At 36.7% G+C, this 144,179-nt stretch overlaps 6 protein-coding genes and 1 long non-coding RNA gene across 9 annotated transcripts in view; 5 read left to right on the top strand and 2 right to left on the bottom strand.

Annotated features, from left to right (window-relative positions):
• Positions 1-5,715, top strand: part of LOC121427789 — a 14,888-nt gene extending 9,173 nt beyond the window's left edge. The window contains exon 2 of the long non-coding RNA XR_005971714.1: positions 5,635-5,715. This is a non-coding gene — a long non-coding RNA (uncharacterized LOC121427789). The remainder of the gene's footprint in view (positions 1-5,634) is intronic.
• Positions 5,716-34,915: 29,200 nt separating this feature from the next.
• LOC121427255 (E3 ubiquitin-protein ligase Trim36-like) lies at positions 34,916-55,213 on the top strand. 3 transcript variants are annotated; one of them, XM_041623578.1, is made up of 10 exons: positions 34,916-35,010; positions 45,792-46,428; positions 46,796-46,939; positions 49,127-49,322; positions 50,027-50,173; positions 51,147-51,242; positions 52,038-52,291; positions 52,885-53,012; positions 53,654-54,016; positions 54,318-55,212. In XM_041623578.1, the coding sequence occupies exons 1-10, from the start codon at positions 34,968-34,970 to the stop codon at positions 54,962-54,964; spliced, it is 2,655 nt and encodes an 884-aa protein (XP_041479512.1). In that variant the 5' UTR covers positions 34,916-34,967; the 3' UTR covers positions 54,965-55,212. The 3 variants fall into 3 exon arrangements, with proteins under 3 accessions (XP_041479512.1, XP_041479511.1, XP_041479513.1); XM_041623577.1 differs by lacking the exon at positions 34,916-35,010 and adding an exon at positions 38,803-39,028 and having other exon boundaries at positions 54,318-55,213; XM_041623579.1 differs by lacking the exon at positions 34,916-35,010 and adding an exon at positions 43,608-43,630.
• Positions 55,214-60,686: 5,473 nt separating this feature from the next.
• LOC121427254 (procathepsin L-like) lies at positions 60,687-64,929 on the top strand. Its single transcript, XM_041623576.1, has 5 exons — positions 60,687-61,293; positions 62,290-62,482; positions 63,221-63,435; positions 63,893-64,124; positions 64,776-64,929. The coding sequence occupies exons 1-5, from the start codon at positions 61,039-61,041 to the stop codon at positions 64,871-64,873; spliced, it is 993 nt and encodes a 330-aa protein (XP_041479510.1). The 5' UTR covers positions 60,687-61,038; the 3' UTR covers positions 64,874-64,929.
• Positions 64,930-68,538: 3,609 nt separating this feature from the next.
• LOC121427253 (beta-1,3-galactosyltransferase 5-like) lies at positions 68,539-70,364 on the top strand. Its single transcript, XM_041623574.1, has one exon. It carries the CDS (start codon positions 68,822-68,824, stop codon positions 69,881-69,883), a length of 1,062 nt encoding a protein of 353 aa, XP_041479508.1. The 5' UTR covers positions 68,539-68,821; the 3' UTR covers positions 69,884-70,364.
• Positions 70,365-74,207: 3,843 nt separating this feature from the next.
• On the top strand, positions 74,208-86,303 carry LOC121427252. Its single transcript, XM_041623573.1, has 7 exons — positions 74,208-74,331; positions 80,946-81,072; positions 81,553-81,774; positions 82,312-82,454; positions 83,073-83,118; positions 83,791-83,942; positions 85,718-86,303. Exons 1-7 carry the CDS (start codon positions 74,312-74,314, stop codon positions 85,821-85,823), a joined length of 816 nt encoding a protein of 271 aa, XP_041479507.1. The 5' UTR covers positions 74,208-74,311; the 3' UTR covers positions 85,824-86,303.
• Positions 86,304-106,311: 20,008 nt separating this feature from the next.
• On the bottom strand, positions 106,312-125,091 carry LOC121427576 (peroxisome biogenesis factor 10-like). The gene is made up of 8 exons (XM_041624035.1): positions 125,008-125,091; positions 121,529-121,654; positions 118,615-118,695; positions 115,096-115,172; positions 111,951-112,202; positions 111,007-111,170; positions 110,242-110,380; positions 106,312-106,890 (listed from the first exon to the last, which is right to left on the bottom strand). The coding sequence occupies exons 2-8, from the start codon at positions 121,641-121,643 to the stop codon at positions 106,816-106,818; spliced, it is 903 nt and encodes a 300-aa protein (XP_041479969.1). The 5' UTR covers positions 121,644-121,654; positions 125,008-125,091; the 3' UTR covers positions 106,312-106,815.
• Positions 125,092-133,305: 8,214 nt separating this feature from the next.
• Positions 133,306-137,112, bottom strand: LOC121427678 (lisH domain-containing protein C1711.05-like). Its single transcript, XM_041624198.1, has 4 exons — positions 136,974-137,112; positions 136,111-136,372; positions 135,636-135,836; positions 133,306-133,922 (listed from the first exon to the last, which is right to left on the bottom strand). The coding sequence occupies exons 2-4, from the start codon at positions 136,349-136,351 to the stop codon at positions 133,576-133,578; spliced, it is 789 nt and encodes a 262-aa protein (XP_041480132.1). The 5' UTR covers positions 136,352-136,372; positions 136,974-137,112; the 3' UTR covers positions 133,306-133,575.
• Between the last annotated feature and the right edge of the window lie 7,067 nt (positions 137,113-144,179).

Raw genomic sequence — 144,179 nt, 5'->3', positions numbered from 1 at the left:
TCTTGACAAAATTAGGATGGCATCTGACATGTCTGAAGAAAGAATTGCCGTGTGGTGTGATGTTGTGATGTAAAACACAAAAAACATAAACTCAACTCTTCCATGTCCTCCCCAACCCTCTCGCTCAACCAAAATAGTGTACTTTTTTACGAAAATTGCTTTGAGGTAAAGGACTTCTAAGGAGTATTCCTTCTATCATATGAAAATAACCCTGAGAATGAGCAATCATCATGCTCGAGTGAGTAATTAGTAAACTTTTTTTTGAAGCAATCAGAATTTTCTGGGTCATATACATTTGCAATTTCTACCGTGATGTTAAAAAGGCTTACTCAACCACAGCACGACGACATCCTCTTATTTCAAAACATTGTCAAAGATACATCTTGGTAAAATGGGAGGGCCATGTTATTTATTGGAAACGTTTCCTCACATATCTCTGGGTGAATAACATTCACCTATACCGAAGACCAGTCTACATTCATTTGATTTAATATGTCAATTGCTGGGCAAGCAATGTTTGTGACCGTTGGTGTATTAATAAATTGAATTATTCCTCGGGATTAAATCGAATCCCATCTAATCAAAACCCATAAGAGAGCCAGGGGGAGGTTATGGGTAATTATTGCAGTTGCAAAAGGACGCTGATTTATTTGATTCTGAAATGTTAGTTGCCCTTGTGGTACTGAAGTGGTAATAACTGTTTTAGTTTCATATTTGGAAGGGGTTGGTTGTGTCTACATCGCTAATTTCAGCTTACCCCTGAGAAAAAATAGCGCGAAGACCATTGAAAGACCAAGACTGACTGTTGGCAACGTCTTTATGCAGTACGAGATCAGTGAAATTTGCTTTCTCAGAGGTATGACTCCAAAAAGCCACTGAAAGATAAAACAAAACAGAAAAATCAAGCAATATCCACTAGTTAGGACCATAAAGACAGTTGCAAAATTAATGACAGAACACTAAGACTGAAGGACTACTTTCAGAAACTTTGAGAAAAAAAATCAAGAACTGGGTAATTTCTATAATCCCATTTCATGTTCATTGGTCTTTCTGTTGCCATTTTGCGACTTTGGATTCTGAAACTGATTGATCTGAGGGGCTATAGCCTGTCTGTGATTGATTAATTAATTATTGACATAGGCTTAGTGCCCTTGTCAAGTTTGACCAGTTTATTTTGGAACCCATAGTTTATGAAAGAATGCCCGATACTGCTTTAAGAATTCTAAATGAACGAGATGAATGCATCATTGATGTATTTAAAGCATCTTTAATAAATCAATAAAAAAGGCAAGGATGAGTGAATTTATTTGAAATTTATACAATGAAGAAAGCTAATACACTTTGAGGATAATCATGATACCTTAATATTTATGTTTACATGGAATAGTAATCTATATGACAGTATATTTTAATTACTATTACGATGATTGTAATAATGGCAGAAGAAGCTCGCGTTATGTCGCGATTTTCGGTTCCTTTGCCTGAACTTTTTTTCTAACATTGAGGCATTTATAGAAAATGACTCATTGCATTACATAGACCTTATCGTGTTCAAGTCAGTGTTTATTATTTTCGCCATTGTGGAATTAAATCGATATCTCGAAATAAAAAGAAATACTACCTCAAATAAAACCCAGGGGCTGAAATATCACCTTGCCCTGGACATCGCATCATGCACTATTTTTAGAGTATGACTTCATACCACCATTGGCTATACACGTTGCAAAGTGATGACCTTTCTACCGAAGACGAGAGTGGATTCGCAGCAAAGGCTTCTCTTTTATTGCGCATGTCAACTTTATATCTAGCGCAAATACTGAAAGTACACGAAAGTTTGAAACATTTTAAAGCAATTCCAGATAACTTTAGCACTAAGCTAACTATACAAACAAAATGAGGAAGGGGATTCAATGAAGGATTGAAAGAAAGAGGAAATTAGAAAAATAAGGGAATGGGAGCATGTTATTCAGAGGGAAGGTAAAGAATAAATAGAATACCGGTATATGCATGGAGAAGAACAAGATGAACAAACGATGAAGAAGAAGAAATCGAAAGAGGGTATTAGGAGAAAAGGAAGAAAGAAATGAAAGAGGGACGGGGAATATTTCATCATCGATGTGGTTATTAATCGCTCCCATTATTAAACATCAGAACACTATAAGGACTTTCTGGATACCCAAAATAATTATTTTTAAAATATCTGATTAAGTTAGATAGGCTTGAGAACGTTTCAATTACATGTTGGGTCGTGTGTTTCACCTTTTGTACTTCGATATGAACCAACTCTCCATTAATTCACTTTGAGTTCATTAAACTGTGTACGAGATAATAAATCTGATTAAAATTTTCAACTGTCACATTCGAGGACCCCAAACTCTCGTAACCAATCTTTCTTACTGATATTGTTGCCAGTGGGAGTTTGAGCAGACAATAAAAACTATCTCGATGAGAATATTGCATTTTATTTTTGTCTAGTCCACTCTCTATCCTTTTCCCTCAGGTCTCTTTCGTTATTGTATTGCATAGATTGTTATCATGGGCAAATAGGATGAAAATAAAGTTACGTTCTCTCTAAAGTGAGAAAGATATTTTAAAGAAATTGAAAATCAGAAGTAAGAATAGGGTAGTATATGATCCGTCTTAGTCAGTCAGTGCATGGTATAGTTAGTCAATATTTTTGTTCTGTTCAGAAAATAAAGTTGCGAATTAGTGAACATTATTGCCTTGATTTAAAAGAAATTAAAAAAAATATTGATGCTTTTCCCTTTTTTCCTTGACCCTGGATTTCTTTCGGTCCCCAGTGCCCCCAAGAGCCCCATAGCTTGTCTTTTTTAAAGAAAACAACGACTGATATGCTCACTGGTCTCCGTTATTTCAACAAAAAACATCATTAAAATAATCTTTGAAGAAAGTTGGAGGTGCTGCGGGAAATGTCATTAGGGATGCCCCATTAGAAATCCAGGGGGAGGGGGGCTAGACCCCCCCCCCAAAAAAAAAAAATAAAATAAAAAAAATAAGTCCATTTACAAATCATCTGAAAGGGGCATAACAATAAAAATGGACCAAGGGAAATTAAAAAAAAAACTTTTCTCAAAGAAGAAATAGGCCTAAATGCTTAATCGGGTTGTGATGGCAAGTTCAAACGCTTCTCAGCATTATATTCTATTGAGTTTTCTGACAATTAAACTGAAGGATATGTAATCCTTTACTCTCTTTAATGACCTATTCCTAATTGTTTTTTCTTCATTATAAGATATAAAAAATATTATGTATGGTACAAAAAATGTTTATCTACTTTTTTGTTCTTCTTCTTCCACTCTTCCTCTTCTTGCCTTCTTCTTTTTCTTCTTCTTTATTCATTGCCTTTCATCACACTATTGTCTCCCTTTACACATTGTTTATGTATGTGATGTATATGTTTCAATCGAATTCAATATCTGCCCAAGACCTAAAACGAAGTTATGGTAGACTAAAACGGTAGGAATAGAAGAATAGATGTAAGTGGTAGTATTGTCATGATTGTGTTAATGTCAATACCATTCGGCCATGATTCGAAATATGAACAATGGCGATATGCATCTCGTTTTCTATTCATAAAGTGGAGACAGAAGTCTAGTCACAACAAACAATTGGTTTATATTTTTTCTATAATGTTCTGTCTGTTCTGAAAGTATATCCACACCAAGCAGTGTTTGTGAATGATGTGACCAATTATCAACAAGTCATATAATAGGTAATTTCAAGGTCGAGATTAATGTTTCAATTGACTTTTGGAACACTTGAAAAACATTGGTGTATGATTAGAAAAAAGTTGTCAATGTGACGCATTTCATAAGAATTTTTTACATAACCATAATTTGAGAAATAGTAAAATATGGATAAAGTAGATGGATGATAGTAATATGATTTGAACTCAACTAAGAGAAAAATAAGGAAAAAAAATCGGCTTGAAACGTTTACTTCTAATCTATTGATCTATTTGGATATGAAAAACGTAATATTACCACGTGAAATGATTAATTATATTACAACTGTTAATGATTTTAAGTTGTTTAACGATAGTGTGAGAGGTAAGACAGACCACAGGTGGTGCTACTAATGAAGGGTTTCCAGTCTGTCAAAAGGAAGTATACCTAGCGGGAACCTTACCTCTGACTCACCCACCACAATGCAATGAATGGCTGCCGACTGGGGTGAGGGGTAGGGGAGGGGGGTGACCCCAGGGGGAGGTGGGGGAGGGGGAAAGATAGTGGAGAGAGAGAAGTATTTTTATGAGAGGGGAGGGTGATGGGAAGGGAGGGGAGTGAAAAAGGAGGGGAGGAGGATAACGACAGATAAAGAGGGATAGTGAGAGAAAGAGAGAGTGAGCGTGTGTGTGCGTGTGTGTGTGTGTGAGAGAGACCTTCACACATTATGACAAAGGGGTGGGTGCAAAAACAAACAGACAGTGAGAGGGGGAGACACAAACCGAGACAGAGTCAGACATGTACTGAGGTGTGAGAGTACCTGTTTTTATATAATCTTCAAATTTCCTACATTTTAACTCAGTGTTTTGAAACATTAAGGCTTGCTTAAACATCATCAGACACATCAACAAGTACCGGATGCAGCATACTGGGTTCCAAGTCTTCTATCATACAGAAGAAGCCGCTTCTCAATCGTCACCATGGAAACAGACAGCTGATTGGCACTGTATCCCCAAAATTTCATAATAGTTAATATACAAAATAATATTCATATATAAACAAGTAAGCATGGACAAGATAATGATGGGGGGAGAAAAATTGAGACCTGGAAAAATAGAAAGACACAAGGAAAGTGTTTGCAAGAAGTTCGAGGGTGGGGTAAAACGTGGGATGACGTCACTCTCTCTCCTCTGCAAAAACGGAAACCATCAGAACTAAAATGCGTTTGCGCGCGCTCTCGACGACCCCCGAATCATAATAAATCACGATTCAGGCAATCCTCATTCAGTTTGCCGGTCTTTGGCTCAAATAGCTCCCGCACAATATTCTCCCCCATATTGACAATGTAGGAGGGAATTCCCTGTTGTGACACGTGTAAGTTGTATTCGATTTTCTCTCGGTCAGCACGATATTCGGAAGTGAAAGTGTACATTGGTTATTTACTTTTACGTTATTTTAATTTTAGCAGATGATAATAATTGCTGCTGGCATCATTTGGCTGTTGCTGCTTCACATCATTACGCAGGTATAGGCCTATTATGATAACTGGAGAAAGGACGTCCCATCATTTTTTTTATCGTTGTCGTTTGTGTTCTTTTTTTATTTAGATACTCATCTTCATTTACCACAGTGGATTTAAATTTGTTGAATTTTACTTATTGGAAACGAAAATCATATTTGTTTCTCGATGGCATCATCTATCTAACGAACGGATATTCCCCAATCATCAGATCATGTTAATTATATTACTAGCGTATATTTAATATCGAATATAAACGGGTATATTAGTACAAACCTTCACCTGTTAACGCGTGCATATTATGTTTCTATGCCCGGTTACTAACACCTTGTGACATAATAGTAATATTGTGCTGCGTGTAATATAACATACTATGCCCTCATTCACTGACCATGCAGTGTACTATTTTCTGTTTTCTATTTTTGTCAGCTTTGCGGTAATGGAATAGCGGCTACAACATCAGGGGGTGTGTCGACCGATGCTATCTTGATCCAGGCAAGGTTATTACGATAAAAAATCAGGATAATATTAAAGAATTCTGTGCAGTATTTTCCATTTATACAGACGGTAAGTTTTTGTATTCACTTTCATATTAATGGATGTCTTGATGAAAACGTTAAAAAATTTATGCATAAAGCTATATTTGATTTTGATGATTTCATGTCTTCCAGTTGATGCCCGCAGTCATAGTGTTGATCATTATAATTATTGTTGTGTTAATAAATATCAACCGATTGATGTAAAAATAATCATACAACCGATTATTGGAAAAATAATAATAAAAGATGCAGGCACTAGAGCCCACTCGGTTTTGACAATCATTTGAATATACACGAGTGTAATGTAAATACTAAAATGAAGATATAGGCTTATATAGAATATATATTAGCATGCCTTCAACGATTTGTGCTAAACAACAGTAAAGACCAACAGCGTCATTACTGATAAAGAATGTATTATGTATTGATCAATACAGAGGGTCACGGATCACCCCCTCCGCCACATTGTAATATTCATCCGGCTTTCAAAATGATTGATTATGATTATGGGTTTCGATACTTTTGAACTTTGTTGGGGGTGTCTTTTTCAAAATCATTAAATGGTGAATAATTCTGATCTGTGTGACAATGCTTCATCTTTTTATTCTCAACAAAGAAAATCACTTTTATTATCACAACAGATATTGGAGGCACTATATGAGATTTTGAAATGCCTTAACCGTTTCGTTATAATTATATATATATATATATATATATATATATATATATATATATATATATATATATATATATATATATATATATATATATATATACATATATGTATGTATATATATATATATCTATATATAATATATACAGTGCGTCCCAGAAAAAACGAAACCGAGATTTAGCGATCATTTATCATAACTTAATCATAAATAAAATAGACAAATGACCTACCAAGTTAAAGCTTAGAATCTCCTCTTTCATCTGATATTACTTAGATTATTTTTCATTCACGCATGAGTGAGCAAATACAATTTGAAGAAAGGATATCAAAAACTCATTTGGCGGGGGGTATCTGGGTTTCAAAAAGAAAACCACATTCTTGAAAAGTTCAATATCTCCTCTTTAATTTGATACCTAAATTACAGAAAATGGTCAAGAAATAACAAAGTTCTGGTCATTTGAAATAAGGCTTGAATTTCAATAATTTTATAAAATGAAGAGGTTCTCCAGGCTGGCTTTCAAACTCACTCAATACTCCGTTTTGTTGACGATCAGCCATGCATTAAATCTTTTGTTCACCATGCGAAGGCTTCTGTGGGAAACCGGTGAAAACACGTTTATCTCATGAAATTATGGAAATACAAGCCTTATTTCAAATGACCAGAACTTTTTTATTTCTTGACCATTTTCTGTAATTGAGGTACCAAATTAAAGAGCAGATATTGAACTTTTCAGAAATGTGGTTTTTTTTTAAACCCAGATACCCCCGCCAAATGAGTTTTTGGTATCCTTTCTTCAAATTGTTTTTGCTCACTCATGCGTGAATAAGAAATAACCTAAGTAATATCAGATGAAAGAGGAGATTCTAAGCTTTAAATTGGTAGGTCATTTGTCTATTCTATTTATGATTAAGTTATGATCAATGATCGCTAAATCTCGGTTTCGTTTATTCTGGGACGCACTGTATATATATATATATATATATATATATATACCACATTGGATTATATGACATGCTATTGGAAAACACCACCCCTAAAAAGTTTATTAGCAAAGAATGTTAATTTTTCTTGACAGTTGCAGATCCAGGGGGAGGGGCATATCCGGCCCATGCCCCCCCCCCATTGAAATCCCGATTCTCCCCTAGTTCTTGATGTAAACAAAAAGTATTTCCTCTTGAATTGCTATTTTAGCCTGATGTATTCAGTGAATCAGAACTATCTTGAACGCCATACAGGAGAGTGATGATCATGGCGATTAGTGCCCACCAATCCTTGACAATCGTTGATATATCCATCACCATGACAACGGAGGTAAAATTCCCGAGCGAATAAACCTTCAGGTCGTGACGGAAAATGCATAAATTTGCACAAGGTTGGGTTGATGATAGGGACTTTCCTGAAGTTTCATGTTCGATAGTAGGTTCCCAAGAAATTTTCGGGTGGAGAACGGGGGGGGGGGAGGGGGCTTTTAAATATGCCGACCGTGTCAATAGAAATGCTTGTTCAGTTTATTGATGAAGAAGGAAACCACTTTTTATTTTGTTTGATCTCCATGCACGTTAGATAGAATGAAAATTCTCGAAACGGAAAGCTTAAGCAAATTTTTCGAATTAATACGACCAATTCCATAAAGATGTACTTGCTAAGGAAAAAAAATAGCAATTCCATAAAATGATCGATCATTTTGTACATGCAACCCCCATTGTATCAAAACTGCCCAATAATTCATGAAAGCATGAGAGCATTACACTTTCCCTTAATTCCTAGAAAGCAAAGAGAGAAACAATCAGTGGCGTATCTATAGGATAAACGGCGCCGGGGGCACGTGCCCCCCTGCCACTGGAAAGGACCCACATATTTGGTCAGACAAAAATTGCAAGGATGAAACCAACCCGATGCGATTTTGGCATATAATAATACTGGTGACAGAACAATCAATATGTAACATGATTACAACTCGGCTAATTCTTTCAGACACCGCGATATCTATCGATTTTGATTATTGTGATGGACTCGAGTGTGATGGTACTGACCTAAACCTGAACTTGCATGACTCATTATACCGAATTGATTAATTGAAATCATTCTTTTGTGATGTCCTCACCTATACCAGACTCCACCCCCTTTCCACAAAGCACTAACGTGGGCAATAAATGTTTGTCCAAAACCCCCCTCCCCCCAAAAAAAAAAATAGGAGATAATTTATTTTTTCTTATTTATATCAGGGCATGATAGTTGCTATGAAAAAAAATGACAAGGGGGGGGGGGGTTGATCCCGAAGCGGAAACATTCGATCGGGCACCTCCCATTATCATTATCACATATATTATATAGTGTACATTTTTATAATAAGGACGTGAGGCACATGTTGAAGTATGTATGTATGATATTTTGTGTCAATGTAGAATTCGGAGAATTACAGAAAGCTAGAAAAGAGGAGAGAGGCGGGGGGGGGGTAGATTCTCAAAAAGAGGCATTATAGCCAATGATAATTATGTTCAAGCTTAAAAAGACAAACAAATGTGCTAGAAACAAAATACATCATGTAGTACGTTGTTGACGCATTTAAAAAAAATGCTGAGCTATCTGATTTAGTCAAACTTAGAAGAGTGTAATCATGCCTGAATTGGATTCGATCAAGTTGAATCTAATTTAAACTTTACCGTATGGTTTTCCACTTTGCCGTCTGCTCAAATACAGACATCACATTTTCACATTACCACTGAATTCCACTGTGGCTTGCATCGAGTCAACAGTAGAACCATAGAGCTACTGTGGGCACGGTTGTATGCTTTACCAAAAATAAACTTATTGTTTAATTACCTAGAAAATATCCTGTTTAAATAAAAAATATCCCTGTATGCACCCGTAATATTAATTTTCATTCTCTGATTAATACCAGTAAACAATATATAACCGCAAAATCTCGTTTTGAACTCATAGGGATAACACAGATAAAAATATCTTAAATGCGATTAAAAAGGGATTAGGGATTTAAGAATTTGAGTAAATAAATTTAAAAAAAGTTAAATTATTATTCATGTGTTATTGATAATTGTGGAGTAAATATAAGCATAGTTTTTGTGTTTATCTTGCAATTAGAGCTTGCGTCTGTGATTGATAGTGCGGAACCAGTTACTGGAAATCTGTTTATGAATATCATTTTCCACTATCTGCCCATTTCCAGAGGCATCTGCAATTTGTAGATAAAACACTGGTGAAATACTGGATCAAGATGATAAGTGGGACCTATTGGGCGTAACCATGGTAACGTACATTCTAAAAGAAAAAAGACACCAGTTGGAGTCACTAGGAGGACCACACCTAAAGTGTTAAAATTACATCATAGAGATTGAACTTAACACCACACAGAGTGTTGAATTAAAAACTACGGGTGTTGTATGACACCACTTTGTTTTAAACTAACACCAAAAATTAAACATCGGAGTAAAACAAATAAAGGGCTAATTTAGCACTTACAAAGCTTGTATAGTGACTGCCCTTCGAAGTACATGTACTGATTTTCTAGTTCAAATTTGAATTACGAATTCGGCACTCCGAAGTGCAGTATGCACTATACAAGCTCTGCATGGAAGTGCTAACTTAGCACTTTAATATTTTGTTACAGTGTATGTACACTATTAACACTACAGTTTTTTGCTCTGTTTGTTATTGACAACTTGAAAAGGATGACGTTTTTGCCCGAATGAACAACATATTTCGATATCAAAACAATTATCATTTACTACTCGAGCACAGAATCCTATAAGCATACATTGGATTAGTAACTTGATATTCCTAAACAAATGAGAGGCTTTGTGAATTTGGTTTCATTATCTGTTATGGTTTTAGTTTCGAATCTAAATATAAGTAATGAGTGTTGTCTTTGTATTTCAACGAGACCAAACTCATTAACTAATTCAGAGGCGATATTCGTTCATTTCAATTGAAGTTTTGTGTGTACAGTGGTTGTGTTGTTAATTGATGCATACGCAGTGCTGATTTGCTGGTGCCCCTATTATGTCTATAGAGCTTTCGCACTGCTCTGATGAATTAGATATTGACAAGTGGAAAACATTTCAACGCACAAAATTATTCAGTTGCAATTATTGGTTGTGCGAAGTCAATCCGGTCAACGTATTGTGAGATTGTGCTTGCTTCTTTTAGAAGGATGCCTCTCCTATCACGAGCTTGGTTGCGGTACTCACATGTCTCTGATAAATCAGTCACCAGTCAACATGTGTGATCAGACAGTTGGTATGCTAGTCTGAAAATCAGACCTTCCATATCAAACTTCAATTACAGCCCAGATTTGTCCCCTGTGCTCATCTGCGGTCTCAGATTGATGTAACGGAACATGTGACCTCATCGATCACATTCTTTCTCTGCACGCTTCATTTTGAAGTCAAGTTTTACCGACATACTCTCAAAAAATGTGTATAGGTAGGGCGACCCCATCCCCTTCCCCGTTATTGGGAAGCTTTTCCACGTCAATAGAAATAATTCATTTATTAATTTACTAGAAATCGCTGATTACCATAATTGTTTCAACGGGTATTGGTTATTCACGATATAAAGCAAATGAAAAAATATGTGTGAAGTGGGCCAGTCCCGTAAACCGTCTGAACGGTGTCGTTTGGTGCTATACAGTCATACCTGTGCGACCGACACCAAACCGATGGTTATTTCTACGCTATTACCATTGAGAAGTTATCGACCGGTTGAAATCGGTTTCGATGTTGTGACTGTATATAAGTCGGGCTGGGGAATTAATGTGAAGGTCATTGATGATAGGTTAAGGTCAGTCATGTCCAACGAACACGTGATACGTTTTACAGCTGGTGGAATCATCAGCAAATTTTCTGCCATCAAAGAGCATACAAGCACGTCGAGAGCGCTGAGATGCCATCAAAGGAGTTACAAAGGCAGAGAAACGAGAAATGTTTAAGATTAATGACAGATTATCCAAAGCTTGACTATCAATGTGGGTGGATCCCCCTTTCGCTTCTGCGAGAAGAAAACAAAACCATTCATTAATTTCGTTGCAATCTTCTCTCCTGAGAGTATCTCGTATGAAATATTAATAGTAATGCAGCAGCAATACAGTAAACTAATTGTATCAGGTTTCCTGTAATTTTATAAATACCTTATAAGTTACCATGGTAACGATATTGCTAATCACCAACGATATCCAGCTATACGTACATCGTAACCTCGTTGAAAACCTTCGAATAGCCCTTGCAGTAAAGGCTATACCGGACATTATCAGTATATATTTTCAAAATATGCTTACATGTGCCAATCTGAAAATAATTAAGGAAAAATAAATAAAGCTTTCGAGAATGGTTCTGATGTTGATTGTACTGATATAAACTAAAAAATAATTTGGTTCTACATAATAATCAAATGAGAGATTTATTGAAAAGCTAGATGTATTTGTCGTTTTGTTGTTTTATTACTTTGCTCACCACATTATATAGAAAATGAACAACAAACTACCCGAGACAAATATAAAATTGCTTTTGGAGTATTTGTGATTTCGATAAGATCATTTAAACTGTATACAAAACATCTTCCTTTTATGTATATTCAGTACAGCGACCTAAAATATAGGATATATCGAGACATCTTGTGATACATTTTCTTTTTCGAGATTAGTGTTTTGGCTTTTGTCAAGGAAGAAGTGAATTAAATCAATTTTCTCTCTTCTCGCTCGCAGACGCCAAAATCTAGAAATAACAGGAAGAACACGAAAACAGAAGCCAACGCGAAAAACGTGCGTTGACATACAGACTAAAGCATTTTGTTGGATAGTTTGAGCAAAGTTTTCATTTGTATATTTGATTTTTTTTGTTCTGGGGTAAGTGTTAATAAATTTTATTAATTCTTCCAATTTGGTTCATTCAATAATTATCAATTTAGTTCATTCATTGATTATCAATTTAGTTCATTAAATTCATAAAAGGGTAATTTTGCGCTTGCATTCACTCTTGCTTTGCGCATTCACATTCATCATTTTCATACTGATTTCGATTGTAATGATTTGAATAGATGGCTTCATTCGAGCAAACATTACGTGAACTTTATTTCTGTCCTCAGTCGCACTCAAGAAAAAATTGTGATCAAACGCAACTCTACAAGTCAGTCACATATTCAGTTTTAAACAATCAGAATGACAAAATTGAACTTGTTCATGATTGTTTGATCGTTACGTTTATCTGGTTAGAATCAGAAGACACTTTCATGAAGTGAGGGGTCAATTGTTATACAAGCTACAATGATCCTTGCATAGGATTGGCTAATATCAAATCTGTACGTAAAGCTCACTGACATGACGGTTCGTGAAAACAACCCTTGGAAAGTGTACAGGTACGGGTGAGACAGCATCATGGTATAGATCAGTGATGAGACTGTGATAACTCACGTTACCATAGCAACCAATTAAGCGACGGAAGCTAGGCATCATCGGGAGTTCCTCGTCATCAGTGAATAGTTTTTGATATGCACCCAGTGCATGGATAATCCCTCATTATATCAATATTAATGAACCACTTTAACAAATAAAACTGTCATATCGTGATCATTCATTGGCATGGAATAAATGGGTCATGCTTTCAATTTCAATAGATTATTATTATCTTAATTTTTCAAAATTGGTTAAGCCATGGCGTAATTTCCTTCAGCAAGAAATTTATCCACATTGTGCTGCACTCGACCCAGGTGAGGTGAATGGGTACCCGGTAGGATTTATTCCTTGAACGCTTTAGCGCCTATTTATATGGCGGCTTAGCTACAGCCGGGGTAATAATTATGATACCAAGTATCAAAGCGCAGTTAAGTATATAACTACGCTATATAAATGGACATATTATCATTATTATTTATTAAGAACCCGAACGCTTGCATGATACTATCCTGAGATAGATACACAGCAAAAACTGTGGTGTTAACCGGTGTACATAGAGGACCACACCAATACTTCGCTGTTAACTTTACAGTGTTAGTTTAACACCTATAGGTGTTATTATAGCGCCTTTGGTTGTTACATTTACACTCTTTGATGTTATGTTTAATCTTTAGACTGTACTTTTAACACCTCGGGGCGTGGTCTTCTATAGGCCATTACTGGTGTCAATTTTAACATCACAGCTTCTACAGTGTAGCATCAGTTAACATTTAAATTGAATGCAGATTGAGATCCGAGAATGTTATGATTGGTGATTGAGTCATCGATCCATAAGAACACCTCAAAACGACATTTCAAAAAAGTTCCCCCAGAATTTAATATCTAAATCTGTATCAACACTTCAGATAATTTTAAGGGTTGGAACTGTGATAGAATAGCAAATTCATGCTTAAGTTCAATTGTTCATTTTAGTTTTCATTTGTTTATCACTAGTATGAAAAACAGCAATAGCAAACCGAAACAACCGACCCCAAAGAAATGAACAAATTATAAAATTAATCACTGCTAAGATAAAGTAGACTGACTCAAGGAAATATGAATGGGGAGGGGAACGGGGGCTTTATCATTCAAACTTGACAAGGAGGAACTTGCGATTAAACTATGAACATAATTGTGTCGCAGACACTGTTCGAAACAATACTATCCTTGTCATGATTTTGAAGAAGTGAGTTCTGTGCTAATATTATGTAACTTTCTATTTAAATATCTATGAATTCAATGATAGTGATAATGATAATGATGACTATGTTTTGACTCAATCTTGATATATCATAAAACGAATCTGGGATCGTAATACTTGAATTTCCGGTACTTAAAAACATATTTGATTATCAATAAAAGTCGAATATAGTATGTTCTTTGAATTTAAAAAGAAGATGACCCTTGGCCTATGATACACTGTTGAATCAATCCAATCATACATCATTCATGTAATGATTATATAGTTGTGGTTTGCGGGGAGTAGGCATCCCTTATGGAACAAACACAGTGTTACCACAGTGTGTACCACAGTGTGTAACACAGGGTGTACCACAGTGTGTACCACAGTGTGTAACACAGTGTGTACCACAGTGTGTAACACAGTGTGTACCACAGTGTGTTCACAGCGTGTACCACATGTGTTTAATATATTATTTTGGGACGTGTGGTAACACTGTGTTTACAACACTGTGTAACACAGTGTTGCCACACAGTCGCCACATAGTCCGAAACACATATTAAACACACTGTGTACCACACGTTTATAACCACATAGTCCTTTACACTGTGGCATTCACCACATAGTCCACCACACTATGACATACACCACATAGTCCACCACACTATGACATCAACCACATAGTCCACCACACTATGACATATACCACAGAGTCCACCACACTATGACATATACCACAGAGTCCACCACACTATGACATGCACCACATAGTCCACCACACTATGACATACACCACATAGTCCACCACACTATGACATATACCACATAGTCCACCACACTATGACATATACCACATAGTCCACCACACTATGACATACCAGAGTCCACCACACTATGACATATACCACAGAGTCCACCCCACTATGACATATACCACAGAGTCCACCACACTATGACATACACCACATACTCCCCCACACTATGACATACACCACATAGTCCCCCACACTATGGTGCTCATCTTACTGTGATGTCTACCACACAGTCCACCACACGGACATTGACTACACAATCCACCAAACTGTGGTATGCATGTGCCACTAGCTCATTTACCACATGCAGTCCACTACATACCCATGCAGCACATACCATGTAGACCACTGCAACATAGGCCAACTGGAACGAAGCACAGTGTCCCGCAATCTTGACCACAAAAGTATACCACCATTGCCAATTAGTGCTGATCTCAATAGGAGTGGAAGCTAATAATAGTGTCACCAATTCAAATCAAATTTTAGAATATATCTTTCATCATTTTGCATACCCAGTTGTAAAAAAGAAAAAAAAAAATCAACACTAAAAATTTCCATCCTCCTGATCACAACATAATTGATTTGAGAATTTGTCTGTTGTCACTGGCTGTAGGTACTTGGGTGGTTGTATCATGGTAGACATTGTGCTTTGGTCTCAATCTGAAGAGTAGGGAGAGCAATCCACAAGACACAAGAAAATATAATTAGAAATAAAAAATGAAAAAATTCATTTCGTTCAGTTTAATAAACAGTAATAAAATAAAAGCAACATGAAAATAACTGGGTCATAAATACCAGCACAGTGAATACAAACATGAATTTTTCTCCTCGATTTTCACAAGTAAACATACGTTGTGGAATGAAATTGTTTGGGAAAACAAGCCTGGTATGAAATATTTCTTAAATGTAAACATATTAACGGGGTACTCCAGGCTGACATAATACAATTTTAACAAATAAAGTAAAATGAGACAAACAAAATACTGAAAATTTCATAAAAATCTGACAAGGATGACAAAGTCATTACATTTTTAACTTTTGCATTACTAGGGCAAAACAGTGCTATGCATGTCTTCATGAATATGCAATGAGCAAGCTGATGATATCCCCACGTAATCTTTTGTATTTTATTTCAAAAAATTATATTTAGTCAAATTTTGTCACCAAATATAATTACAAAAATTGGATTGACAACTGATTTAGTTTGTAAGAAAATAATTGTGCCAACTTATTTTGTTACAAGGGAGACATGTCGTGTACACATGTAGGAAAATATGAAATGATCATGATTTTATTAAATAAAATAAGAAAAAGGAAGGTGGGGACATGACATCATTAGTCAACCTATTGCACATTCATGATGACTTGCATATGACTATTTTCACAAAATATTGCTAAGCTTGAAATTCTATAACTTCACTATTTGCTGTCAGATTTTCAGCGTTTTGCTCAGTGGATTTTACTATATTTATTTTGATATGTACCCCTTTAAGGTATCTAACATTTATGAGTCTATATTCTGACAAATTTATCTTTGAGGTTGTTCTTTCATTCAAATGCAAGTATCTTCATTCGAAACAAGATTTGCAAGGTTACAAGTGATGAAAACACCGAACTAAAATAACCTGTTTAACCTTTAAAGAAAAGGTTACTTGAAAAAAAAAAACAAGTGGAACGCCTCTGACAGTCTCGCCTGCGTCACGCAATTCAATATAGCAACAATGCTGACTTTGAATAAAAACAGTGATACTTGATTACCCTAATGTTCAAGTTTACTTTCAAAGTTATGAAGACATTTCTAAAATTACTCCCAACATAGTCAAAGTTAAATGACATTTGACCTTAATCATTTGACTAAAAACTAGTGCAAGACTATCAATGATACTTGATTACCCTTATATCCAAGTTTCATGAACCAGATCCATAATCTTTCAAAGTTATGACATTTAAAAAAATATCTCGAGCATGGTCACAGTTCATTGACCCTAAGTGACCTTTGACCTTAATCATGTGACCTAAAACTCATGCAAGATGATAAGTGAAACTTAAAGCTTGTGTATAGTTTTGGTAAATCCACCAAAATGCACCTATCACTATTCCAATTCATTGCTAGCTAATATGAATGGATATGCCCTATAACAGTTATGATGTGGAGGATATGAAATGAAAATGTGTTTTACAGGATAAATTTTGCAATTTTACATGGAAATTTAACTTGATCGGGTCACCCGATCAAATTAAAATATCTGTGCGTTTTTGTCTTTCAATTAAATCCTATTCCAAATCATGGAATCGGCTTAAACTTTCAAGATATGTTCTTTGTCTGTAACTTTTGGATATCTCATCACTAAATTTATAAAATAAGCGCTTGAGTGCCCATTTTTTAAATTTAAAACAAGCATCGCCGAGAGAGGGCGCTATATATCCAAGATTTGAATATTTGAAATTTTCTCAGAGAAGTGCAGTTGGAAAAATATCTAACGGTCTCTACGCTTCAGTAAGACTGTCATATTAGATGATATTCGATTATCAATCACATTATTGACCCTTTACCAAAGCTATACACAGGCTTTGAATACTCATGTCCAATTTTCCTAAACTAGGTCAATAAAATTCCAAAGTTAAGATGACATCTCAAAAACTTTGGTTAAAGATTTCAATTTTGATAACCAAACATGGTCAAATTTTATTGACCATAAATGATCATTGGCCTTGACAATGTGACCTGAAACTCATTGTCAGTGGTACTTGATTACCCTTATGTTCAAGTTCATGAAATAGGATCATGATGATGACAGTTAAAAAAATTAACAGTTCAGGTTTCAGTGCTGTGACCTTTGACTTTGATCATGTGACCTGACAGGCTGACACTAATGTAAGATTATCAGCAATTTAACTTTTGTACAAGTTTCATAAAATAGGCCCTTATATTTTTAAAGTTGTGACATAAAAAAAACTTAGACCCTAAATGAACTTGATCATTCAACCTGGACACTCATGCAAGATGATCAGTGATACTTCGTTACACCTATGTCCAAGTTTCATGAACTAGGTCCATATACTTCCTAACTCCTAAGTTATGACATTTCAAAAACTTAACCTTGGTTAAGATTTCAATGTTGACGACGACGCCGCCGTAGTCGGAAAAGCAACGCCTATACATGTAGTAAAGCAAATCCCTACCATCACAGAGAGTTGTGAAATTTCGAAACAGGAACAAGTAACCAACATTTATTTTTCAAAAATAAGAACACTTTGCATATATTTTGCCTTTTCACACCTATATACAAATATCAGAAAAATATGAACAAGAGCCAAAAAATGTCCACAAATCTCTTGCATGAAGTGCATATACTAGCGTCCATATAGCTGCATATAAGTATTCCTTTGTATTAGTTGGAACTTGGAAACAGTATCAAACGGAAGGCACATGGCAAGAAAATGATTTGTCATAGTATAAATATAAAAATATATCAATCTGAGTTTGATGAATATCACAAGGTGATAAAGCAGGAGTTGGCATGTCATGATAAATTTTGAAAGCACACACTATATAAACCTGAGTTGGCTGTATTAGCAGACATGTCATAATACATGAAAGACATTTTCGTGTAATATATACCCATGATCAGAATAAAATGGGTTTTTTAATGACTCGAATGAGGCAATATTAAGGCTTATTTCCAAACAAAAAAAAGGTATCACACTTAAACCTGCTTTTCTGCACGTCTTCGAGATGCACGGACATCTTTCAGCTTCTGGCCCATGCGTGCACGTACTTGGCCCGTGGAAGTGCAGGGAAATTGTTGTCATGCTTGTTGTGTGTGCTGAATATAAGAAAATGAAAGGACACAAAAACTGGCTCAAAGTCTCAAACTTTTATCAAAGACTCTACATCATATATAAATATTAATTAAAGCCAAGTCAAGTTCCGTCTGTTTGTGACTGTTGGTTACTCAGCTGCAGTGGAGTATCTAAGAGTCACAAACACAACAAAAAAAACATGCATACCCATGAAACAGGATTATAATATTAGGGGCGGATAAGTTAAAGCAAGAAAATCAAGATTTCAGGCTCGGTAATCTTATTTCTATAGTCCTACTTGATTGAAAATATCTTATGAAATGACAAGGAAGTGACTTAAAGGAAATTAAACTGGTTGATTGTCTAAGCCTTTGACTCTGTGAATTTCTAATTTTTTTGGTCCGCCGCTCTGGAAGAAATTGTACCGGTGACAGGCAGCATCATCGTAAAATGTAAAATGACAAGACATTTGTGAAGATCAATCACTTACTTAAAACATTAAAATGTTTTCTATGGTTACGTAGATTCAAATCAAAGTCGGTGTCCTTTTCCTCCGTTTTCTGTTAGTTTGTTTTTGTTTCCACATCAAAAACTTATTTTCACCGTAGATTACCATTTGGAGAGACTGTGCTATTCTAGTACATGTAGTTTCTCTTTCAGGGAGATTCACCCTAACCCTCCGCCTTGAAATTATTGACAAGCTTGGTAATATGAGAAATTACAGAGCATCTTCCTATTTACAGTAATTGTGATATTCTGAATTCATTTGTAGATTCACGCAGAGACAATCATTCTTGGCAAAATACACAAGAAAATGTAAAAGCTATCAAAGGGGAAGTTCACCCTGATGAATAATTGGTTGTAATAAGAAACAAAAAAAAATTGAGAAATATATTTTTATCAGTGAAGGTTTGATAAATATCATTAAAGAACAGAGATTTTTTTAGAATATGATTTTATGACATCACAGACGATATGAATTGGCCAAAATGCAATTTTTTCAAAAATTGAAAGTGATTTTTTTATTTTTGCGGTGGATATATCCTCAGACACATCATTTCATAGCCCCTTCTACTAGAATTTACCATAACGCAAATCTGTGTGTGAGACACAGTGTTATTTGTGAATGTTGATATGCCAGGGCTAGCAATGGAAATTCATCCATTTAGAGTGCCAATATCCTACAATGATATACCAAGAGAGTCAGAAAAAAACTTTAACATTTAAAAAAATCACCAATTTAATGAAAAAGCATGTCCGGAAAACATAACTCTCATCTCATATAGATGTATGTCCTGAAAGAGCATCTACTCCATCATAATTTCAGATACAATTTTTATGTGGTATATGTTTAACCTTCGATAATTAAGAGGTATTCTTTGTTGTGATGTAAAATTCTATTTGCACCAAAAGCATGAATGCAATGCTCTGGAGAAGATACTCTTTCTGGACATATGAGAATTTTGTTTTCTGGTCATGATTTTTCATTTAATTGGCCACAGAATCTTGCCGTAAATAATAAACTTTTAAACTGACCTTTATGGTTCCGCTGGTCTTCAGTCTTTTTCTTCTTTAGAAGCTCTGCCATAGCAGATCTGTCAGCTTTCCCAACCTGCAACCAAAAATGGAAATAAAATATGAACAGATATGGAATATGTTTAGAATTTTTAAAATTAAAATTTAATGTAGCCCCCCTCCCCCGCTCAACATTTTTCAAGACCATCCAGCTACGATTTTTTGGGGTGACCGCGCCGCGCCACTCACATTTAAGTCTCGCATATCTTCTGAGTTCAAATTTGCGACACCTGGGTACGCGGTCATGTGCAAATCCAATGCAATTCTGTATCTAGACTAGGAATCCAGACAAAATTCATAAGTGTATCATTATTTTTAGTTTTTCTAATGAATTTTCTTTTATTGAAGTAGTACCACCAATACTTTCCAATTCCATCAATTTTTTTTTCAAGTAGAAATTTAAGAGCAATTTTTTGAATCACCACTGGCAGCGATATCAAGTTATGTATAAGTCATTTTTTTTTTGCAAATCACAGAATAAAGTCTGGCCTGCTTCAGGTAAACACTTATCACATTGGACTAAATTTCCTGGCTAGTATGCTTCAAAATTTCCTGATCCATGCACGTCTCAAAAATTTAAGTTGAATGTAAAGTTTCAACGTACCCTCTTTCTCACATCTTTTTTTGAGGTTGAAGCCTCATCCTCCATGTCCTCATCTGTGGCATCAGACTCATCCATAGCCTCATCTACTCTGGTTGCGGTGTTTAGGAACTCCTTCTCTTTCTTTAGTACATCAGCTTTTTTTTCTGTAAGGGACAGGCACATTAAGGACAGACATAAATAATCAGAGTAATTTCAAAGAGCCATTTATGAAATGCATTGTAAAAATGGGGTTTTAGCATTATTAGAATTATTACTACAGAGTATAGACAAGTTATCAAATCAGAATTCAGACACCAGTTTTTAAGTTATAGACGTAAATAATTTTATCTGAATTCTGTACACACAAACTATTTTGAGTTGTAGACATATTTTTCAGTAGATCTAAATAAGATAATTATTATTTAAAAACTAGTAAGAATCTTTCACATCATTAAATTTGTCCCCAAATTTGTTAATTAGCCGATGTAATGCTAATCCAGTCTAGCCAGGAGGCTTCTAGAGAGTAAAAATCATTTACTAACGTACATGTAACTTACTCTCATACGAAGCCAGGGCTTTTTGCATGTAGGCAGCCAAAACCTGAAACTTTTGCCCCCGAGATTTCTACTTTCTCTCTAAAAGATCTAGCCCTAAATCATGTACCTGGGATACAACTTCATTTCCGACATTTCTATGCTATGGATTTTATTTTTAGACAAGAATTCATAAAAAAAAATGAAAAATTGTCATGAAAAAAAAGAGACTTGCCCGATGTTTACACCGCCATCTTGTTTTCTATTGTTCTTCACCCACGATACGGACGCTTGAGTCGCGTAACGTGGGTGAGAGTAGCCATAGGGTTAACCCTATAGTAAAAATCATTTACTAACGTAAGGTTACTCTCATACGAAGCCAGGTCTTCCTTCTCATAGACGCGTGCGTCGGGTAACGTTGGCGAAGAACAATAGGAAGTAAGATGGCGGCGTAAACATCGGGCAAGTCTCTTCCGTCTTTTCACAATATTTCTCTCATTTTTTTTGATGAATTCTTGTTCAAAAATAACGAGAGCGTAGAAATGTCGGAAATGAAGTTTTTTCAGTGTACATGATTTAGGCCTAGATCTTTTCTATTAAGGAAAGTAGAAATCTTGGGGGTGAAAGTTTCAGGTGGTTTGGCTTCCGTCGTGTGGGTCAATGAGAAGGAAGACCTGGCTTCGGATGAGAGTAACCTTACGTTAGTAACTGATTTTTACTCTCTAAAACTAGAAGCCGCCTGGCTAGGTGAGAGTAAGGCCGTGTTTATGCTTCCAGTTTTCAGGCCAGAATCAGCGTTTCCAAACGTGATTAGTCCAAAACACGGTTGCGTCCATGCTTACTTTCATTTAAACGCTGTTTCAAAACGCCGATCGTAAACTCACAAAAAGGTGCGTTTGTAAACGTTGTTTGACCAGAATCAGGCTTTCTGGGGAAGTATAAACAGAACCACGATCATAAACGTGTTTAAATGACGTCATTTGGTACATGCTTCCGGTGAGATGAAAATCCGCGGGCAAATACAGTCGTATTGCTCCTTGTTATCTCTACGTAAAAACAACAATCGGAAAAAAAAAAAACTTTTGAAAAAAGGCGCGCCCAATTTGACCTCGCTTTACGATGCGAAGCCAGCTGGAGATCATGATATGCTCTGAAAAGTTAAGCATAAACAGCACTCCCAGAACCACGTTTACGATCGGCGTTTTGAATCGACGTTTAAAATCGCTGATTCTGTCCTCGCAATGGAAGCATAAACACACCATAAGATACGTTAGTATTAGTCTTGAGGACGCAATGATGATGATTTTTTTTAGATATGTCATATACTTCTTCATCATTGACGTCTTGACACTCTCTCCATAGTGTCTTAAGCGAAGGACCAAAACACAGATGGATTTCCCCAGAAAATCCATCTTTTTAAACCAAAATCACAAGAATTCTATTCATTCTTACATCTTCCTACGCCTAATGCGTAGGAAGGTTTTAAATATTATTATAAAAAATATAAAAAAATGAAGATTTCTTACCTAACTGATGCCGCGTAGACCCCCCAACAATGGAAATACAATAGCGTCGACCCTTGAACCGCTTATGTACACGTATGACGTACTTCCGGAAAGCAATCCCGTCTTAACAATTTAGAGATGAAAATTCTTATTTAACAAATCATTAACTAACCCATTAAAATTTATATTTTCATTATAAATAATTCATATTAATATATATAAATTATTTATGATCACGAAATAAATTTTAAGATTTGTTGAATAAGAATTTTCATCTCTAATTTCTATCTCTAAATTTTATATTTTTAAATAATAATATTTAACACCTCCCTACGCATTAGGCGTAGGAAGGTGTAAGAATGAATAGAATTCTTGTAATTTTAGTTTAAAAAGATGGATTTTCTAGGGAAATCCATCTTTAAATAAAATAAATTCATGATCACGAAATAAATTTTAATATTTGTTAAATAAGATTTTTTATCTCTAAATTGTTCGTTAAGACGGCATTGCTTTCCGGAAGTACGTCATACATAAGCGGTTCAAGGGTCGACGCTATTGTATTTCCGTTGTTTACATGTGGAACGAGGGGTCTACGCGGCATCAGTTAGGTAAGAAATCTTCATTTTTTTACATTTTTTAAAGTAATATTTAAAACCTTCCTACGCATTAGGCGTAGGAAGGTGTAAGAATTAATAAAATTAACAAAATTCTAGTCAGTTCGGTTTAAAAAGATGGATTTTGGGGGGGAATCCATCTTTGTTTTGGTCATTCGCTGAAGACACTATGGAGAGAGTGTCAAGACGTCAATGATGAAGAAGTATATGACATCTCTAAAAAAATCATCATCATTGCGTTCTCAAGACTAGAAACTCCCGCCCGCTACGCGGACGGGAGTTCCCTGGGTTAAATTAAAGGCAGTGTATACAGCCACACGCGTGTGTCTTTACCATCCAGCCACACGCGTGTGGTTATATCCAGAACACCTATCTGTGGATACCGCCACACGCCGCCAGTAATAACAGTAAAACGCGTATGTAGGTCTGACCGTCTATATCACGATCAAAATAACCTCATTTCTTCATTAAATTCTTACATTACCACTCTGATTTCTTTAAATCGTTTCAATTTCATTCTCACCGTCTTCTTTCCTTGCTTTTCTTGTCTTGTTACAAAAGGCCGCCTGTTAAATAGCAAATTTCCACACTTTTTCTACTTGTGTCGATTCTCTACTGACTCTAGCCTTCTAGGCTATGTGCGTGTACGTGCGTACGTACGAAACTCGGGATTCGTGCATGCTTAATTAACGCTTGGTACGAAAATTATTCGTACCAAACGTAACCCAAACTGTGTATGTCTACTGCGCTGCGCTAACGCTGTATGGGTCTGCCACCGTACCGCGAAGGAAGCCAGAATCGACACAAGTAGAAAAAGAACGCGTGTGGCTGTATACACTGCCTAAATTAAATCATGACTTTCAGTTTCAGACGCCTCCAGGCTAGTCGAGCACCACATAGCCTATAGATCTATATACATACGGTTCTTCGGCAATTACCCCTGGACAAAGGGAGAGCATAAATAATTACATATTAGGTACAAATCAGGATATAATAATGTATATTTACCGGGGACGGGACAACTCGGACCACGGGACATCTCGGACCGCGGGCCGAGTTGTCCCACCCAGTACGAGATTTTTTTTCCACAAGTTTGCGTCTATTTTTCCGTCATTTCAAAGTTTCTTGTAAAGATTTTTTAGAGATATGGTCTGATGGTAATGTTCTTCACTTTCTATTACTTTTTTTTCGCTGAAATAAAAAAAGTGTAATTTTAGGCGTTTTTCGACAGCTCGCGATTCCCATAGGCGCGCGTGTATTAACTGTGTCGGTGCTCGGCTCGGCCCCGCTCAATAACTGACTTGATTTTGTGATCATTTCTCCTCAAAGTATCACTTTTATCGCAGAAGATGGACTTTGTTGTATTCCATTACCTCCATTTTCTCATCACAGGGATAACATTTGGTGTATTTGCACGATTTTGATCAAGTTTTTCACCTTTTTCTCTCTGGTCGCAAGAAGCGAACAACCGATGAACGGTCCGCTGCTCTTCATCGTAATTCTCCGTAGCTCGGCCGCCTAAACTGGCGGGGTGGGATTCAGACCGAATCCACAATGGAAGTGGGCGTGCACAGCAAAGAGCTGAGCTTGACTGATCTGAGTGAGAGAGAGTGAACTCGAGTTTGAAGCTTGGCAGTGTCGTATAGGCTCTGCCTTTTTTTTGTAAATATATATTTTTCAATTTTTTCTATATTGATTTTCCCTGGTTTCGAGCTCTAAGATTGTAATGATATAATTATGCTTCAATTTCTTTGACTGAGTGTGACTGTGGTGTGGATGTTTGAGTTGCTCAAAAATAAGTTACGTGGGTGGGGGCTCGGGGCGATTTCACTCTTGCCCCCGAAATGCGAAAAAAATATATTCGGGGTGTAGCTGTGTGGGCATGCCGGGCTGAGGCTAGCCATCAATAATTTTTTTTTTTTGGAGAGGGGGGGGGCTTAATTTTTCACTTTAAATTGATCATTTTTAGGCCTTTTTTTCCATTTTATTTTTAATATTGAATTTCCGTGGTGTAGAGTTGAGTTTTAAGTTGCAATAATCAATATGCTTTAATTTCTTTGACTTTGAATGTGACTGTGGTGTGGATGTTTGAGTCGAACAAAAAATACTTTTACGTGGGTGGGGGCTCGGGGCGATTTCACTCCTGCCCCCTAAATGCGAAAAATATTCGGGATGTAGCTGTGTGGGCATGCTGGGCTGAGGGTAGCCCTCAATAAAAAAATGTTTTTTTTTTTGGGGGGGGGGGCTTAATTTTTCACTTTAAATTTATTATTTTTAGGCCTATTTTTTGTACATTTTATTTTTCATATTGAGTTTCCCTGGTGTAGAGAGTTGAGTTTTAAGTTGCAATAATTAATATGCTTCAGTTTCTTTGATTTTGAGTGTGCCTGTGGTGTGGATGTTTGAGCCGAACAAAAAATACGTGGATGGGGGCTCCGAGCATTTTCACTCCTGCCCCCGAAATGTGAAAATGTTCTAGGTGTATCTGTGTGGGCATGCCAATTTCATTTTTAATTTTTATATTGAGTTTCCTTTGTGTAGAGAGCAGAGTTTTGGATATAGGGTAAAAGGGACGACGATTTGAGGGATGGCGATGATAGCATACCGGCGATAACGAGGGGTGGGCCTTGATGAGAGGGACGAGGAGGTGAGAGATGGTGATAAGAGGGATGAGGATCTTTGATGACTCTTGATGAGGGGGGGGGGATGATGAGAGGGACAAAGGGAAAGAGATGGAGATGAGGATGTGAGGGATGGCGATGATAAGGGGTGGGCCTTGATGATGAGAGGGAAGAGGAGGTGCATGCATGAGGGATATAAATAAGAGAGATGATGATGATGACTCTTGATAAGAGGGGTGCATGAGATGGTGAGAAGGACGAGGATGTGAGGGATGATTATGGGAGGAAATCGGGGGGGGGGACGTGTCCCCCTACCAAAAATAGGGGGACACAATACCAAATGTCCACCCTACTATTTTTCTTCATGGAGAACAAAATAATGAATCATTCACAATTGAAATGATACATGTGTTTAGGACTTAATGACCTTTTATTATTGAAAACCCCCTCTTTTTTCTTGTCAATTGTTTTGGGGTTAAAAATTACCCTACATTTGGGCGATAACCTTTTTTTAAATGTTTGTCAACTTTTGCAGCCTGTGGTCCCCTCTACCTTTGCGGACAGTTTTGCGCCCAAGGGGATGATGATAGGGACGAGGATGATGGGGAGGGATGGGGATAAGGTGAATAGCCGGCAGAGATAGATTTAAGAAGAAAAATCCGTCCCACGAATGCCGCCATGTAGATTCCGTCCCACATAACCCCAAAATATGGCTTGATTTTTGTTCAAAATCATGTCATGTGATGAAAAATCATATTAGGCCCCACAAGTATTTTGGTTACATTGAAAGAAAATAGGGGTAATCCTTTTTTCCAATTATAAATAAATTAAATTCTTCATTCAATAAAAATGACGAATTTATGATTTTAAATTTAATTTCTTTTACATAGCAAGTGGTTTTTCTTTTTGATTGAATTCATTTTATTGCTTTATTTTTCATCACTGTGCATGTCATGATTTTTGTCTCACCTGGATGGCAGAGTGAGACTATAGGCGCCGCTTTTCCGACGGCATCATCAACATCAAATCTAGTTAATGCTGTCATTTAATAACCGAAGGTTATTAAATGACAGCATAACTTATATCACTGAACATCCTGCAGCGAGTTCCAGGTCACATTATCAAGGTCAAGGGTCATGTAAGGTCAATGAACTTTTGCCACATTGGGGGTATTTGTTGAATTACCATCATATCTCTTTAAGTGTATTGGTATATTTCATAAGACATGGAAATAAGAGTAACCCAGTATCACTGAACATCTTGTGCGAGTTGTATATAGTAGTTTTCAAAGTCAGCACTACTGTTATATTGAATCACGTGATGCAGGTGAGACCGCCAGAGGCATTCCACTTGTTTTATTGTAGAGACTATACTCTTTCTCGAGAAAAAGAAATAATAAATAAATCATTTAAAGGGATGCTCCGGGATGAAAATATTTATATATGAATAATGTAGACATAGCAACATTCACATATCAAAGTGCTTATTTCATAAAAATCTGATAACAAATAGCGGGGTTATTGAATTCAACTTTAAAAAATTAATCTAATTTCACATAATAAAATACAAAGAACAAGTGAGGATATGACATCATGTATGAGGTTGCTGATTAAATATCCATGAAGAAACGCCAGACCTGTTTCACCAGAAAAATACAAATCATTCTTTAAAATGCAGCGATAATATTGTTTTTCCTTATCCGATTTTGATCAAATTTTTATTGTTTCTTTGCTCAAATCATTATCATTATCAGCATCGGGTTCCCCATTGTCACTTATATATAGCTCATTAATCTTGCCACAATTTGGTCCAGTTGTTCAAATTATCTAGTAAATACAATATATTTTACTAATTGCAGAAGCTTGTCTTAAGAGTCATTGAGAAGGTGATCATACCTGCAACTTGCATGATTAATGTAAATATATACCAAAAGTCAACAATTTTCTAACTGGTACACCTTAAATGATTTCATCCATACATGATACAAGGAACTAGAAAATGTAGATTGGAAAACAACACTAGGGCAACTTAGTGTTAGATACAAAGTTCACTTTCTAGAATGGGTGAAACAAAAACAACATCACTCCAAAGGAACTGCAAAAATTATTTGATAAAAGCCAAACCCTCTTCATAGTTGCTATTTGCAATATTGTATTGACGACTCTTCTCCTGTTTTTAAAACCCAGACAAGAATGACTTGTTGTTACCCCCCCCCCCCTCCTTGTACCTGTCATTTCTTTGTATTTTCCCTCTTTTTCTTTGTTTTTTTTTCTATTGATCGATGTTTCATTGTTGAGTATTGTCTTTTTTTTATTCCAGTAATAGAATATAAATTTAATTGAAATGAGAGTGATGAACATAATGAGAAAGGGAGACAATGATAAGATAAGAATGGAGATAAAATATGATTTGAAAATATTACAATTTACAGAATATAACATATTATTTTCTATTTATTCAAAGTTCATAATTCATTTTTATTCAGGTTTGCATTTTAAATTCAAACAAGTTAATTAGGTGATGCATTTTGGAACAATACTAAATTAAATACATTTTACTTGAATAAACAAAAATTTGTAAAAATGCAAAACATAAAACTTATTTAATTTGGTATTCTTTCCTCCTGTAAAAATTAAAACTAAATAATATGGACATAAGTTCTAGTGGCGAATCGAGGGAGGGGGCACATTCGCCCCCCTTAAAAAGTACTGAAAAGGCAACTTACATTTTTTTCTTTTTTTTTTGCTTGTCAAATTTTTCCTGAGAAAAAATTACTGTGATTTGGCAGTAAAGACCTTTTGTCAAAAATTCCTAGACAAAATGCCCCCCGGCCCTGTAGGGAAATTTTGGATCCGGCCCTGATTATATTTCAAATGGGAATAAGACTGAGTGGCCTAAAACTTGATTAAAAAATATTCTAAGCTGTAGGGCAAGGCTTCAGTCTCCAAGCTCACGACTGTACAAGTATGTCCACTTCCATTGGCAATTGTGGCTGAATTCCATCCCGGCAGCCTGACATCCACCCTTGAGACCAAGAAATGAAATTAAAGAAAGTAAATCAGTTTTATTTTAAATCCTGTAAAAAATACAAATAATTAATTTAATTAAAAATCAAGCCCCCAAATAAAACACTTTTTTTAATTGAGGGCTACCCTCAGCCCGGCATGCCCACACAGCTACATCCCGAATATTTTTCGCATTTAGGGGGCAGGAGTGAAATCGCCCCGAGCCCCCACCCACGTAAAAGTATTTTTTGTTCGACTCAAACATCCACACCACAGTCACATTCAAAGTCAAAGAAATTAAAGCATATTGATTATTGCAACTTAAAACTCAACTCTACACCACGGAAATTCAATATTAAAAATAAAATGGAAAAAAGGCCTAAAATTATCAATTTAAAGTGAAAAATTAAGCCCCCCCCCCTCTCCAAAAAAAAAAATTATTGATGGCTAGCCTCAGCCCGGCATGCCCACACAGCTACACCCCAAATATATTTTTTTCGCATTTCGGGGGCAAGAGTGAAATCGCCCCGAGCCCCCACCCACGTAAAAATATTTTTGAGCAACAAACATCCACACCATAGTCACACTCAGTCAAAGAAATTGAAGCATAATTATATCATTACAATCTTAGAGCTCGAAACCAGGGAAAATCAATATAGAAAAAATTGAAAAATATATATTTACAAAAAAAGGCAGAGCCTATACGACACTGCCAAGCTTCAAACTCGAGTTCACTCTCACTCAGACTCAGTCAAGCTCAGCTCTTTGCTGTGCACGCCCACTTCCATTGTGGATTCGGTCTGAATCCCACCCCGCCAGTTTAGGCGGCCGAGCTACGGAGAATTACGATGAAGAGCAGCGGACCGTTCATCGGTTGTTCGCTTCTTGCGACCAGAGAGAAAAAGGTGAAAAACTTGATCAAAATCGTGCAAATACACCAAATGTTATCCTTGTGATGAGAAAATGGAGGTAATGGAATACAACAAAGTCCATCTTCTGCGATAAAAGTGGTACTTTGAGGAGAAATGATCACAAAATCAAGTCAGTTATTGAGCGGGGCCGAGCCGAGCACCGACACAGTTAATACACGCGCGCCTATGGGAATCGCGAGCTGTCGAAAAACGCCTAAAATTACACTTTTTTTTTATTTCAGCGAAAAAAAAGTAATAGAAAGTGAAGAACATTACCATCAGACCATATCTCTAGAAAATCTTTACAAGAAATTTCGAAATTACGGAAAAATAGACGCAAATTTGTGAGAAAAAAATCTCGTAATGGGTGGGACAACTCGGCCCGCGGTCCGAGATGTCCCGTGGTCCGAGTTGTCCCTGATTCATATTTACCACTGGCCACTAACACCTTGGCCTTCCACATCCCAGCCAATGTTTCGGCCGTTTCTCTGCGGGGTTCCGGACTCCACCAGGTCCTCAAACTTCGGGTCCACCAAGTTGACCGACATCTTTTTGTTTGTTACAAAATCGCTAGAAGTAACAGTTCCTTGTTTCCACCCAGTGTACTAAGACGCACATGGTTGATATCCTTATCAATTCAAGAAGATTAAGACAAAGTGCAGTAAGATCAGATTCTAACGGGCGTAAATATTGGATGAAACGATAACCTGTAACGGGCGTCGGTGAGCTTTAGCGAGTGAATTTGAAACGCACATGTATATGTACGGTTTACACTTGCGCGCTAGCATGCCTCGCCGAAAATAGATTTCCGAGGCCGAGATTTACCGAAGAGTTCCGGATATCTAGTATAGATCTATAACTCTATTAACTATATAGCCATTACTGATAGTTTATCCATTGCGATGATGATCTTAAAAGAAAATAAAAAAATCATCAAATATCAAAATTACCGGCAAAATTTCAGTGTAAATTAAAAACTAAATGGAGATTGTATTGGGAATAGTGCATCAAACAATTTTTCAAGTTTAGTACTCCTCCCTGCTCCCCCCCGCGCTGCGCGAGCTTGAAGACCCTTGTTCTTGCTTGTTAAATTTTTCTCGGGTATGATTGAAGAACTTACTGTGGTAACACTGTGTTTGTTACCCAACTATGTGGGCAATTATGTGATTAACAATGTGATCTGAAGTTTAACACTGTGACCACATAGTTTACACATAGTCAACTATGTGAACACACTGTGGTAACACTGTGTTTGTTACCCAACTATGTGAGCAAAATTTGTGATTAACTATGTGATCTGAAGTCTAACACTGTGTCCACATAGTTTACACATAGTCAACTATGTGAACACACTGTGGTAACATTGTGTTTGTTACCCAACTATGTGGGCAATTATGTGATTAACTATGTGATCTGAGTCTCACACTGTGACCACATAGTTTACACATAGTCAACTATGTGAACACACTGTGGCAACACTGTGTTTGTTGCCCAACTATGTGGACAATTATGATTAACTATGTGATCTGAAGTCTAACACTGTGTCCACATAGTTTACACATAGTCAACTATGTGAACACACTGTGGTAACACTGTGTTTGTTACCCAACTATGTGGGCAATTATGTGATTAACTATGTGATCTGAAGTCTCACACTGTGACCACATAGTTTACACATAGTCAACTATGTGAACACACTGTGGTAACACTGTGTTTGTTACCCAACTATGTGGGCAATTATGTGATTAACTATGTGATCTGAAGTCTCACACTGTGACAATACTGTGACAACACTGTGACCACATAGTTAACACATAGTTTACACATAGTCAACTATGTGAACACACTGTGGTAACACTGTGTTTGTTACCCAACTATGTGGGCAATTATGTGATTAACTATGTGATCTGAAGTCTCACACTGTGACAACACTGTGACCACATAGTTAACACATAGTTTACACATAGTCAACTATGTGAACACACTGTGGTAACACTGTGTTTGTTCCATAAGGGATGTTAGGCCTTCATGCAAATATTCCCGAGAATATAGACGTAGAAATGCGTCACGAGCACGAAATATCAACATGGCATTTCGGAATATGATCAACAGTAATGTGATAGTGTTGAAATGGACATTGACCGAAATACATTTACTTTGAACATTAAACTTGTGTGAATAAGTACCAATGAGAAATTTGTAAAGATAACAGGAAATAGGTTGATCTGCTTGTTCTATTCGTCAGTGAAAATAATATTGTTCTAATCATTTTTCGTGGATAATGGCCTAATGTTTTCAAAATTTCTTGTTGGACTTTATCAGGGAAAAAAATTATCCGGTTATTTGTAATATGAACGTCATTTGATGGCACACAGTAAAAAAAAATACAACGCTGTGGAACCTTCAGTAATTGTTTAAACAGTTGAAACAAGTGTTTAAATCTTAAGCAACAAAGTTCAATTTTCAATATCTAGTCTTCAATAAATTAAACATGATTGTTTAAACGGGTAAACAAATACTTTAAGGTTCATATAATAAACAGCGTTGTATAAAATCTTAAACAGCGATTTTACTGTGCATGTATATACATGTATGTAAATGCATATTCCCCAACAGGTTATTATACCATTGTAACAGAATATTAATTTCATAAAATTGGTCATGGTGTAGAACTATTTGGAAGTGCCCTTTTGACGAAAGAGAATGAAATTTTATCCTTTGTTTACACGTCATTTTGAAAATATTTCAGCTCCCCCACGGACGGTGACGAATGTCGATTGTTGTAAAAACGACAAATGTCTATTATCATTCTATGTTTAATCAAGTTGGATGTGATAAACCCATCCCTTGTAGCATAAGCGGCGGAAGCGGGGGGGGGGACACGTGTCCCCACCCCTAAATTTTAGGTGGGTCCCCCCCTAAAAAAATTTTTGATAACCTTTTTTTTTTTTTTTTTTTTTTTTTTTTTTTTTTTTGCTTGTCAATTTTTTTTCCTGCGTCCCCCCCTAAATTCACGTGGCCCTCCCTTGAAACGTGTGTTGTCCCCCCCTAAAATTTAGGTTGATGACCTTTTTTTTTTTTTTTTGCTTGTCAAAAATTTTTGGGGCGCTTGTCCTATTTTTTACATGTGTCCATCCCAAAATTTCAGGTGGACACCCCCTAAATTTATTGGCTTCCGCCGCCAATGCCTTGTAGGGTGGGCAGTAGACATATGATTAACCATATAAAAAGCGCGTATGGATTCACAAAATCATAGGCTTTTTAAAAAAATGGGAAAACAAACTAAATAAAATTGAATTGATGAAAAAGTATTCATAAGTATAGCAAATATCGATTGAAATTTGTGTGTCTTTAACATGATTTTGATTGATTCGTGCGGTCTTGATAGTTTGTTGTACAACCTTAAATCCGGTAACATATTCACACATTAATCATTACACATGTCATGTTCATTTCTTGAATCAATGTCATATCATATTGTCCGAATGAGATGTTTGCAAGCTGAAGCCTCTATTTGATAGTTACTGCTTTTATTTTATTTTTCCTTTCTACTTTATATTTTTCAGTGTAATTGTCAGGGAGATTTTCTAGAGCGGAAACGCATTACCCTGTTTCTCTTTTCGATGCAGAAATGACTGCTTTGCTTTAAATTTGTTAGTGTCAATATTGATTGATGAGTCTCATTGGATAACAAAGCTATCAGTTTTATGTCGTTTCACTATTGACAGTTTGTTTAACATAATGCTCTACGTAAAAGTATATTGTGGCTGATGATCCTTTTGTTTTGGGCAGGGATATTGTTGCAAATCCCTGTTTTGGGTAATGTGAGGGCGTGGTAAAAGTTTGTACATGGACTAATAGGTCCATGGTTTGTCCGAGAAAAGGTATATCAATTATTGTCGCTGGGAGAAAATGACACGTAACCATTCATTTGTCATGGACCATGGTAAGATTTTTTTTTTTATAGTCATGATTGTTGTCTGGTTGTTGTAGTAGTTGTTGTAATATAGTTGTTGCACTGGCGGATCCAGGGGGAGGGAGCAAATGCCCCCTCCCCCTTTAAAAGTGAAGACTTTTTTTTTTACTTGTCAAACTTTTTAGTGGACGAAATGTCTTTAATCTTTTGTTAAAAACCTATTTTTTTTTGCTTGTCAATTTTTTCCTCGGGAAATTGTGCCGTCCCCCCTTTTGGAAAATCCTGGATCCGCCCCTGAGTTGTTGTACTACTTGTAGTACATTACATTACATTCTAAAAGTTCTTTCCACTCGGATGATCATAACGTAAATAAACCAGACTCGTCGTGATATAACGGTACGCCACGCATGTGCCAAGATGACAAGTGGGCGTGGTCGCTTTGGTATTTAAAACAATTCAATGGCGGTTAGTCTCCCATCATCATTCGTCATCAATCGAATAGAGATGCCCCTATAGGAGTGACTCACATACCGTTGAAATCAATGTTTAGATGTGGTAGACCAATCAAATACCATGATATTGATTGCTTTTCTCTTAAAATTGATTTTAGTTGGTAGTGAATCACCTCTGGTAAATCCCCTTTGCTCACCGTCCTTGTTGATAATACAGCTAATACTACAGTCATACCAACGAAATCGCCTCCAAACCGACCGATTGTATGTCATTGGTAATAATATGACAATGTAGCTGTGGTCGGTTTGAAACTTGTGTCAATTATGTTGTTGTGACTGGCTTAAAGAAGGTCGTCTGGAATTGATTCGTAATCATTGATTTTAGGCGAGGGATAAGCTATAGGAGATAACATGATTTTTGTGTAAAGGCAGATTTGTAGAAAGATATATGCAGTCTTCAGAAGACGGTAACAAAGGGAAGACCTGTTGGATTACCATTTTTTTACATGTATAACTATCTTGTAGTATGTGTAATGTCAGACCTGGTACTGTTTTGAAATGGATAGATCGGAGTGTTAAAATTTCATCGCTTCATGAAGTTGAAATTAGCATACAGTTATTGTTTGCGATTTGCTGGTGAGTGTATATTAAGTAAGTGATTAGAAATTATGAGAAAAAATTATTAGTATTTTTGTCTGCATGATAAACGATCATAAAATTGTATGCTTTTAGGAACTTATACCGTAACTTATCTTGTCCGGCGAGGCTACACCTTCACATTTATAATTTAAGAATTTTAAATAATGGACATTATTTATTCGTAGAAATAAATAACTTAACATTTAGGTAATCTCCCGTATCCCCCACCCGATATCATGTATATGAAAACCCACTGAGCCGCCCCCTTTTTTTTAGAGGGGATGTCATATGATTACAACACCAAAACACGTTTAGGTTTATTGGTGGCGTTTTAACAGTCTGCGTCGTAGATACTATACTTTAATTCTGTTTAGTCGTAATTTTGAGAGATCACCTAAAAAAAGTAGCAATACATTGATCATGTTGACACACCATTCCCTATCTCTGCCTTCTTACACATAAGTATATGCAGTAGCCAGCTACCCACATAAAAATTTTCCAATTGACACTAATGCAAGCTTCTGAATCCGAAGCTCTCGGGATGAAAAGCTTTATAATTAGGAGGTGGGAAATGAGGAATTTCGCTGCTTCCCTTCCAAAGTTGATTCATCGTTCCTCGGAGGTGTAAGCTAATTGATGTCGGAAACTCTACGATATCCGCTCGCGGAAGCCGTCAAGTGTAGAAAGGCAGTTTCCAACTCAACACATTGATTTTTAAATGAATTCTTAAAAGACGTTATGATTTGCTCCTTTAATTTGTAGACGTGTTAAATGGGGGTCGGCCTGCCTTTAGTTTTAATCTAAGAGAGGTTGTAGTATTTAAGTTGATTTTTTTTACATTCAAAATATGTGGCAAAATATTGAAAGTTGTGTTTTTAACTCGTTCCCTCGATTCGCTCGCTTGCATCATATTGTAAGAAACTGGTGCACCATATAAAAAGAGCCCCTATTTGTTTCATGACTTCACAGCCAATGAATACAAATACCTGCATAACACCTCCGTTGCTGTTGAAATAATCTAGTTTGTCTATACTGGCAGACTGATTAGGGTAGGTTAGGCTGCTGCCCCAAATTCCTTTTTTTTTATTAAAAAGCATATTTCATTTGAAAATATTAAATTTAATAAAATTTCCTTTTAAATCTTGCCAATTTGTACTCTACACATTCAAATTACCATTCTGTCAATGATACATAAATGGATTTAAAACAAATCTAAACTCGCTCGCTTCGCTCGTCGGAGATTATTTCCAAAGCATTTTTTTCTCTACGCCACTACCCACCTGATTATGCCGCTGATAGCTATACTCGAGACATTTTGTCCGAATAACATGAATGAGACAGCAGTTTCCTGCCACTGTCAAATTTACTCTTACAGCCACAGTATTAATCATATACGGTATAAAAAGATACATTTCTTTGTTATTCAGGGCAATTAAATGCTAAAAGATGCAAAGTTACAGCGTTTTTCCCTTGACAATGTCTTATCGGTAACTTCGTCTGGCAAAGCAGTTTTAGCAGTAAATTGCTAATAGATCGCAGTGCATTGCGAAACATTCCCTTTCCTGCTAAGTTCTCCTGTTCATGAAGTTTAACCCCAATGGTTCTCCATTCTTTAATCCAGTCTCAACGCCTGACCTTCAACTTCCGTGTACATAACATGATAACGATGATATTTACATGGACAAACAAAGACATCTATCATTTGTAGAAACAAACACAATCGTATTAACAACTCCATTTACAAGAACCATTCCGTGTTTGTTTTGATATTGACTCATCCTTCATCAAATCTATACCGAGTTCACAAACTGAAGTATTGTGTCCACAACATACTGATGATTCTCTGATAAAGACATATAAACCTAAATAATATTATGACGTCGTTTTTGATATGCTGTAATTCAACACGGGTGTATATGTTAAAACATGGACTTTGAGTTAAAATGCATCATTCAAATGTAATGCGTATTACGAATTGTGTATTTAAGTCCACGCATTGTACACATCATCTCGAAAAAAATGTCTCTTACGCAATAGCCATGATAGCCGTTTGTTGGAATTTGAAACTTGAAAGAAGTGATATTAATCCTGAGAATACTGCTGCTGTTTTTCATGATAATGATGATAACAATAACAACAACAACAAATAATAATAATGACGATAATGATAATGAAATTTAATGATAATAATTATGATTATAAAAAGTAATATCAATGATGATGATGATGCTGATGATGATAATGGTGATATAAATTAGTTATTATCAATTATATTGATAATAATATAAACATTGATAATAATAATAAAATTAATTTTATTGAAAATAAATAGCACATGTATAATATTTCTATTTAAAAGGTGATGTTTGATTAACATAATGAATATCATCTCCGATTGAATAAGGAACCCTTGCCGGTACGCGTTGGAAATTTCCAGTTCCAATTCCGCGAATGTGGAATATTAATATTAAAAAGTTTCATTATGTCGAAAGAATACTTTGAAATCAAATTGTAAATCATTGATGGAGCTGGTGTAGACCCAGTTTTTGTCACACCCGGTACGGCATGTTACCATGGAAACGCACTTGAAAGCCTCTTCATCGTCGCTTGCTACAGGTGCTCGGTCGTCTGCCCGTATGTTGACAGTCAATATTTCAGACGTGCCTTTTTGCCGCCGAAACCGCTCATCGTCACCGCCAGTACACGAATGTACATTACAACTATGACGCGCGATGGCAATATGCATATTTTTTATGATTATATGAGTACATTTATGTGCCCTTTGCTCCATTGGAGCTTTATGATGAGCTAGCAAGTGGTTGTGGTGTTTTGTATCTTGTTTCGCAATCGCTCAGAGGATTTTAATCGCTTGTGTCTCAATATCGAATTATTTCATCAGTTTGATACTAATGAATTGTGAATCTTATGTTTTGATGGAAGATGGTAAACTGACTTACAGGTGTTTTTACCACTCTTAATATGGTGACACTGATACCAAGTGTATTCATGTTTGTAACCACGCCCAGGAGAAGACAGTGTAGATTTGGATTTCGTTATACCATTGATGCTATATGAACTTCACTGAGCTTTAGATTACCATTCCTCTGGAGTCTGTTTAGTAGAGAAAGATAAAGTGAAGCATTCAGTGATGGAAATGCCACAAGACGATACAACTGGTTGGAATTGAGGATGACGAGATTACTCTTTCAAAATGATGCTTCCCCCAGCCCATTCGACGTTTTAAATTCTCTCCGTGTTCTTTAGAAAAAGGAAGTAAAACATCGGGATGATGATGATTTTATCCTTATTTCATTATTAAGGGAGTCGATGCGTCCTTGTCACGTCGCGACGCTATGTTTTTAACAAAAGAATGAAATTATAATTTTCAAGTAGAGGAGGAATATCATTCACCGTATCAATCCTATCAATTATATGGACGTATACTGCTGTGGTATAACGTAGACCTCCCCTTTCGACATGTTCGAGACAAGTACATGACACCAGCATTGTGGATACACATCATCAAATCACTTGGATGGAATATGGAGAGGTGTAATTGAGATTATAAACCGAAAGGATTACGTATCATGAAATGCGTTTTATTTACCGAACCATAAACTTTAAAGAAAAACAGAACTTGGAAAAGGGACGCGAAATCAGCTCTTTCTCTGCAAGATCAGAGACGTCAGCAATACCACGCGCTTGCAATATTCCTTGCAAAGATGGCATATTCTTTTGACTGTAAATGGCGCCTATATTCATTCGGAATCCAGTTGTAGTGAATAACATTTTAAAATACTACGACAGATAGAAAGACGTGATATTATTACTCATTTGAAGCACACTAATTCCACCATCATGGAAGATATTGGATTTACTGATGAAGATGTGTTGGAGTATATAGCGGAGGAGAATGTAGATGATGATGAAGGGGATGATGAGGAGGGGGCTCAGTCGGGATTTTTCAAGTTGGATCTTGGTGCCTTCATTGTTTCGAAAACATGGTGTCAAGATGGTAAGTGTTGGGCTTACACTCTTAGAGAAAACTGGTTCTTAGAGAATCCTGTCATTTCTATGCTTGCCTTTTATTTGAAACCTTTTAAAGTTTCTTAAAAGGTTATAAAGATTAATTCCCTAAAACAGCCACCTTGGAACGTTGTTATGTTCTTTTAACCATTTAAGGTTCTTGAGCCTGTAAAGAACCTGTTTTCGAATCGTTTTTCTCGAGGATTCCAAATGCGGGACAAAAGGGTTCCACTATTGTTTTATAACAATTCAAGATATTTATTTGTCCTCTCTTATATATTAAAATTAATATATACAAGCAATGAAGTAGTTTTGGTTAGAAAGAATACCTTTAAATCAGTATACAGTATACATGGTATAGGTAGGAGAAAAAATGTTCAGATCAGGGGTCCGTAAGACAAAGCTTAGCAATGATCGTAGACACATTTGATTGCATTGACTACAATGTACAATCAATCACGACTCAAAATCAAGCGTGAATATTACCAAAACGCAATTTTGTTATATGAAATATAAGCGGACGAGATATTTTCTATCTGTATATTGCTTTTTAAGAAGGGGCGAAAATGGCATAAAAATATCATTTTAGCAATGCATTGAAAACAACTAGAGCATATATAGCAGAATTTAACTCATTTGAATTTTATGGATACAGGGGCTTCCCTCACCCCTCCATCAGTATGCCATTATAGAAGACTAAGTACTAAAACAAATATTTTATTTTTTTTCAAAACGGTATTAATATATAACAAAATTGACAGTAGAATGGAGGACGGGAGCAAAAGAAAGAGTATGTCCTAACATTTCCACGATCATTAGAAGTAATGACAAATGGTCAAGGTTTATTGAAAAATTCACTCACAGCCAGAGGCTGAATTGCAGAATCTTTTACAAGTGCAATAGTGTAAATAAATTTCATAATTACACAATGCTTAATAAATCTAAATAGTAATGCAATCTCTAAAAACAAACTTACCTAAGTAAATGAGGCCAATTCTAAATGCAAGTGGGCGATAGGTGTGCTGATTCAACTTTTATCGTTGATTGCCCATTTTTTATCAGAATTTCAGCTGTTTTTCTTTCTTTCTTTATAAAACTATCTCGTCCATTTAGACTGGAATTGCAATAAATTTGTCTGTTTTTACTTAATTCATGTTACTGGTGAATTGAGCAAAAACGAAATCATAATATTCGTGATTTCAATGTCGATTACAACAAACAAGATAAGGCAAATTCGTTGGATTATGAATTCTGTAACGCATAGCGAAAATATAATTCAACATAAAAAATACCACAATGTAAGGTTGGAAATATCCTTTTTTAATCATAGAGTACACACTTTCTAATTCTATGCAAATGTCTTTTTGAAAGTGCCATCACTTTTTCACGCTCCAAATTTACATTAATTTTGAAAAATACGAAGTTGATTACATCGACGTTTTGATTAAAATGGATAGAGTGGAAAGAATAACGGTACGCGATCTTTTTTATCCAGGGACTTGAATATAAATGATATTGATCGCGAATTTGAATTCTGTGATCATTGAACAATGTAAGAGATTGAAAAATATAATACCAATGAAATGAGATGATAAGAGGAGTGAGTAGGATATATTGTAAATTAAATTGACAATTCCTCTGTTCGTCATGAGACAGAATTAATGTAAGCTCTGTCAATTTGATTAGATGGCTGTCGATGCGCAAGAACGAAAAACAGTATTATCGTACCCGTATTTTGACGATTATTAAACACTTTTCAATATAACGTCGACGGGCTTTCATTGGATCACTATTAGTTTTCTTGTGTAAGTTTATCTGTTTCAATTGTTATTTTTATGTAATTGAAGTTTTATTTCACTTGTTCTCGACGTTGCTGTTTAATATATCTTTCAGCTAAAAACGTGTTTTTTACCGATGATTTTTCTTTTAAATCCATCTTACCTCAAACTCCCTATTCTTCCCTATAGAATTTTACACCCCCCCCCCACCCCCTTCTCTCTCTCTCTCCCTCTTTGCCACAACTGCATTGTCTCTTTGTTCCACTCTCTTTTCTCTCCACATTCTCTCTCATGTTGATCGGTACAATTCATTTTGTAACTATATAATTTTAAATCATTTTAAGAACATACTGTACATTATTTGGATGGATATTTGACAAGTTCATATGAAAGTGATGAAAAAAAATGTATTCCCACAAAAGTGTCCAATATGGTCCAGCAGTATTGATGAATTCGATACATTGTTATATTATGCTCGTTATATGGTTCGTTTGTGTACATGGCAGTAAGGCGTTTGACATTTTAAATGAATTAACTCCCCTAGACACACGTCTATTGTGTTTCCATTGTCGACTCTCCGTATATGATGACGATGTTAAAAGGTAATAGGTGCCCTTTTTCAAATTGAGAATTTGTCATTTTCTCAAGGTGTGTCTGAATCTACGGTGGGTATGTGTATGCTAACTTTTCAAGGAACGCAAATCGTCACCCTTAAACATATATCAAAATATGGAGACTCCAATGATATATCTGTGTAAAATGTTCTCATTTTGGCCGACGATCTTGCAGTAAAGTAAGTCAAATACAATGACGCGATAAGATTATAAAGAAGATATTAAATATGTGAACGTTTGTAATTTTTTTATATTTATCGTGGCCGTCATCGTTATCATCATTATATACCACCACCTCCGCGGCACCATCAGTCACCACCAACATACATTGACCTGACAATCACAGTCATCAGCTACTATCATCACCCGCAATATTTACATCAACATCATTAACATTATCGACATCATCGTCATCATCACTTTCATCGTCATCATCATCATCACCATCATCATCTTCATCGTCTTCACCATCAACACCATCATTATCATCATCATCATCGTCGTCATCAGCAGCAGAAGCACCATGAACATCATTCATCATCATCATCGTCGTCGTCGTCATCAACATGACTATCCTGTGCTTAAAATCAAATATTCGTAAATATTCATTTACAATTGAATGGAACGCACCATGAGATCAAAAAAACAACATAAAATCAGCTATATTAGTGCTAATTTTTTAGAACAAAAATGGAAATAAATACAATTGTCGGCAAGGAAATATGGACATATTACGAGGAAACGTCGACATACTTCCTTCTACCACTGGACACGCCATTATTGAAAAAAACGTCTCTCGGTATAGCTACAGCTGCAGTGCTCTCAACAATACACGTTTCTTGTTTCTCGTCTCCATTTCTCGATGTAGTAATATGTTAGTTTTTCACACCGTGTTTGAACCTGAAAATCAAACACACATGACGTAAAAAAGCACACAGCTGGCGGGTATCGTGGCGAATTTTATTTTCATTCTTTGAAAATAAAAAAAAGCGATACAATTACGTTGGGGAGAGAAACGTTTTGAAGTTGGATGTGGAATCGCTTGTTATTTTTATTACTCTTTTCAAGCTTCAAGATTTGTGATATATTTTATCAAATTTGCACCCGAAGGCTGAATTGCCATTGAATTCACAATAGAAAAAGGCATGTTAGTTACTCATACATGAGGATAATTTCAATTAAATTAATAAAATTTACAATATAAATTCCAATTTACCATACTAGTTTCAGATAACAATAATATTTACAATTGACAATGATAATTCTAAAAACAATTTAAGTATACAAAAAATATCATTCTTTGCACCACGTAAATGATATGGATTTTAATAAAACGATAAATAGATTTAAATTCAACAGGATTAAACATAAGATTTTTTTAAAACATCTTCCAAATCTACCGCCACCCTCTCTACTATCATTTTCTACCTCCTCCTTCCCCTCTTTCTCCCACATCTCCGATCGCCTCTCTCTCACACACACTCTCTTCCTACTTACTACTACTACTTTTAATAATAATAATGATGATAATATTGGTGATGGTGGTGCTGATAGTAATTACAATAGTGATAATGATAATAATAATAATAATGATAATGATAATAATAATTATACAACAACAATAATAATGTTCCTTTTTAATTTTCAATGTGTTTACTATAATTTCTCCCTCTGCGAAGCATATGTTTATAGTAATGATCATAATAATCATGATAGTGCATTATATTTTTTCAGAGCGCTATTATAATTATTAATACCTATTAATATGCATATATCCAGAAGCTTTGATAATTAGATTTTTCAGTCTATTGAGTTATGTATGTAGTGGGACACGCCTCAACGCAGACCGATTGAATATTTCACGCATTGAGTCAGAACAATGATTGGCAGAAGCTTGATGACTTTGTACCAAATTAATTCAATTTAGGTGATACAAATTCACTCGATCTCGTTAGTGTGCACGCTAATCATAATCAATTCATATCTCATAGCTGTTAATCCGCTGTCTCCGTGCTCGAAATGATTTACCATTCGCTTTTGATTACGCTTTTACTGCTAGATTATTCGGAGAAGACTATCTTCTACGAACGTTCAAGACAGCTACATGTTGTGACATCAAGTGTTAACCATTTACCTATCACACGTTTGTAGTCGGATATGCAATCAATTTCACTTATCTATGAATATGCTCAGGCTGTGGTAAGTTCGTATACGGAATTCGTTGCCTCTTGTTATCTACTGAAATTTATATACATCAGATTGCGTTTACCCGAATGGTAATAAGCATATTATGATTACTGTGTTCGTTGCATGCTTATGTCCGATGACAACATATTAACAGAAATGGAATTCTACATGTATTCATCATTTATTCGCATAAGGGTATCTAAAGTGCATGAATATATTGTGTATTCTTTTTTTTTATTCTCTTACTATCAATTTTCATTATTGTGTAAGGAGGTCTATTAAACCTATTTTCACATTGGATATTGGATCATTGATCACGATCACAGTGAATCGTTATTAATCTCATATTTCTGATACAAAAAAATAATAATGTGTGTGACATATCAGTACCCTTCTTTCCATACCATCCTTGTTTTTATTACGGTTTTAATTTTTTTCTTAAACACGATTTTTGTGAAACTTATGCTGTTAAGATTTATATTTCATGTACTTGTTCGAGCTTTCCCTATTTGTCGAATTCGGATGCTGTTCGGGTGCAGACTCGAACTTTTGCCCAATTCGATATTGTTTCATAACTATGTGTAGCCGGTCAGATTGCAAAGTTCTTGTTCTCGTTCCTTTAATTATTCTTGGTTCAACTTGTAATATGTCATGTGTCAAATTTAATTTATTGATGAGTAACATCTCTGTTCTTGTCTGAGGTTTGACTCAACTCGATTGGAAACCAGAAAAATTATGTCAAACCTCCAAAGCATACTTCCTTGGATGCGTCAACGTGTCACCTTTCACTTTACCCCCCCCCCCCCCCCCTTCGTTACGTACATTATTAATGATTTGATGATCTCACGTAGATCTTTGACCGTATTGAGTAGACTATCTGCCGACAACCCCCCCCCCCCCTCCTTGGCTCGGATGGAAGTTAGTCTTCAAACAGTAGAAAGTTTCTACATAATTATGTCTATTGTCTACTCGATGTTTCGTCTACACTACACTTGTTGCAATACCCATTTAGCATGTTTAGTAGTGATCTTATTACCACTTTAGCTGCTTGGTATTTTTTTTATTGTAAAAATTAGAATTTGATCAATAACTCCATCTTACCATGTCGACCAAGTGATGTTAGACCAAATGGATATTCGATGAAATGGGTAAAGCCAACTAGAATTTAAGCAAAGTGATAAATATGCCAAATCGCAATTAGACCAAATATTTTGAGAGGGCTAGTGGGGTATCGGGATGGGGCAAATAGTTCGACACTTTTATAAAAAAAACATTTGGTAATAGATTTCGACGTTGTATTCAGAAAATGAAATATTTCACCCTCCCCTCTTTCTTTATTTTCCCCTTTGTCTTTTTTTTCTTTGTCGTGATTTTTTTGGGGGAGGGGGTAAGCGCTCCCAAGCGACCCCCCCCCCCACCATCTGTACGCCAATGGACCAGACGGTGAGACCATATCGCATAAGACTGAACGAAAAGTAGACGAAATATTTGGAGACCAATCTGCAATTAACCCTTCCAACGGCCCACCAAAATGTTCTCTGAACTCCATGTAGTCTGGCCAGATTTAATGAGTCAGACGGAAGCAGTCAATACGTACAGTGACATCATAAACCGCCGACGACACCTGACCCATCTCCAAATCAAACTACCCCTGATCTTTTATATTGTTCAATCCTTCTATGTAATAGGGGACATAAAATGTATAGCTGAGTTAATTAAATAGGCCCTAAGATCGAAATGACTAATGTTCCCAAGCTGATGCTGGTGTTGATCATATCATGTGAGGGGTTCATGATCATGATGATCGAACAGAACCTCTGATCGGATCAAAACCTCGTTGGGTAACTGCTCATTTGGTCTCGAATCTCTGCATGGATCTCCGAAAAGTTCTTACTAGGGATGATAGAATATGACGTGTTTGTGCAATATATCAGAATCATATCTCTGTCTTCTATTCGCGTATATTAATCCGTCTTGATAAGTTTTTGGACCTGAACTGATCAACTCTGACACTTTATTTTTCGGTTATTGTTTACATAAAATTACATTACCAATTTGGATTATTTTTTAGCATGATGAGGCAATGATAACTGCTTTTAGACTCTGGGATTAGTTTTCTCCATTGCAAGTCGTTTCATTTTTTTAACATTTCATTTTTCTTAATTTTCTGCAGATATTGTAAACCGTCTTTCCACCATGGCTAGTAACATGGAGCACCTCGAGCGAGAGCTCATCTGTCCGATCTGCAATGATTACTTCACCACACCACTCCTTCTTCCATGCAATCACAATGTGTGCCACCGATGTGCCAAGGCACAGCTCACCGGTAACTCCGGACGTTGCAGCTTCCACGCCTCCAGCGAAAGTCTCCAGTCAGTCGATACCAACCATGAGACGACCACGCCCACTTCCTCGAGACCGAGCAGCGCAGCAGCCAATCGCAAGTCCCGAAAGTTGTCGCTGACGTCACTATCGAGCACGCCCACCTCTCCGTTGGACACGCCCGGCGGAGGCTTCAACACGGCGAACAGGAGTTCGATGAGGAGATCGTTCCGGGAAAGGAAGAGTGTGACGGGTTCTGGTCCGATTACGCCAAGGGATAAAGTTGGCACGAAGTCCAAAAAGCTTGGCACATCAGGATTAGGATCGAGGCCAGAATCGCCTATTTCTGAATCCTCTCGTCCCGATTCACCCAGAGGTGATGCGATGACTGGTCCACTTGAGACTCCAAGGGGACGAAAAGGATCCACGGGTAGCGTTACCAGTCTGGGAAGCAGATCAGATTCTTTCAGTGGAACGCTTGGAATGAGGTGAGAACCTTGTCGGAAATTTAAAATTAAACCGATGGAGAATGTAAAATGACCCAGATCTTTTCTCATTCATTGATCACTCAATCTCCTACCCATATCCCACCCCATCTCCCCCCAAATAAATAAACGATATGCTCTCCTCAGCATGTTGTTCTGAGAAGACGAAGAGACGACTTTCTGTAATATCTTTATGAAAAGCTCACAAAGAAATGAAATCTTAAACTGTCGACGAATCTTCTTTGTATTGGTTGTTGGATAGCTTCTGCTCTAGAGTTGTCCAACCATTTTATATAACTGATATATGTAATTTCATCCTAGATGAATTCGTGATCGAAAAAAAAATGTTTATCATTACTTTGACTCACAGAGGAAGAACACCATCGACGGGAAAATTGAATGGCCCGACGGCAACATCGATCCACTGCCCGACCTGCGATGAGGAAGTTCATCTGGGAGATAAAGGCATCAATGGTCTCTTCAGGAACTTCGCCTTGGAGGTCGTTGTCGACAGGTAAATTAAGAGTTATTTGAAAACAGTATCAGGCAGTCCGTCTTGATCAGGAGAGGTTGATACAAACGTCATGTTCATTTTAAGGTCATAGACGCCTTATAATGCGTGAAAAGACCAGGCAAACATCAAAGGCATTTCCGCAAAAGTAACATCCATTGCTGCGCGCCGTATCAGCATGCTCATGATCTTGTTTCGGTATGTCTAGATCTAACTAAGATCAGACAGGTTCTCGCCGCTGTTGATGTGTTCTCCCAGTCTCGATAAATCAAATTCAAGCTTTGGCTATTCTAGCTGAGTGTGTCGGAACTGAGTCAGTATGCTGACTAGGGCCCACTGCAGATGTGATTTTGAGGATGAGGGTCAATTATTTTTCTTTTTTTTTTACTTTTCGGCCCACCTCTATGACCTCGGTAATGTAATTGGGTAAGCTCGACAACCTCCTGCTTCCGAAATGTTTGAGAAGGTATCCAGAGCAATGTTGATTAAGGAAGACTGACGATGATTATGGAAGATTAACTGATTATCTTACTGGGCTTGGTCAAGATGATCAAGATGATCAAGTTCGGCAGTGAGATTCAATCACGACCATGTCCAAAACCTGCTGGATCATTTCTGAATGTGTTTGTAAATCAGCAAGGACGATCTAGCATAACTTCGTCCAGAATCAGAAACAGTTATTTTTGCTTTGATCACGGACAACATGAAAAGGAGAGGGGTAAGAGAAAATCCGGTGCAGGGCACTTAGAGAAAGAGTATCAGTAACTTTTAAACAGAGTAAATGTAGGATGTGGATGGCTTTTCGACAAATGTGATTTTTTTTATTCATAAGATTCACCAAAAACACCTACCAGATCTTCCATTTTACTCTGCCTGCCAATAAGAAGTTTGGCTTGTTTGCTTCAAACATTATTTGGGAATTTTGAAATCGGTCTTTTTGCCAATCCTCACAGATTTGGTTTCGGACGAAACATATGTAACCTACTTAGGAAGTTTGAATGATAAAGGAAGCTCGTGCCTTTGTATAGATTTAACTCGGTTAACCATTTCTCAGGCCTAAACTTTACTTTTGTAGAAATTGGGTCAGATTCACGCTACTGTTAAGTTTTTACTCTTGTATATATAGCAAGATATGGGCAGGACGTAAGGATAATGAAATAATACATTCAGTATATTCAAAGACAACAGCAAATCTAAACTATAAACAACTTACAAGCTAATGAATATGTCAGGGCCAATGTCATTTAGCTTCGCGATTGGCATGTCAGAATTTCATATATTGTCTTCACCCACGACATTCCTGAACTTTCACGAGGCATTGTACAGCACCCACCCATGACAGTGTCAATTAGTGTGTACATATTTTGTTGTTTGTTTGGAAGGGTGCAAGTGTTTGTGAGTGAGGGTGCGTGTGGGTGTGTGTGTGAGTGTGTGCGTTGCGGTTTATAGCTTGTGCTTTGGGTACATGTTGGTTGGGTGTGGGTGAGATGTGTGTGCATGATTTGTACGTGAATGAATTCGTGGCTATGAGGTAACTTGGTGTGTGTTTGCGTCAAGCATGCCAAACAGCCCCAAACACATGCATCAAACTGAGAGAGTTCATGAACTGCCCAAAGAATTTGGCTGCAGCTACAGATCTGCGTCAAACCAACGGAGATTAATTACTGATATCATAATTAGGGGTAATAAGATATTCTTTGTCTCAAAGCCAAATACGTAAATGTAAGCTGAAGTATGTGCGTGGGATTAATTCTTATTCAGCTATCCTTGCTGCCACTCCCATTTCGAAGTTGACATTTCATTGAAATTCTACATAAGTCGTTTCGCGATATGAGACCATTACGAAGAACGATAATACATGAAAAAAACGAAGAAAAATAGTTTCGAAATGATGATGTAAGTATAATTGCATAGTTTCACTTGGAAGCCTGGCCGATTTTCCTTCACATTTCATTATTATATCACGTAGATTATTATTCTCTTCCGTGCTTTGGCCAATGGGCCCGTCGTTGAAGTATTTCGATAAAATGTTATTTCAAGACTGAGAGCGGTTATAGTATAGGCTTACTTAACGATTACCAAAATTGTAAAGACCTACAGAGAGAAAAATTATGTTATATGGTGAGTAATGGAACCATTAGCCCGGATCATATCACCTTTACGTCTGTATTTCTTTCATGATATCTTCAGGTATAAGTTGGCAGCCAAGAAGGCCGCTAGTATCCCCTGTGGCTCTTGCAAGAAAAAACCGCCTGAGGATGCAGCCAAAAGCTGTCTAGATTGTAAGTCACCCTACTGTACGGAGTGCTTCGCCATTTACCATCCCTGGGGGACACCACGAGCTCAACATGTCTGTATTGGTCCCACCTATAACTACAGACCAAAGGTATGTTAATCCAATATGAAAATTATAGCGCTACATCTTGTTGCATCGTCTAAGGCACTGATACCGATAGGACCAATGACCACCAAAAATTGCCAATTCATGATTCAAATTGGAAAAGAAGAAAATATGTAGAAGATGTAAGCCTTTAGGCAACCTGAAATTATTTTCATTTCAGTTCCAAAGGCGGATAAAATTTCACTAGCTCAAAGGTAAACTATGGGGTGATGTGATTACAAGACAGCGTCGTACAGGTTATTTAATTGAAGCAAGAGATTTAATAGACATCACGGAAAATCAAATCGAATGAAGGGGTTGGATACGAACAAATCCCCATTATAATATTGTTTAAAAATTATGTTGTAACTGACGGGTGGTCCAGTTGTTTAGTGGTCTTTCTATGGAGGTAACCATGGTAACAGGGAGCAAAACTTAAACTATTACCCTATAAGGTAGTTAAGCCCTTAAAGTTTTTTTTTCAATCGGATTAATCGACAGATATATCTTCATCAGGTATAAGCTGGCAGCCAAGAAGGCCGCTAGTATCCCCTGTGGCGCTTGCAAGAAAGTTTTTTTTTTAATCGGATTAATCGACATATATACAATAGGCATAATTTTGGATTCTGTAGCACTTAATAATTCATCAATTTTTTGGTTTATTTTTGTATGATAACTTGTTGTTAATTACTATGGTTATTCTTGTATAGACCCTGATGTGCAATGATCACCATGGAGAGAAGATCACCATGTACTGTGAGGGATGTCATAAACCAATCTGTCATAGGTGCAAGTTCAGCGGGTCACATGCTGATCACAAAGTTTCCATCATAGAAAGAAAATACGCTGCAATGAAGGTAATAATTGTTTAACTTTATTACAATTGGGAATTAAGTCACTGTCAATGATTGGCATTGAACTGGTTTTATTCGGCAATAATGATGCCTAAAAGTTTGTCCATGTTTATGGTATTTTGGCACCGAAATAATACATCTGCAGGCAGATGGATATTGCCAAGATATCTTTTGAATTACCAAAGGTTTAATTCTCGACGGAGATTTGTATAACAATCCCTTCAGGGTTACTATCATGACTATTGTCTCCAAATTTGGATTTCATGATGCATGCATGGCAAATTCGTGCAGATCCGATAGGAAACACCCCAATTTTTCTCTCTGGATTATCAAGTTTTATTTTGTTTCAAGTGTTTATCATAATCGGTTATAGTCTGCATCAAGTACTGAGTGTAACGTTGTAAATTTCGGGCTTGGTCAGGTTTTATATCAAAGTACGGGACTTTTTGCTCACCATCTCAGACAGCCATCATGGTCCACTTTCCAATCGATCTTGTTGATGTTTAGCGATGCAGCACGAAAAGCCTTGACTCAATTCTCTATGGAGTCTTGAATAAGTACAATGGAGAAACTTGGAGATACAATTGAGATACTTAAGTGTGCCCAAAGGGAAATTTTGATTCCATGATGCATGCAAAAACGAGTTCATATAAATCTAAGCAATAACAAACATTCTACTTTGTATCTGCCTCTGATCGTGGTTACAGTGAATAGGTTAGTCGTCATTTGATGCACTGGGTGGATTAATACCAAAACTGGATTTGGGTGTAATCTCTGGAGTCTTTTCTTTGATTGATAGAGTATTATGCGTTTTTAAGTGCCGAAAAAATAATAAACAATACATGAAATTTTGTGATCTTAGGTTAGATGATGGATTTTCAAATCAAACATTTTATACTTATGTTGATTAGTGTGATCTTGTAGATTTTATATTTCGAATGATTTCATGTTCGTTTTTTTTTTATTTTTATTTCAGGAAAAGATGGAACAGACGATCAGTGCCATTGCAAAACGGCGGCAAAACATCACGGATCAGGTGGAGAAACTTGAAAGGATTTCATCTTCTATTGAAGTAAGTCATAGCAGGATATCCTCTATCTTCATCCAGGGTGGCGTTTTATTAAGCTGTTCGTAAACATGGTAACATTACGCACGACTGGAAAATGTTCTTAGGTGTGAAGTCAGCTAAAAAGGGGTATATCAACTAGCACAAATAAGGGTCACTTTCTTACGTAAAATCATGAGTTAGTGACGAACAGTTATATGAAACGACCCCTAGGTGCTGGTAAAACCGATACGGACAAAGAATCTTTATTCAACTGCCATAATGGCTAAACGTAAGCAGAAATAGCTAATAGGTTGTTGATGATTGACACTATCGTGAACTTTGTTGAATGGACGATATGCGGGACGAGAGAGCGATCTTACCCACTGTTGATTGTTGATGCCTTAGACATATTGCAGTAGTGGTAAACGACACGAAACGAAGCTGTGCTTGCATCCTTGCTGCTAAATGTTTTTTTTTTATTTCATATAGATTAAGCAATGTCTGTCTTGTCTTTCCTCTCATACAATTCATACTGATTCATGATATTCAATGATTTTGTACCTTGTTTTTTTATATAAATTAATGCCCATTTCAATTTGGATACTGTTAAAATTGTTAGTGGACTGACATAGTGACTTTGTGTGGGTAGTATCTTTCTATAATGTTCTAGATTCCTTAAAGGAAGAGTGTAAACATCTTCAATTTCTGGAGCAGCATGACAAGTGTGATATATTCATGCAACGAATATAATATGTCTCTATACACAATCTAGTTCTTTAATATCTTATGTCGCGACTTATTACATGATTTTGCTTGTAGGAGAGTGCAGGCGCAATGCAGAAGGCGTTGGCTGAAGCCTTGGAACTGTTACAATCAACGCTCAGCGAAAGACACACTGACTTGACGCAGAGGGCGTCTGAGGAGGTGACCCAAAGGACACAGAACATCCGCAAAGTATTGGACACCTACAAGGATGTCCTCCAGGGATGCAGCGTTGCCGACCTGGCTTCTGAACTGCTGAAGGAAACTGACAAGGCTATGTTTGTACAAGCTGCCAAACCTCTCGTTGGAAGGTTTGTATTGATATCTCTCATGAATATAACTTTGTTTGTACATATTTATGAATGTCTATTATTTTCCAATGGTATCTGTAAATATGAACAAAATCAATTCCAAGATAGACACTACCACATTGATATTCTATAAAGCAATCTGATCATGCATTTTTTACTTCCATACTTTATTTATTTGTAAATATTCATTCATCGCTTTTATGGGTGAATGATATCACCCAAACCTACAAATGAAGGGGAACTCTATACGTCCTGGGCTTATGGACTTTCGGAGTGGGACATGAATGTTCTTGATATCGGGTCTGTAAAAAAATAGCCTTGATGTAGAACATGCGAATGTTTTCTGCAGGTTAAATACAGAGTTACGTCGTCATGCTTTTTACAGAGTCGATACTGATTGGTCTGGAGGTGTAATGAAAACCAAAAACGTGTAATGCGTTAGCGTTTCCCCAAATGCGATCAATTTTGATGTTTTTATTTGAATCTTTCTTAGATCCGATTTCAGGAATGTTTGTCTTTCTGTACCTTTTATCAAATCACCCATGACAAAGCAAAATCCATCTATACATATTTTTTCTTGATTTTCTTCACAGATTGGTGCAAACGGCCAAGTCGCTCAAGCAAACAGAGGAGATGTGTGAAAATTACGAGACATTTGGTGACTTCCAGCTAGACTCGACATGTGCTCTCAAATCTCTTCGGGAACTTGATTTCATCAAAGGTAACTATCAAAAGCTCACCTGATACTGCGATCCGCTGCAAAGTCGGATTAAATGCCGAATCATTTTCAAATCTTAGATGATTTCACCACTCCTTTTACATCATCATCATCATTTAGGAAATGATTAGATCTTTTCTGAAAAACAGGCTCATGATTCCATAATTTTGATTTTTATTATCAGGGGTATAGATATTTTACTTGGGGATGAGGGGGCGTCGTGGTCTAGTGGTTACGAATCTCGTCTTCCAATCAAACGGACGTAGGTTCGAACCAAGCCATGACGTGTTTTAAGCAAAATATTTACCCATTTTGTGCTGAACTCACCCCACGTGAGATAAATGGGTACCTGGCAGGATAAATTCCTTGAATGCACCGAATGTCATGGGTAATAGTGCGCCATTGAATGTATATAGATGTCCATGTGTTGCCACCGTGGATAGTAAAGTTTATCATGCATTGTTAACATAAAAAGTACTCATCTTTCTTTGAATGTATATCAGTTTTTTCCAATGTCGTTTTTTGTCGATCATTGTGTTGATACAAAACTTGACGGGATTTCTTGATCTAGATGTCCATGCGTTGCCACCGTGGATAGTAAAGTTTATCATGCATTGTTAACATAAAAAGTACTTATCTTTCAGCTCCGGGACAACCAGTATTACAGCCAAAAGCTTCCAATCCCCACGCCTGCCTTGAATGGATACCATCGACCGACGGGGGCGCTGTTGATTCTTATACAGTGGAGTACCTGAAGCTGGAAAGCAGCAAACAGGCGGAAGAAGGTTTAGAAAGACCGACCAGTCTCCCGCTCAACAATGGCAATGGCGACCAAGGCGCGTCTGAAAGTGATGGCGAGTGGACGAAGGTTTCGGACCTGACAGACTGCCGGTATGAGCCAAGGAATCTAGAGATGGACACCTCCTACAAGTTCAGAGTGAAGGCTTTTAATCCGGCTGGTACCAAGTCCAGTGATTGCATTCTCTTGAAAACACCACCGGCTCCAGGTAAATTCACTTTAAAAAAAAGATTACATTTGTTATATTTCAGTGTATGTATTTAACAAGTTTATCCCCTTACCGCTCATACACTGTAAAAAATGAAGTGCTAATTTAGGACTTACGGTGCTTGTGACTGCACTACCATAAAAGTATCCTTAAAACAATTACCATTAAAATTTTATCATGAGCAAGTTGAATTAATTTGACAAGAACCTTTCTTTCTTGATTCTGGAATTTTTATATAAGAATATAGTGGTCTGAAGTTATTATTGGAACTAAGATTATTCTGACTGTATTTCATTTTCAGTGCTACCTTTTAAATGGACCCAATGCCAGTCAAGCGTGCCTCATATTTCATCAAAGGTTCGGAAAGATGGCCAAGAGGTCTTGGTGTCGCCAACATCAACCATGTTTTCATCGAACTCCGGCTCATTCCCGACCTCGCCCATTGCACTGGAACCCGTCCACTTTGTAGGGGACAAGAAACTAACGTCGGGAAAGCACTACTGGGAGGTCCAAGTTGATAAGGCCACTCTCGCTATCCACGTCGGTATCGCAAGTGAGCGCATGGCGGAGCGCTTCAGCCGCAGCAGTGACGGCGACGCCATTGCAGATCGCGACAGCGGACACGACAGTTGCGACGAACTCGACGACGAGGTCTCGCTGCAAGATCCCACGGTTTTCGTCACACATTGCATGGGCAAATTGACGCTGCCGTCACCGACGTCATCACCGCGAAAGACCTCGAATAAGGCATCGTCGAAACCTTCGAGTCCGAGGACATGTAGTATTCAATCTAATGTTGTTGGTGTGCTCTTAGACGCTGAAGCAGGTAGAGTGTCCTTCTACGATGGTTCTTCAAAGGAATGTCTTTTCTCTAGGAAAATCAAGGTATCTGGTGGGATCCAACCAGCTCTAACAATCGTCGGGTCAGGAACAGTTAGAATGAATTAGCGATGGTGTACTATCCGCTGCTATTTTCCCCTGATCCACCAATCTTATTGATTTTTTTTTCGCATGATGGTTCGTCGAGGTAATGCCGCTTCCCATCAGGAAGATCAAGGTATCTGGTGGGATCCAACCTTCTCTTACAATCGAACATTTATGGTAAATGTCCAATGGCATTTGCCTTGAATCATCAGTCGTCTGGTGGCTGGGACGCTGGCTTACCTTACGATGAACGAGCTTTATCAGAGTAATGTGCTGTATTCATTCGTGGGCTTAGATACATGACATTTTTCTTTTTTTTTGGGGGGGGGTCGCTGGTCTAATTATTTGGAAGTGATCTCAATAAACCTTAGTATCAGCTCATATTCAAACAATGACCTCTGGATTTATTTTCATACAACTAGACGCCAAATTCTGAAATTAAAAATAATTATTGCCAAAGTCGTAGACCTAACTCTTCACAGACAATGTTCGAGAGGCCTTTGTTATGATTAAGTTATCATTAGCGTTGTGGCCCAGTGGATTAGTCTTCGGACTTTGAAACAGAGGGTCGTGGGTTCGAATCCCAGCCATGGCGTAATTTCCTTCAGCAAGAAATTCGTCCACGTTGTGCTGCACTCGACCCAGGTGAGGTAAGTGGGTACCTGGCAGGAATTTATTCCTTGAAATGCCACCGCGCTTTAAAAGGCTGCGGGGCTAAAGCCAGGGTAATAATATCCAATGGAGCGCATAGGGACGCATTTGGCAGTGATATGCGCTATACAGTGCGTATCAAAAAAAAGTTTACACTTAGAAAAAATCCTGTAAAATCATACATTTGTAATATCCTGAAGATTTTTCCACATTTTAACTTTGGTACAGATCCATTTAAACAAATGACGATATAACTGTCGAAAAATAGTTCCGCTTGAGTGAGCACCACTTACTTTTGAAAAGTTGGTGAAAAATGATTTGCGCAGAACTTTGAAAAGGTTATGTGAATAAAAGTAGACATTAATTATGAAGAACACGTTGAATTTAGCTAGTAAAATTGATTGAAGATATCTTTTACCTTTTCAACTTGTTTCCTTGCCCAAAACACTTCAAAGAGTGCATCGCGCCCCACCCCACTCCCCCACACACAGAGGCCATCGTGATGATATTTGCTTTACACTGAGCTGTGATTTACATGAAATGGCTTAGGCTTGATTTTCATTATGTTAATCATTGTCAAGCTTGGAAAAAGTGTGGGGAAACAATAATTAAATGAAGAATGAAATGTTAACCCACTTTAAATGATGAAAACTTAGTGAAAAAATGCTGGAGATGTCTGATATAAAATTGTGTTCAGATTTAGTTATGTCCTCAGATCCAGTTGGCACAAAAAGGGTAAAGGTTGTGCTTCCTAAGTGTTGAAATTTCAATTTGGGTGGCAAAAATTGTTACAACATGCTTGAATGTATCCATTTATTACAATTGACAAAAAGTGCGATGGGAAATGTATGAGAAATGTTTCGCAGGGTAAGTTTGATTTCGACCTTTTCCCTTGACACAGCATGAAAACAAGCATTTCTGCGCAAAGAGATTTATGCGAGCTTTACAAAAATGGACAGTGCTCACTCAAGTGTAACATTCTGTCAAAACTTTTACATTCATTGGATAGATGAGACCCAAACCCAAGATTATATGTGAAAAAATTACCCACATGTTGTATATTTTTCAATTCCCAGGGCTTTTTCAAAGTGTAAACTTTTTTTTGATACGCACTGTATAAGCATGTTGGTATTATTATTATTATTATTATGTAGTCTATAACTTAAAGTGATTGGTTAACATTGGTTTGACTTTTAAAAAATCTGAGCTAGAAGGTCACACTTGTCACCTGTGTATGTGATATGTTACAAAAATGAAGCCCATAAAAGATTGCGTTCGAAAATAATTATTTAGTGCTTCAAAAATTGAAATATAAAGTGATCGGAAACACCATCTTAATTTCATCCCATACACTTATGTGTACTATTTAGGCGTCTTTAAGACGCTTCTTTTTTTCTTCTTTTTTTCGGAGCATAGATTGACCCTACATTGAAAAAAAAGCTGTGTGTATCAGAACATATCATATTTATACAGCACCTAACATTTTTCACATTATCGCTGAAAAACTAGATCTGATTCATTTAAACACAAAACGAATCCAACATAAACAAAGATCATTCCAAACATTTGGACCAATACAAAATAAACATCTTCTGTAACATTCTTATTTCTTTTTGTGATTATTTACGTTGATTATGTGCGTTGTGAACTGGGCAAGAAACTCGTGATCAATTACCGGTCAAGATTAGGTTACAAATTCAATTGTGAATCTTACAATATTGCAAATTTGCTATTCATTATTATGTGTTTCTTACAATCATCTAGGCAAAATCGACGAAAGAAAAGCATTAATATACACATACATTGTATTCATTTTTTATTGTAAAAAACCCCCAGGTTTTCAGTGCTTTTTAAGGCCCCTCTATATTCTAACTCAGTGGTGTCAGTATGAACAAGTTGTGCGCTTATTGCGAGCAAAGTTGATATCTCTCCTTAACTTATATTTTGCGTGATAACGCAGATCATTTTTAGATATTGTGAACATCGGTCAAGATAAAAGCCTTTTTAAATATTTTATATTGAATTTGAAAGATGGCAGGGTTTCCGATTTTAGGGCCAACTGGAGTTACAATATTTGTTTTTTTTTAAAGCTGCATGTGGCAGTTTTTGTTGATTTGAGATTTGACCGTACCTTACTTAATGTTGATTCAGTGAAATACAGAGGCCATCGCTTCGCTCCAAAAGAAACTAATATGAACCTGAGAATTATGGGATAGTTACATTGATTATTTTATTTGTATATTGTGCACTAACTTAGTTTTTATCCTTAATGAATGATGAAGATTATCCGACATCCATGTAAGATTATAGTATTATGCTATTTATTATTAATGTCAGTTGTGTATTCATGGCCATATCGATCATTGCAAGCGATGTAATTGGCAGGGCATTACTCCAATCTCCATCAAAACACACATCATCATCATCACCGTCATCGTCGTCGTCAAAACCACCCATCATCATCATCATCGTCGTCGTCAAAATCATTCATTATCATCATCGTTGCCGTCATTATTTATCACTGTCATTTATCATCATTATTCTATTCATCAACATTTTATCATGACGCACATCGTCTTTTTCATCATCCCTACCATCGCCACCAACACCACCGCTACCATCATCAAAGTTAATCCCCCTTTATTGATTTAATCTTATCTTTAAAAACTAATATTCTGTACCTTAATTCGATAGTTTTTCACTCATCCCTTCAAAGAAATTAAATGTTTCTACATTAAATATTGCTGTAAAACTAAATGTGATATATTTCATTATAGAACTAAGGGATTTTAGAACAGTATTGATTTATACAATTCGTATTCATCCACTTGGATACAATGAAATAATTAAAAAAGCATTAATGCATTAATGCTATGCTGGTTCATTATGACTTCATGACTGTAACTGTAGCACATAAAGAAAATGACAGCATTTTCTTCGTTGCTAGTTACTATGTGAACAGGGTATAATGTGCGTTTTAGCATGCGTACAAATAACTATCGCACATTGCTCATGCTCTTTTATTCTCTTCAGTGCAAACTTTTTTTTTATAATCGGAGAAGAAAAAGTATGGGCAGTTCGGCAAATTACTCAAACGTTCATTTTTATACAATTTTGACGTTTCGTCATGTCTCTGTGTGTTTTTAAATACTTTATGATACATGTATTACACAGTTTTATATGGGATAGAAAGAATAGCACCTAAAGCGCTTTATACATTCTAACCAAAACATGAAATGGGAATATGCCTTTTGCTTTTTATGTGTGAATCAATTAGTGTGCAATGTCTTGTAGCATAACCTGTGCTAGATTTTGGCTTTTGGTCTGTAATAGATCCGAGTAATTCACCTTCGCTATTTGTAGACTTAATTTGTTGCTGATAAAGTGCCTCTGAAAATGACGTGCAATGTTTATATATAAAAAGGAAAGAGCTGAAAAATAAAACCCAATGTGCACTGTAGACTTAGTATTCATGCTTTCCTATTAACTAGAAAGGTCTCAGATGAACATTTATGTGTATTCAGTGTACAGATAGCTTTTATTGAATTGTTTTATCATATTATCATAATCATTGTTGAAATCATCTGTACATTTACTACATTTATCGATTTTTAAGAGAGACAATGAATATGATGAAAGAGAGATTAATTATGAAAATTTTATCATGAAAAGGAAAATAACGGAGCTCATTTTGAGACGGAAACGGATGTTCTTCAAATAATATAATTTTGATCATTAATATTGTTTTTAAGCTGTGAAGATTTATACGAGTAGATTATTTTCATTTATGTTAACTGTTCTGCATTTTGCTGTCATATTGTGAATAAATCTTTGCCACAGCAATACTATTTATTTTTATGATGTGTCTTTCTTCTCCACATGTTTCAACCTTAACAGAGCCGGGAGAATCTGGCACTTCACCCCACACCTCCACCGTGTCTCATTTCATCAATGACGTTTCAAGTAATATTCCATGTTTCTTTTTGTCATTCAGCAAAGACCAAGCGCACTTGGTTTTGTAGACGTTGCGTAATGTGAGAACAAATTGTTGCTCTCACCGAACATGCCGAAATTATCAGAAAACGGAGTGATAAATGACCATATAAGATATTACGTACTCGATAAACTAAACACTTATAATCAGTATCTAAAGATAGTATCAAGACCAAGACAAACACGTTAGAGCTACTCGTTAATGAATTACTGTAATAAAAATTGTATGAACGAATTTGCACCATTCACGTTATCGAAATTGGCATAATTCTAAGTATAAACGAACTATGATATTCTGAATTAGGAACATCATAATTTGGATGGCATGCGTGCCGACTCTTTCGATTCACGCAGTTCGACTTCAACCAATCAGACAGGGGGCTGGAATGCGTCTATAGTAATTGATATTCATAGGGCTTCACAACAAAGTTTGAATTTAAAAAATGGCAGTTCGGCAACAGCTATGTCAAAAAAGACAATATCAATGAAAAACAAAATCAAAATTTCAAAGAAAACATCATTCTTACGTATGAATTATGCAAAAGAAAAATAATTTCTGGGTAGGCGCCACTTTGGGGCAGGGGACGGTCCCTAGGATATTCTCAAGAATTGAAAAGATGAGGAAAGTTGGAAGAGAAGAGAAACAGCAGAGCATAAGATATGCACTTTTGAATATGTTGATTCTATAATACCCCTATTATTTGATTGAGAAAAAAATCATGTCACCTTGAGGACATCGTATACGCCCTATGTAAATGCCCTTGTTCCGCCCCTTGATTAATACAATTAAGCATTAAACAGGCAAAGCTATTAGTTATTTGACTTACACAGTTTTATACCAAATGAACATCTCAGTTTTCTATAGTCATCAACAGTTATATTCGGTATGATTTCATTATCTTAATTCTGTCCCTATTCCATTCCACTGCAACGTACAAAATGTCCTATTATTAATTTCCACGATTTCTTTTGTTGATTGTACCTCCAGATTTGGTAGACTTTGATCCTTGTCCTATTCAAATGCTGATATCATGCACGCACCAAAAGCTAATTGTGGGATTTTTTTATTGTTTACTGTTTAAACTAAATGTGCGCTTCGGATCATATCACGTGGATTTTATTGCAAGCTTCATATAATAAACTAGACTCGTGACAAATCATGGGTTCTGAAAGATATGATATTTCCAGTATCGAATAGTGTCGAAATGGGGCTCATTACCTCAAACATACTCCCGCATCACCCCCCCCCCCCCTAAAAAGGGTGAAGGAAAAGAGTTGTTGGAATTGGAATAATTTCATTGGGGGTGTGGAGTGTCACAGAACGCTTTTGATGAATGGTATCAAAGTCTTTGCACATCACTGATCAGTATTGGAACAGGTTTCGTTACTTTATAACGCTCGATATTTAGTTATTACACTGCATAGTCAACATAAAGGCAGTATTCGCTTTCAACATGGCGAGAAACCTACTCATTATTGCGGTCCTATTAATGGTCGCAGTGTTCCACGAGACGTGTGGTCGCCCAGCGGACTCGAAAGCCTGGACGAGCTGGAAGTCGAAGTACGGTAAAGAATACTCGACGAAGGAGGAGGAGCTCGTAAGATGGAAGGCGTGGATCAAGAACAAGCAACTCGTTAACGGGAACAATCAAGCTTACGATGAGGGGAGGAGATTGTTTAAAATGGCTATGAACGAGTTTGCGGATCAGGTAGGTCTATTAGCATTGGCGTGCAGATGGGAGCCATGGCTCCCAAGCCCCCCCCCCCCCACAAAAGAATCATGACTAAGAAAATTGAAGGAAAATGGTAAGGAAAAGGTCAAAGTCTGTTGCACAATTATGTTTTCGCATTAAATATTATTAACCAAGCCCCCATCAGTTTGGGGGCTCATAATACTACTTCATATTATTATCTTTTGATTGTGAATACTCTCCCCTCCACACACACTCCCCGGCCTCTACCCACATTCAGCTTTTTGGAGAGGGGTTGGATGTAAGAAGAATGCCCCCACTTTCAATAAAGAAGTAATATTTTTATCATCATATAATTCATATTATTGTCTATAGGTTGTGCGAAAATCGCTCGGTCACTCCGTTCACTCGCCTAATGTTAATCCTGACAATGATTTGAACAATTTTTCATTCGGAACGAATTTGAACATAATTCCTTTTCCCAAGGTTTTATAAACTGCATCACTGGGGTTCTTTTGTTATAATTAATTAATTTTAATGAATTGTGTTCAGTTATGTTTTAAAAGTGTGTTTACTTAAACCTTTTATTATAAAAGTCTATACATGGGGGATATATCATATCCTATAACCTCTAAGTTGAAGAGGATGGGGGTTGTACAAATCAGGAAGTACGTGGGGCTGAGGTTGCAACCCCATACCCCACCCCCACTATTTTGGCTAGCCATAATCATCAGATTCTTCCTTTCTCCCTCCATACATCCAGAATCAAACGCCGATGGGGGATATCGTACTTTTTCAATTTTAGGACCAACGCTATGGATTCAACTACCTGTTCAAATTTATTTTGCCAACTTTCATTAAAAAATTATTTCAAGACCCAACTGAAATGAAAGAATCTGTAAAAAAAAATAAAAAAAAGTAAATCCGAATATGCCGACCATGCCCTTTGTAGCACCCCCTTTCTCCCCTTTTCCGTATTCATCAAGATCATTATTATGAATACATTTTCCACAGGATTTTGGCCGAATTAACAACAATTTTGACGTGGAAGGACGACGCTCCAATACAGGTTTGAAAGAGACAAAGTCAATGACGTCATCCTTCAGATCGTCCATGCCGCCATCATGGGATTGGAGAGATAAGAAAGAGGTTAACCCTGTCAGGGATCAAGGTCAGATTGGTTCATCTCTAGCCATGAACGTTGCAGGTTAGTTAGATATGATTAAATATATTTATGTTTAATTTATTTTATTTAAGTTATGTAATAATTTGTTACATACATCTTATTTATCTAATTAATTCAATCTATTTGATTTGTTTCTTTATTTAATTAATCAAATTGACCTTATTCATTTTATTCATTAAAATTTATTCCATTTATTAGATTCATTTGATTTATCTAACTAATTCAATTTGTATAATTTTTCCACTGATGAATTTACTTATTGATGATAAATTTTTATAACGAAAGCTAATCATTTTATTCAGCGCCCACACTTCGATTGTATAGCTGTGTTTCTGTGATTTTATGTTCATTCATGCAATTTTATTTTAAGTGCAATTTGAAAACAGCTTAAGTAAGACCGTCCGTGTTCAATGCTAGTTTCTGTTTTCAAGATTATGGATTAAACTCATGAGTTTTTTTATCATGTCGAAATAATTCAACGAGGGTTCCAAATTAAACCATAGAATCTCGTCATGATTGTAACGTAATTAACCATGATATCGTACAAAACCCATGGCCCAGTTATGATGATAAAATAAGTGGTACAGACCAAATAAAAATCAGGTAAGAATATTATTGGGGGTAAACACTCATGTTTAAAAGAGTGTGCTTCAAAATCACTCTGGTCGACGGTACTCCATTTATTAATAATCTACAGAATACTGTCAAAAAATGTTAACCTCATTCAAAAAAATATATGTTCATGCCTATCCAATGTAGATGCCGTAGCTAGCTACTCTTCCATTCACAACAAGACTCCCCTCGACATCCTGGCCGATGCCGAAGTCGTCGATTGTTGCCTACCTAATCCCCTAGAAAGGCCAGGCGTCTTCGGCTGCGTGCACAACCACGGCGGACTATGCACAAAGGGAACCTACCATACCGGAACTGGTGCGAATGTCTGCAATAATGCATCTTGTAAGGCTGTTGCATCGGTAGGTTTCCCGTTCCTTTGGTGGGGGTAGTGCCACGGGCGGGGGGCAGGGAGAAATAACCGCCCCTGTGAAAATAATAAAGCCCCCTATTATTCGGTGGAAAGAGTCACCTTTTGGACATCTCCCCCCCCCCCCCCCTCCGCTTGTTGAAGGTAAAATTAATCTCTATTATTCCCCCTTATTCTGGAGTACAGCCTATCACAGCCATGTAATCTGACTGCAATTAGATTTCGGAACAAAATAGACTTTAACAGTTAAAGTAACTATAATGATTAAAAGGGGCTTTTTGAAATTAGAAGTGATTTGGCTACTATTATGATTAAGGAAACTAATATGAAATTTATTTTTGTTCAGTAGAGGTTCAGAAAAAAGTTTTATTGGGGTTCAAATCTTGATACCATGATGCACTAATTATATTTTCCGTTCTTATTATTTCTTACTTCTTTGTTTTATTCAGTGTAATGTTGGAAAGACAGTTCCTTCTCGAAACGAATCAGCCCTCGCCCAAGCAGTCTTGTTCACGCCCGTAGTGGTGGCCATCGACGCTAGCCATATGTCTTTTCAGTTATACCAGAGCGGTGTGTACTCTGAGCCAAGCTGTTCGTCGACGCTATTGGACCATTCTCTTCTGTTGGTGGGATACGGTGTCGACAGTGGGGTCGATTACTGGATATGCAGGAACTCATGGGGTAAGTTGTTTTGAGGTGTAGGCGCGGGCGGGCCTTGCCGAGTCGACATAATATTCCTGTCATTTCGACTTGTACGTTAGTTGACATAATGATTTTTTTTTGAAATGTCGACTTCTAAAGAGTCATATGTCGACACGGTGAAATCTAGGACATTTTTATTGCCAAGTCGACTTCTAAAATTTTATACTTTATGTCTTCATAGGCAATGGTTACATAACATCTTGTTCAATCCACTCGGTAAGATAATTTTACCAAGACGAACGCAAGATGTTCACATTGTCTGTATTGAATAAACTTACTAAATCAGAATAATGCAATACAAATGACATTTGGCTATTGTTTGTATTGTTTTAAGGATCGGTGCATTTGATTTACACACATTAACAATGATTGTTTGACCAAATCTATTTGGGGGTATGATATTGGCGCATTGCTCAAATGTGACGTCACAAAAAGTAAAATTTTAAGAAATCGTATTTAAAGGATTAATTTAAAGAATCAATTCAGTGTGTGCTCTTTTATTGTTTGAGAGACAAACGGATGCGTTTTTATCAATTGATTTATTGTTTTTTTACTTTGATATGCTCGTTATTTGTTTATTCATACATTTACCTGATATTCTATTCATCCACTTCACCTATTACTATATAGGATCCTCGTGGGGTGACAACGGCTATATCAACATTGCACGGAATCACGACAACATGTGTGGTATTGCAACAGACGCAATTTACCCATCCAACAAGTGATTATCTGTCTTATTGAATGAGTAATAGTAATATGAATATATATATATATATATATATATATATATATATATATATATATATATATATATATATATATATATATATATATATATATATATATATATATATATATACACTCTTAAAACAGTAAAATTGACTAGACCAGTAGTAACAGTAGTCAGCTGGTAGAAACTGATATGGCAATCATTGATAGTCGCATTTCTGATTATATTCTAGTCAGAAATAACTCTGTTCTAGTAATATATGACTATAATAGCCAAATAGACTAGAATAACATTTGCACCCATCTGACCCTATTAACTAGTAATTTTTGACTGATTTGTTTTTAGAGTATATATATATATATATGAAAGCTTTGAAGTGATTCAGGATTCAATATCACTTTATTTTTTCACATCTCTTCATAATATACAATACATACCTAAAAATTCAATTAAACATATACACATCAAATACCATAACATAAATATATTTTTTAAGAATATACTAATGATAGAACAAAATTTGGTTGTAGCTTTTAAAGAAATAACATAGCAAGGCTTTGGCAGGACAGCTTCCCTAACATGCATTATTATGGTATAATTTATCTACATAGTTGGTAGGAAACAAATAAGAACTTTATGAATATTAAACAAAAGGGCTGCACTGACTTTGAACCACACGATCCCCCAAAACAAGTTGACTATCGAATATCACGAGTCATCGAGGCAAAGCTACTGGGACAGAACTGTGTTTATTTTACACTATAGGGAAAATGAGCGAAGGGAATTATATAGATGAAAAGAAGGACTGTTCTTCGACTTTCAAAAATTGAATTTCTGTTACGACATCTCTTTAGAAAGGATATGGGTTGGAAAAGGAGGAAGGGTGGTATATCTTATTACTTGTTTTTGTAAAGAATGCCATATTTAATCTGAATATTTCACGATTAGAGTTCACTCATTTTTTTCTAAGATTAAAGAAATAGAGAAACATTGATTTAGTTGCTCAGAAATATAATGCATATACAGTGCGTATCAAAAAAAAGTTTACACTTTGAAAAAGCTCTGGGAATTAAAAAATATACAACATGTGGGTAATTTTTTCACATATAATCTTGGGTTTGGGTCTCATCTATCCAATGAAAGTAAAAGTTTTGACAGAATGTTACACTTGAGTGAGCACTGTCCATTTTTGTAAAGCTCGCAGAAATCTGTTTGCGCAGAAATGCTCGTTTTCACGCAGTGTCAAGGGGAAAGGGCGAAATCAAACTTACCCTGCAATACATTTTTCCGACATTTCCCTTGCACTTTTAGTCAATTAAGATAAAACAGATACATTCAAGCATTTTTAAACAAATTTGCCACCCAAATTGAAATTTCAACACTTAGTAAGCAAAACTTTTACCCTTTTTGTGCCAGCTGGGTCTGAGGACATAATTGAATCTGAACAAAAGTTTACATCAGACATCTCCAGCACTTTTTCACTAAGTTTTTATTATTCAAAATGGGTTGACGTTTAATTTTCCATTCAATACTTGTTTCTCCACACTTTTCCCAAGCTTGACAATGATTAACAAAATGAAAATCAATCCTAATTCCTTGTATGTAAATCACAGCTCAGTGTAAATCAAATATCGTCTTGATGGCCTTGGTGTGTGGGGGAGTGGAGCGGGGCGCAATGCACTCTTCGAAGTGTATTGGGCAAGGAATCAAGTTAAAAGAGGTCAAAGATATCTTCAAATCAATTCTACTTGCTAATTTCTATGTGTTCTTCATGATAAAGGTTTACTTTTATTCGCATAGCTATTTCAAAGTTCTGCGCAAATCATTTTTCACTTACTTTTCAAATGTAAGTGGTGCTCGCTCAAGCGGAAATATTTTTCGATAGTTATATCGTCATTTGCTTAAATGGATCGGTATCAATGTTAAAAAGTGGAAAAATATTCAGGATATTACAAATGTATAATTTTACAGGATTTTTTCAAAGTGTAAACTTTTTTTTGATACGCACTGTATAATGTGTTGATTTTGAACATGCCATTATTTATTAAATAGAATGATTCTTTTAAAGAAACTTTTTACATTATCTGTTCGTTTTATCAAATAATGTCCTTTTGATCGAGACAGAGAGAGGGGGAACGGGGAAAGAGAGAGAGAGAGTATATACAGAATATCTGTATTAAAACTATATCATAATTATATTTTTTCGTCGTTTCTCGGGAATACATTGTAATGGGTAACGCAGAAACCATGTTTGCTTGATAAGAAGACGAAGAAGAAGAAAATAGGGAAGAAGAAGAAAGAGAGGAGGAGTAGGATAAGAAGAAGAAACGTGATGAAAAAAAATGTAACTGGAATGACGCCATCTATGCTGAAGTGATGATGAATGTTTTGATGAGCGTTGTGGCCACAGAAATGTGTATGTATCACAATATTTATATTAACATGCTCATAGGAGGAAAGTCTAACTATGCAATATTTGATATATTCGAATAATGAGTGTGCAAAAGTCATCAAATTCATGTATCGTGCTTAATAAAATTTCGTTTCCAACAAGCTTATTCTATATAGGCCTAAAGAAAGAATAACTCAATGCAAATCGAAAACTTACAATCCTCTAATCTGTGCATATGGATTTTCAAAAGTTCTTATATTCCCCACTTCAGTTTTATATAAAAAGAAATGAAACACCATGTTATTTGTCATCAATCCCATTTACGTCCAAATGTTTGTAGAAATTTATCAAGCACATTCATTTTGAAGGGATTTCGATGTACCGGTATCGAGATCATGATCGGAAGAACAATATACGCCTACACAACAATAGCTGGGATATGAACCGTTATGAAAAGATGACCACATCCCCCGCCCCCCCCCCCCCCCACACACACACACCAGTGGCGTACCTAGGATTTTCCACAGGGGGGGGGGCAAATTCGTCAGCGAAAAAAATTGGCAAGCAAAAAAAGGTATTCAATTACAAAGGATTTCGTGCCAGAAAAAAATAATTACAAGCAAGCAACAAAAAAAAGTATTCAGGTTCAAATGAGCGGGCCAGGGATCAGTTGTGACTCGTCAAGGGGGGGGGGGTAGTCTGCCCCCTTTTCCCTCCCCCCGTAGGTACGCTAGTGCCCCACATCAGACATGTACTCCGGTGTGACACCTTCTTACACTCTTTATTATGTTTAATATCTATACCACGTTCATATATAGGGTGTACTTCTTACACCGTAGGGTGTGGTCCGGTATCAACTGGTGTCTGTTGGTATTAACACCGCCACTTTACTCATACAGTATAAATCTTTGCTCAACCGTAGAGGTGTCGTAAACTCATCGGCCCTTCGTCCACCATGTATCTACCATTAAACAGAACAATAGCTTTGGCATATACGTATTGGGCAGTCACTAGCCGATCTTCATTAGTATCATATTTATTATTTTGTTTGGCGTCACCTGGGCCTGGAAGGCGACTGAAAAGCGACGTGAATCACACTTGACCCATCGGTCCTCCCGAACAAATGTCATTGCGGAGTGCAGGTGGACCACTACACCAGTGTTTCCTCTTATACTGATATACTGATGTTTCCTCCAATACTGCCAGCTAGTCCACCCCCCCCCCACCCGGGGTGGACTGGCAGACGCTTTACCGACTGAGCTATACTCTCGATCCCATCTCTCATTGCCTGAAAGGATGTACATTTGACATGCATGTTGTCATTATAGGCCTCGCCTGCAAACATTTTAAATGAGATTTTTTTAATTAGAGCATTTCCAACATGCCTACATATATTTACGCCACACGTTTGATTGATTGGATCGTGATCGTAAAATTGGATTGCTGACACAATATTCTTCCGTTCAATATTTCCATCTACATCTTCTCCTGTATGGTGCTCAGGTTGTTTACTGCGTTGTATTTGAGGTAAAATAAACTGGAACTCTGAACATGATGGGTGGAAAGACACCTGAAACATTGATATTCATTGTGTTGATGGTTTACAGCATTATTCAATTAATGGTGTACAATGGCAAACTGCAGATTCACCTCGTCACGAAGAGATACCATGTCCCAAAAAGAATGAATCCGACAGGGGGTCCGATGCGAAACATAACAGAACCAGGACTTCTGGAGCAACCGACTACTTCCGTCCCATTGCTCGGGTGGCGGAAAACTGTAAGTTGGAAACCAGGATCGAAGCTAGATATATATGACTATCTGATCAATCCTGTGGACAAGTGCAGGGCTGGGAAGGATAATATCACTTTACTTGTCTTAATCAAATCCGCACCGGGAAACGGACACCTAAGAGATGCTGCAAGGCAAACGTACATAAGAGGAGCGGCGGAAGAGAAGTCTTCAGCCAGAATCGTGTTCATCATAGGCGAATCTGAATCAGAGGGCGTGACGGAGAATATTCAAAAGGAGTCTGAAACACACGGGGATATCCTAAGCGTAGGCTTCCATGATAATTACTACAACCTTACCATCAAACTTATTATGGGGTTTAAATGGGTACTCGAATTTTGCGGCAACACTGGGTTCTTGTTGACGACGGATGACGATGTCGTAGTTGATGTCCCGACCCTGGTCAAAGACCTCGACGCTATACCGCCAAAGGACCGCTCTCGGTTCGTTCTTGGAAAAAGGGCAGAGGATTATAAACCTTGCCGCAACCACACTGGTGCTTCGGCTAAATGGTATGTACCGAAGGAATTGTACTCAAACGAGACATATCCTACATTTCCATTGGGACATGGGTATGTTATGTCACATGATGTTGTTGAGAAGCTTGTTCAAGTTTCCAGAGAAACCCCGACAAGGATACCCTTTGACGACGTTTATTGTGGTATACTGTTGAATAAGTTGGCCATCGGAATTCTTCACCGACCGCAGTGGTTTCGACGGCACCATCCAAAAAGTCGAGAGAGGGATTACTTAAGGATTGAAGTGCCAGCGAAAGGAATGAAAAATGCTTGGAAAAGGTTTAGAATTAACCACCGACATTGATTTTTTTTGTAATTTATACTGAACAGAATTAAAGAATCTACTCAATTTGATATTAAATGGTATTTATTCAACAAGAGCATACATAATTGAAAGATAGAATTCTTGTTCCTCATTCGTATTTCAAATATTCATTAAAATTATGTCAGTGAAAAATAAAAGACGTGAATTAAAATGATCACATGTACATGATGTCACTGACAGTCTCGCTTGCATTACTCTTCATAGAAACAGTATTGAGTTATGAAGTATTATTTTTCATAAAAGGAGAAGAAGAAACATGTCTGTTGAACTCAAATGGTCTTTGTTCTTGACGGAGAAACTTATTATTAATGTCACATTGTAATGTCAAATAACTTTACCATGTTCATTACAAGTGTCATTTAATTTGATTGAATTTTTAAAATAATTAACAAATTGTCAATGCTTATCAAAGATAGTTGATCTCCATGAGCTTTGACGTTGACCCAACAGTAGCCTTGAATTATACTCATATAATATCTGAAATATGATGATCATTACATTTCATCTAAATTCCTTTAATCTTCAAATCGGTTTACTGACCCCAAGTCTCCTCTGACATTCGCATATTGACCTTAAATGTCATTTTTCCATTTTCAATGTTGTATACCTGAGATTCATTATTATGTAAGTTTATGCAATATGGACGCATAATTTTCATATCATGATTAAACATCATGACTTGGTAAGTTTGAAGGTTGATAACAGAGTATTCTCATAGTTCATTGGCCCTAAATGAAAATGAACCTCTGCAAGATGATCGGTGATATGCTAGTATATGATCACATTTATGTCCAAGTTTCACGAAATGGGTCCATATATTTTCCAAGTTATGATGACATTTCTAAAAAAAAAATAAACTTGGTAAAGATTTTATTCAATGTTGACGATGTCTCGCTTCTGCTATGTAGGCGTGATGAAAATAACTAAAATCTCAAAAAATGACTTTTAATATTAAGAGTCCGAAACGCCTAATGGAAGTTATTTCAAAAGTGAATCTATATATCAAATTTTATATTAACAGAATGCATGGATTTACATGAAATAAGAAAAAAAAGTAAAGTGAAAGAAACTGTTATATTTTTGCAAGAGTCATTCATTGCATTATTTTCAATCACTTCGTTTTGCACCAAACCTTTTCATATTTCCAGTTTTTCCGGAATGCGTTTTGGCCTATTCATTTTCTTTCAATGATTGATAATTATGGTCTGGTTATTAATAGGCCTTCATTAAATATCCATTGCAACCAAAGATTGAATTGAAAATGCTTGTACGGCCGTACGCATATTTTTTTCGGGGGGGGGGCAAGATGCATAAAAGCTAGTCGAAGAAACTAAAAAGTGATGGAGCGAAGGGGTAGTTTTGCATGTTCTAAAGTGAAATTTAATTATTTAGTACATGTTTTTTGTGAATTTTGTAAAAATGTTAGGGAGAAATGGGCTTCTGGGGGTCTGGGCAACTGCCCCCCCCCTTCTGCGTACTTGCATGCTCTACAGTGTATTTTTTTCATACAGGTAATTAATAAAATTGTGAAAGCAATAATAATGGTTAATATGATCTATTACAACAAGTAAGTATATTTCGATCCCTTAAAGGCATTGTTTAACTTTGTGAGCAGCTGATTTAAAAAATTCTCAAACCAAGATGAAACATGTGTACAAGTGCATGTATTAGAACTAATAAACCCTGAAAACAACCATTATTGAGAATGAAAAGCTAAAACTACAAGGCAAACCCCGATTTTGTAAATAGGCGTCTTATAGACACCTAAATAGTACACATAAGTGTATGGGATGAAATTAAGATGGTGTTTCCGGTCACTTTATATTTCAATTTTTGAAGCACTAAATAATTATTTTCGAACGCAATTTTTTCTGGGCTTCATTTTTGTAACATATCAGAGACATAGGAGACAAGTGTGACCTTCTAGCTCATATTTTTTAAAAGTCAAACCAATGTTAACCAATCACTTTAAACCTTGCAAATTTAATCAGGGAAAACAAAACAGATTTGAAATGCTCGTGTGGCAAAAGAGGCATTATGTTTATCAGGGAACGTTATCAATTGAACAAAATATTCGTGGAAAACGGACATAACAAAAAAGTAACCATGGGCACGGGTATACTGTGGAGAGTATTCGCAGACACTTTGCATTGTTGATCAAGCACAGGATGATGAGAGTGGCTTCAACCGCGTTGCACTGATTAAAAGCTTCACCATGTTGAGCTACCATAGTATACTTGTACAGAGATAGAGAGTAATCGTAACACGAGTAAAATTTTGATGTCATCCTGCAAGGAAATCGTACAATACGCAGCTGTTTTCATTCATATCTACCTGCATAATTTTGACAGCATTTTCCCCATTTTCCTCTCAAGGTTTCCGCCACAAGACAGTTTTTTTTTAAGTTTCATTCCCATTTATTTTACCACTATTGTTTTATTTCTATGTAATTTAAATTGTATCTTTTCCATAATGATGTTGAGATGTAAATATGTATTTACTTTGCTGTTATTTTGGAAATAAATGAAATGAAATATGTACAGTAGCTGACTAAACTTATTTGAGACAGTCTTCGGAATCTAGTCTTAATTCTAGACCTGTTGTTGGTTGAAGTGTCAAATATCAGTCCGTATTTGGAGACTGGTATATAGCACTTATCCTTGATTCGTGAGATATCTCTGATCGGGGCCTGAACTGGATAGATTAGATTAAATTTATTTATTTCCGTTCAAACAAATGATATAGTAGTGAGCCAAGTACACTGTATACATGTTCGTAATAATACACATCAAAATAATACATACAGTTCTATAACATTTCATAACAAATATTGAGGATAAAATTATCTTCTGAAAATCTACCGAAAATAGATAGTGAGACGACGCTCAAGATTTGTAGCTCTGATCTATACATCGTTGTATTGGAAATTCAATACAATTATACCCTTTCAAAATTTTCATTTTCCGTGAACTGACGTAAAGAAAGACACGTAAAGTAACAGACAGAATATGATACTATGTGGTGGGTCAAGATAAACAATGATGAATTTGAGCTGAAAAGATACAATAGAATCACCTTGAACGACTGTACGTGTTTCATCCTTCTCGATCGTATTCTGATGTCTGTCGGCGAGATTGGCAAAGAAAACACATAACACTTGGGTATGACAAGAGACAAGTATGATACATCGAGCAAGAAAGAAGTTTGACACCCTCAGATTATTGGCAAAATTATCATTCATATAGGAAATTATCGGCCCTAGAACTGCCAGTATTTGGTGTGTGTGAGGTTATCTTTCCATCCATCCACCCATCCATCCATCTATATCTATATCTATCCATCCATCCATCCATCCATCCACTCTATCTATTTTATTATCTATCTATCAATCTATCTATATATATTAAACATAATTATATATTTAAGTTAATAGTTAAGTTAAGAGTGAAGTTGACTTTACTGTCAACAATACACTGTACTTAAGGACATTACGATCCTGATGAAGGGCATGTGCCCGAAAGCTTGATGAAGACTGGTAAAAAAGTGTTTGAGTAGAATATACAATTTCACTATAATTATAGCTCACGAGTTTAAAATTGTTTACAATACATGAAAAGCCTTTTTTTTGTAATCATGAACAAGATGTATCTTATCCAACTAGTTATAACATTTTATATTTATTTTATGTAGTGCTCTGAAGGTTTATCCATTATCATTACTCCCCCTGATTTTTTAGTATTTTTCCCTCCTAATTCACCTAATTTCTTCGCTTTATTTCTCCCTAGTCCTTCTCGATCTTTACCCCCGGTCCGTTTGCCCTCCATTTCGCTTCGTTTCCTTTTTTTTGCACCTCCCTTGAATCTAAATATATTCAGTACCGCGGCAAATCCAGGATTTTTTTATAGGCAGACTGCATTTTGTCCCAAAACAATTAACAAGCCAAAACAAAAGAACATGAAAAAAAGGGATGTGGGCATACATCAACCACGTATACTAGGCCTACAGCTGACGAAGGATTTGGTCTCCAGAAAAGAGTTGACTCAAGGAAGCCCCCAGTGTCCCATCCTAAGGCGGGTCCTAAGGCCATCATTCCCAAATGAAGGTAGTTCGGGGCTCCTTAATACGCCCCCCCCCTTCCTTGTTGATCCACGAACGCCTGCAGTATTTGTGCAGTTTTCCACAACATACTACATGTATAGTGAAAAGTACACCTGCCGGATATAATGTTGAGATCGATTCGTAATCAAATCGAGGGAGCGCTAGAGCTCCATAGCAATTATGACGTCAGAGGTACGCAGTACGCTACCTTATCGGTAGGTGTTAGACTCGACTGGCTCGAAGTGGAACGTCTTGGATTGAAATTGCTACCTTAAAAATGATATATTAACGCAGTTAATTCTTCGCGAAATGGTGGACGTGACGTTACAGTAAGTTGAATTGAATTTGAAATTAACGCTGGACTTTTTTTGTATTTTAAACGTTTGAATTGTGTAATAATTTCTATGTCGCACTCGCACTTGCTGTAGCCTGTAGCACACAACATAGGACAAATGTGCAATGAAAGGCATGGGCAATTTAATTTATTTATCACGAGATTGTGTAGTCTTGACTTCGTTGAAAATGTATGCTTAAGAATTGCATGTACCGGGATCTGAAGTTGCATGATAGATGTTTTCTCAGTGCCGCGGTCTGTCGTGAAATGGAAGTGCTCTGTGACTATTGTTCAGTTAATTTTCAAGTTTTTGATATTTAAAGTGTGACTGTCTGTGTGAGAATGGTGAGTGTCAATGGTGAAACAAGGTTTTGTGAAGCCTGGGTTCTGGGTCCAGGAGGGGGGGGGGCTTGCTGCTGAGTGGCTACACATTTTTTGCACCATATTTTTTAAGTAGGAGAACTAGGACAGGGACACTTAAAGTTTTGAAGCCATCTTTGGATTACACTAAAAATATGAATTCAATATGATCAATTTTGTTCTGTATGATATTGCCTAACATTTGTACTAAAAATGATGAGACTTTGCTTCTTAACTTTTCCAAATGGCTGTTGAAAGGTAAATGCTAGTTTTGGTAACGATATCAAAATGAGTTCGTACAGAATCCAATGAAATGACCACCAAAGTGTCTGTTTGTATAAATAAAACACATGTGCCAAAGGACTCTGGAAGAAATTGTGTAATTGCTGAGAAATCCGCAAATAAGCACAGGATTCGGGTAGGGCGTCGGGCCGACGCTCTAAGCAATAATTATACATTGTCCCACGTGCGCTTATCTGTGTTGGGGATCTTCGGTGTGAACATTTTTCAGCGTAGATTTCAAGATTTCACAAAGTTCAGTTAATGTAACTGTACCAGATCTAGATCCTCGATGATATACATGTACTGACAATTAAGCCTTGTTTTACAGACTTTCTCATGAAATCAGTGTTTACTGCAACTACTGGAATTTCTCTTTAAAAATAAAATTGATGTCTGTAGATTCTACACACAAACTGTCTAGACACCCAACAAGTGGATACGGTATACATGTATGTATAAATTGCAACAACGAGAATAATGTATGAAGGGGGGGGGGGGGTCCCCGGTCCCATGTCTGTACCCTTAGAAATCAAAAGGGATGCTCTTGGCTGAAGATGTTAAGAGTAAAATTCACTTAGCAAAATGCTGAAAAATTCATTGAAATTGGATAACAAATAACGATACATGTAGTTTATTGAATTTTAAAGATTTGCATTATTTCAGTGAAACAGTTCTAAGCATGTCTTTCATGAATATTCCTTCGGTGGGCTCACTGAGCTGATGATTTCATATCCCCACATGTTTTTTTTATTCATGTTGAATTAGGTTAAAAAAATTTCTACAAGGAACTAAAACATTTTGATAGACAACTGATTAAGTCCATTAGTTATTTCTTGCTGTTATTTCATCATAATGGAGACACATAATTTACACATTTATAAAAAAATGAAACAATTATGATTTCATGTTTAACATACGAAAACAAAAGTGGGGAAGTGACATCATCAGCCCAAATAATGAATATTCATGAAGACATGCCGAGAACTGTTTCACCAGAATAATGCAAATCTTTAAATTAAAATTAAATTACTTCCTTAGTTGTATCTGGTTTTGATAAAATTTTTAGCATTTTGCTCTGTGAATTTCACTCTATATATAATTTAGATGTGAATATCTTCAGCCCAGACTATCCCTTTAACTTTGAATTGAGCATGAATTAATGTAATACATGTAAGTTAACATTCTTTAATTTGGCATCAATTATGAAAATTTGGTACTTATTATGATCCTAGTAATACAACCTGTGTGTTCATGAGGATGATGGAGTCTTAAAGGAGAATGAAACCATTGGAACAAGATAGCTTGTGTGAAAACAGAAAAATCAAAGAAACAGATCAACGAAAGTTTGAGAAAAATCGGACAAATAATGAGAAAGTTATGAGCATTTGAATATTGCGATCACTAATGCTATGGAGATAGCAAATTGGCAATGCGACAAAGATGTGTGATGTCAACTCTCCCCATTACTTTAGTATATATTTCACTAGAATTGCCTCTTTTATCACATTTATCCATAAATCATGTGTTCTGTTTACATGAGGGCATGTAATACATATTTTTTTAAGAATACATCATGGATAAAGAGTTTGTATCATCATAAGAAAAAGCAAAAAGAGACATTTTGAGGGTATTTTATAGTCCACCAAAGGGAAAGTTGTTCATCAGTGACATCACCACTGATCTCTCCCCTAACTGGATATGCGGGGAGGGTCCTTTGTTTGAAGCCAGCGAGTTCTATTGTCCGCCATACCAGTTCCCCCAAAAAGAACGCGATCGCTCCATTAGCGTATGCATTGTGAGCGATACGCTAGCTGTCTGCACACTAAAGCTCTTGCTTTTTAAACAAAACTTCATATATTTAAGGTGCCAGAATTCGCAATTTTCTTGAAACTATGGTACTTTCCCAGTACATTTCGGAAACATAATTTTGAAGGGGTTGGTGTTTTTCTCACCTAAGGAAGAATGGATAAAATCTTTGACTTGTCTAGGGGTATTTTGGAGGTTTGCCAAATAACCTCTTAGGATCGATAGGGCGACGATTTTGGCAATTTTCTAGGTTATGCAGGCTTATAACACTGGGCTTGAAACCCCCTTTAATTTAAGTCCACCCCCCCAAAAAAAAAAAATCAAACAAGTGTAACACCGAAAATCTCATCGCTTAAGTAAAACTTTTGAAATATAACTTTCATATTTTACTTCTGATTTTGATTAAATTTTTAGCATTATTGTGTGGTTTTTCTCTCTATTCAAATAATCGTTTCCGTGAGGTGGACTCGCCCTTTAAAGGACAAGTCCACCCCAACAAAAACTTGATTTGAATAAAAAGAGAAAAATTTAACAAGCATAACACTGAAAATTTCATCAAAATCGGATGTAATATGAAAGTTATGGCATTTTAAAGTTTCGCTTCATTTCACTTAACAGTTATATGCACATCTCGGTTGGTATTCCATTATTAACATTTTGTGCTTCAGGCAAGGAGGTCCTATAATCGTCAAATTCGTAAAATTGAAATATTGTATAGTTCAAACTATAAAAAACAAAAGAAATAGTGAGTGAGTGACATCATCGACTCTCTCATTTGGATGTAACTGACTCGTTCATTTAACTATTTTGTTGAAAATAAGCGAAACTTTGAAATGTCATAACTTTCTTATTTTACATCCGATTTTAATGAAATTTTCAGCATTGTGCTTGTCTGATTTTTCTCTATTGATTCAAATCAATATTTTTCTGAGTTGGACTTGACCTTCTCTCTCTCCTTCTGTCACATCGATCGACCCTCTTCAATTATCCTCTACCCAGTTTGTTCATATAGGCAGCGGAAGCGGGGGGGGGGGGGGGGGGGGGTCCTGTCCCCCTATATTTTAGGTGGGGGATAGACCCCCAAAATTTATGTTGACAACTTTTTTTTGTTCTTTTTGCTTGTCAATTTTTTTCCTGCATCCCCCCTAAGGTGGACCCCCCTAAAATCATTGTGGTCCGCCCTAAAATTCTGGTTACTTCTTTTTTTCGATGCTTAATTGTCAGATTATTTCATTTGTTTTGCATCCCTCCCTAAATTTTGGGTTGATAACCTTTTTTTTTGCTTGTCAGGTTATTTCTCTTGCGTCACCCCCTAAATTTCTGGTTGATAACCCCCCTTTTTTTGTTCCACCGAGACATTTTTTTCTTTGAAGACATTCAGCATCTCAAAATAAGTTCTGTGAAATTTCTGAAGTCTGTAAATCCGTCTCTGTAGCTTACTGTCTTTTTTACATACTTTAGTTTAAAAAATGTGTTCTTGGAAAAAATAATTCGATCTATTGTTGACAGAGAAATATCACAAATTCACATGCCACAAGTTACATAACCCCCTAAAGTCCTATTTCTACCGTACATGTACCTCTAGCTTGTAAATTTCATTGTCCTTTCACTGAATAAAAGATAAAATAATTTTCAGAATACCTTGTAGATCCCGTCCTTGTCCAAAAAATCAGTCTATTTCGGTCAGGATCAATGCTTCGCAATTTTTTTTTAACTCCTCCGAAACGGCAGATTTTCAGTTTTTACTTTAAGTCAAATTTCAGAATACAGGCTACACGGTCAGTATTTTCGTGTCTCGTGATATTCTTCTGTCCAAACATGACTGATAATTTGTGAATATTAATAAACTGAATATTTATTTGAATCATGGTTTAAATTCATCACGCTTCCAGAGAAATCACAACAATCGATTACCCCCCCCCCCCTGGAGTTTTAAAGTTTTGGAAACTTGCTCTGGTAATTTAGAATTACCACACATGTATTTTGAGCACATGGGACTACATAAAGTCTACACCTATGCAGTTCACCAGCTTGTCTTATCTGTGAAAAGTAATCCCCTTTTCTCTGTTTCCACGGTCGTCACGATAAGTGCAATTATACGTGGCACAGGACGACATCTTAAACTTTGTATTAGGCATAAATTCACATTGAAAAGTGCTGTTATAAGAGTTGATCTGGTAAGTATAATTAAGATTGATACTATTGTCGTGAACCAGACTCTACTTCGATTTTGGCTCTTTTGGGGGAACTCGGCGTGCGGAGGTATCAACTTCCGGTGCTTCAACACGGAATAGGCCAATCAGCGTTATTGTTCCCATCCAGATAAGGGAGAGATCAGTGGACATCACACATCCTTGTCGCATTGCCAATATGAGGATCACCAAAGCATTAGTGATTGCAATATTCAAATGCTCATAACTTTCTCACTATTTGTCTGATTTTTCTCAAACTTTCTTTACTCTTATTCTTTAATTTTTCTGTTTCTACACAAGCCTATTTTTTCCAAAGGTTTCATTCCCCTTTAAGGTCATGTACAAGGTAAAAATTAAAGATCAAGTTTTTGTTCAACTTGCTCTCATTTCTTTATTTCTGCATCATTCATGTTTATACTTGGTACAAAAAGGCTGATACCAAATGTGTGTTCATGAGGATGATGAGGTCAAAAGTCCTCTTGGGTGTCAAAAGATAAATTTTGCATATTTTATTAAAATCAGGCAAAACTGGTGAACCACCTTGTTATACAAGTGAAATGTAATGATTTTTCTATTGAATTTATTTAATAGAAATGCTTGTTTTTAGAATTTATGGACAAGTCTCAGACACTTTCTTTTTTTTTTAGGTGAAATACATGTAGCTGTGTTACAATGAAGACCACACACCTGAGCCCATTGCCTTAAATTTACTATAAATGTATAGTAACTCTGCCATCCCATTGTAACTTACATGGAATCCTGGGGCCGATTGCACGAAAGGGTCTTTCCAAGGACCGTCTTTCGTGTCGCCCATCTTTTATGATACGCTATAAGCGGGGGTGTTTCTGAAATTTATGATAAAGAATAAGATTCGTTAGCTTGATTTTAAATCGAATTTTATACAATTTCATGATATGTCACATCATTTTATAAACAAATATTTTGTTTATTTTAAGGACGAATGAAATATATTTGCAGATGGTTTATTTAAAATGCGTTTCACATGGCGCATCATAAAAGATGGGCGACACGAAAGACGGTCCTTGCAAGACCCTTTCGTGCAATCGGCCCCTTGGTTTTAATTGGGACCAGGGTGTTGAGTTTTGAAACCTTGGTAATTACAATTGGATGACAACTTTACCATTATAGCAAGTTGTATGCAATGCGTAAGACCTGGGGGGCGTTTCATCAATATTTTCGTCCGACAAGTTGTCACATCTGACAACTTTCCTGGATTCCGATTGGTTTAGAAGCACTGTTACTATAGTAACTGTCGGATAAAACAGGACTTGTCGGATAAAACGTCCGACAAGTCCTTTCATGAAATGCTCCCCGGGGGGGCATTTCATCAATATTTTCGTCCGACAAGTTGTCAGATCTGAGAACTTTCCTGGATTCCGGTTGGTTGAGAAGCACTGTTACTATAGTAACTGTCGGATAAAACAGGACTTGTCGGATAAAACGTCCGACAAGTCCTTTCATGAAACGCTCCCCAGGTTTGTCTTTTCCTGAGAGGGGGCACAATATGAAGAAATATGGGAAGGAGAACCATTGTGTTGAGCAGCAAAATACCAGAATTGGCACATAATTGGCACATCATGCTAACTTTTTTTAAATAAAAAGTTTATGATATGAAGACTTTTGGGGCAACTGTCTTGCCCCCTCCACTATTGTATGGCCATTTAAGGTTTATTACTTTTTACCATTTAACAATAAATTTGACTTTCACATCTTTTTTTTGGCAATTTCAAGTCAGAATATTGATTTTTTTCCCTATATCTTTAGTTAGGAAAAAGAATCTTTAGGCAAGGGTATACAAATCTTGCTAGAAAGCTTATAGTTTTAAAGACTGGTTTTTACTAGTCATATAAAATAGATTGTCATTTATTCATAAAAATTTATAAAGCAGAGAAACATCACTTATAATAGTTATAAATTATATATAAATGCATTTTTAAAAAAATTACAGACCTCCAGCCTACCCAGGCAATGATGCTAAACAAACCGATAGCAACTGGAACGCAGTCCCGATCATCACAGTTAGCTCACCGAAAGATGTTGACCAATCAGGGGATAAACTAGTCAAACTACCAAAGGTAAGTGGTGACATAACCCTAGAGCTGGAAGACATCAATTGCAAAAATTAGTCAGGGGCCATTTTACAAAGATTTTTTGAAGATATGCATGACTTTATGTATAAAGTTTTGCCTGACTGATGACGTTATAGAATCAGATCATTCTCAATCCCTTTGATTCCCATCTTCAGCTGAAGTTAATCTTCTTATTTTCAAATTAATAGTTTGCTTTGTTATTACAAATATCTGAATGGAAAAACGTAATATTTTTCCAAATTAGATCAGGATCATAGAGAGTGCACTCCCATGAACGAAAAATGTTGATGAGCAAGAATTTTGAGTGAGTGTTTGACGGAAATATAAATTTGATTCACCACAATTTATGAATAATGACATGAAGAAAACAAATCCTACTTTCTGTACCATGTAAATATATTCAAAGATTTTTACTGAGATACATGTATGACAATGTTAAACCGTAAGCTATCTACTCCTATTCAGCTCCCATCGGAGCGTTTCAGGTACACCTTGTGGCATGAGCTGCGCAACAATGACCTGAAGGGAAGTGAACTGCACTTCCCCAGGGTTCGTAAGGCACCGGTAGTCAAGGAGAAACTCTTTAAGAGGATCCAGGATGATCAAGGTAGGAAGATTCACCATGGTAAGACCGGTCAGGAGAGGAAGGCTCACCAGAGGCAAGCTGAAGACTGGGAAAATACACAGGTAATATATATTCATTTTCAAATCTCAGTATCACAGGAAAAAAATATGTTCGGGCTTGAGATGATTTTGCCCCTATAATACAAGAGCCTGAGAAAATCCCAAGTCACTGCAATGTCTATATAAAGCCTTATTTGATCATCTTTTAATCTTTGATTTGGCAGCTTTGGAAATTTTCATAGGCCTTTTTCTACATTTTCCCCTTTATTTTATGTGTAAAATAATAATGAGAATGCTTTGAAAAATTGAACTTTTTTTATTCATTTCAAAATGCACATTTGTAGTGGGAAAAATAATATATATTCATGGTTTATTTATTCCAAAAAAACAATACACATTTGGCAGCCAATGGCTGAAAAAAATATGTTTACAAATGGTTCACATATATATATATATATATATATATATATAAAAAGTATTAGACCTCGTAGATTTTATAGTATGTCAAAGGAACTGATTTTTTTTTACACTTTGGGATAATTTTTCACTTCTCGATTGTTTTCTTCTAATAGTTTCTTTGATATATCTCTTTTTATATAGCATGCCAACCTATCGTTTCAAGATCTCCAACATGATTACCAGAGGGAGAACCTTCATAGCATCATGAAAAGATTGATCAGAGCTGAGACTGTACAGATCAGGGATAATAATATCGTTGATCTCTCAGACGTTACTTTCAACTGGTAAGATCATGATACTCCTGGGGGGTGTTTCACAAAGATTTAAGTATGACTTAGAGTCGCACTTAAATACCGAGTTGGGTACGGTATGAAAGGCTTGACTGCATTGGTCAGATTGTGTCATGAGGATGCGTACTACTGCGTATCTATCAATAAGATCGCACGTTGCATATAATGTACGCATGGGCATTTAAGTGCGACGTAAGTCGTACTAAATCTTTGTGAAACACCCCCTGATTTTTGCAACTAGCATTTTACACATTACATGTTTAGGAATATAAGAAAGAGAAATAAATCTGATCATCTGGACTTACCTTTTGAAAGGGAATACAACACGTTAGACCCGGGTTGCTTCTTCATCTCTTCTGAACGAAAATCATACTACGTATTTCATGCAACTAAGGCATTGGAAAGAAGTTTGATGTACATCCTACTTTTTATCTTGAATTAATTGCATGAATATATATATAGTATGATTTTTGTCAGTGTTAGTGTTTATATACAACCTCATTTACATGAATAGTTAATACTGTATATATAAACATTATTGAATGTCATGCAATTTGATGCAAAGTATATATTTTGCAAGAGAACAAAAATTTTTCTTTGTCTCTTCAACAGTTGTAGAGAACTGAATGCAAGCAAGAATTTCATCACCTCATTCAAGGTAATAAGAATTCACAATAGATGACAAAGAATAAGACAATTTATATACAAATAAATATTGCAGTTATTTTTAACTGGAGGAAAATTGCTAAGATCTAAGGACTAGCAAATATCAAGTTTTTTTCCCAAATGTCCTACTGATCATTATAAACTGACATGTGCAGCAGGAAAAATATGATTGAAATCATTAAAAAAGACAGTGATTAAATTTGCTTATCATTTATCAGAATGTTCTATTTTATATATGTGGTATATTAAGTAAACTTTATTCAGTTTGATTTAAAAGGCAAACAATGTATGAACTGGTTATTATATCAATGATGGAAGACCTACATATAGGATTCAAAAGTAAATGTCCTCTACATGTAGATTGTTTTAAAAAGGTACATTTAATTTTTTTTTTCAAAGTCACATTAAGTTGAAAATAATTATTAGACCATACTGGTTGGGAGCTTAGGAGGAAAGTGGTGTAATGATCGTTCCCCAAATTGTATGATTAGAAATGTAGGTAGTGTTTCTCCAGTAGAAGAATTGATTGATTTTAGAGTCAATCCAAAATAAGCTCAGATGATTATCAATATACAATATTCTATTTTTTTCAAGAAATCCAATACATTATTTTTTTCTTATTTGTGTTCTCATTATCTTTGTTTTCAATGTTTTCCTTACCTAGAAATTACCCAGATGTCCTAATTTAGAAGTACTCAACCTCAGCGACAACTCCATCAACTCATTTGATAACATTGGTGTCTTACGGAAGACACAACTGGAAACATTGGATCTGAGAAGGAATCCCATCTGCTTTATGGAGAACTACAGACAAAGGTAGATATCGAGGGAGCGTTTCATGAAAGAAATTGTCAGATTTTTTATCCGACATGTTTTTATTCCATAGTTACCATATTAACAAGGCTCCTCAGCCAATGAAAAGTAAGGAAAGATGTCAGATCTGACAACTTGTCAGACAAAAATGTTGATGAAACGTTCACCAGGGCTTAAGATAATACTTAGGGCATTAAGGCCATGCCATGGATGTGGATGTACCCTATTAATTGGCCTCAGTGTCACACTTTAATATTTGGCTTGAATGTTTTATGTACGTCAGAGAAAAGTGTCTTTGTCCTTAAACTGGAATTTGCTGTTGCAGAATTACTGAATGTCACAACAGGAAAGATAACATGCTTAAATTTACAGTTCAGGGACCTGTTGCATAAAAGTTATTTAACCATGCCATCCAATGGTATCTTTTATGGAATCCTTGATTTTGATTAGCTGTTAGAATTGTTACCATGGTAGTTACCATCGAATGGCAGAGTTTCCATGATGGTAACTTTTATGCAACAGGACCCTGTTGGTAATGGGAAAGTAATATCTCATTACATGTGTGTGCAGTTGATATATCGACTAGCTAATATGTGGAATATAAAGAAGAATATTCAATTAATATGAAAGAGATATATAATCCAGGTTTTATATTCACTAGGTCCACATGCTGTTGGTCTACTTCTCAAATAATCTTAGTATACTACAAGGGCTAGACCAGTTTGGTCTCCTGTTCATTTGGTTGATTGCTGTTTGGTCTACTGTATACTTGGTCTATTTCACACTTAGTCTAATGCCCAGTTGGTCTTATTCCATTTATATTTGTTTTATTTTTATTTCTGCATTCACAATACATTATTAAAAATATTTACATTGTTTGTAAAGTACAAAATAATCCAAAATGTATAGAATATAAACATAATACATAATTAGGGGAAAATGGTGTGGGCATATACTTCACATTTTTATAATAAAAAAAGAACATTAACAAATGAATGCAGGAGACCGCGGTTAAGCGGTTAAGCTTGTAATTGATGGCGGCCTCATATTCTTCACTTTGTCAAAGGAAAATTTTCTTTGTAAACATTTAGTTTAACCATATAGACTAAGTTGTGTAAGACCAAGTGGATATTAGACAAAATCAGTATAGCTGGATTAACTTGGATAAGACAAAATTGTAAATGGGCAGAATTGCAATTAGACCAAATGGTTAGTAGATGGTCAGGTTGTAGACTGTGGGATGAGACCAGATGGAAAGTAGATAAAGCAGATATGTAGGTTTATTTCCAATTTGTCTAATGCCAATTTGTCCAATTGCCAACTTGTCTTCTCAGTTCCTCCACTCACCACATGGTCTTCTTTCATGTAGTCTAATGCCATTCCATCTAATAACCAGTTGATCCAATGGCCATTTTAGTCCACATACCATTTGGTCCAGTTGGACTAAGAGTTAAATTGTGCAAAATGAATGAAAATGAATGGATATCAGACCAACTGGTTTTGAGACGAAATGGTCATAGACAAAATGGTGATTAGACAGAGTGATGATTGAACCTAATGATTTTTAGACGAAATGATGATGGACGGAATGGCATTAGACTAAATGATAGTAGACCATGTGGTGAGTGGACGAGTTGGCAGCCGACGAATTGACAATTTACCGATAGGTAGACAGGTTCGCAGTTTCCCCAATCAAGTTCCTTTGCATTGTACTTCATTCAAACATTTCGTCATCATGACTGATGCTTAACTTTCAACAATTCTCCCCTCTCTTGCAGGATATTCAATGCTCTACCCAACTTGAGAGTTCTTGATGGCGTCTCTCGGCTGCCTTCAGATTCTGGAGACGGTCTTTCATCGACTGGGAGCTGTATGGTCATGTGATCCCGATTCCAAAGTAATTTTAGCTCTTGTGAACTCTGGAAGTTGGTCTGAGGCCAAGGGCACCCTCTCCCCTCTCTTAACCTGCATCATCATAAGATCTTGGGTAATACTAAAAACTCTGGACACTATGGAAGTTGGTCTTAAAGGGGAAGATCACCCTGACAAAAAGTTATTGTACAAATAGCAGAAAAATATTGCAGAAGATTCTAGAAAAATCTGTCAAAGAATTAAAATTTATTAGAATTTTAATGATTTGATTTGTGACGTCACTTGCAAGCAGCATTCCTACATAGTGAATGGTAAAAAAAATTAATGAATTGTCATTTTCTCAGAAAATTGACAGTTGTTTTCACTGTACCTTTTGTACGTCAACAGAAAATCAGTTCACACCAGATCATGAAGAGTAAACAAAAATAAGTCCTCAGGAACTAATCAAAAATGAAATTCATGCATTTTATATTTCATAACATATAGGGCAGCTGCTCGTTTGTGATGTCACAAATCCAAAATTTAAATTCTAATAACTTTCTTAATCTTTAGTGGATTTTCCTCAAGCCCTCACCAATATTTTTTTCTGCTATTTTTACAACAAACTTTCTTCAGGGTGAACTCCCCCTGTAAGGCCAAAGGCACCCACTCTCATCTCCTTAACGGCATCATCATACGACCTTTAGTAATACTAAGAACTCTGGACACTCTGGAAGTTGGTCTTCAGGCCAGTAACACACTCTCTCCAAACACTACCCTCCATTGCAAGAGAGGATCTCTGATCAACTGGTAATGATGCAAGTCTGGAAGTGGGTCCAAGGACAGGAGCCTCCACTCCCCCTCCCCATTTTAATGGGATGAAAGCAGTGTTATAAAGGAACCATTTTTTAGACTCTGCTGATAAATCAAAGGCTAGGAAGACCTCTCAATTCCAACTCACCAAAACTGACTAACCAATAATAAGCACATTTGCGCTGTAATGTGGTTGCAGAGCAAGTATCTGCATCATTTAGTCATATGACCACAACATTGTTATAGAAAAAAATCTCTGGGAATCTGCAATGTTAGAGATTTCTCCCATTTGTACGAAGAGATGGGGCCAACGTCTCATCAGTATTTCTGGTCACCTGCCGTTCTTCGCGATGTCTCTCTGAGACTTTGCAGAGACATCTCGGAGACGTTTCAGCAGTTGGGGATGTAACTGGTCTCCATGATGTCTCTGCAACTGATAGAGATGTTCTGGAACATTACAGAGATATCGCGAAAACCAGAAAAGTCTCCAAAAATTAGAAAAGACTCGTTGTATAGAGCAACATTTTCAGATATTGCAGAGACATCTCTTCAACTAGTAAGCATTGGATTCACAATCTATTTGCAAGCCTGGGGAGATACTTCCTTTATTCCTTTCTATTTATTTATTCCCCCTCCCAACTCCCAGCTAATGTGAGTAGTTTCAGATTCTGCATTTCTATGAATTTGAAATTGCTACATGTATATAATGTCATCCAGAGCAATGCTTGATAGAAAATATCTTAGGACTCTGAAAGTGACTAGACAAAGCCACCCTCACCCTTATTTCAGGGTTTCCAGCCAATCAGGGAAAATTATTTTACTTTTTTTTCCAGTCGGGGAAATTTGAAAAAATACCTCAAATCGAGGGAAAAATGCCTTAAATGAGGGAAAAATCAGGGAACCTTGTTATTTCCTACCCCCTCCTCCACCCCTTGCATCATTTATGTAAAGTGATATATCAAATCTTAAAATAGATGTACATGTGCACATAGGTATATTTCGAATATGAACATTTTCAAATTTTTTAAAACAATGTAATATGTGTGTTTGTTATATGTATATACATGTATTTTAGATTTATTATTCTTTAGGAAGAGAGTTGACTTTATACAGAAATCATCCGTCCAAATTTTATATGAATTTTTCCGTAAAAATCTTCAGGTGTATTAAACTGCATTTCAGGTAATTGATATACTGTTACAATATCAGAACAAGAACTTAGTTCATTGTGATTTTTGTGCCATTGTTTATCATTCTTATGGGACATGGGAGGATTGCTTAGGTTCAATTGCAAATCAGTCACCAAATCAAGCATAATGTGGATTTGAAAAGAAAATTGAATTGCAATTGAATTTGCATTTGATCAAAAGACCTACCCTTTATATTGTTACGTAGACGCCGTTCTCATTACGATTACTTCTACGATTACTTTCTAAAACTAGTTTACTGGAAATCGGTTCAGGAAACCAGTTTGGAAGATCGTATTGCTAGCGTTCCCATTTGAACACATGAGAGTGGTTTTCAAAATCACTTCACTTAAAGCGCTCTTGTTGCTATAGAAATGCTCTCAGTGGGGTGACATGTGTCACGCGAAATTTGAAACTGCAGCGTAGGATCGCTTCCCGAAGAATGGTTGTGTCCTCACGCTAAAACCAGCTTAACGAGGCAAAATGATCTTGAAACCTTCATCGCGAAGTGGTTTTCTGAACCGGTTTGGAAGATCACTTTGACCGTTCTCATTACACATTAAACTAGTTTCCACTAAACTGGTTTCAGTAAACTAGTTATTGGAAGGTAGTGAGAACGCTTCATTTGGAATTGAACCCAACTTGCAATGTCCATAAGGCATACAATTATGAATTTACTGAGAAACTCACAAAAACATGCCTGGGTCCCATAACAAAAGGTTAGCGATTGATCATACGCTTGATTTTCACAAGTGATTGTACATTGTAGTCAATTATGGAATCAATCATAGAAAAATTTTCTACGATCGTTGCTAAGTTTTGTGTTACGGGCTCCTGGACTGATTTTCCTTGGTAAGAATTATCTGAAAGATTGTTTTATCACCCAAAATGCATAGTTTAGTTTGGTATTTTGATTTGAAAGTTTACTTTCCAACATATCCCAATCCAAATAAAAGAATTATCTAGTATGGTGAGCACTTTTGTATCTACATATGTGTGGATATGTCTTCTACATGGGTAGAACTAGAAGGGTGTCATATTACGCTCAGATGAATATTCATTAGAAATTAGCCATCAGAATCATTTGATTTCATGAATGCAACTGTCAATTGCACCTTGGCATAGTGAGTTTATATTCAATATATATTTTTTGTGCGAAATTCTGAGAACTTTTTAAAATTGATTTTTCATCAAGGCCTCTTCATAGCCGATGGATTATTTCTGTCCTTTTAATTAAAAATATCTGTGATTCTCATGTAATTGAACAAATATTTATAAATATTTTAATTTTTATTGTCTTTCAATCTATATGTATATCATGAATTTCTAATTTATTTTCAATAAATCCTTTGATTATTAAAATGATTGATGTAATGTAGTCTGATTTCTTTAATAGAACATTTAATTTGGAAGGTACAGAATCCTGAGTTTTGAGTAATAGTTGGGGTTTCCTTGAAAATGATAAAAGATAATGACATGATATAATTTTTAGATAAGTTGCAAGGATATCATCTTAAATATGCAATGGGTGAGGTGATTCCTGATGTCACTTCCCATCCTTTTCATTTTTATTTCATGAAATCTTGATTTTGGGGGTGGTGTTTTGTACAATATCTCCCCAAAACAATAAGATGCATCAATACACCAATAAATAGTTTAAGTCTGCTTCACCCAAGAGCAGAAAACAAATACTTGTATTACATTAAAATACAAGAGTGGGGTTGACATCTTGGCCGATTCATTGCATATTCATGACCATACATGTAGGTATACAACTGTTACATTGAAATAATGCTCTCACTTAAAATGCCATAGGGTTGTTTTTCATCTGATATACATGTATGGAGTGTTTTCATTCATTTATTTGGTCTTGATTTCAAGCCCACATTGCCCAAAGCTTAGTAATTAATCATGTGGGACTGATTTCTATGATTCATTGCATTGATTGTGTATTATTGATCATAAAAATCAGCCCAACAATCTATTGCTAAGTTCAATGTTATGGTGCCTGTAACTATAGAAATATGAGTTGCGATTGATCCAATCAATCACAACTATGGATGGCCAGCAACGTCAACATCTATTATGCATGTTTGTTCAAAATATTTTGAAACTATGTTGTATATTCATTGCTATTGCTGATGTGGTTTACAGTACACCATGTGGAGTGTTATAGAAATAGTGGAGAGAAGAAGAGAAGTGGATAGGCGAGAAAGTGGAGATTTGAGAGTAGAGTATTCTTTCTTGAAAATATTTGATTTGATTTTATTGTTTACTTCTGCAATTACATCATTCGTATATAATACATTTTCCATAACATAACAAACATAGTATATTGAGAACTTTTTTTGGCATGAATGATAACTAAATGTACTAAAATTATCATTACAAACAAAACTGATCTCATACCAAATTAGTTAACATTTACAATTTGCAGGAGAAGGATTGTCATCATAAGCAGATTGCTTGAAAAAATGACAACCCCAGGTTAGAACTCATTGATTAATATAATACATTAATACAGCAGAATCGATAAACAGTTCATTTCATGAAAAACAGCAGTAATGTAATTTGAGCAATGAAGATGGAGATGATAAGGATGAAGATGATGGTGAAATGGTGAAGATGAAGGCGATGGAGAGGATGATGGTGATGATGCTTTAATGATGACACATCGACACAGAAATTTTACTTCAAATATTCTGATATCAACATAGATTTAACGTTTGCCTTAAATGAGTAAAGAGACGTGGATCTTTTTATAGATTCAGGTAGAGAGTTCCACAAATCAGGACCATGGTGTCTTATGGATCTCTGCGCAATAAGCAATTTGGGGTTGATTAAATGGAAATTAGAAGAGTTCCGCGTAGGGTATGAATGGATAGATGTGTTCATAGTATAAAAATTGTGAAATGAAGGTGGGAGCATGTTATTTACGTATTTGAACATAAGCAGTAAGCTTTGAAATGAGTTTATGTCAAAAATAGTTAGTCTTTAGTTTATGGAATAATGGATTTGTGTGTGATAAATATTGCGAATTAGTACAAATTCGAATTGCTTTTTTCTGTAATAAGTATATTATATTAATTTTAGTTTTTGCACACGTTGCCCAAACTATATTGTAGTACGATATATACGGCAATATTAATGAATTGTATAGTAGAACGAGTGTAGTATGAGGAATTATGTTTTTCATTTTGTAAAGTACACCTACGTTTCTGGAGATGTTAGTAGTTATACAACATATATGTTCATTCCAATTTAAATGTTCATCTATTGTGACACCTAAAAACTTTGTTTCTTTTTTCCTTTTGAGTGGAATATTATCTATGCTTATGTCGTATGGAAACTCAGTAATATGTGAACTTGTATGCGTAAAATACATAAAGTTTGTTTTGTCTATATTAAGTGAGAGCCTATTACATTTAAACCATAAAGATAGTTTAGGTAATTCACGATTAAATGTATCTACTAAAGTTTCTAAACTAGTGTTTGAACAAAAAATGTTTGTGTCATCGGCAAATAATACAAATGATAATAAAGGCGTTACAGTAGTCAAATCATTAATATATATCAGGAAAAGTAAGGGGCCAAGAATCGATCCTTGTGGAACTCCGCATTTTATTGACTGAAAGTTAGAAGAAATATTGTTGTGACAAATAGTCCTGAAAAGGACTGTAAACCAGAAGGAATGTTGAGTGAGAACAGCTTGAGTAGTAGAGCTGATGAGTAGTAGAGACTTGACGTTTCAGACAGGTTGACTGTCCGTCTTTGGAAGACGGACAGTCAGGACTATTTTCAAGAAAGAATACTCTACTCTCAAATCTCCACTTTCTCGCCTGTCCACTTCTCTTCTATCCACTGTTTCTATAACACTCCACATGGTGTACCGTAAACCATATCAGCAATTGTACATGCCACCATGTAAACCTTCAAACAACATCATATTCATTGCTGTCTTGAAAAATTCCCTGTGCTTCTCTTTGTTTACAAAGGACATTCAACATTGTTCAAATTTTCTGTAGAAAATAGTTACGCTTAATTGGATCAATCATAACTCTTTGTTAAATGAAGCCTAGATTGTTCAACTTGTTCAGTGGGGTTTATAAAGATATTGGCTAAGTTCTGCACTGTTGATGAGCCTTTCTTTTGCTATTCAAATGAAATCCCCCAAATTGTCTGTTTTAGCATAACATGGTAGTGCATTTCCTATAACCCTAAATCAAAATGTAAAGATTTTATTTCTTTTCCCATTCAGATGATGGTTGACAATGAGAATTCACACACATGGTATCATTAGAGACAAAATGAATATATAATTATATCATATATAATCATTTTTTGTAAATGAGCGATGTGTGTTCATCATTTACATAGGCGTCAATGTAATTTTACAGCATATTTTCTTCAATATCTTTCCATAGAACGATGATTTCTTCCCCAAAATTTGCCTGAACGTGCAACATACAAAGGGTGTTTCAGAAACAACAATAACTCAAATTTGACTGTCACTTGCTTTTGCCAAAGTTGGGCAGATTAGTCATACACAAGTTTGGCATATTTTTTTATGGACAGCTTCATGAAAAGCCAACCTGGACAAAAATATGGTTTAATTTCAGGGTAATTTTGTTAAAATAGCACTTGTGTGTAGGTATTCTGAAGGAGGGATACAAGTATGGATGAGTCTAAGAAACGGTTGCCTGTAAAAGTGAGAAAAGAAATATTCTGAGAGGGGTAAAAAGAATGAAAAGGGATACAAATAGGCACAGGAACTGTAATGTTCAAGGGGAACGGGTATAGAAAAGGGATAAGGAATGGCAAGAGAGAAAAAAATGAATAAATAGGTGTAAAAGTCGTAGGTTGAGAAAGGCAAATAGAATAGGAGATTTGAGATGAAAAAACATGCAGTTGAAATTGAGAGAAAACAAAGGAAAAGAACAAATCAAATCACATGAAGACATTTGTATTGATGTATTCATTTATTTATAAAATTTATGAATTTATCAAATAATCAATGACTCAGACTGAATATAAATGATCATATAACAATTTACATTTCAACAAGTAACACAATATAATAATAAATACATGGAAAAGTTGACAACTGACATATAAAACAAATCTACTCAATATATTGCAGTTTGATTTTCTCTGTAATGGATACAATTATTAAATTCTGTGTACTTTGAAGTCTACTGGGAGTTGCAAGAAATATATTTTCGATTGTAAGTCAGAAATCAAGCATAATTGTGCGTTGCAAGAACTTTGTATCGCAATTGAAGGCAAATCTGAAAATTTTGGTTAAGTCAAAGGACCTAGGTATGATTTTGGGACTTGCGCTTGGTTTGGAATTGAACACAATTTTCTTGCAATGCCCTTTAAAGACAACCCATGACCAAAAAGTTGCAATCAATCATAAAATCAATACTAAAATCTGTTCATTCTTTTTAACCACCGGCATGATATTCATTCAACATTAAATAAATTTACAAGCAACATAATTGTAACATTTAATGTTATAATAAGAACTACACAGTAGTTCATATAGAGTGGCGATATATTCGTGGACATGCAACAAAGAGCTGCGATAGATTGGAATTAAAATCAATTTGAGATTGGTCTTATTTCTGAAGTACACTATGTGAGATCAAACAGTTTGGCCCGTATTCTGAACTCAGGTTTAAAGTTGTGGTTTAAGTATGGGAAGCCAAAAGTATCAAATTTGTTTTGTTTCTTATGTTTACTGTGCTCTTTCCTGATTCATCGATAGTGAAGCCAATATTGTTTTTATACTTCCTAGACAATTATGAATGATTTGAGAGCCAAATGAGCTGAAGTATGATATCTCTACTGTTAGTGATTTATTCAACAATTGGCTCGCCATACTTAAACCACAACTTTAAACATGAGTAATGTAATGATCATGGAAAGACTGGATACATGTACATGACTTTACATGTTTATATTTGAAGTATGAATATTGTGACGGAAACACTAAAAAAAGTTAAACCCGACTTCAGAATACAGGCCTTTGAGTTTGATTTGAGTCCATCACCACTCTTCGTGAGACAGGGTACTTGATTATAACTGAACAATGCAGTAATGAAGTATAATCACTCCCAATTATAACTGAATTAATGGTTCTTTTAGTTACTCTGTGAAACAACGACCAGATAACTTACATCAAATCAATGAGACATCTCGGCCCGTACTCGTAAAAGAGGTTTCAATTGCACCATAATACAATACCAAGGACTATGCAGTTTTTTTTACATAGTTACAGTTATTTCATTGCATACAGAGAAAAAGCTAAATGCGTGATTTTGGCAAAGGTCGCTAGAAGGTCCTTACCCCGTGAACTCACACCCACCGCCGACCTCTGGGGTCCGTCCCCATGAGACAGACTCACTCCCGTACCGACTCGCGAGTCATTCAAGGGCTACCCCCCTCTGGCGGCGGATCAGGATCTATTTGAGGATGATCCCATTTCAGACTCAGTAGATAGCTAGGCACCTCAGCCATCGGTTAGTACGGCTCGGTATGCTATGGAAGATACCTCCTCACATCTACCCTGCTAGTGAGCCGGTAGAGGGAGAAACGGATTCTTTGTTTTTTCACAGCCACGTTAGGCACCTCAGGGCATTCCCTTGAGTAAGGATTTCAAGGCTGCTTATAAGAGGGCGGCTTCACAGGCCAGCATGCCTTCTGCTCAGGGGAGAAAACCGACAGTCTTTGGAAAGGCTTTTGCCTTTGAAATCTGTGTGTTTGGAGGAGTTTTTCAACTATTCATTTCACTTTTTTCAGCCTTTTTTTTGCAGGGGTAGAAGCATCATGATCATCAGATGCATTAGAACCAACTCTATTTCAGCTTTGATCTTGACACTGTCATTCAGATTCTCAGCTGTATCATTGTAGGTGGACCAAAAGAAATTATTAGCTAATGCCCTTGTGCTATTGTATTTTGATTATTGCTACATCTCTTGGTATAAATGTAGTCAAGGTCTTACGAATACATGTACCTTGAATAAACTTCACAAACAAATGGCTAGCGTAGTTCTACAAACCAATACTTTCACTTAAAGTACAGAAATATTCTGTAATAAAGCTAAAGTGTATGCATATGGAAAAACAATGGCTATTTCAGAAAGCTAAAATAATGTTTGATATCCTGAATGGTAATTTCCAGTCTTTCATACTCCAGTCTTTTAGGGTGAAGAATGTTGGGTCATTCGTGTATGTAATGTAATGATCATGGAAAGACTGGATACATGTACATGACTTTACATGTTTATATTTGAAGTATGAAATATTGTGACGGAATCACTAAAAAAAATAAACTAACAAAACTTACATAACAAAGTGTGACATCATAATGCACCGTTTTTGGTAGCGTCTTTTAGTTAGTACCTTCTGTTGTGACGTAGCACTGGTCATGGCTACTTCTGGTAAGAAACCATTAGCAACGCGCCTAAATTGCATAATCAATAAATTGCGCGTTCCATTTCTTGCCCCATAAAAGTTACTTTTTATAACGAAAATTACCATTGATTCAGATAAAGATTTGTTGTGCCCAGTACCGAGATTAGCGTCATTTTGACAGACATTTTTCCGGACAAGTGGGCAAACCTTTCAAGGTATATCTTAATAAAGATGAATTTTTGGAGAAGGCTGAGAGCCTTCGAAACTTAGACATATGTCACCAGGGGTCTCTAGATGAGGCATTCTTGATCTTTTATAAAGATCATATTGTTAGGAATAGGACAATGTTAACAGATGAATATTAATTATTTTCGGATCTTACCTGATTATAGATCCTTGATCTTTTATAGGACAGATAGTTGAGATTAGGATTTTGATGAGTTCCTGATAGTCCTGGCAAAGTTGTAAATAGGTAAATTATTCTATTTTCTAGGATGCCTCCTAGGATAAAGGCAGTCATTTTCTTCTAATTCAAATAATCAAAGCCTTTACCCCTTTCTGAAATAAACATGTATAGTAAAGGTAGAGGAATTGTAGGGATGTATTGATTTTTCAATACAATCTTGTCATGAGACAATTGGGTTTACTGGATAGTTTTTTTTGAAAAACAATAAGGAAAGAATCCTTGGAGGAATTCAGATTTTCCTTGGATTTAAGTTTGTTTATAAAGATGTCAAGTAAGTTCTAATAATGGCCGACATCAATCTTAACGACTTGAAGCCCCATAAGAAAAATGCAACTCTATGTTTTGACAAAGTGAAAATAAGTGAAGGGTTAGTGTATATCCACTCAATGGGGAGTATTATTTGTTTTACATCCATGTAAAGTCAGAATGATGAACTAGTGCATACCTGCCAAGTTTTGAGAATGAAAAATAGGAATCCAAAATACGAGGGTGCGAAGCACCCGAGCGGGGGAGGGTGTGGGAGGAACTTTTTGCATTTTCAAACATGGAAAAGTGGCATTTCCTTGCATTGTTTAAAGTAAATTCACCTTCAATACTATGCCAGGAATTGATCTAATTTTATTAAAATTCAAAATCATTAATCCATTATTTTGTCAGTTTTTGCATTATTTTGCGTACAATTTTCATTATTTTGCAAATGTGCATGAAAAGTTCAAGCAGTATTAACCCAAAATATTGAGGCTGCATTCACTGTACATTTGCAAATGAAATTTAACTAATGTTCCGTTATGGGAGGAATTGTTTCAACAAAATAAACACTGGATTTTCTGTTTTTGTGAGACTGGGAGGTTGAGGCGCAGCTGCAACTCGGGCGCGCGCCGGGAGTTTAGGCAAGCGTTCGGCAGATTCACCAATGATATTACCAACACACTCTAGATATGTACCGGTACACTACGCATTCACTTACTCCGCAATACAAAATCATCCGGCGACATGGGCAAAACCTCGAATAAAAAGTGAAATTTTCTTACCTAAATCACCATATTTCGCGTCAAATATATCACCATCGTTAATTCTTTACATCGTAGTTAGAAAAAAAGGGGTCTAAAAAAGTGAATTTTTCACGGTTTTTCCGATGTTCGTGGATTGTGAAAACATGTCCTCCTAAAAACTGGCACTTTCGCGAGCCAATGTCAGCCGCCATTTTGTTCCGGAAGTCAACGCTAATATCGGCTGTTGCGTGTACGCTCGTAATTTTCACATGTATTTGCAATGGAACTGTGCACTTAGCAATGTTTGCGCGCCGTTTTAAGTCGCTCTCTGTTTGCATAGCCGTGCGCTCCAGTTGTGTATGCGTTAGTCGTATCTTACAGCCGTTTATGCGTTAGTCGCAATGTACAGCCGTTTCAATAATTTCAACACTATATTGATTGACCCAAAAATCGGAATTTTGGTTTAAAAATTAGGAATTCGGAATGGAGGTTAAAAAATCGGTATAATTCCGCCAAAATCGGAATGGTTGGCAGGTATGCTAGTGTCTAACTAGAAGTTGTATGAGAGAAGCAGTCCCACCAATGGCAAGCCATGTCCTGGCAGTCAAGGTTCGTGGCATTTGCCACAGCTATTATCTCACTTTGGCATAAAATGCAACAAATGGTGCCTCTGGCAAACAACCGTTTACTATCATATTACAGGCTGTCAAACTATTGGAATTGTATGGTGTCCCTATGAGAGCCTCTGGCAAACAACCGTTTACTATCATATTACAGGCTGTCAAACTATTGGAATTGTATGGTGTCCCTATGAGAGCCTCTGGCAAACAACCGTTTACTATCATATTACAGGCTGTCAAACTATTGGAATTGTATGGTGTCCCTATGAGAGCCTCTGGCAAACAACCGTTTACTATCATATTACAGGCTATCAAACTATTGGAATTGTATGGTGTCCCTATGAGAGCCTCTGGCAAACAACCGTTTACTATCATATTACAGGCTGTCAAACTATTGGAATTGTATGGTGTCCCTATGAGAGCCTCCCGTGTCTGACGGACTGATGACAGACATTGTTTAACTCTCATCTCAGTGATTGTATTTGTTTCTGTAATACTCCGAATAATATAGTAATTGCAATAAGAGGGATGTCTTCCTTAGCTATGAGAGAAGTATATGCGCCCAATCAAGATGATTTGATTATGGAATTCGAATGTGAAAACGGTAGTTTTGATGGCACCGATAATGAGACTGAGGAGAGGAGTGACGGTAGTAGCGGCTATACCGAGGCCGAGGGAAGCAATGAAACTGATGGAGAGCACCGGCATCTCATTGAATGGGACTATGAGCCCTTACCCATGACAAGCCTGGGCAAAATTTTAGGGCATGCTGGACCAGCCAATGCTAATTGACTTCAGGAAAATGTTGATAATTGGTAAATTGTCCAATTCATATTTTACCAGTAGGCCTTGGTCTTATATGAGCTATACCTGCGTTGGTAAATATATAAGTGGATCCCATGATTACTATTACCAAACACGTGAGTCTCTATCAATTGATTTTGTGTTTAATTTAAGTAAAATATTCTTAGATAATTATTTTCAAGATTTCATAGAAATTGTACTGCATTCCTTGTCATTGTTATGGGAAGATGATATCTTGGATGTTGTCTCGTAGAACCTTGCGATGAAGCTTTCCTCCTTTTCCGCGACCCGACATCTTGATGAATGAGAGCTAGTTGTGTACGATACTGAAGACATTAATTGATTTTTAAATCTTTCTTGTATCCAGGTGTACTAGTGGAAGGTGTCATGTGCATCCTTCTTTCAATGAAGGAGATTGTTTATGCTGTAGAAAAACGCCAGAGGTGCTTTCAGAGGCTGAGCGACAGGGAACACGATGTCTGGTGGACTCAAATGAATTTGAACCTGCCATTCTGAATGCGACATCCCTTTATATTGGCTGGATAGAGTATATGGATCAACGGTGCCGAGCAGCGAGAGCTTTCGGCGATCGTGAACTCAATGAAGGCATCAGCTTGACTTGCAGTAGAGGTTAGACATTGCCAAAGCTGAGGAGAAAATATACACCAGCTTTCATGAAGACGGAAGGCACAGATGGGTCATGAAAGTGAGGTTAACTGAGGTAATAGTGAGGTAATACTGATCGGATTGACCAGCCTGCCCTAAACTGTAAGTTTTTTACCGAAAGAAACCCTCCTGCCCTTCATTTGTTCGGCATATATCCCAAACGACATAGATTCCAACAAGACAATGACCCCAAGCATACATCAAAGCTTACTTATGCATTCATTAGATTTGAATCCAATAGAACTTGTTTGGCAAGAGCTGAAATTGTGGATTTGACACTATGTCAAGCAAAACACAACTGCAGGAGTTGTGAAAGAAAACTCCTGCATCAATTCCACCATAAGCTAGTCACTGGGCATCTAGCAGAGATCAAACAAACAGGAATCTCAAGAGGTGGGACGAGGTCAGAAAGGAAAGGAAGGCAAACAGACTGGAGTGGTAACAACGAGCCACCCTCATCTGGTTATTACTGTATTATTTGTTATATCATTTGCACTTTTGTATTAGTGTACATTACTTTATTATTTCTTCTATTATGTTTTTTTCTACTTATTGCATTCATTATACACGTATAGATAAATGTTCCAATTATCTTCTCATATCATTTGTGAAGACTGTGGAACATAGTATAATTTCAGCATTACATCCTATGGGTCTTTATTATTTTTCTGTCTCAAGTCTTTACACAGTGGAGAGCATGAGGCTTTAATCAAGCAACATAACATTTTGAAGGACCAAGCATCAAAGAGGAATCCAGGCCAGGCTATAATAGTGAACAAGATGAAACAGACTCATAGACATTGCCTGAGGTTTACACAGGAGAAGTCCTTGGCATATTTGCTGGGAGATTGCCCAATATCAAAGCATAAAAAAGTTAGCATTCGATTAATTATTTGAATTCTATCTTCTATTGTAGCATTTTAGAATCATATTATATCACTCTGCATTCCATATTTTGTAAAACTGATTATACTTTTAAACATGCTTGGATGTTTGTGTAAACTCACAAGCTCCAGATAGTAAATTAGTCGAAAGTAAGTTCAATGCTCTTTTGTCAAAAAAAAATTAGCATTTCAGAGGCATTATATTATTAATTAGAGTAAACTTATGATTTTAAGCATGAATTAGCATAATTAATGAGACATGAGATTTTTTGCAGAATTTGATGTTATAGTTTTGTAGATAATGCCATGGGTAACGTTTATGCCAATTTTCGTCGCGATCGCGCGATCGACGGCCGAGATCATAAAGGGGGCTGAATCAACCCCCCCGTCTTCTTAGGTGTCGAAATAGCCCAGTCTATTTAGGGTTAATCCGAGCTGCGTGAGAATCTGCAGCAATGTAATTGATAATGGTACTTTAATTTCAGATCAACTACCGAGTCTAGTCGGCGGAGTCAATATTGCCCAAACAAGTCCGCCAACTTGTCATGAAAAAGCTGGGGTCAAATAATCTTTGGTCGGACTTCAAAGTGTTTGGTCGGAAGGGAAAGCGCAGTTCTGAAGTCAACCAGATTTTATCCAGTCATTGTCAGTAAGTGATAAGTTATGATAAGCCAATTTCATTTTCACTTTTATATGTTTCTGAATTCACCCGAGTTAATATGATTGGTGATTAATTGGAAAATGATGACCTCTAGCAACCTAATTGCATTACACATTTATTCAACCTGTATGTTATTGTTAAATACTAGAATTCAAGCATATTCTTTTCATAAAATATCCCCTTCTTTAAGTCTCTATGAAAGTTCCATACACAACTACATATTTTATTTCATAATTCTCAGAACGAGAATACGAGAGCCCGGCCGCTAGGCTTACATGCAATACGTTCATCGCGCTTACAAACCACACTATGAACTTTGTTTTTTCCGCGTATTTTCACAAAAATCTTCGCCATCCGGCAGATCAATGTATCAAAATTAGTTCATTAGTAAAGATCAGTTGCTCGTGAACGAGATTGTATCCTTTCTGGACCAATTTCACTTCGTAATAGAGTCTTTTACCACGACTCGACTCACTCAATTTGATCCGCAATCACCATCATTCAGTCGCCATGTTGTTAATATACATGCATGTCTTGTGATTCTTGTAGAATTCCTCAAACTGAAAAGTACAAAAATTTTGAAAAATAGTATATGCTACTAACTCAGTGTTGAATAATGTATGAAGAAATTCAACAAATCAATGAAATACAGAAGGAATGTAAGGCCCCTGCTCCCCGCCATGTGATCTCCCAAAATAGCGCGGCCTAGTGAAGGTGTGGAGTATATTTTAATGTGTTGTCAAATAGAATGTTATTGTAATGATCCATGTGTTCGGCACTTTTGTCTTTCAGGAGCATGCTTGAAGACCCACCAGGGTGTGAAAGAAAAGGATATTGAGGAATTCCTGGGGGACTTTCTAAAGAGAATCGCATATCTTCCAGGAGGGAGTAAATGGAGGGAAGCACAAAATGGACATTTTCCGACTGTTTGGCGGCCGGCTTTGTCATGTAACCCTGAACCAATCATGCACAATATCAAGCATTCACTTTTCAGTTGGTTTCACCCAAAGTGTTAAAAGTCATATCGATCATGTTCAGAGTTGGTTTTTACTCTTATTAGAGTCAGTAACTTTTGCAGTGGTTTTGTTTTACCTTTGCCTTTACTTATCTTTACGCAACCGCTAAAGTTTAGCTAAACTATTACTACATTTGCATTTGTCAAAAATATTGCGATCCTTGCCAAGATGATTACATAACTTTGCCTACGTTCATTATCAGGATGACCAAGAGACGGCGATTGTTAATGTGAAGGACATTAGCAAGTTTGACCAAGCAACTCATGAGCCTTCCCGTTGCTTCTGGGTTTTATGGAGTAAAAAGAAGGAAAATAACACTGGCAGTGGTGATGACGATTAAAAAATGGAAATCGACAACGATGACAACAGACCACGGTACTACAAAGCACAAATACTGCTGCTCGGAGGTGAGCTAAATTAAATGTCCGATCCAACTGTTAAAGTTTAAAAATTTCTCAAATTTGAGTTCAATACAACATTTATTGGCACATAGACATCTGCCACCGCTACTTTGTTATTGAAGCAAATATATATTTCACCACAAAGATGGAATTCATAACTAACACCAAAAATCTTGTTTTCATGAGTTGAAAGCTCAGGTGTAACACAAAGATGGATCCATCTGCAAATAGCAAAAGAAAGAACGATAGCAGTACGGCAGAGGAGCTGAAAAGGGATCTGAAGAAGACAATCTGAAACAAAATATCAGCGTTTTGGATGAGAGGGAAAGACAACTTCAAAAGATAATCTGAAGGAATTGGAGAAAAAGTTAGTTGAGTGGGAGAAAGTGCTAAAAGGACAATCTACCGAACTGGAAGTCAGAGTTAACAAGCAGGAGGAAATGCCAGAAGGCATTGCTTTGGGGTTGTAGTAGCGACTGCCTTGGGGGCTCGCGTTTGGGTGTTTCCGGAGGACCTCGTGGCGGGGTTTCCCGACCTCCGACCAGGGGTCGTGGGTCGAACGGACTTCACTTGACACATGTGCCCGAACCTTGATACTGAGAACACCATATTTGCTGAAACTCCTAAGAGCTGTTTGGAAATACCAAGCTGAGCAGGTCTAAAGTACAGGTGAGTGAATTCTGTATTTTAACATAGGACCCGCGCGGCTTCAGGGTCAAGTGTGTAAATATAGTGATTCCATTGTTTGAGGGCTACAAGACACCTTAGATATCAATTGTAAAGTTTTTGTCTTACCTGGAGACAGTGAATCATCTTAAAGGACATAAATTAAAGAAAAGGATATTTTTGATGTTGATGACATGGAAGTTGTTTTATACCATGCTGGAACAAATAATCTGTCAAATAGTGTCTGGGATTGGGACAAGATATCCTACACAAAATTGTATACGGCTGTTCAGGATAAGTATCCCTCGTCTAAAATGATTTTTTTTGTGCCATTCTACCCTGTTGGGACTGTGAGCTATTGTACCAGACTAGTCTTTCCTACAATCTTCATCTCCACTCTCTGTCTCCCTCTTTTTGGAAATGTTATTTCTTTGATTTTTCTTCACAATTTTGTGTTTATGATGACCTTTCTTGCATTTGATGGACTGCATTTGAACTTCTTTGGGAAGATCTTTTCGGAAGAGGTCAAGAAAGGAATAGTTAAGACAATGCAACCTCATGGTACAGGAATAAAGTATGTACCACCGAACTAAAGAAATTATGGACACCTTGTCCTCTGAAGAACAAGAATGTAAACATTTTTGCATGAACATGTAATAAATGATTTTCTCGAATTTTGCTATTCTATGTTGTATTGATAAAGAATTGTGTTCGTTTTAAATATTTTGATGAAAATGTACATGTATGTTATGGAAGATTACTTCCAAACTGGCAAACCTCTCCATGTTCTGGACTGACCTGTTGGCATGCTTTACAGACAATATCAAAAAGCTCACCCAGATATTAAAGCCAATGGGAAAATCAGTCCTCTCTCGCTTAAGACCCAAGTTCCAGTTGGTACTTATAATTTCACATTACACTTTTTTCTGAATATAAGTTTCATATTCTCAGAAATTTTGAAACAATTATAACCATTATCATTTCTAAATAAATTCAATATAAATATCAATATTCAATTCACAGGGCCTTGTATAGGCTTGCACTAAATGAGAACAATTTATCACAAACTTGAACTTTGTTTGATAAGAACTACATAAAGAGATTAACAGAAATAGAAACAAATAAAATCACTAATCGTTTCTTCTGAATTTTGCAGCTCAAAATGCCTGCAGATGGAACGTGTATTACAGGAGACTGAATTGCCGTCTTCTACTCAAAGACAAAAGTCCCTCCAGTGGGAAGAATTGTTGACACTGATCCTCATAAAAAGTGTGCATCTGTGCACTTCTTGAAAGGGAAGAATCTGTCAACAGCAGACAATCAAGTGGTTGAATGTAAATACCAATTTCTACAGTAAATGTGGATCATAATTATCAAAACTGAACAAATCTTTGTTACTGATAGCAAACATTTGCTTGAAGAGAAAAGAATATCTTGAATTGTTTTTGTGAAGTATTCATTCATATATGATGGCAGTCACGTGTCTGTAACTATAAGAGAGACAAAGAAGACGTCTGACTCATGAGATGTGCAGAGTAAGAGTGAGGGTTTATTGATACAGCCACTCTGGTGTCAGAAGTTAGTGATAACTTTTCTTAGCAAATATGGCAGGGTTGAAACTCCCAGGACCCCTTAGCTTCCAAGGAAATGTTATTGGAAGGACTGGCTTAGTCCTAATGAAACAGCAATTAAACTGAGCAAGAAAGGAGATGTGCGATATGCTACTTTTCTTCACGTAGAGGGACAGCACAGAGAATTTTGAATACGTTCGAGTTTGAGTCGGCTGAAATCAAAAGAGTAGAGCCTCTCAAGAAGAACTTTGGTGACTACCGTCAGCCTACAAGGAACATGTCGGTTGTCAGATACTTATTCAACTCTCGTAATCAACATAGTGGAGAAACGTTCAGTGCATACTTGACGGATCAGAAAGCACTGATATCTGACTGTGACTTCAAAGATTTGGAAGGCAAGATGCTCTGTGACAGAATTGTATGCGGAATTTGAGATACAGAATTTTCAAAAAACTAAATCTCAAAATGGGAATTCACACAACCAATTGTTTGCAGATGAAAGATAAATATAGGACAAAGAGGGCAAAAATCAGGGATAGGGAGATCAGTTTAAAAAGGAAGTAATTTCTTGCAAGTCAATCAGTTGACATCTAGTCCTTGATCGATCAAGTAATGAAAGCATGGAAGCAGAAATCAATAAAAGGGCAGTCATCAACATTGCTCAAGCCTTCCACCCTTCTCTCTCTAGAAGCCATCAGAATTTTCAAAAAACTAAATCTCAAAATGGGAATTCACACAACCAATTGTTTGCAGATGAAAGATAAACATAGGACAAACAGGGCAATGACCAGGGTTCGGGAGATCAGTTTAAAAAGGAGGCAGGTACTCAGGGCGTTAAGGGAAAGAAGCCCTGGATGCAGCTGATGAACAAACGGAACCAGGGTTGTATTCCATGAATGTTTTTCAGGCTATAAAGGGAATTGTCATCGAACATGAATTTTTGAAGTGATAATATCGCCGTGTGATCATATATGCTTATTGCGCATGCGACAGTGTGATATTTGAATGAGGTTATCTTTGTACATATTCGTTAATAGTTGTATATTTAAGGTTCCATTTTAATTCAAATTATCAATACGAATTTGGATTTTGCCTTCAATTTCTCTTCATTTAAAGTATTTCATACATTTCTTTTTTTTTCATTTTTTATGTATTTTCTGTTATATTATACATTATTTGTAGTATTTCTTTGACTTTGAAATATCAATTAAGGACAATTGGTAGGACACTGCCACTGCCTGTCAAATAGCTCTCACTGCCCCAGCATCATTTGTATTCAGGCGGGCCCAATAGCATTACTAGATATCAACGTCCACAAGTAAACATCAAAGCTAACCAAGGTGTTCATGGTAGTGAACAGAATCAGCTGGTGGCTAACTCCTCCGGAGTCAACTGATTTAAACCTGATAAAACTTGAGATTCCTGTGACAGCGGAATGGTGAAAGATGGCCGTCTCAGCAAGGCTGTACAATATTGACTCGGAAGAACTCATGGACATGTATGTACATTGTACAGCGCAGGCATGAATAGTGCAAAAAATGCAAATGCTAACAAATCCAGGTTCCATCTCGGTTCCTGAACTCACTGCATTTTCCAGTAATGGACAGGCGTGTAGGGATTATGTCATGGATCTAATGACATTTCAATGGACTGAATAAAAAACGAAAAAAATTACCAAAGATAAGCTTCACTTAAACTTATCAGACATGCAGACAGACGCAGTGAACAAAAAACGTTTTCTTTTTTATACAGTCAACAGAAATACACTATCATCTTCCTCAGAGTTTGGAGGCTGTTTCACAGAGTTATATTACTTGACTTTGTGACTCAAAGTCAATTAATCTGACTCACACTTGGTTGCTGTTTCACGAAGAGTAAGTGACTGAAAGTCAATTATTTGAAAATCAACATTAATTTGGGGGCGATTTCACAGAGATAAGTGTGACACAGCAATCAAATTGACTAATATAGAGGAGCTGTTCCACAAAAAAAATTGAGAGTAACTCAGTCAATGAATCTGACTCACATTTGGGGACTATTTCACAAAAAATGTGACCAAAAGTCAAATAAATCGCCTTACATTTGGGGACTATTTCACAAAAAATGTGACCAAAAGTCAAATAAATCGACTTACATTTGGGTGCTACTTCACCAAAAGTTTAGTGTGACATAAATCTATTGGATTCATCAATGAATGTGGTGTATGATCCATAATCATACTGTTATACATCATCCATTTCAGAAAGAGTTGCATTTAAAATCCCAACTCAAACATCAAGCACAAGTCCCTGATGCAAAATTTTGATTGGTTGAAAATTCATTCATGATTGATTTTTTAAGTTGCGACTGATTAAGCAAAGGGGCCCCAGAACATGCAGTGGGGATGCACTCTAGTAAATAGTCATAAATGAAATCATGAAATAACAGATTTCAAATCAAGTGTTGGTGTTTGATCTAGCACAATTTGGCTTGCATTTCCTAGCTCCAGAACCTGTTCAGATTACAATACGACAGCTCAACACATAGTGAGTGAGATTTCAGGACCATCTTCATTTGCTTGATGTTATAGTAATATACAATTTGAATTAACACCACACCAAACGGTCAACACTGAAGTTGTTATTGCCCATTTTGCATATTGGAACATGTGGTACCTACAAAAGAGAATAGCTCTCTGTAACCCCTCCCCCCATCACTATTACTTCCACCCCCCTTACCAAATCACAGTATTAAAATAAAAATATTAAAGCATAATTCTGCATTTGTACTGATGAAGTTTGGCACATAAAACCAATCTTAGCTTGATATTTTGGCAATGATCATGGAATGCTGGTCGGCTAAATCTTCCAAGATTTCCTGTCATCTCTTGTCATAGTTCTGAAGACGGACGAGTCTCGACGCATGGAAGCCATCTCTGCATATTGGACACTCTGGCTGTAAAGAGACAAATCAGAAAATCAAATTTGGATCTTACGAAATAGAGTCAGCAATAACGACAGAAATTACTTCTCTATAGCTGAGAAACCAGGTCAGTGTTGCGTAAAAGTTACTATTTTTAACTACCATGGTAACGCTGATCACCAACCAATCAAAATCAAGGATTCCAGACAAATTACCATTGGATGGCAAAGTTATCATAATGGTAACCTTTATGCAATTCCTTTTGGTACATGACTTGGCATAGGACCTACATTTATCCGTAATTGTAGAAATGATTGTATCTTCTATATTACAATACCAAGATGGAATTGTATATTTGCAATTTGTACAATCAAAGTATAAGTATTCCAATACCCATGCACTTTATACAATGAACATATCAAAATTATATCACTGTTTTTGCGAGATCCAGTTATATTTTTCATGGGAAAGGTTCTTTTTCAGGTGGGTAGCAGGTCTGAATTGAATAGCATGTTGTGAAGTCATATAATGAAATTTAACTTTTCTTATTTTTAGGCCATTACGAAAATTTCCTGTTTGATTCTCGACCTCACTTCGGACTGCAAACTGCGGTTTCATACCCCGATTTGCGTTTGGAATATCTCAAACAACTTTTCCAACCCCGATAAACCCATCTTGGCCAGGTAATCCCCTTGTCTCGATTTCACCACCACGGGCCAGCTAAATGAGCGTTGAGCCAAGGACGAAATGATAAACAACGCTGTGCTATTACGTAAGACTTGTCTGCCTGTAGAAGGATCTTCGGAATGAAATTATTGTATTCGATATTAATCACGTTTTCAAAGGCATATTACATTCAGACATCCAATACTAGTCCATTTTCAATTTTGAACGAAGAAAATCGACCTTGAAATAAGGAAAGTAAGCGAATAAAAATTACGGTATGCTTAGCATGCAAGGACCGCGATGCATGCATAGTTTCTGTCCGTCCAGCATAAAAATGGGTTCCACCCCATCTCTATTTCTCTCTATATATCTTGAACAAGGGCGCCGGAAGCGAGGGGGGGGGGGCAGGGGGGCACTTGCCCCCCCCAATAAATTTTTTTGGCCCCCCTGAAAGTAGAAAAATGATAAATTATTAAATAATTAAAGGACAAAAGTATACGATGAAGGCACTTTTATGCCCAAAAATTGTCATTTCTATTGTCTTTCTTCTTATTTTTCGCCTCACCTTCCGCCGCTTCGCCCCTTGATCTACCTATGATGACCCCTCCCACGGCAGGAATTTTGTGTAAAAATGGAGTATAAGTCTCGTTAATAGAGTGTTTAAAAACAAATTTGGGGGATAAAGCATAGTTAAAGTTCATTGTGAAGGATTAATCATAACTCATGAAAACTATTCTTTATACTGAGTACGCAAACAATGAAAATATTCTCAGTATATTCCAAGTAAATTTGGAATAAAGGGAAAGTGAATTGGATTAACAAAGGTATGATTTTACTGGGTATGGAACATTCTCGTCTAACCGTCTATGCACTAAATTCAGAGGCGATTTTCTTTTTTCATCATTTTTATTAGTTATGAAATTGACAATGGCCATCGATGTCATCAATGTCATCACTCTTTGGCTGGTATATAGGGCTAGATGAGAGTTGGAGAATAGTTGGACCGGTAATGCCTTTTCTTTTCCTAACCAAGTTCTTAACAAAAACTATCTGTTTATATATATTTCGAAATTCGAGGATACATGTGTATAATTTCGATTTTAAATTATGTATTTTTTCCATAATAAAAGAGCACAAATAGTAGGGGGACATTTGATATTATGTACCCCTTTCCAAAATGGTAGGGGGATGCGTCCCCCCTGTCCCCCTGGGATTTCCGCCCATGGTGATGGGGGAGCTTTAAATTTGCATTTTCTAGAATAAAATTGAAAGATTTCGTGCACACTTTGGGTGAATTTTGTGAATTTTGCCCTCTCGATCGGCGGCCCCCGGATGCATACGGTCATGTTTGTCATCTTAAAGTCTTTAAAAGGCCTATATTACATTGGTTTGAAACAATAGAGTTTGCAATAAGGCTCTTAATTTGCTGGAACTGCGACCCTGATCATGAAGAAACACCAGTCTGGGTCAGAAGGGAGGAAACAGGAGCAAAAAGAACCCCAAGACTGTTTAATTCTCAAGAAATTTATTTTTGAATGCTCTTAGAAACGCAACTTTTACACTCAATTTTTACACCCTCAACCACACCCTCTCCCGCTCGATCGCTTCCGTATCTCACGCTTTCAAAAATATTGTGCCCCCTTCGGGATTTTGCCCCCCCAAAAAAAAAAAAAAAAAAAAAAAACTGAAAGTGTTCCGGCGCGCCTGGGTGGAAACAAATCTGAAAGAAAACATGAAACCAAGAAAGGTATTTCAGAGGGAGGTTTACCATATACACAGGCTATAGGCCTACAAAATAAGAACAATAATGGGAGATAAAGATAAAGAAGATCACCTGCTAATAACGCATGTGAATTAGAAAACGTTCTGAATAGATATGAATAGAACATTGAAATGCTATCCAAACATTGTGATTCATAATGCTGGTCTTTGTATTTTAATGTTCTATGTATAGGCCTACACCTCAACTTTGAGAAAAGGACATTTATAGGCCTTACTACAGATATGATTGGCAAATGCACGTTCTTTAGAGGTGTAGAAAGGGGGTGGATGAAGAAAATAAGTCTAGAAAGAAAAGAATTAGACAGCCAGACAGAGAGAAAGAAGGAAAGAAAGGAAGGAAGAAAGAAAGAAAGAAAGAAAGAAAGGAAGAAAGGAAGGAAGAGAGAGAGAGAAAGAAAGAAAGAAAGAAAGAAAGGAAGGAAGGAAGAGAGAGAGAGAGAAAGAAAGAAAGAAAGAAAGAAAGAAGAAAGAAGAAAGAAGGAAGGAAAGAAAGAAAGGAAGAAAAAACTTTCTATCAACGCGTGTATACATCCATGCGCTCGCCGGAACTACACACATTGCAATCCATCGTGTGTGGCCCCCTGCTGTGACCGTAGATGCTGGGGTGAATTATCTTCGGACCGAGGTCAAGAAACAGGTGTTTCTATACTTAAATTTCATGCTTGAGGGCAATAGGATTTGTATTACTGGGAGAAGATATTTGATAAGGAAAAATGGGGTATACAGCCCTCAAACGCGAGGTTTTCGTGAAGGCAGAGGCAGTAGTAAAAGAAATCTTAATGGCTTAATCACCATCAAAATGCCAAAAAAAAAAGACATTGGACAAGTTTTATAATTGGAGGGCTCTTTCACGTATGTTGGGAGCAAAGTTGCCCTGAGCCCCAATGTAATATTTTCCCTGAAACGTAAAGTGAAAGGAGATAAAGGATTATTTACCTTTGTTCGACACCACTCCATGATACACTGCCAGCAGTATAGATGACCACAGGGAGGGCATGTAGTGTTCTTACGACGTTCCAGGCATAGTGAACAGCGCCATCTTGGGTCAACAACCTGCGCATCATTGGCAGGATTTCTGCATTAAGGACACAGACAACATTATTAGATTATGAATACATTATTTTTTTTCTTAAACCAAGTCAAGATGATTTGTGCATATAGATTTTATAACAACAATAATAATAATAATGTCCTTACGATGCTCCAGGCAGTGAACAGCACCATCTTGGGTCAACATATTCATATAGAGTTACATTACTTTATGAGAATAACAAAATGCTGAAATAGAGATTTTGATTATGATAAAGTCTCACTCAGATTCCCTTCATTATGAGTTGCCAAAACTCTGAAAATTGATACCTTTTGAGGCCATTTTTTGCACAGGAGGACCCACCTTCAAAGTTTTTAATTGAATTCATTTTGCATGTACTCTGCAATTATATGCACAATACATGTATCACTGTAAAACTCAAACTTATGATTTTTTCCCCCATGAAACAATGCATACATGTAAATAAATCTTATTCTTCTTTTTTTATTCATTTATTTTATTTCAATTTATTTCATTTTATTTATTTATTTATTTATTTATTTATTTTTTTTTTTTGGGGGGGGGTAATTATCAGTGTTTTCCAATCTTTCAGCATTTTGATGGGGGGCAGGGGCTAATGGCCACCAAATAAATGTACAAAGCTTTAATACCTGTCTTCTTCCTCAGCTTCATCGGCAGACTGATGGATCATCATATTTCTGAGCTGCAATGCATGCCATAGCAGACTGACACCCAGCTGAATACCTGATAACCAGCCAAGGAAGTGAAAGCTTTTCTGCAGGGCCTGGGATACTGCACTCCTCCTGACTTGGAGCTTGGTAATGGACAGGAAATACAAAAGGACAATCATGAATTCTGAATAGAAAATTAGAATACCAGTAAAAAAAATGAAGATTTTGCAAGATTTTCAAATAATACAGTCATTGTAAGTCAAAGAACGATCACATACAAGTCAACAATTTATCACCATTGGAAGCACTGTGTCTAATGATTTCACCTCTCTCCTCCAAAGAAGGTTGAGGATTAGAATCCTACCCTTCAGCAAGGACTTCGTCTACATCGGCCTTTGAACTACCAGTTCAAGAGGAATCTCTCAGAGGGTTGAAAGGGAAAATAAAATGCAAAAGCCCGAGTGCTGCTTTCCCTAGCACTCATATTCCAAACACTGTTGTCCTTTGAATTAGAAGATGAAATGATATTCCAATACCAGTGCAGGATCATGAAGCCAACGGTAGCAACATAAATAATATTGAAATATATATAATATTGAAATAAAACTGAAATTATTTTACCTTGAATACATGATGAGCACTCTGGCTTCATAAACATTATTGATCAGACATGAAATACTATGACAATTTGTTACATAATTTGTAATTATTTGTTACTTGCAAATTATCACACATGGATGAATTGTATTTGTTCTACATGTGTAAATTGCACAGTATAACTATTATAGGACTTCTGACCTACAAATGCTGCATCAATTTCCACCTTTTTTGTAACTTGAGCAATTGTCGTTATGATAATCCACTTCATTTATAGATCAAAGACCTCATCTGTTAAAAAATTCAAGAACAAGACAAAAACTCACATATTGCACTCCAGAAAATCTCTTAGCGATGTGATAGAACAGCCCTCGTAGGTAGAAAACAGCCATGTGGATACGGTTAACGAAGGTCAATGCACGCCTGACGGAGGGCAACCAAAGACGTAGCCGGTTGTTGACATCATCAGAGAGGTTGGGTATCCTGTAGCCTGCTTCAAGGTGGTAGGAGAGCCTGGTCAGGGTCTTGTCCAGGAGATAGGGGGCACCAATGTGAAGAGCTACTAGAGCTATACGTCTCTGTAAGAATGGCCAGATTGAATTCAAGTCAGCAATTGAAAAAAGACATTAGAAATATATATCAATTTTTTATTACTTGTTGAGTACCATAGACAAATTACACAAGTAAACACAATTAAGCTCCATGGTCCAAGCTTTAGGATTAAGGGTCCAGACCACCAGAAAAATACCAGACGTTTATATACATAAAATGATTCTTAGTTTTTAAGATAGTTAAAAACTGAATTTTAACTTAGATTCTCTGCTTCAAAGTGATGCAAATACGTAGCTTATTAACATTATATGATCCTACTTAAACACAAAGAGAAGGGTATTTACAAATGTAACTATGTACACGTAGAATGTTCATTTCTCAGAAATACAGGATTACAATTAGTATTGAAGCACTACCACAATTGTTCAAATATGGCAAAAAGATTACAACCTCTACAGAATTTTGCTGAAAGGAGTCATCAAATTACCCCAAAGTTGCAGTATTAAGAAAGCATATCCTAACCCTAATATCACAAACGATAATCATAATCACGAGTTCAAATTCTACTCCAAAGGTGAATTCCAATTAAGTTTCACTCAAATAACAGTACGAATTTTACGTCTGAAAGGGTTGACCCCAAAACATCTTTTGAGGGGCAGAGCTTATGTGCTTGCTTTCAAGCAATTGTCGTGCACTCAATTTCTTTTTTGCGATGCAGTGCTTTGATTGGGTTTGATTTACAAGTCATCAAGGACACAATACAATCTTCGCTCAGGAATTTGAATTCAAATCACAGTTTGAGTAAACATGTGAATTGTACAATGATTCTAAAGGCAAATTGCAATCATCACAATGATTCAAGATTCTCGTGTGAACAGGCCCTATTAACTCTTAACATGCCACGCACACTATTAAGCCAATGCCACAGTGCTAATCTGATGCTAATCCCCTGTGCCAGCCACAAAACCCCCCTGTGCCACATTGATTTTGTATCGAGTAGTTCCATTTTGTGGAGTGTTTTGTATGGATCAAAAACCTAGGTCTCTTCTCTCTCAGAGGCGGAGCCATATCTTGTAAAAATGTAGAAATACTCGAAAAAGTCGAATGTAAACCGCGTGAGTAAGTTTATCTGTCAGAAAGCAGAGTTCACACTGCACACAATAGTGCTAATTACGGCGTGCATGCGATGCGCAATACAATGCAAAACGGCGTAACAATGATTGTTATTCCGAATGTGCGCAGTCATGCACGAAGCAGGCGAGGGTAGGAAACAATGCAAGCACAAAGCAATCAATAGTAGGCGTGCAAGCATGAGTGTGGCATGTTATAGTAGGATACGTAGCGTGCAGGAAGCACTCAATGAGTTAACCATTCATTTGATGTTCAATAATCACCTTCTAAGAACCCTATTCATTGATTTAGTCTCAACCAATAAAACCCTTATTGTTGATAGTATCTGACAGCCCCTAATCATATAACAAAGAACTACCTCTCCCTTCCAATAATTAAACCCTCTTTTGTCCTATACCCAAACCCTTGGATTATAATTTGTGTTGAAGCTCCATTATATAATGAGTGCACATCCAAGAGTGGAGGGTTAGAAAAGCTGAGATCATCACAGTGTCATGTCATCTACACTACTACATGTGTATTCTTTGCAACTATAAATGTGATACTGCTGGAGATTGATTTTGAAAGATGAAAATCCATATCTTATTGTTCGAAATAGACATGAAATCAAATACTCCGTAAATTTGCTTTGCCCAATGATTGTGGGCCCGGCAGCTGCTGTGCAGCTCCAGATCAACAAGGTTCTATCCCTTTAAACAGGGTAGCAGCAACTCCCATCTTTTAACGTCTTTTGGTCTGACGTGGCCGGGGTTTGAACTCCCGACTTCCCGGTTGTGAGACGAACGCTCTACCAACTGAGCTAACACACTGGTGTATTAATAGTTTGATGTTGTTTGAAGGTTTGCATGGTGGCATGTACAATTGCTGATGTGGTTTACGGTACACCATGTGGAGTGTTATAGAAGCAGTGGATAGAAGAAGAGAGGAAGTGGATAGGCGAGAAAGTGGAGATTTGAGAATAGAGTATTCTTTCTTGAGAATAGTCCTGAAAAGGACTGTAAACCAGAAGGAATGTTGAGTGAGAACAGCTTGAGTAGTAGAGCTGATGAGGAGATGCTGGCTTGCGTCGGCGAGTAGAGATGATGAGTAGTAGAGAGACTCGACGTTTCGGACAGGTTGACTGTCCGTCTTCAGGAGTGAAGACGGACAGTCAACCTGTCCGAAACGTCGAGTCTCTCTACTACTCATCATCTCTACTCGCCGACGCAAGCCAGCATCTCCTCATCAGCTCTACTACTCAAGCTGTTCTCACTCAACATTCCTTCTGGTTTACAGTCCTTTTCAGGACTATTCTCAAGAAAGAATACTCTATTCTCAAATCTCCACTTTCTCGCCTATCCACTTCCTCTCTTCTTCTATCCACTGCTTCTATAACACTCCACATGGTGTACCGTAAACCACATCAGCAATATTAATAGTTTCTTGATTAAATTGTACGTGGAACATTCCTGTGTCATCATTGATGCTCCCAATCTGAATTAACCAATAATAATATTTAATAATAGGCATTTATATAGCGCCATATATATAGAAATAATCCTTTTTGAGGCGCAGTTTTTATTATTATTAATACCCCAGCTTTAGCTCAAGCTGCCTTTCTGCGCTCAGTGCTTTCAAGGAATTAATCCCACCTCAACTGGGTTGAGTGCAGCACAATGTGGATAAATTTCTTGCTGAAGGAAATTACACCACGGCTGGGATTTGAACCAATGACCCTCTTTTTCAAAATCTGAAGACTAATCCACTGGGCCACAACGCTCCACAATATCCCCACACAACACTACTCACCTGCAATGATGGAATGGCTCTCCTACTATTATCCACTTGAAGTATATTCACATACTCTTCACCAAGGGTTTGAAAGCCTGGAACAAAGTGTGAAATATTTGGGGATCATAAAAACAAAAATGCTGCAATAACACTTTATCCAATCTCATAATTACCAAACACAGATTCTATTCCAACCACTGTCTGAGAATGGGGTAAAGCTATTACAATCTTGAAATTTATCATTTGCATTCAGTGCCAAATGTAGAAGCAGAGTAGAAATGGTTTATTGAAAAAATAATAATTTGCGGCCCAAAGGCCAAACATAAAAGGAATTATACAAATGTAATATGTAACATTATGAAGTATTTAAATTAAAAATATATAAGTATATTAAAAAATTAGTAATTACATGCCTGAGGTAAATGATATATTATTATATTAAAGTTATAATGAAGACAATTTATTATCCTATTAATCGTAATTAATCTAACATTTTCATTATTATATTATGGTACCGTTGTTTTTATCATTATTATCCAAAAAATAATGATTGCACATAAAGAAGCATTCATGCTTTAAATAACACTCATCCAAAAATAAAAGTTCATTCTATCAGAAGTTTCGCTTAGGGCAGTTCCATAAAATAGTAAACCTTTTGGTCAAAATATCAAAATCCTACAAACAAAACAAATTAGGTATCACATGAAAGCTAAGAAACTGAAATGTATAAATCTGAAAGAAATAATTTCAAACAATGTATCGTTTCATTTTGACAAGGCATTGAAATCACCATAGCAACAAAACAGAATTTTACTTACTTTCAAAGGTCAAGTTTGCAACAAATGTTAAACCTTTTATAAGCTTTGAAATAATTAAAGTTGGATGTTGTCCAAGTTGTTATTATGTCAGGTTTCTAAAAAATAAGTTAGGTTTTTTCTATTTTTCTTAAATTTCTTAAACCAAATATATTAAAAGCAGGCACTTTCAAATGTACGTCCGACCCCTTTTCACATACACTTTTTTTCTTACAAGCAAAACAAAAGCAGATAAATTTTCCCAAAGTCAGATGCAAAGCAAGCTTGGTTTGTTTAATATATACACCAGAAGGTAGCTCACCACTAGTCCAGGATTTCAAGTTAAGTGGGGGTCGGACGTACAACTTTTTTGTACGTCCGACCCCCTGTACGTCCGACCCCTTTGAAACTTTTTTTTATGAAGTTATCTTTCACTGCTCAGATGTTTTTTGCAAAAGTTTAATATCATAACATCTTTTACTCATATCAATCTTTCAAAATTGAATACAAATTTCAATTATAATCTAGTTTAAAATTACCTTTTTTGTATTTCTTAACCCAACAAATACTGGGGGCAAAATTCACCTTCCATCTTTAACATTTTGCATGATAGTTCTTTAACACACCTTGAAATCGCTGTATAGTTTTATTGGTTTTTTCTTTGAAATCTTGCACAAGTTTTGAGACAAATTCACAAAGAATACCTCACATTTTTGACAACATGTAGATTTTCAATATCTGCTCAATATCTATTCAATGGAAACTGCCTTCCTTCATCTCAAATTATCACATACATGTAACTTAATGAATTTTGTGGTAATTATGACTGAATAATAGCCTGCAGAAAATTAAAAAAGAAAATAAAAATCAAAAACCTACAAATACATGAGAAATTTAATAAACAAAGAAGTTCCATATAAAAGTAGAAATTGCCACTTCCCCTCAATCTCAGGTACAGCAATTGCCCCTCTATGAGAAATAGATCTGCCCATTTTTCTATAATGATACATGGATGTCTAGACTATTCTACTTTTGCCTATAGGGGTGTAAGTTAAGAAAATGTGAAGGGTTATTCATTTAATTTTGACTTGTTCTCATTTCTTTATTTCTGCATCAACCTTGTTCAAACTTGGTACAAATGATCCTTGGTTGATACCATGTGTGTGTTGATGAGGTCAAAGGTCATCTAGGGGTCAAAAGGTCAAAAGATAGGCCATTTAGTCATTTTCTGACAGATTTTGTTTAAATCAATTTTTTTTTGCATCAATATTGTTCAAACTTGAAATACAAAATCAGAGGGTAATACAATATTTTTGTTTTAAGATGATAATTTCTAAGGTTATTTAGGGGTCAAAAGGTCACTTTTGCTCATTTTGTTATTCAAGGTCAATTGTTCAAGCTTTCTAGGGGTCAAAAGTTAACTTTTGATACTGGTAGATTTTTTTTATGTGTATTGTATTCAAATGTATTCGAACTTGGAACAAATTATCAGTGGGTAGTACCACATATTTGTTAAAGAGGATGGAGAGGTCGAATGTCATCTAGGTGTAGAAATGTAAAATGACATATTTCTGCATTAATTTTGCCCAAACTTGGAACAAAACGATCAGTGGGAATAATTACATGTGTTCTTGAGGATGGAGAGATCAAAGGTCATCTAGGGGTCAAAAGGTCATATTGCATGTTTTTTTATTGCAACATCAGGGAAGACTCATGGTTCGTAACCCACCTTGTAAAAACAAAGTTTGTAACAGAACAAGTTTTTTTTAATGTTGAAGAAATTCTTTGTCATGTCTTTTGCAAACCATTAAAAAAAATACATTTTAACAGTATCCTTCATTGTGTGAATAGTTAAGTTGTTTCATTATTGATGTGATCTAAAAATGTAGATATCAAAATGGAAACAGTTTAAACCCACTGACTCATTTGTAATAGATATGAGGTGCATTTTGCTTGACTGTAAGAAAATCAGTATGGGGGTCGGACGTACACTGTCTGAATGCATGTCAACTTTAATCAAGCATAACTCTTCACCAGCATCAGATTCATTTGTTAATTCCGTCTTATGTGAAAGACAACCAACCAAACAGTATGTATATTAAAAAAATCCAGTTTAGAATGTCTATGTTTTGTGTAACTGATCTTCAAAGGGGGTCGGACGTACAGTGTGCAAATATTTTGCACAATGTACGTCCGACCCCTTCAAAGTGTACGTCCGACCCCAAATAGATCAGCCTGTAACTAAAACAAGGCAATGCCTATCAATTTCTTTGCTTCATTTCTTGTAAGATTCATCCTTTAGCTAACAGCTCATATTAGAATTTTAGTACCTGCAACACAAAAATCACAGAGATTTTGACATGAAATCTAAAAGCATAAAACCTGCTTTCGTCTGATGTACGTCCGACCCCTCACATTTTTGCCCATATTTTCTATTCTTCATATTGTAGCCTGGTCCTGTCATGGTGTAATGATAACCTAGGTCACATGTTATGATATACTAAAATAAATAAAACACTGCTATCAAATTAAAGGAGATACAGCTCTTAAATGTGTCCGAATGTACGTCCGACCTTTATGGAATGACCCACTAGTAAATGCACTGATTAAAATGTAGGTAATTTTAATTTGTATCAACTGACAAAAATCTTTCCTTGGGGGCATTAAGGTATAATACTCGGATACTCCCATATCAAAAATCTTTTCCTTCAGCTTGTGTATGAAAAGAAAAGGGGAAAAATACCTGCTACTGTGGTTAGTCCAAAGTACAACACATCAGAGACAACATCCAGCTCCTTTCTCCATCTCACCCAAAATCTTGCACCTACACAGAGAAAAAAACCCACAAAAAATGGAAAAATAATTAAATACATAAACCTTCAATGTCTGGGGAAGATCAAATTTAATGCTGGAATAGCAGGATGCTTTTATTGCTTTTACTTTCAGCAACTTGAAGTACCATTCGAACAGTTAAAACAATGAAATGTTCAAAAAAAGAAAATCAAGAATTCATATTTTATAGTTTGAAACAGAAATCAGAAACAAAAATTGTCCAAAAATTTGTTTTGTCCCAATTGATTGTGGGCCGGCAGTCACTGCGCAGCACCAGCTCCTACCAACTCCTACCAACCTGCTTTTTATGTATTAAAGCCTCATGTCCCTGTTCTTGCCTCATGTCCAGTCTTCTTGGCGCAGCATTTGGACCTACATTGTACTACAGCATGTTGAGAATCTTGACTTGCCTGCACACATCCTAAATGATTTCACTGGAAATGACCCCCTCATCCTCTTCCCCTCACACTCCCTGCCCTCCTCTGTTGCTTCTTCCTCTTTGACATGTCACTGCTTTTATGCATCTTATATCTTCACCTATGTCGACAGCACCATCTACAAAGGACCTGATCGGCTTGCCCCAATCTCCGAAGGCCTGAGGAAGGAAATCTACAAGTACAAAGCAAGCTTCCAATCCTCTCCTTGAGCACTCTCTCATCCAAAGTGACCAGTCACATATTTCCTACATGCTCCCTGTATCTTGTGATCACTAGACAAAAGAGGTGCGCCAATGAGTACACAGAGTCCCTGTTTAGGTGGATTCATCCTCTCTTGTCCACATAGACCTCTGACCTTTCAATAAAGGTAATTTACCATGAATACCTTAAGTACATACATGTACTAGAGCTGGATTAATTAATCCTTTTTGATCCACATAGTTCTTTATTTACCAGGGCTCCGTAACACAAAGATTAGCAATCAATTGCTTAATGGACTGGCCAATAAAGATCAATGTTACACACGCATTTCGTTTAAAATACTGACCAGGAACCAATCAGAGTGGTTCTTTCATATTTGCAACAATTTGCATCAATGAATAGCTATAGTCCCTATTGAGAGCTGGATAAATCCTCTTTTATTCATACAGACCTATTCACTTTTCTTTGTCAGCTGTTAATTCTACAGTCAAATACAAGGGTATTGTCCCATTCTATATAATGTCCTGAATGGAGGGCATGTTCAGCATTTGGATGCATGGAATGGTCTTTTCAATCTTTAATAAGGTTTTTTAGTGTTGTTTTAATCACTCAAAAAAAAAAGCAATAGAGCATGCTCTGGTATGGCTGTACAAATGACTGGTCTTTCTTCTTTGGGAATTTGTCTTTAAATGGACAAGACTGCTTCTTAGTTTGTTGGGGTCTTTGAGAGCAACACTATTATCATAGACATTGAGTTAAAAAACAAAGCATTCAACTGCACTCTCAGTCAAAATCTTTTACTTGATAAAGACATTCTTGTCCTCTGCCATTATACTATGTGAGTAAAAAGAAAAAAAAAAAAAAACTTGACACCTAAAAAATCCCTAGTTTAAGGGAAAATATATGTCATGAACACATTGCCTCATAGAGTATGTTTTCCCAAATAACTGGACACCATATTTACATGGTGTGTGTTAACGCTTTGATGATCAGGAGGTATTTTTTGCAGTGAGGTAAATTTTGATTTGCACCAAAGTATTAAAGGCATGACTGCAATGGATCAATCCAGATGTCAATCCTGCAAAAGTTGCATTAAAATCCATTTCAAAACACTTTTTTGGTAATTTACATTATAATTGTTTGATATAATCAACTTTTGAGTATCAATTCTCAAGTTAATTTCATGGAAAAGGGATTTGCAAATATTTTTCTTAACTTGGCATCTGAGGTTTATTTATTGCAGTCATGCCTTACTTTGATGCAAATCAAAATTTACATCACTGCCAAGAATACCTACTGATTATCCAAGTGTGAAGACATACCGCATCAATATGGTATCAAATTATTTTAAATAGAAAGAGATATTCTTTCCAGCCACATATAATGATTATGCATTCATGAACTATTTTTATATTGAACTGAGGTGTCAAGATTTTTTTTTACTCACATGGTATGTATGAGTAAAATATGTCGGACAATTCTTTTTTGTGAGTATTAACATTCGGCCAATGCTAAATTTTACTGTGCAATCACCTCAGACTACAGTCTTTAATCATGGGCCACATAAAGGTCTTTAATTGTTAAAGTTTACTTCTTCAAACCAAAAAAAAATAATAATTCAATGACAATCTTGATTTCCATCTGTAGAGACGAGAGTGTGGACAACTTTGCCCAAGAATTAAACATCCTCCCTGTATTATAGAGCAGGAATCCTACTCTCAAAACACCAGGAGCCCGGAAAATAAAGATTAGCAATTAGTCCTAATCGTACGCTCAATTTTCATGATTAATTGTACATTGTAGTCGATGCAATCTCTTGTAAAATATGCTCTATGATAATTGCTTAAAATTTTCTGTTACAGGCCCGAGTCAGCCTTTCACAAGGACTTTCCTGTAAGCCCTTTGTCTTCAATGAACTGTTAAGATTATATAAGATGCACAAAAGATTCTGCTTGATTCCTGCCTATTCTGAACAAGTGTGATGAAGGGGCAGCTTTATATATAAATATATATCACACTAGATCCGCCGGAAAGGCGAATTCTTTTGTCTTTTTTCATTGTTCACAAATCGCCTAAATGCCCTCTACATTCGCCTATACATTGAATGTCTATTATGACGGAATAAACCCATTCATAGACTTCGCCCTTACGTAGGATATAGGCATATATATATATATAGTGATGTACCTATTAGTGACTGGACGACATCATGGATACTGCCTCTCAGCTGTGTCTGATAAACTTCATCTTTCTGACTGCTTCTGATGATCTCGGCCTGACCTGCTGACTGGAAGGTTGCCATGGCAGGAAAGCCTACAAAATGAATGAAAATAAAAATAATTGTTGAACATCATTAAGCCTACACAGGTAAAAGAAGACAAGAATGGTAAAAGCCATGCACAAGTGACATGGAAATAAATGTCATTGTCAGACAAAGCTCAAAAACAACAATTAATGTTCAGGCATGAAGGCATATTGTCCCGCTTATGTTCACAAGCTGGGATCACATGCTCAAAACCTTTATTTTTCATTTTTAGGCCCTCTATTAGTGGAAAGTAAACAGTATAGCCTACAAACTCCAGTATTGCTTTGGTAGAACTACATCTGATTTCAAAGACAGTCTCCAGACGAATGTGACAAATTTCTTTTGTGTACATTGGCGGAAGTAGCATTACCTTGCCTTGGCAGAAAAACAGAAATGTGATAGATTTGTAAACTTTGTGAATTCCTCATGAAAAATTCCCCTCTCCATGCACTGTGTAGGTCTAGAACCCCCCCCCCCCCTCTTACAAAAATAAAACGCCGTCTAGGGACCTACTTTTGATTTCATATTTTTGTTACCATCCCCATACAAACTAAATGACATGCATGCCGTGGCATAGGCGCAAGGTTCTGTTGTTGTAATTTTTATGATTGACTTTATGAAAAGTGGTTGGTAATAGTACCATTCACCACCGTGCCATATGGAGTTAGGAATGTATGTCCAGGGGTGGTATTCTGAAGTCATTTTATCTTTAAAATTTATTTTGTTTCATCTCTTAAAATGAAATTGGTAAATTCTGAGATGACATTTTATCTCTAAGGTAAAATTTTATCTTGCATACATCTAGGCCTGAACTGAAGTAAAAACGATTCGCAGCATCATTCGCTACATATCCATCACGTAATAACCACTGCAACGCGAATGTGGTTGCGCCAATGTCACTTAAACAAGTGGAATGCCTCTGGCCGTCTCACCTGCATCACGCGATTCAATATAGCACCAGTGCTGACTTTGAAAACTATTTTAACTCCCACAAGATGTTCAGTGATACATGGTTACTTTTATGTCCACTTTTTATGAACTAGACCAATAAACTTACAGAGATATGATGGTTATTCAACAAAAAAAAACCAACATGGCCAAAGTTCATTGACCTTACATGACCTTTGACCTTGATCATGTTACTTGAAACTCGCACAGGACGTTCAGTGATACTTGATTACTCATATGTCCAAGATTCATGAATCAGATCCATAAACTTTTAAAGTTATGATGGTAATTCAACAGATACACCCAATTCGGCCAAAGTTCATTGACCTTTGACCTTGGTCATGTGACCTGAAATGCGCACAGGATGTTCAGTGATACTTGATTACTCTAATGTCCAAGATTCATGAATCAGATCCATAAACTTTCAAAGTTATGATGGTAATTCAACAGATACCCCCAATTCGGCCAAAGTTCATTGACCCTAAATGACCTTTGACCTTAATCATGAGAGCTGAAACTTGCACAAAATGTTCAGTGATGCTTGATTACTATTATGTCCATGTTTCATGAATCAGATCCATAAACTGTCAAAGTTATGATGGGGATTCAACAGATACCCCCAATTCGGCCAAAGTTCATTGACCCTATTAAAATGACCTTTGACCTTGGTCATTCCTGTAAAATTAGCAATTATTACATAAGACTCATGACTAATGTTGCCTTTGAAAAAAAGATATTGACATTGATAAAAGGGTATCATCATTTTTTTAAAAAGAAATGTCCGAAGAGTCTGTTTAGCTCGGTGACAGCATGCAAATAGCGCGATTTGCGTGCTGTCGCCAAGCGGAAGACAAAGAAATCAAGATGGCGACATGAACACGGCCGTAACTAGCTCTTCCCAACTTTTCATAACATTTTTCTCCTTTTTTTAATGAATTCTTCTTTAAAAATGAAAATTGAAATCAATATCACAAAAATGTTGGAAATGAAGTTGAACCCCATGTACAATTTTGAGGGCTGGATGATCTTTTAGAGGGAAAGTAGAAATCTCGGGGGCGAAAGTTTCAGGTTTTGTACCCGTACGTGGGTGAATATAGCCTTGAGATCCCAGGCGTCAGTGGGGAGTAAGCCTACGGCTACATAGAGAAGATGACTTTTAGTTTGCCCCAGAAGCCTCCACCAGGCTAGCCATACAGTAGAGGCGCATGGCCAATATGGGAGACTCTCCAATAGGGGAGACAATCCCCCACATTGGAGACTTGCTTTGCAAAAGGACAAAAGAAACAACACCAACAAAAGCATGATTTTTTCCACTCAAAATTTTGTCTCACTGATGTCAGAAGCCCATTTGTTTTGAGTGTGATTGACAACAAAAATCCATATCAAAACACTTAAACCAAAATCAATACTCGCCTCTCACCTAGCCAGGCAGCTTCTAGAGAGTAAAAATCATTTACTAACGTAAGCTTACTCTCATACAAAGCCAGGTCTTCCTGGTCATTGACCCACACGACGGAAGCCAAAACCTGAACCTTTCACCCCCGAGATTTCTACTTTCCTTCTAAAAGATCTAGCCCTAAATCATGTACATGTGATCACTCACACATTGTACGACCATCAGCGCACCCTAACCCTGACCGTTTGACCCCATTTACGGGGGTTGGGCAGTATCCTGGAAGTAACAAAAGTAGACGGTGAATTTTTAAAGTAGACGGTGAAAAGAGGTAATTTTTCATGAGGAATCTTCTTATCACATTTTTATTTGCCGCCAAGGTAGGCCTAATGATCCTTTTGGAGTTTTGCAGCAAATGTAAACAAAGGAAATTGGACTCCAAAACTGGAGACTGTCTCTGAAATTGGATACCCAAATTCTTTACAAAAGTCTCTGATATTGGAGATAATCTCCCACATTGGAGACAGTCTCCAATTTTGGCCGTGCACCTCTACTATTCTAGAATACTATTAGTACCGGCGGTATATACGTGCGTAAATATACCTTGTCCTTGGCGCCCGGCCCAGGCGCAGGCGTCAATGAGGAGTAGGGGCCTAAGCCTAAGTAAAGACTAGAGTAGATTACTTTTACTCCCCAGACGCCTCCAGGCTATACCTACCCACCGTTTTATCTTCACTGTCTTCTTGAATTCAGCATGATTTGTCAAGACGCGTACGCCAGCGCGGCGCTCTATTTCCGAGCTCCCGAACTCAGCCGACGGGTACGGGCGCTAGCCGCGCTGAAGGCATGATATGCCTTGCAGTGAGCGCCCGTCACTCGTGCGACGCCGTGGCGTGGGCGTAATCGTGAGCTTCAGGTGAAAAAAAGACACCCGAAAAAGGTGTAAAAGGAAGTATAATATCCACTACATCGTCACTCAAACGAGATTACTATATTAACTATTTTCAAGCGTTAAATTACCTATATTGTCTTTAAAAAAGAGTAAATCATCTGACGCCTGTCATAGACATAGTAACTTGGTAGCGAACGTACCGCCAAATATTACTTGCAAATGAAGACACAAATCAAAAAAGGAAAATTCCATCCTGATTATCTGCCGCAGATATGTTTTGTAGCTTCTAAATTTTTCATAGGCGGATCCAGGGGGTAGCCCGAGGGGCCCACCCATTGGCGGCGGAAGCCAAAAATTTTAGGAGGGGACAACCAAAAAATTTTTGACAAGCAAAAAAAAAAAAAAAGGTTCTCAACTCACAAATTTTAGGGGGGACGTAGGAAAATAAATTGACAAGCAAAAAAAAAAAAAAAAAAAAAAAAAAAAAAAAAAAAAAGGTCATCAACAACAAATTTAGGGGGGGGGACCGTCCCCCCCTCCTCAAATTTAGGGGGGGACACGTCCCCCCCCGTCCCCCCCGCTTCCGCCGCCTATACAAGAGTTTTGCATGTAAACTTTAACGTAAGTTGACCTGAAAATGACCTTTGACCTTAACATGTGACCTGCAACTGCAGCATGACATGCAGGTACCCCAAATCCATCTACCATCCGAGTTTGGTTGAAAAGTGACTTACGGTTGCGGAGTTAGGTGTCATAAGAGAGTCTGGCATATAAACTTTAATGTTGACCTGTAAATGACCTTTGACCTTACCATGTGATCTCCGCCCACACCAAAATCGATAGGCTTCTTCGCTAAAATACTTAACCTACATGCCAAATTTGAAGACGATCGGAGAAGAAATGCAGCTGATAGAGCGCTCACAAGGAAATCTCTGCAGCGGACGCGGCGCACAGTGGGCCAGAATGAGTTGAAAGTGCGACAAAATTATATTCCGTGTTAGATTTTTACTTTAACATGTTGATTATGGGTAATTTTGGCCGTAGAATCAACTGACCATAATTTAAAGCCGATATGACGTCACCTTGATACCATATTTTGATTGGCTACTTAAAATATCTGTGAAAAGACAAATTACGCTAAGCAATTTGTGTAGTCTATAAATTTTGTGTTATGTGCTACTTCAAAATTGGCCAGAGTGAATGTTGGGTTATGCCTAAAAAGTATTTATGAGATGCCGAAAATATTTTTTATTGCATCAAAATTATCATTAATTACATTTATTAAAAAATAAACTTCAAAATCTAAAAAATATTAACCATATGATTTATCAAGCTGTGTTGACATATGTAAAACGCAGAATATATAACACCACGAATGTATCACTGTGAGGAGGATTTGGGGCTGAAATTATTCTACAAGTAAGTTTTATCCCTGGAAAAGTTGTGGGTATAACCCTTATTTGCTTTAGCAACCTTTATTTCCTTTACATTATGCCTGGAATTCATGTCATTTTCATGGAATGGAAGGGGAATCGTACTCGCCGTGCAAAAGCATATACGGTGCGCTACGATGACTGCGCGGTATAAAAATTACCGTTTTTGAACAGGTTTTGGGGTGTTGTGGCAAGTAAAATTGGCTCTAGCATAAAAACGGGCAGCTAAATTTGGTATCGACTTAAAGCTTCGACATCGGGATAAATGATGGTTATAGAATTTATAGACGGAAATTCACGGAAATCTAAACGATTCTATTGTAAATGCAAAAAACATGGATTTTTCAGCCTATTTCGAGGAAAAATCATCATATAAACCTCTTAAAAGATGCCTTTTATCTCATTTGAACCCTTTCACATGAAAAAATAATATATCAGGATTATGTGGGAGCCATTTCAGATTCGTACATGAAAAACCTCCTAGAATGGCCTGTTTTTTAATTAGGAATATGTCATATACGTGACATTTCGCAAAATGTCACATTTTACGATTTGAGGTAGGAAATTAACAACCTTTATGCAAATTCCGGAATGAAATATTTTGCTGAAATATTCTTCAAAGTATTGTCTTTCAGCTAGGCATGATAACAATTAAAAGTCTGGAATTGCCCAAAATGACTTTTGGCGCACTTTTGTTTCGCCCCGGCTCACTGTGCAGCGGCTCGACGAGGCCAAAGCCATAGTTTCCTCCGAACTCTGTTCAATAATAATGAAACATATAAGCCCTTTTTTTTAATGTGATCCGTATTCACCTCACAATTTCCTGCAAAGTGCTTGAAATACAGAGCTTAAATTGACCCTTTTCAGATCGGAATATCAAATGTTTTAAGCTCGCGCTTTTCGCTCACTTAATCGATTTTCATGATAAAAAGGGTATTTAGAATGCCCACCCAGATTCTAGGTCTAATCTGAAACACGCTCGCGTATGTTTATTCAGATATGCAGTTTGTTCTGTTTCAATTATTCAGTTTTATTTCACAATATCAAAAAATTTGCGCTCGCAATTTTAATGTAGGAAGATTTCTAGTTACTCATTCTTTTCATGATTTACGAAACATGAATATTATTGTCCCGTCTTTAGGTCTAGTCTAAATCTCGATTCTTTTGCGCTCGCATCAAGAAATTGTTTAGTTATATACCTATCCTGTTCACGATTACAAAAATTGATTAAAATTGTACATTCTTTATGCAGAAATGCCAAAATTTTCAACTCGCGGTTCGCGCTCGTATTATTTGATTGTTGAAATATGTAACGTCGTCATGACTAAGTACAATAGCAGTCCTTACAGGTAAGTTTTCGATAATGAGTTCAAAATGTATATAAAAACTTTCTGCTCGCGCTCTGCGCTCGCATTATTAATGTAAGGAAGATCCCCACTCACTCATCCTTTTCATGATTCACAAAACTTGAATAGAGTGCAGTGGCGTAACTACGGAGGGGGCACGTGCCCCCCCCCCATCGGCTGACCCCCCCCCCAAAAAAAAAAAAAACGAGGAAAAGGAGAAAAAGGAAGAGAAACGTAGTGGGAAAGAAGACATTAGTGTTCATTATAATGTTATATTATATCATAATATCATTATTTCAGAATATCATAATTTTGTCATAATATCATTATATCATAATATCATAATTATGTTTTGTTATATTACATAAGAAACATTTTTTTCATAACTTTATGAAACATAATTTGCTCAGGGTCTATGTCTTCAATGTTCCTGGTGCTTGCATTGTCTATTTAACGAAATCCTGTAATCTTAATATAAAACATTTCCTGTCCGTGCTTACGTTCGCAGTAGTGGATTGGTGAAATATATCTGCTCTCCATGAATTATTCCTAGAATCAGTCTTTAAAATGTCCCTTTTTCTAATCTGAATATCAAAAAATTTCAGCTCGCGCTACGCGCTCGCATCATTTGGTTAGTGAACTACGTATGGTCTTCGTGAATTCCTACAAGCCTTAAAATGCTCCTCTGCAGGTCTGAATTTCCTAAATTTTCAGCTCGCGCTCGCAAGATTTGATTAGTGAGATGGGTATGTTAATCAAGATTCCAAGTGCTTTATGTGCATGTTTGGATGTAATTTTAACAAAATCAGCAAGCGCTTATTGGCACTCCCATTAGATGACTATGGTGAGATATGTATACTCTTAATGGATTCCTAAAATGTAGGCCTAGTCCTTAATATCTTCCTGTTTGGGGTCAATAATTACAAAAAAAATTCAGCTGGCGCTTCGCGCTCTCATTATTTAGCGAGACAGGTACGTATCATGATTTGATTACAAAAGATTAATTATAATGTCCCTTTTTCTAATCTGAATATCAAAAATTTTCAGCTCGCGGTACGCGCTCACATCATTTGGTTAGTGAACTATGTATGGTCTTCGTGAATTCCTACAAGCCTTAAGATGCTCCTCTTCAGGTCTGATTTCCTCAATTTTCAGCTCGCGCTCGCAAGATTCGATTAGTGAGATGGGTATGTTAATCAAGATTCCAAGTGCTTTATGTGCATGTTTGGATGTGATTTTAACAAAATCAGCAAGCGCTTATTGGCACTCCCATTAGATGACTATGGTGAGATATGTATACTCTTAATGGATTCCTAAAATGTAGGCCTAGTCCTTAATATCTTCCTGTTTGGGGTCAATAATTACAAAAAAAATCAGCTGGCGCTTCGCGCTCGCATTATTTAGCGAGACAGGTACGTATCATGATTTGATTACAAAAGATTGATTATAATGTCCCTTTTTAGGTCTGAATATCAAAAATTTTAAGCTTGCGCTTCGCGCTCGCATTATTGGACCAATGAGAGACATATCCATTTAATGGCACTGTCCTTAAAATGTCTCAATCAGGTCAGTATACCTGGCAACTGGGCGCGCTTCGCGCGCTCACTTAGTGACTCAAAAATTTTGCTGGTGCCCCCCAATGCCGTGACCCACGGTACGCCACTGTTGATCAATATTCACGAATTTGTATTTAAATCGCATTATATGGCTCATTTCATATTGCGTGGAATTCCCCAGTGATCTATAAATAGTAAATAATGAACGACCATGATGAAGGGTCTTTGAACAACAAACGTCTGATTCATGCTACAAATTAGCACCTCCTTGAATTAATATCAATTTTGTCGCCAATCCCTCATGATCGTGATTATGATCATCATCATCATCATTATTATTATCATTATCATACCAATACCCACCACCACCATCATCACCACCATCATCATCATCATCATCTTCACCACCACCACCACCACCACCACCATCATCACCATCATCATCATCATTATCATCCATCATCCACATTATCACAACCACCACAATCATCATCATAATCATCATCATCATCACCACCATCATCATCATTCACCATCATATCATCATTATCATCACTATCATACCCATCACCACCACCACCACCACCATCATCATCATCCATCATCATCATCGATCGCCACCACCGTCATCATTATCATTATCATTCCCACACCCACCACCACCATCGCCAATACCACCATCGCCAAAACCACCACTAACACCACCATCACCATCATCACATCATTATCACCATCACCATCATTATCATCATCATCATCACCATCATCACCACCACCATCATCATTATCATCATCATCATCATTATCATCATCACCATCATCACCACCACCATCATCATTATCATCATCATCATCATCACCACCACCATCATCATTATCATCATCATCATCACCATCATCACCACCACCATCATTATCATCATCACCACCACCATCATTATCATCATCTTCATCATTGTCATCATCATCACCATCATCATAAATTATCTGATACGTTCATTCATTCATTCATTCCTCGTAAGTTGATAATAGGGAGTCAATTCTTTATCCCCCAGTTTGCTTTACAAGCAAAACAATTTTATAAAAATCATTGAGAGAGAAAAAACAGCCCTCCCCCCCTGCTTGCACAATGGCACCAGCCTTTCTCACTTACCAATGGACAAATAATGAATAATGAACGTACTGGTAAAAATATTTTTATTATTCAATTGTCATTTTTTAACAATAATTATAAGCTTACAAATATTGTTTTCCAATGCTCCCTTTTTTTTGCAAAATACTCCCTACACCACAACAAACACAACACTGCAAGGATTATACCTTAACAAAAATATCAATGAAAATGTTTTTTTTTCTGTTCATAGAGGGCAGTATAACGGTAATACAGGCATCACAGGAGGTGCCGTGGCCGAGTGGTCTAAGGCGCCTGGCTATACATGGAAAGTCCGGAGTTCGATCCCCGGCCGCGGCACCTATGCCCGTGAGCAAGGCGTTTGATCTACAATGCTCTTTTATCCTGCTTTCAAATAAATGGAAATGCTATATGCAATATTGGTAACTAGGTGTGCACTTGTTTTAAAAAAAAAAACAAAAAAAACAAAAAAAAAACACTATCATGCAATATAAAGGCCTATAACATTACATACTAAAAGTTAAAGAAAAGAAAAACCATACACTCTTAACACAATTGGGCAAAAATGTCCAACTTTCAACCAACCCTGCATTGGCAACATACTGTCCACACAAATTGGGTAATAAAAACTAACAATTCGGTAATAAATTTGCTCGATTATATAATAATTGCCCAGAATATGTGTTTTTCATTACCCCACACAATGGACAGTATGTTGCCCAAAATTGTAAGTGTCAAGTGTGTATATTGTATACCACATTGACTTTATAGAAACAAGAATATAATTTCTGTTATGATACAAATAAGTTTTTCTAAATATGTAAATCCCTGCTAATATCGAAATTCTGCAATAAATCATTAATAAATCTGAAAATAACCAATCGATTCTATGTGACATTTGATGAATATTCACGAATTTGTATTTTAATCGCATTTTATGGCTCGTTTCAGTTGTTTCACAGTCGTTTCACACTTGTTAGACCCCACCTAGAATAGCATGGCACCCAGGCAGAGTCAAGAACACCAAATTACTGGAAAAAGTTCAGAGACGAGCCGACCGGTTCGTCACAGGGAACTACACACGGGATCGATCTAGTGTTACAAACATAATGACAACACTAATTGGCTGGATATCTCTTGAAGAAAGGAGGCGAAATCACCGAATCATCAACTTATATAAGATTATCCATGGAGAAACTAACTTGACTTAAATCAATATGCCACTAGAAAAATAACGAGATTAAGAAGATCCCATGATGAACTGTATGACGTCACTTCAAAGTTCATCACAACTACCCAACTGTCTAATTCCTTCTTCCCTGAAGCAATCTCCCACTGGAATAATCTCACAGCGGATATATGGTATCCTCCAAAAGCACTGACATACTTAAAGCAAAACTAAACATGCAAAACCTGCAACAAAGCAAAACAGAGTAATAATAATCCCACTCTCATCAGCCCTGAGTTACCCTTCCAGGTGGGTGTTTCATAAAGCTGTTCGTAAGTTAAGAGCGACTTTAAGAACGACTGGTGATCCTTTCTTGTGGTAAATGGTAAATACATTGGCGATGGTTAAGCGCGTAAGAAAGGTTCACCAGTCGTTCTTAAAGTCGCTCTTATCTTACGAACAGCTTTATGAAACGGCCCCAGAACTACAAGGTACAAGGTAGTTGCGTGGAATTCCCCAGTGACCTAAAAATAGCAAACAAATGATGAACGACCATATTATATAGCATTATGAAGAGTCTTCGAACAACATCCGTGGCATTCATGCTACCAATCATCACCACCCCCTCTCCCCACCCCTCCCTCCACTCCCCCTCCCCTCCTCCCCCTCCCTTCCCCTCACTCCCTCATTTGTGCAAGGCGATGGTATCGGAGTATTTCAATAATATTATTTGGAAGGATAATATCGGTGGGTATACAGAAATGTTTCAAAGTACATGTAGCTGATATCAGTATACATATTTCTAACATCAGATTCACAGTATCTATAGAATAAACCCCCAAAAACAAATTACCATGATAATACAATAACATACGCATTATATACATACGCAGTTCATAATTAGCGTGTTTACACGTGTATCGGCTATTGGTTACGAACCAAAAGCCAATGCAGCGTGTAAACTCAGTAAATATTGAAACGAGACTTCAAAGCAATATCATGTCCACAATTTAAAACCGGAAAATAAACACAGGTTGATTTTGCAGTTTTATCGAGTGAAGATAATGGGGGAAAAGAATCGCTGCAAATAGCTGCTCCTAGTTTTAGCTATTTTATATTAGTACAACCATAAAATCCCATTTAAATCTATCACTTACTAATCCATGGTCAAGAGAAGATTGCTCTAGACTAGCATAAAATGAATACAAATTGATACATTTAGATTCGATTTAAAATTCAATACAAATATATACTAAAGTTAAGATACATAGAATTTCAATGATGGGATGATAATATCCGTGCTCAAGATGGCAGCTATCATGGTAACCATGACGTCAGGTCACGTGTTAGAATGGAGGGAATCATTGATAATCTCAGACAGACAATCAAAGCAAGAGACCCCCCCTTCCCTGATCGAAGTTAAAGTGGCATTCTTAATATAGCTTATTATCACTTTTATAAATTTGTGCAGTGGCGTAGTGAGCCAAATATTTCAAATATTTTGAGGGGGCTCAATATGGTGTATCGCGTAAAATTGATAAAAAAATTGCTAGCAAGGGAAGAGAGTAAAAATGTCGACATTTCTATAAAAAAAATCAGTTTTGTGATAGATTTTGATATAATATTTTAAAAAATAGTATCATATTTCACCTTTCTCTCTTTCCTTTCTTTTTTTTTTCTTGGTCTTGAAAAATTCTGGGCGAGAGCGCCCCCATCTTCTCTTCTTTTTCATTATAGAGATCTTCTTCTTCTTCATCATCATCATCATCATCATCATCATCCTCTTCTTCTAGTTTCTCTGTCCTCTCCTCACACACTGTATTCTTCTTCTTCCTCCTCTTCGTTATCATCATCATCATCGTCGTCGTCTCTCCTTTTTTCCTGCTTATTTTCTTTGTCTTTTTATCTCTTGCTTCTTTTCCTCTACTTATTTTTCTTATTCCAATACACTTTTATCTTCATGAATACCATTACATCTTTTTGAACTTATTACATGCATTATGTACCACTTTCATTTTTTCTCATGGGTCTCCCATCTTTGTCCTTGTCGTGGTCGTCATCTCAGACGAAGCCAACCCGATGCATGTTATCTTTACCGCCCAACATTCGACCCAGCAAGTGCACGGTACTCGAATTCTCGAGTCCACATGATGTCACGGTGCTTGCGTCATTCGTGAGGGGTCTCCCTTGGAAAGTCAACTGCTGCTGAGAAGGGGCTACCCTCACCTTATCTTTAATCTTACACTTGAGGTCTCGGACGGTGTCCGTCGGCCTGACCCTGACGATGTGCGTCTTGCCGCAGAAGTCCTCAACCCTGATCTCGATAGTCGGGTCCGATCTGGGCGTGGTGGTCGTCGTGTTTGTAGTGCCGGAGCGGTGGTTGTATGGGGTGCGGACACGTGTATGACCTTGATGAAGAGGAATATTTAATGCAGGAAATATAAATATTGAGAAGAAAGATATCACATCGGTTTTGACAATTTTATATTTCATGTCATATCACTGTGGTTTTTTAGCTTTCACTCTTGCACAAAATGATTGAAGAAATAACCATGGTCATGTTGTTTGTTGATGAATTTGGGGAGGACTTAATTCTTATTTTTCAATTGTTACACGTGACTTTACGAACAATATTATATACTGTACCTATACAGTGCGTATCAAAAAAAAGTTTACACTTTCAAAAAGCCCTGGGAATTAAAAAATATACAACATGTGGGTATTTTTTTCACATATAATTATGGGTTTGGTTCTCATCTATCCAATGAAAGTAAAAGTTTTGACAGAATGTTACACTTGAGTGAGCACTGACCATTTTTGTAAAGCTCGCAGAAATCTGTTTGCGCAGAAATGCTTGTTTTCACGCTGCGTCAAGGGGAAAAGGCGAAATCAAACTAAACCTGCGAAGCATTTCTCATAAATTTCCCTAGCACTTTTAGCCAATTGAAATAAAATGGATACATTCAAGCATTTTGTAACAATTTTGCCGCCCAAATTTGAAATTTCAACACTTAGTAAGCACAACCTTTACCCCTTTTGTGCCAGCTAGATCTGAGGACATAACTGAATCTGAACAAAAGTTTATATCAGACATCTCCAGCATTTTTTACTAAGTTTTTATCATTTAAAGTTGGTTTACATTTCATTTTTCATTTAATACTTGTTTCTCCACACTTTCCCCAAGCTTGGCAATGATTAACAAAATTAAAATCAAGCCTAAGCCATTTCATGTAAATCACAGCTCAGTGTAAAGCTAATATCGTCACGATGGACTCGGTGTGTGGGGGAGTGGGGTGGGGCGCAATGCACTCTTCGAACTGTTTTGGGCAAGGAAACGAGTTTAAAAAGGTAAAAGATATCTTCAAATCAATTTTACTAGCTAATTTCCACGTGTTCTTCATGATTAAGGTCTACTTTTATTCGCATAACTATTTCAAAGTTCTGCGCAAATCATTTTTCACCAACTTTTCAAAAGTAAGTGGTGCTCACTCAAGCGGAAATATTTTTCGACAGTTATATCGTCACTTGCTTAAATGGATCTGTACCAATGCTAAAATGTGGAAAAATTGTCAGGATATAACAAATATATAATTTTACAGGATTTTTTCTAAGTGTAAACTTTTTTTTGATACGCACTGTATAATTCATACTGTTCGTATAAGTTTTATTTGCAAATGTCATTGTGATTATAAATCATTTTAAGTTTTCCCTTTACACACTGAGAATGATTAGAATCCGAAAGAAATATTTATCTCATTCTAATGATATATATGATACCATGATATATACATGTATTATGAAACCTCTATCCTTCCAGCATGAAATTAAATATCTGATCTATGAATAGATTTGATAAAAGAGAAAATTTAAGCAAAATGTGTTCAAAAGTAATTGGGAAAACGTGTCAAAGTGTGACATCACACAATGTTGGTCGCATCGCAAAATGGAGAAGGTCCACATCCTTAATTATCTTATTGTTCAAATACTCATAATTTTCGTATTTATTAATTTTGTTGAAATTTTCTCAAAGTTGTATTTTTTTTTCTTTCTTTGAGTTGTCTGTTTTCACACTATGTAAATGATCTACCCCGAGGAGCGCTATCTTATACGAAGCAGCTTACCCGATGTCGAATCGATATCTCTTGTCGATTTCGAGTCGTCTAGATTAAATCTTGAGGTCCGAGTTTGATCCGAACTCATCGATGTCGCCGTCGCATCGCTACGAATCGTGGTTGTACTATCGTCACTTCGAACGCTCGATAGCGACGATCTCCGGCTTGATGAGTTGCTGTCCGGATAACCTGCATCACTGCTCTGACCACCTGCATATATAAATCGTAATTTTATTCTCATATATAATGATGGGAAAATATGATTTTTTGGCAGATCAATAAGAGGGATATTATAGAGTCAAAACCAATCTCCTTTTATCCCCTTCTTTCTCACATTTTCTTCCATTTTCTGTCTCTTTTCTTTTCCCTTTTATCACTACTTGAAATCCACAAGGGGTGGTTGCCCCCGGGCCCCCTCCCGCTTGAAATCGCCCATGCATGATTTAAGTATACGAGGAAAAAAGGAAATAAAATGAGAACTTACTCCACGCAGAAAGGGATCTGTCACTCATGCCCGACATCGAACTCGCATTCGAGCTGAGTGAGCTACGCCGATCAGACATGGATTCGACTGCGGAGTCGTTGCTCGAAGTCGCCGATGAATTCGCACTCGCCATGCTAGAGAGAGAATCCCGACGACTACCAGATTCGTCGGTAGATCCCATCCCACTGTCTCCATCATCCACCATCATTGCCTCTGTCTCGTGTTCTTCATTATTTGCCATTGTGTCTGATCCTTGAAATGCCTTCATGATGAAGAGAAATTACAAGAAAAAATACTGATTGGCCGCTACCGATTGTGACAAATCTGCAGGCCTAACGCGATATAGAGCCACCGAATACTTGGTACACCCTTATTTCCTAAAAAATATGCCTAAAATATAATGACTAGCACGGTCTAACACATTAGATTCTTGACCAAAAACTTCGGTCTCTATTATATTGGTTGTTCCGCTTATCTCCGTTGGCTCCACTCATCAATTACAGTGGAAAAATAAATAAAAAATTAAAACAAATGTTTAAAACCTCCTCGAGACAGACGGCTGCCAGCTTAGATTCAAGCTATTCTTGTTTTATTATTGTGAACCTAAGATCTCAAGATTGAGACGGGGGTTGGGGTCATGATGTTGGTCGATGTCGTCAACTGAGCTATAGGCACTCCGTCTGCCTTGCCCAATGTTTCATCCGACAAAATAATCAAGCAAAACTGAATGCCAAACTCTCCTCTGTTGCAATAATCAATCCCGCGATAAATTCGCATATAGATCGTCAACATCTTTACTTCATTGAATTCTAAATGATTATACCAGTAGTATGGAATAACATGAAGGTGCACAATATACTTACAGTTTTCGTTTGTAAGAATGTGTTAATGTCGATGTTGACAGTTGTCTGTCTGAGGATGCTCTGTGCTGAAGGAATACTACCGAGCCTTATCTATACCAGAGTTGCGCTCACGGAGAATGATCTAGAAGGGTGATTTTGACGTCATAAATGGGGAATACCCAATGTCAGTTTTGCAAGAGAGTGGGTATTCCCCTGTTCCATTACGTCACATGCACCGAGTGTTCGCCTGCGCATTCGTTGCAAATGGTTGCAAAGGCCCTCCAAAGCGGGGGTGTTGCATTGTGGGTCAGCTGAAGCACCCCTCGTTTTTTTTGTGTCATACACCATAGGCATCACCACCAAAATCTACTTTATTTTGGAGCGAAAACCTTTTCGTCAATTATATTTTTCTGACCAAAATCCCCTTAATTTCGTTGTCAGGTCCCATGTACCCAAAATCATCTTTGCTTAACTTTCATAGGACTTTTTTTTATATCCTGTACATGATTCGTATACTGTTACCATTGTCACTATTGCAGCCTATCGGGGATATGTCAAAGGCACAAGCACCAAGGCAGTATAGACGCAACAGCAACAGAAACAAAATAAAGCAATAAAGATATAGTACGCCGTGGACATCCAGAAGGCAAAGTAGTAGTGTCGGGTGGCAGTATCGCTAGAACTGTCCATGGTGTTTGGCCCAGCAGTGGCGTATCGTGGGTCATGGCATTGGGGGAGGCACCAGCAAATATTTTGAGTCACTATACATGTAGTGAGCGCGCGAAGCCCGCCCAGTTGCCAGGTATACTGACCTAATAGAATCACTTTAAGGACAATGCCATTAAACGTATATGTATTTCATTGGTCAAATGATGCGAGCGCGAAGCGGGAGCTTAAAATTTTTGATAATTAGACCTTAAAAGGGACTCTATATGTAATCCTTTGTAATCATGATACGTACCTGTCTCACTAAATAATGCGAGCGCGAAGCGTGACTTTTTTTTGTAAATATTGACCCCAAACAGGAAGATTTTAAGGACTATATTTAGGAATCCATTAAGAGTATACACATCTCACCATAGTCATCTAATTTCATTAATCAAATCTTGCGAGCGCGAAGAGCGAGCTGAAAATTTAGGAAATTCAGACCCGAAGAGGGGTATTTGTAGGAATTCACAAAGTCCATACGTAGTTCACTTACCATATGATGCGAGCGCGAAGCGCGAGCTGATAATTTTTGATATTCAGATTAGAAAAGGGACATTTAAGGACTGATTCTAGGAATTCATGGAGAGCAGACATATTTCACCAATCCACTACTGTGAAGGAAATGTTTTATATTAAGACCTTAAAATGGGGCAATCACTTTTAGTAGTCATGAAAAAGAAGCATACTATTGTACATAAAACAATAATAACTCGAAGTGCGAGGAACTATATTTGGAAGCATGTTGTATATTGACTTGAAAACGGGAGGATTTAGTATAACAGGGTTATATATCTCGTTAAACAGACAATGCAAGCACCAGGAACAATGAAGACATAGTCCCTGAGCAAATTTATGTTTCGTAAAGTTATGAAAAAAATGTTTATGTAATATAACATAACATAATTACGATATAGTATAACATTATTATAATAATGAAATGCAAGGATGACTTAAACAAAAAGAAAATGATGGCGCTATATGGAACGCAGAGGGCGACCCGCCTCGTAATTTTTCAAGTATGTATTGAATAAACAAGAAAGAGGAGTATAACGAAGGAGAGTTCTAAGTCGTGTAAGTGTATTGCCCTTGCTATTCAATCAGTGGCGTAACTACGGGGGGGGGCATGGGGGCACGTGCCCCCCAATCGGCTGGCCAAAAAAAAAAACGGGGGAAAAGAGGGAGAAAGGTAAAGAAACGTAGTGGGAAGGAATAAATTATTGTTAATTATGTTATATTATAATTATATTATGTTAAATTACATAAAAATAAAATAAATATCATAACTTTATGAAACATAATTTGCTCAGGGCCTATGTCTTCATTGTTCGTGATGCTCGCATTGTCTGTTTAACGAAATATACAATCCTGTTGTACTAAAACCTCCCGTTTTCAAGTCAATATACACCAAATATATTTCCTCGCACTTCGAATTATAATTGTTTTATGTAGTGACATATAATTTTTAGGTCTTAATCATTTCCCGTCCGTGCTTATGTTCGCATTAGTGGATTAGTGAGATATGTCTGCTCTTCATGAATTCCTAAAATCAGTCCTTAAATGTCCCTTTTTCTGATCTGAATATAAAAAATTTTCAGCTTGCGCTCGCATCATTTGGTTAGTGAAATACGCATGGTCTACGTGAATTCCTACAAACAAGCCTTAGAATGCTGCTCTTCAAGTGTGAAGTTCCTAATCAGCTCGCGCTTCGCGCTCGCAATATTTGACTAGTGAGATGCGCATGATAATCATGACTACAATGTCTACAAAAAGTATGTCTTTAGGTGTAATTCTAATAAAATCAGCATGTGCTCGGCATTCGCATTAGATGAGTATGGTGAGATATGTGTACTCTTAATGGATCATTAAAAAAAAAAATAGTCCTTAAAAATTAATGTTGTTTGGGGTCAAAAATTTCAGCTCGCGCTTCGCGCTCGCTTCATTTGGTTAGTGAAATACGTATGGTCTTCGTGAATTCCTACAAACAAGCCTTAAAATGTCCCTCTTCAGGTCTGAATTTCCTAGATTTTCAGTTCGCGTTTCGCGCTCGCAATATTTGATTAGTGAGATGTGCATGTTAATTATGATTACAATGACTACAAGTGCTTTAGGTGTTTGGATGCATATAATTCTAACAAAATCAGCAAGCGCTTGGCACTCGCATTAGATTACTATGGTGAGATATGTATACTCCTAATAGATTCCTGAAATATAGTCCTTAAAATGTCCGTTTGGGCTCAATATATACAAAAATTTCAGCTCGCGCTTCGCACTCGCATTGTTTGTTTAGCGAGGCAGGTACATATCATGATTCCCAAAATTTGCTTATAATGTCCCTTTTTAGGTCTGAATATCAGAAAATTTTCAGCTCGCGCTTCGCGCTTGCATTATGCGATCAGTGACATACACATCCGTTTAATGACACTGTCTTTAAATGTCTCTTTTTAGGTCAACATAACTAGCAACTGAGCGCGCTTCGCGCGCACATAAGGTGACTCAAAATTTTTGCTGGTCCCCCCCAATGCTGTGACCCACGGTACGCCACTGATAGAGCGTCTCGTTTAGTAGCTCTAAATCTCGAAATTTCGCGCTCGCATTAATTGTTTATACCTATTCTGTTTGAGTTACAAGAAATGCTTAGAACTTCCATTTCTTAGGTAAATGTGTAAAAAAAAATCAGCTCGAGCTTCGCGCTCGTTAAAATATGTAACGTCTTCATGGCTAACTGCAAGCACTCTTTAACATGTTCCTTTTCCATCAGTTCATTTCTGCTCTCACTTCACGTTCATAGTAGTATTTTGTATACACGTTTTTTTTTCAAGATAACAAACATTGCTCAGAATGTTCAAAATTTTAGAAAGAAATACCTAAGATTTCCGAAAAATTAGCTCGCGCTTCGCACTCGCATTATATAAATAAGGATATTATATTATATATTAATGTTTATATATAAGAATAAAGCTAAGAAGTGACTATTATGACTACCCCTTCAAAGAAACCAAAAATCATAATCGAGTGGCCGATCGGGGAAAATATTGCTGAAAAAAAATTCCGTCCCCCCCCCCTATTGGTGAAGGCTGGATCCGCCCCTGAATTCGTCTCAAAGCACAATCAAAATGCATGTTATTTACGACGAACTTCATTCGACTTTTTTCTTATTCGGTTTTGGGTTTTTTTTTTTTTTTTTTTTTGGGGGGGGGGGTTCGTTCATTTTGAAATCATTAATTGTTTAGATTTTAATGGATATTTTTTTCCAATTTTTGGAGGTTCAATATTTATATATGTATAGAATTATGAATACTTAATTTTGCTATTGATTATGTAAAGATTACAATTATAACAAATTATATGTTGTGCGCACATGGCTAGCTATAAGGGAAAGTCGTTCTGAAACTGAGTAGGCCTATACAAGAAAACAGATAATGACATGACTACGATCATAGGCGTATCCAGGGGCGAGCCCCCCCCCCCCCATTGGCAGAGCCAAAACTGAGGAAAAAAGGGAAAGAAAAGAAAAAGGAAAAAAGAAAAGGAAAAATAAGAGGAGCAAGACAAATGAATAAAATAAGGTTAGGGGCAGACATTAAAAAACATTTCATGCCACAAAAAATACGCTTAACGCTTGCTTGATAGCTTATGGAGTTTAATATATCAAGTTTTGAAGTAAATGTACAAACCATATTTCAGCTCGGACATCAAGCTTACATTGTTTTGTATGAATTACAAATTGATTTTTTAATGGTCTGTAAAATGTCCGTCTCATGGTCTTGATATCAACATTTACAGCTCAAGCTACGTGCTCGCATTATTATATGTCAAGCAACTTTTCTCTTCTTATCTTCTTTAAAGTTCTCAAATATCCCCTTTCCGGTCTGATTGTCAAAACGTATCTATCAGCGAGACTGCGCGCTCGCATTTGATTGGTGAGTTACCAATAAAAAATGTTCCAGCTGATACAGGTCCCGTTAACACAAGGTTAGCGATTATGCTTGATTTTCACGTTTGATTGTACATCATAATCAATGCAATTAATCGTAAAAAAATGTTCTACGATCATAGCTAAGCTTTGTGTTACGGGCCCCTGGGGATGATTCCTTTTTATGATAGTTTATCAAAATTTTGACTCTCGATTTGCGCTCGAATTAATTATAGGCCTATACCATAGAGCTATCTCTGTTAGCTCCATGCCTATACTACTATAACCCATGCATCCGGCCATACATCCTATTCATAATACATGTGTATTACAAAAGTAGTTAAAATGTTCAGTTTTCAATCCTTATAATATTATCAAATTTCGCGCTTTTAGGCTTATTAGATTGATAAATACGATTTTTTTTAATGAATTCCTAATGATTAAATTGTCCCTTTTTCAGGATGGAATATCGACAAGTTCAATATCGCGCTATTAGGAAGAAGAATAGGAAAAGGAGGATAGGCCTATCCACTAAATACACAATTTTCCTACATGCACAGTGCTTGACTGTGCTGAAATTGTCCTTTTCAGATCGGAATATTTTCAGCTCACGCTTTGCACTCGCATTTATTGATTTTCATTGTAAAAAAACATACACAGCCTGTTCTTTATTGAAAACGTGCTTAAATCCAGATTCAGTTCTGAAAAGAAAAAAAAAACTGCTCGCGCTCCGCGTTCGCATTATAGGCTTAAGTATTCATCCCTTTCGTGATTTAGAAATCATAAATATACATGTCCCATTTTTAGTTAAATCTCTTTATGTTTTTTTTTACTCCCGCGCTTATAGCCCTCGCATCAATTGTTTATTAGTTACGTACCTTTCCTGTTCATTATTACAAAAATCAGGTCAGAATGTCAACAATTTTAGCTCGCTCTTCGCACTCGCATGTTGATATTTCGTGGGTATAATGCAAACAGCCCAGCAAACCGTCTTAACAAGTCCCTTTATTTCGTACAGGTCACGGGACGTATATCAAAAATTTCTGTTTGGCGCTCGCGGTAATTTTTAACTTATACATAGGCCTATACGCTTTAGCTTTTTCAAATCGCAAACTTTTCTCCGAATGTTCAATTTTCAGACAAAATAATTTTAGATCGATTTGATGCCCCCTGCATGTTGAATACCAGATTGGCACCCCCTCAGTTCAGTTCAATCTGGCGCCCCATAAGTCGAATATGAACCCCATAAGTCGAATATGAATGGCGCAGGCCGAACATGAATTTGAATTCCCACGTCAACATCAAATCCCCCCATTTTAAGGTCAGTTTGGGCCCCTCATTTCAATTTGGCCCCCTTGTCCCCCGTAACTGACCTTAAACGCATCGGGTGCCAAATTTATGATCGACCTTTTGGGCAACAATTTGATAATCAAATTGGCGACCCATCCGCATTTATATAGCGGTTTTAAAAATTTTCAATTATGAATTAATGAAACTCGTTTTTTTTTTTGGGGGGGGGAGGGGTTTATTATGGCACTATACTGTAAAAGGTACATCCTTGATTGCTAGGGCGAATTGCGGAAAAAATAAACCCTAAATAAATCTTGTTTGATTTATTTTATTTGGCAAGTCACCATTACATAATTGTTTTATATTATATAGCATTGAAAACAAAAGGCTTGCACAGGACGACCCTCACCCACGTACGATAGCTCGAAAGCTTCTTTCCAGTATAGGGTCATCGCCATACAAACAGAACTACGATAATAAAATGATGAAATTATACTATTTACACAAAGATAACGTAAAAATAAATCGGGATTTACTATTATATAGCAATAAGATGTCATCAACATTAAGTCACTCAAATTAAGGCTTTGTCCCTTTGCTCAACTCAATTACCACTTAAACATACAAATACTTCACGCAGATGATGATCTCATGGTGAATATCCGTTTGCACCAAAATGCAAATTTTGACATATTATATAAGTGCCTTTTTCTTGCTTTGCCCCCTAAACGAAAATACGTTCTGCCGCCCCTGATGTTGTGTACATAGAAACATGTTTTTGTGCAATTTCGACCGCCTAATCGATCCCGATCATTATCGGGTAATGAAAAATTTCCAGATGATTCCGGGTAATACGAAAATTGCAATTAACATAGTAAATTTCAGTATTCATGATATATTCAAAGAATTGTTTACCTCATAATTTCAGGCGCGTAGCCAGGGGGGGCGGTGGGGGCGGTCGCCCCCCCAAAACGTCCCCAAAAAGAAAAAAAAGAAGGGAAAAAAGAGAGGAGAAAAGAAAAAGGGAAGGGAGGAAAGGGGAGAAAGGTAGCTTTATGTTTTTTTTTCTTTTTATTCTTTTTTTTTCTTAAAAGAGAAACTCCATCACTCTTGCTCTAAATTTATATATGAATTTTTCTTCCGCGCTGCGCGCGGTTAAATGACAATATTGCAATTCTCCATTGTTTCCCCCACCCTTTCTCTAACCCTGTTTTTCCACCTCAGGTATATGTGTTTCTTACCGGTTAAAGTTCAAATGTATCCATTAGGGCATGGAATTAGAGTAAGGCTACGCCAAAGTATATGAAGTTATCTTT

Source organism: Lytechinus variegatus, chromosome 14 (assembly GCF_018143015.1).
Source record: "Lytechinus variegatus isolate NC3 chromosome 14, Lvar_3.0, whole genome shotgun sequence".
Lineage (NCBI taxonomy): Eukaryota > Metazoa > Echinodermata > Echinoidea > Temnopleuroida > Toxopneustidae > Lytechinus > Lytechinus variegatus.
Note: the sequence above shows the minus strand (reverse complement) of the source record. Positions and strands in the feature narration are given on the sequence as shown.

Excerpts from the sequence above, each read along its gene's own strand:
- LOC121427255 (XM_041623577.1), top strand. The coding sequence starts at position 38,872 with ATGGAAGATATTGGATTTACTGATGAAGATGTGTTGGAGTATATAGCG. Across the intron at positions 39,029-45,791 it reads GAAAACATGGTGTCAAGATG|ATATTGTAAACCGTCTTTCC; the intron begins GTAAGTGTTGGG and ends AATTTTCTGCAG. Across the intron at positions 46,429-46,795 it reads AGTGGAACGCTTGGAATGAG|AGGAAGAACACCATCGACGG; the intron begins GTGAGAACCTTG and ends TTTGACTCACAG.
- LOC121427254 (XM_041623576.1), top strand. The coding sequence starts at position 61,039 with ATGGCGAGAAACCTACTCATTATTGCGGTCCTATTAATGGTCGCAGTG. Across the intron at positions 61,294-62,289 it reads TGAACGAGTTTGCGGATCAG|GATTTTGGCCGAATTAACAA; the intron begins GTAGGTCTATTA and ends CATTTTCCACAG. Across the intron at positions 63,436-63,892 it reads CTTGTAAGGCTGTTGCATCG|TGTAATGTTGGAAAGACAGT; the intron begins GTAGGTTTCCCG and ends TGTTTTATTCAG.
- LOC121427253 (XM_041623574.1), top strand. The coding sequence starts at position 68,822 with ATGATGGGTGGAAAGACACCTGAAACATTGATATTCATTGTGTTGATG.
- LOC121427252 (XM_041623573.1), top strand. The coding sequence starts at position 74,312 with ATGGTGGACGTGACGTTACA. Across the intron at positions 83,119-83,790 it reads ATTTCATCACCTCATTCAAG|AAATTACCCAGATGTCCTAA; the intron begins GTAATAAGAATT and ends TTCCTTACCTAG. Across the intron at positions 83,943-85,717 it reads ATGGAGAACTACAGACAAAG|GATATTCAATGCTCTACCCA; the intron begins GTAGATATCGAG and ends CCTCTCTTGCAG.
- LOC121427576 (XM_041624035.1), bottom strand. The coding sequence starts at position 121,643 with ATGGCAACCTTCCAGTCAGCAGGTCAGGCCGAGATCATCAGAAGCAGT. Across the intron at positions 112,203-115,095 it reads GAGCCATTCCATCATTGCAG|AGACGTATAGCTCTAGTAGC; the intron begins GTGAGTAGTGTT and ends CCATTCTTACAG. Across the intron at positions 111,171-111,950 it reads GATTTTCTGGAGTGCAATAT|CTCCAAGTCAGGAGGAGTGC; the intron begins GTGAGTTTTTGT and ends TCCATTACCAAG.
- LOC121427678 (XM_041624198.1), bottom strand. The coding sequence starts at position 136,351 with ATGGCAAATAATGAAGAACACGAGACAGAGGCAATGATGGTGGATGAT. Across the intron at positions 135,837-136,110 it reads CAGATCCCTTTCTGCGTGGA|GTGGTCAGAGCAGTGATGCA; the intron begins GTAAGTTCTCAT and ends TTATATATGCAG. Across the intron at positions 133,923-135,635 it reads AGATATCGATTCGACATCGG|GTCATACACGTGTCCGCACC; the intron begins GTAAGCTGCTTC and ends CTCTTCATCAAG.